Source organism: Ahaetulla prasina, chromosome 2 (assembly GCF_028640845.1).
Source record: "Ahaetulla prasina isolate Xishuangbanna chromosome 2, ASM2864084v1, whole genome shotgun sequence".
Classification (NCBI taxonomy): domain Eukaryota; kingdom Metazoa; phylum Chordata; class Lepidosauria; order Squamata; family Colubridae; genus Ahaetulla; species Ahaetulla prasina.
The window spans coordinates 205,765,017-205,909,195 of record NC_080540.1 but is presented as its reverse complement, the minus strand read 5'-3'; the positions used below and the strand labels follow the sequence as shown (position 1 = coordinate 205,909,195).

At 40.6% G+C, this 144,179-nt stretch overlaps 1 protein-coding gene and 2 long non-coding RNA genes across 5 annotated transcripts; 1 reads left to right on the top strand and 2 right to left on the bottom strand.

The window, feature by feature from the left end:
* Positions 1-43,109: 43,109 nt before the first annotated feature.
* Positions 43,110-72,262, bottom strand: LOC131191360 (uncharacterized). 2 transcript variants are annotated; one of them, XR_009153484.1, is made up of 6 exons: positions 71,855-72,262; positions 67,816-68,059; positions 67,440-67,586; positions 65,819-65,964; positions 64,822-65,049; positions 43,110-46,197 (listed from the first exon to the last, which is right to left on the bottom strand). It is a non-coding gene; the product is annotated as an uncharacterized LOC131191360 (long non-coding RNA). The 2 variants fall into 2 exon arrangements; XR_009153485.1 differs by having other exon boundaries at positions 64,876-65,049.
* Positions 71,771-115,583, top strand: LOC131191359 (uncharacterized). The gene is made up of 3 exons (XR_009153483.1): positions 71,771-71,855; positions 109,722-109,830; positions 110,594-115,583. It is a non-coding gene; the product is annotated as an uncharacterized LOC131191359 (long non-coding RNA).
* TMEM38B (transmembrane protein 38B) lies at positions 83,258-123,722 on the bottom strand. Of its 2 annotated transcripts, none has more exons than XM_058169405.1 (6): positions 123,583-123,722; positions 115,590-115,746; positions 104,640-104,824; positions 102,906-102,993; positions 87,709-87,826; positions 83,258-85,340 (listed from the first exon to the last, which is right to left on the bottom strand). In XM_058169405.1, exons 2-6 carry the CDS (start codon positions 115,694-115,696, stop codon positions 85,128-85,130), a joined length of 711 nt encoding a protein of 236 aa, XP_058025388.1. In that variant the 5' UTR covers positions 115,697-115,746; positions 123,583-123,722; the 3' UTR covers positions 83,258-85,127. The 2 variants fall into 2 exon arrangements, with proteins under 2 accessions (XP_058025388.1, XP_058025387.1); XM_058169404.1 differs by having other exon boundaries at positions 123,591-123,717.
* Between the last annotated feature and the right edge of the window lie 20,457 nt (positions 123,723-144,179).

Genomic DNA, 144,179 nt, shown 5'->3' with positions numbered 1-144,179 from the left:
CCAGTTCCTTCAGAACCTTGGGGTGTAATCCATCCGGTCCTGGTGATTTGAACTTGTCTAGGATAGACAAGTGTTCACTTACCATTTTCTTCCCTATTTTAACTTGTGTTTCTAATCTGTTTTTTGTGGTGCTGTTTTTGATAGGTTGGATTGTTTTTTCCTTTTGTGTAAAGACAGATGCAAAATATGAGTTAAGTAGATCTGCTTTCTCCCTGTTGCTTGTCATATTCTTGCCACTTTCTCCCAGCAATGGGCCAATTGTTTCCTTGACTTTTTTCTTGTTTTTAACATGTTGGAAGAAGCTTTTTGTTATTTTTACTTTTGTCGCTAGCCTTTGTTCATTGTGAGCCTTAGCTTTCCTCACTTCATCTTTACAGGCTCGGCTATTTGCTGATATTCTGCCTTAGTTATTTGCCCTCTTTCCACTTTTTATATTTGTCCTTTTGTCTTTCAATTTGTCAGATAGTTCTTTATGCATCCATGCTGGGTTTTTTTGAGATCTATTATTTTTCCTCTTCATTGGTATTGTGCTAGACTGCGCTTTTATAATCTCACTTTTCAAAATTTCCCAAGCTTCTTGAGTTGTTTTCCCCTTGGAGATTCTCATCCATGAAATCCTTCTCAAGCTCTCTCTAAGTTTATTGAAATTAGCTTTCTTAAAGTCCAAGACTCTAGTCTGACTTTGTTCTACTACTTGTATTTGCTTAATGTCGAATTCCAATATTGCGTGGTCACTTGCCCCCAAGATTCCTGTAGCTTCAACACCTTCTATCATTTCATCTCTGTTAGTGAGAATTAAGTCCAATATGGCTGATCCTCTTGTTGCCTTCTCTATTTTTTGGGAAACAAAGTTGTCTGCTAGGTTTGTTAGGAACTGTTGGATCTTCCACTTGGTGCAGAGTTTGTCTCCCAGTTGATGTCAGGGTAGTTAAAATCCCCCATTACTACTGTGATGTGCTTCCTACATACCTTAGCTAGCTGACTAGCAAAAAGTTCATCTACTTCCTCTGTTTGGTTGGGTGGCCTATAGTATAGACCTATGGCAACATCATTTTTCACCCCTTTTATATTGACACAAATGTATTCAAGATGATTTTCATCATTGTTGTGCTCTATTTCTGTAGAGATATAGTTATTTCTTATATATAGTTCAACTCCACCTCCTCTTTTATTTGGTCTATTTCTTTTAAATAATTTATATCCCTCTAGCTGTATGTTCCATTTGTGGGTTTCATCCCACCAAGTTTCTGTAATGGCAACAATATCATATCTGCCCTCATTTACTTCACAACCTCTTTACATATCAGTGGAAACTTGATGTGTAATTTTTTCAGTGGTTGATAAACCTCTAATAGTCACCAGCTATCACAATCAAGAACAAATTATAGGTCCAAAGTACTTTTTCATTGCCATTATTTTTAATTTTCATCAGCCATGTATTACTCCAAGAAAATATTCCGTGTGTTTCAGTTTGAAAAGAAAAACAAAACAAACGGATCTTTTCATATTACTGAAAGGAATTAACTATTTCTATCTAGATATACAATCCTTCAGTGGTTTTTTTTAATCCTCTTTGGCTAGAGTAGAGATGCAACAGTAGAATAGGAAATTAGGATCTATTGCTTGTGTGCTGTGTATATTAGGCCTGTGTGGGGCAGTTTTGTTTAGCCTCAATGAGGTACCTTTGAACTCGAAAGCACCACAGTGCACTTGCTGAGGTGAAAAGGCAACACAATTTGTCTCAAAGAGCTGTCTGCAGTCCCTCACAGCCTGCTGATTGAAGCTGAAGAGGCAGCTTCAGAGAACCATGAAGTTATATAACAGCATTTTTCAGCTTACTTTTAACATAAAGGAGGATTGGTTTGAATGGGTATTCCTGAAAAATCTACATAGCTGTGGTTGTATGATACATGTCTGGTCCAGAAAGAAAGCCACTGGACTTAAATTGTTTTTGTATATAGTCCTGGAAGCACTATTAAACATTTTAGAACAAGCTGTTTAGAACAGCTTTCATGAACCTGAACTTACTAGTAAACACAGTCTATTGCATTTAATAAGGGCCTGATTGCATTCATTCTACAGTTGCTCAGGATTTAGGACCCCAGGAGCAAACAACTCTCAATAAGCTCACTCACAATATGTTCCTTCTCTTCCTCCTTATTAGTATCTCAATTTACATCTCCTCTCTCTCTCTGAACTTAGTCCATATGACCCAGCAAAAGTTATAAGCCAAGATCAGACATCTGGTATAGTCAGTCTTGGTTTTGCCTACATCAGAGGTGTCAAACTCACGGCACCACGGCAGCGTCACATGAGGTATGGGGACTTTTTCCTCTTAGCTAAACCGGGCGTGGGCAGCACGTGATACATCTGGCCTGCGGGCTGGGAGTTTGACAGCCCTGGCCTACAACAGTGGTGGGATTCAAAAAAATTTTTATTACTGGTTCTTTGGGCGTGGATTGGTGAGCATGGCCAGGGAGTGTGACAAGCAGCACTCAGCCTCCTGCACCTCCCTGGGAGCAAAAACAGGCCACGGGGGGATGCGCCGCCCCCTGCCCCATTTTGGGCTTAGGAGGCCTCCCTGAAGCCTCCTGGGAGCAAAACAGGCCACGGGCAGTGCACCGCCCCCCCATGCCTCATTTTGGGCCTAGTAGACCTCTCTGAAGCCTCCTGGGAGCTAAAATGGGACATGGAGGAAGACGCACCACCCTCCCCTGTGGCCCATTTTGGGAGTAGGAGGCCTCCCTGCACTTACCTGGGAGCCAAAATGGGGCACATAGGGACTCCTGGAAGGGGCAAGGCAGGGTTTGCCTAAACCGGCCAAAACCAGCTGAATCCCACTATTGGCCTGCATGCTTCAAAAGGGGAAGTGGACAAGAAATGTGTGTTTACCTCTGTGTGCCTTTAAGTCAGTTTTGAATTCCTGGTGACTTCCTGAACTAATCCCTGCAGCTTTCTTGACAACGATTTTCAAAAGTGGTAATCTATTGCCTATGGAGATTCTCAGTCATCCAGGTCATAGTTGTTCACTTCTTATCCAAGAAGCTAGATGATGGGGAATGGAAGCACAGACATTTTGGACAGAGAGGACTGCTGGTTTGAAAGAGGGGTCAAAGAGGCCATCTATGTCAAAAGCGAATAGCCCACTTTCAAAAGAGGGGAGGGATACAACATCATCTATCTCCAGTTTACAACACAGTCCTGTTGTGACCCAGGCCCAAGTAGGTAGTAATAAATGTAGAACATATGACGGCCGTCACCAGGGGAGCTTTTTATCAGGTGCGCCTGATTCGCCAGTTGCGCCCCTTCATAGACCGGGATTCCCTATGCATGGTCACTCATGCCCCCGTCACTTCCCACCTAGACTACTGTAACACTCTCTACATGGGGTTCCCCTTGAAGAGCACCCAGAGGCTCCAACTGGTCCAGATTGCAGCTGCGCGGTAATAGAGGGAGCTACTCGTGGCTCCCATATAACACCTCTCCTGCGCAGGCTTGCCGGTGGTCTTCCGGGTGCAATTCAAGGTGTTGGTTACCACCTTCAAAGCGCTCCATGGCACAGGACCGGGCTATCTACGGGACCGCCTGCTGCCACCGATAGCCTCCCACCGACCTGTGCGCTCACACAGGGAGGGTCTCCTCAGGGTGCCGTCAGCCAAACAATGTCGGCTGGCGACCCCCAGGGGGAGAGCCTTCTCTGTGCAAGCACCAACCCTCTGGAATGAGCTTCCTCTGGGGTTACGATTACTCCCCGACCTCCGGACCTTCCGCCGTGAACTCAAGACCTTTCTGTTTCACCATGCAGGGCTGGCCTGATACACTACGGTTTTAATTGGGGTTTTTATCATTTTTATTATAGTTTTTAAATGGGGTTAGCCAAACTGAATAAGATTTTTAAAATGTTTTTAATTCTATTTATAATTTGTTTTATGTTGGCTGTAAACCGCCCTGAGTCCTTCGGGAGAAGGGCGGTATAAAAATCAAATAAATAAAATAAATAAATAAATAAATAAGTCCGTGGAAAAACAAACAAACTTTATTCGAACAGCTGGGAATTACTTCATTCCCAGCGTCGTTCAACTCAAAGTAAAAGAAATGCCTCCCAACACAAATTCATCAGTTATCTCGCAAACCTTGGTCCAATTAGGCAAACTGCCAAAGGCCCTTCCTGGCAAATGTCCAGAAGCCACAAAAACAAAGACATAGATGAAGCAGAAGACGAAGCAGAAGATGCAGCTACAACGTTGTTTTCCAGCAAAGGCAAAATGCTGGTGCTGGTCTGCTTTAAGCCTTATGGGAGGGGACAATCATTTCTTGGCCCTACTCTTGAGTTGTCTTCTCTGCTTGAGCTGCTCTTGCCTTCTGGCAGCTCTTCTCATGCGTGCATTAGGAACAGGCTCCTCCTTTTCCTCTGCCTCACTATTATCAGTCTCTGGAGGCTCTGGAGTCCACACCTCACTTCCCGATGGCCCTGGCCTCATCTCCGTAGGCTGCTGATAGATCACAACAAGTCCTTTCAACAGTTCCAAGAAAGCTTCACAACCATTTGCACTATTCAGGTGACCCTGATAACACAGATAAACCTCCAGGTGGCCTCAACGACTCTCTAAAAGAATGCAAATGACCAGCTGTCTGCAAGGAATATAAATCCATTCCCCACCCCTCCAGTCAGAGCTGAAGAAGCTTCTTGGATGAGAAGTAAAAAGTCTTCAAGAAAAACAAGACAGTCCAATTGTCTCTTGAAAAAGCACCTTTGGGACATTGTAATCTGCCTCCTTCCCTGGTCTGAAAAAGTGACTGGCCCAAGATTACCCAGCTGGCTTCATACCTAAAGTGGGACTAAGACTCGTGGTCTACTGGGTTCTAGTTTGGAGCCTTCAACTAAGCTGGCCCTTTTTCATTTCAATTACCAACCAAAAAAAGAAAGACAATAAAGAACAGCAATAAAAATGAGGAACAGCAAGGTTAGGAGACCTGGGTATCAGCAAGAAGTTCTGGTAGGTAATAATGCCAGCTCCTGATCTCAGCTCTCGGATGGTAAAACAACTACCGATACTTTGTGAACCAAAATGTTTGCCATCTCCCTGAACTTCACAAAATGAGTGTTAAAATTGTTATGCTATCATTTAGTTGTCTTTTTCCAGAAGTGAACATAGCACAGTTCAGCCAATACTTTAAAGCACTCACAAGGACAAGCTGAAAGCAATACGCGCTTTCTATTTTCTGATCCAAGAGATTTCTGGTATTCATAGGCCTATGTAATTTGGGACTGCCAATATAAAAACAGTAATAGATTTGCAAGGCAATCTGTACTGAGACTAGTGTGATCTCCTAGAGAAAGGGCAAGAAGGTGTAAGCAGGAGTTCTTTTTAACTATTCTGTTGAGAGATCTATCATAAATATTTCTAAACTATTTTTTAAAAAGTTATTTCACGGATTGCCCATAGAGGCTGAGGATTAGTTGTACATATCATTAAAAAATTATAAAACTTAATGCAAAGGTTATATAGAGAATTATTTGTATGTCTTTAAAAGCTCATGGGTGATTTTGCTGCCCATCTTGGTTTAAATATTATCAAGCGATTTGTGATAAAAGCCAAAATGTATTCTTAGGAAAAAAATATTCACAAATCTTTTTGTATGAACAAGCTTTATTCTTGGGAAAGACAAAGTCTGCAAAGTATTCACATATTGCAAGCTTGTTCTTGTACTTTCCTATCTAGTCTTCTCCTTCTGAGTTGAAGGCTTTAGCTCTGGAGGAATTAGTAAGGATATGCATCAAATGCTCCAGGTGTTTCAACCAGAGGTGCTATTCAGCAGGTTCTGACAGGTCCTGAAGAACCGGTAGAAGAAATTTTGAGTAGTTCGGAGAACCGGCAAATACCAACTCTGGCTGGCCCCCAAGTGGGGTGGGAATGGAGATTTGGCAATATCCTTCTCCCAGGAGTGGGGAGGAAATGGGAATTTTGCAGTATCCTTCCCCTGGAGTGGGATGGGAATGGAGATTTTGCAGTATCCTTTCCCTGTCATGCCCACCCAGCCACACCCACCCAGCCGGGCCCACAGAACTGATAGTAAAAAAAATTGAATTCACCACTGGTTCCAATTATCATTTGATGTGGAACCCTAAGTCTGCAATACAGATAGACTTCAGTTTACAACTGTTTAGTGATCTTTCCAAGATACAATGATACTGAAAAAACGTGACTTATGACCGATTTTCATATGACTGTTGGTCACAGGATCAAAATTCAGACACTTGGCAACTGACTCATATTTATGATAGTTGAAATATTCTGGGGTCATGTTATCTCCTTTTGCGACCTTCTGACAAGCAAAGTCAATGGGGAAGCCACATTCCCTTAACCACCATGTTTACTAAGTTAAAATAAGTGCAGTGGTTCACTTAACAGCTGTGGCAGAAAAGGTCATAAATCGGGCACACCCCACTTAACAAATGTGTCACTTAGCAACAGGAATTTTTGGACTCAATTGTGGTCGTACATTGAGGACTACCTAGAGACATACTGTGATGGTACATCCAACCAATGAAGTCAACCTATATGGTAATGTATGAATAAGCACCATGGTGGATTTCCACGTTGATTATTTTTGTTCTGTCCATCTGTCATCCTATGAGTTTGTAGAGCACCAGAAAGGAATTTCTATGCTACAAGATCTAGCAACTTGGGTCAGTATGAACAATAAATTGGCCTCAATTTATTAATCAGGATGTGTTTGGTCAAAAGAGGTGCTGCTGGTGTTAAATGACAGTGACAAAGAATACTATCCTTGGTGCCATTTTAACTGTCATCGTGAGCATGAAAAATGTTGATTTTTTTCAGCATGCTAAACTCCTGAGATTTTTAACCTCTTCTTGTTGGTATTCATGTTATATATTCATATACAAGATTAATGCAAGTTTTTCTTATAAATCAATCAATTAATTATTTAAAAACAAGAATATATAAAGGAGCAGCAGTCTAGGTCTCTGAAAATTTAATCTTTCCCCACATGCTAGAATATTGCTAAATTCCTCTAAGCTTAGCCATGATGCCAGGACATCATGTAGATATTGCAGTACTACAACGCTCAGCAGCATAACCAGAGGGCATTATAGTTTGGCACTGGAGAGATAAGGATTACCCATTAGATCTGTTTTTCAAACTTGGAGACTTTAAGATGTGTGGAATTCAAAACCCCAGAAGTTGAAGTCTTCACATCTCAAAGGTCCAAAGTTTGAGACATACTGTGTCAGATGTGAAGGATCAGGATTACACATAAATTTCAGTTCAGATTCATTGCTCAGAGCCTCAGACCTATACACAAGAATCTAGTCAGCCAATGTACAATACTAAATTGGCAACAGAGAATGAAACAGAATTCAAAAAGGGTTGAACTTAAATCATGTTTACACACACACACACACACACACACACACACACATACCAAATATATATTTGCTGATAAAGAAATAAAGGGAGACTAGTATAGATCTATTTTGAGCTCTTTGGCTCTCATCAGCTAGCCCTACCCTTACTCTGATTCGAATCTGAGTAAGGGTATGGCTAGCTGATGAGAGTCAAATAGCTCAAAATAGATCTATACTAGTCTCCCTTTATTTCTTTATCAGCAAATATATATTTGGTATAAAATGGTTTGTAGCGAATGCGACTGCTTGAGGGCTCCTGGATTGGAGCTGAAAGGGAAGCAGTATGCTATTGTCGTGTCCCACTCCTCCGCTGACGGCCGGGTCAGGGAAATCCGAATCAGGCGTGCCTCTGCAGCTCTGCCCAAAGTCCTAGCAAAGTCCTCAGAGCAGGCAGGAGACCAGAAAGTGACTTCAGCAAGATAAGTTCGACTTTGCCTGACTCAGAGACTGCCAGAAAGCAGATCCTTTATATAGGCCATGGGGTGTGGCTCCATGACTCAGCACTCATTAAGGCCTGCCCCTCCCTTCCTTCTGTTGCCTCCGCCTATCTAGTCTTCTGATGCGAGGGTCACTCCAATCAGCAGCTGTTGGAAATAAACTTTCCTCAGGCTCACATGCTGTGGAGGAGGGGGAGGGGTCTAGCTGCTCCGTTTGCCTGGGCATGGAGCCAGGGCTGGGGCCGGGGGATGCTCCCTCCTCTGCAGCCTGCTTGGGCATGGAGCCAGGGCTGGGACCGGGAGGTGCCCCCTCCTCTTCAGTTTGTCTGGGCATGGAGCCAGGACTGGGGCCGGGAGGCATACATTCCTCCGTGTTCGGGAGCAGATAAGAAGGCCCCGGCTGCTGTGAGAGCGGGCAAGACACAACAGCTATGCTCCCTCATATATATATATATATATATATATATTTGTGGTACTAATTAAATCACCAGAGAGAATACAGCATGTATAAGGGACAGAGAGTCATGTATTATGGCCAGTACCATCATCCGAGGGCCTGTTTTCCCTCATTCAGATACCTATGGGAGACTCCTCTTCAACCAGCATACAAATAAACAGAATTGCCAACTTGCTTCTACTCACTTTATTTTATACAAGTAAATCATTATCCAAACTTTGCCACTTCAGCAAGCATAGATGGGGGAAGAAAGAGCAAGGCTCCTGTATATCTTACAAAGATTTGTATACTTTATTTTGGGATACAAATTGCCAAACAAGGCAATAGTGCTTTTCAATATATGTGATTTTCCCAATGTGTGTTGTGAAATAATGTAGTACAACAGCATTTTGATCTGCTGCTGGCATAATAGACCTTCATGTCTATTCTAAAAGATGAAGCTGATGAATGTAACAAATGGCTATCATGCAAATGTTAGACTCAGCTATAGAGTGACATCTCACATCTACTTTGAAAGAATACAGCTTCTTGTCCCAATTACATTTTAAAACTCCATGGAATAAATTATAATCTCTGGCATGAACAGAATTTAGCTTTACAGGATTTTTTTTATTTCTAAATAGAGAATGCAGAAAAATTGACAGTCTGAAAAGGGGATGGGGAACAAAACTTTCTTCTAGCTGCCTTGGCCTGCTTGGGAAAAAAATAGTTCAGCTTTAACTCTAGGCAGCTTTGCAAAAATTACTTTGGTGATATTTATTGCTCGGATAGGGTCAGTATTCACTCTCTGCATGTTGCCTTCTAAACACATGTTTCAGGCGAAGAATCAAAGCTAATTTCACTGTGTGAAAAGCAGGCAGATTTCATTACCGATTGTGGCTCCCCTTCAAAATGATAAGGATGGAGGATATAGGTTCTCAAAACCAACTGTCCAAATGGGAATTTATGATGTAGAACTTGAACTTTTTATCATCCATAGACTTCAATGCAGGAAAGGAAAATTTCTTGACTCAGGAATCTCTGTGCCAGCTTCTGAGCTATTGCACTTCCATCTACTGCAACCAAGATTACACAGAGACACAGAGAGAGAGGGTGGGGAAGGATAGATATTTCCCTTCAGCTCTTTTCTTATTATATGACATGTTAATACCACAAATAGATGTTGGCACAAATGTTTTCAGAAGGGGAAGATCAACTGGAGTCGGTATATGATCTGCCAGATGTTGTCCAATTTTCATCATTTTCAACCAGCCTGGCCAATGATGAACCATTTTGGAAGCCATAATCCAGCAATATCTAGAAATCTGCACACTGCCAGTCCTGGTCTTCATGTAAACGAAGAGGAAAACTAATATTTCTAATTCTTGCCTCACTTGGAATCTCCTCCTTACCAACCTGTTAGCAAAGTGAATTTCAATTAGAAGGCGAAGTTCTTCCTTTTATGCAGATTCTTCCCGTATATTATTCTGACACATTTTAGTCCCAACTGCAACAAGTCATATGTACTAAAAATATATCCTCAGACTAAACAGGTATGGGATAAACAGCTTTGTGGAGTTATTAATGTGGTAGAAAGAATATCAGTCTTAAGAACAATTGTATGAATCCTACAGTAGTTAAAAGTGGAATAAACAGACATCTTCAGAAGTTAGAATTTTTTTATTTTGAGACAATCCAGACAACTTTAAATGTACCTAACCATCATCACATGTAAGGTAACTGTCCTGAATAATTATTTGAAGCATGAGACAGTAGCAATTTATATTGATTTTATTCAGATTTATACTGAGGCCTTCGATGCAATGATCAAGATAGTCTACCATGACACATAGAAAAACTCTACTAGAAAATAACAAGCACGTAAAAATATGTTTTACAAATAACCCGTTTTTATTTGAAAAAAGGTATTAAAATAATATGCAAAACAAAATGAAATCGATCATCACAATAAGTAAAATTGGGGGAATAGAAAAGCTCTTTGGTGCTACAAAAAACACCACTATATCTTTAAAATATCTTTCTATAGTGAACTTTCCAAAGCCAAAACAGTATGACTAGTCCTCAATTTATGACCACAATTGGGACAAGAAACCTTGGTTGTTGAGCAAAGCAGTCATTAAGCAAGATGCTCACAGGACTGCTTCACACAATACTATAAACCTGGTACTCATGTTAGAATAGAATAGAATTCTTTATTGGCCAAGTGTGACTGGACACACAAGGAATTTGTCTTGGTGCATACACTCTCAGTGTACATAAAAGAAAAGATACATTCGTCAAGAATCATAAGGTACAACGCTTAATGATAGTCATAGGGAGCAAAAAAGCAATCAAATCATATTAGGAAACAGTCAATATAAATCTTAAGGATACCAGCAACAAAGTTACAGTCATACAGTCATAAGTAGAAGGAGATGGGTGATGGGAACGATGAGAAGATTAATAGTAGTGCAGATTTAGTAAATAGTTGGACAGTATTGAAGGAATTATTTGTTTAGCAGAATGATGGTGTTCGGGGAAAAACTGTTCTTGTGTCTAGTTGTTCTGGTGTGCAGGGCTCTATAGCGTCTTTTTGAGGGTTGGAGTTGAAACAGTTTATGTCCAGGATGTGAGGGGTCTGTAAATATTTTCACAGCCCTCTTTTTGACTCGTGCAGTTTACAGGTCCTCAATGGAAGGCAGGTTGGTAGCAATTGTTTTTTCTGCAGTTCTAATTATCCTCTGAAGTCTGTGTCTGTCTTGTTGGGTTGCAGAACCAAACCAGACAGTTATAGAGGTGCAGATGACAGACTCAATAATTCCTCTGTAGAACTGTTTGCAGTTGTTAAGTGATCTCTGAGGTCCTTAAACAGTCTAAGAGAAAGAGCTGCCTGCCAGAGGATTTTGGCTACACGCTAAAGTGAAATCTTTCAGCAGGCAACCCTTTTACTCTCAAGCATTTCTGAAGCCCGCCAAAGGATTTGATCTCCCCTCCATCCCCTCTCCTTGCAATTTTCCCATTGACTTTCTGTGGTAGCAGGCAGAAAATATTGCAAATGGCAATCACATGATCATGGAGCACTTGAAAACCAGTCATAAACACAAGCCATTTGCCAAGCACCCAAAATGTGGTCATGTGACTTGAGGAGGGTTGTGATGCAAGGTTTTACGATGGCCAGAAATGCTTAACAGACTATAAAGAACCCTTTCTGAGGCCATCATCATAACTCTGAACAATAGTCAAATGACCATAGTACATCAAGAACTACCTGTATCAAGAAACGATCCCTGGACTATCTACATAACTCAGAGTATGAAGAGATTCAGAAAAGAGACTCATTTGTATTCCCAGGTGGCAAATTCTCAAAGTCATTTCTTAGCACCTCAGAAACAATCTGATTCCTAAAATTCCTTGGATGTAAGAAACCCTGCAATCATTATGCTAGATGTGTAATGATTTTGCAACTATAGAGGCTGAATCTCCAAGGGACACAAGGAACATGGCCTTCATACAATGAGGTTCTCAACAAGTGGCACCTGGGAATAGGTCTTCTTTTTATTTGGGGATTAGGAAAAACTGTAGTGTAGCTCCTGGAAGTGTAGCATATCCATTGTAAATTTACTGGGAAATTGGGAGTGTATGCAGCCTGTGGGTTCTGTGTCGTCTTCCTTTTGATGGATGGGTGTGGCCATGGTGGGTGTGGCCTAGTTGGCCTCCTCACTAAGGCGGGGGGGCTTTTTGCCTTCCCTGGGCTCCGGGGCTTTCCTCAAGCCTTCGGGAGGGCAAAAATGGCCTCCCCAGGCCCGTTTTTTGCCCTCCCAAGCCTCCGCGCGTGCCCTGCACTTACCTGCATCCAAAAAGGGCCATGTGGGGACTCCTGGGAGGGGCATGGTGGGGTGGGTGGAGTCAACCAGGAGTGGGATTTGGGATTCTCCAAACTGCACAGAATCTTAGCTAGAGGTTCTCCTAAACCTCTGCAAACCCCAAGCAGCCCACCCCTGGGTAAGATGGCTCCTCCAATGATACACTTAAAATGTCGGGAATGGTACCTGTCCTATTTGGAAGACAACATATTAGTGTAACCAGTTCTAGCTATCTTCTTAGCAAATCTATGGATTTCAGCCCCAAATCCTTAAAATATAGAGGCTCAGTTGATGACGAGTTTATTTATCAATTCATGAATTGCATTTTCTAAGACAGGTCAACTGCAAGTACAATGTAAACATTTTCTGAGGCATGTAATATACACGAATCAAATTTTTTCTTGTATTAGTCTCATTTCAAGATCAAAAAGAGTTTAATTTTACATTCTTTAGAGACATTCGCTCGCTTACAAGAATAGGACATGTGAGCTCCTTAGCCCAAAGGTCACATAAATAATGAATGTCAATTTCATCAAATTCCTTCAACTTCTTATAAAAATGGGTTACTGGGATAAGCGCCTCGGTTGTACCTACAAAATCTCTAACTGATGTGGTGTTTCAGAAGCAGAAATTGCATGGACCAGTGTTGGTGAACCTTTTCAGCACCTAGTGCCGAAACAGGAGTATGTGTGCGTGTGTACGCATGTATGCATGCACCGGAAACCAGAAAAGCATCCGCCCAGTGCGTATGCATGCGCCGGGAAGATGATCTTCTGGTTTCTGGTGTGCATATGCATGCCAGCCAACTGGTCTTTGCGCACGCATGCATGCCAAAAACCAGACCAGGTGCTGGTGCGCTTGAGCATGCTGGAAACCGAAAGATCATGTTCCCCGCGTGCACATGCGCACCGGGTGGATGCTCTTCCAGTTTGCAGTGCTCCCACATGCATGAAGACCAGCTGGTGGGCTCACAGAAACCCAGAAGAGCAACGGGCAACAGCTTACATGCCCAGAGAGATGGCTCTGTGTGCCATCACGGGCATGGACCAACAAGAACAAATAATAAATAAATACCGTATTTTTCGGAGTATAAGACACACCTGAGTATAAGATGCACCTTGGTTTTTGGGGAGGAAAATAAGAAAAAAGCTGATTGGCAGGTGGATCAGTCTCCTGGAATACCCCCAATCAGCTGTTCCCAGAGGTGAATTTTAGCAACAGGTTCCTTGGTTGTGAGCTCTGTGCCTTGCTTTTTTTTGCTTTTTTTTCCTGCCTCTGAAACTCCATTTCAGAAAAAACTTTTTTCTGCCTCTGAAAGCCTCTGAAACAGCGCTTCAGAAAAAAAACCTCTGAAGCTCTGTTTAGGAGCTTCTTTTCAGAAGTTTGGAGCTTTTTTCCTGAAACTCCGTTTGGGGCTTTTTTTCTGAAGCTCTGTTTCTGATGCTTTTTTCAGCCTCTGAAACCTCCGTTTGAGAAGCTGGGCGGGGCTACATTCGGAGTATAAGCCACACCCAGATTTTCACCCTCTTTTTGGGAGGAAAAAGGTGCCTCTTTTACTCCGAAAAATACGGTAAATCTCGAGAACCCTGAAATAAATACAACTCTATTTAAAATTCTACATATTGTTTTTTTAAGAAAGAACTATTTCACTATCATACAATGCAACCTTTGCTATACAATTATATCCATAGCTCTCTATTTTCCAAGAATAACTTGTAGAGCTAAAGGCATCCTTAAAGAAACAGGGATCCCAATACTTGAAGGGATTTCAGTGATCTCAGTTAAAACTTTCAAGTTGTGCTGATGAAGAAAGCTGAATATCTGAAAACCCTGGTTCCGACCAACGACCAAAGCTAAAATATCTTGTGATAAGCTTGAAAGTGTGAGACACTAAATCTACCTTTTCCAACAGAAAATTGTTCCAGAGGATGCTTTTCCTAGATAAGGTTATATACCCACTTCCTATACTCCAATCTTGAGTTTTGTCCTTACAAAAAAAAATTCTTTGTCAAAGAAACATTTATCTCATCCTGTTTTGTTACACATGATTTATTTTGGGGGTCCACTTATTTGGGGGGGAATTACAACAAACTAAATACAGACTAAGTGGCTCAACAGACTAAGTAGTCTGTTATTAACACAGATGCTTGCAATTATTGCAAGTTCAAGTCCCACCAGGCCCAAGGTTGACTCAGCCTTCCATCCTTTATAAGGTAGGTAAAATGAGGACCCAGATTGTTGGGGGCAATAAAAAAGCTGACTTTGTATATAATATACAAATGGATGAAGACTATTGCTTAACACTGTGTAAGCCGCCCTGAATCTTCGGAGAAGGGCGGGATATAAATTCAAATTAAAAAAAAAGAGAGAGAGAGATTTGCTTCTTGAAAGCAAATAATATACTTGCATCTTTTTTTCACTTTTGCATGTTTTTACAAATCTGTCAATTTCTATTCTGATTTTTTTTCTACCTATTCCTGTTCTAATTTGAGAGTTTAGGTTAAGTTTCCATAGAACTACCATGCATTTTTCTGCAAATATGCATTTTTAGTTGCTTGTAATTGTTTTTATACAGGTAGTCCTCAACTTATAACAGTTTGTTAATGACTGTTCAAAATTACAACGGCACTGAAGAAAGTGACTTATGACCATTTTTCACAGTTACGACCTTTGCAGTATCCCCATGATCATATGATCAAAATTCAGATGCTTGGCAACTGGTTCATATTCATGACTGTTGCTGTGTCCCAAGTTCATGTAATCACCTTTTTGCAACCTTCTGACAAGGAAAGTCAATGAGGAAGCCAGACTGACTTAACAATCAGGTTACTAACTTATCAACTGCAGTGATTCACTTAACATTGAGGCAAGAAAGGTTGTAAAATGGGGCAAAATTCACTTAACAAATGTCTCACTTAACAACAGAAATTTTGGATTGAGCTGTGGTCATAGGTTGAGGACTACTTTTTTTTTTTTTACATTTATATCCCGCCCTTCTCCGAAGACTCAGGGCGGCTTACAGTGTATACTTGTACATTATTCTCATAAATGTTTCATAATTCACCCCCATCCCTGCATTATGTTCTCCCAGGAAAGTACCTTACTGGCTATAATTTGTAAATGTAAAAAAGTATCAGAGGTGGTATTCAGCAGGTTCTGACCAGTTCTAGAGAACCAGTAGCGGAAATTTTGAGTAGTTCGGAGAACCGGTAAATACCACCTCTGACTGGCTCCACCCCCATTTATTCTCTGCCTCCCAAGTCCCAGCTGATCAGGAGGAAATGGGGATTTTGTAGTAACCTTCCCCTGGAGTGGGGAGGGAATGAAGATTTTACAGTATCCTTCCCCTGGAGTGGAGGGGTGGGGAAATGGAGATTTTACAGTATATTTCCTCTGCCACACCCACCAAGCCATGCCATACCCACCAAGCCACACCCACAGAACCGGTAGTAAAAAAATTTGAATCCCACCACTGAAGAGTATAAGTCTTGACCCTGGATATAAAGAAGAAACAAGCGGGGGAAATTTAGAGGAAAAAAATTACTCAAGTCCTGAGAAAGGGGAAAGCATGAAAAAGAAATTCAAATAAGTCCTGCTTGATATTTGCTTCTATAAGATGGAACAGAAAGACGCTTAGACAGACTTTCAGGATTCTATGGAATAGCATATTTTGCTGTTTGTTGCTCATCTTTAATCTTACTCCTTTGCTTTCCAGTTAGGTGTTGGTTACTTGGCATGTAGATATGCCTGAGGTGAAGTCAGGAATTCTTTCAAATCAGTTCTTCTATTATTCTGAGATTGTGTAACGGCTGCTTGAGTAAAAATAAATAAATAAATACCAAAGAAAAGAAAAGAATGCTGTTACTCATGATATTTGAGAAGATCAAATCCAGATAGAAAACTGTAGCTTTCCGAACACCTCTTTCGCCTCCCTCTTTTTCTCATTTGAAACCACAATTGAAACAGTGGTTAGAAGGACGTGCTCGGAGTAACAGATTCCCAGAACAGTTTGCCAGTTAATTTTCTATAATGTTCCCAATCAAAATCACTCATTAAAAAAAAAAGCGCTACATTTTTAGATTAAAGGCAAGTCCTCGACTTACTGTCACATTTACGATTGCTAAGGAACAGGTGCTTTATGCACCTTTAATGCACCTTCTGGACATTGTAAATGGTTGCACTATCGCCCCCTGCCCCCAGGATCATGGAACTGCAGGTCAGGGACTGGCAACTGGTTACCTTCACAACCAGTTGCAGGATTCCACGAGCACGTAACTGCATTTTTTTTTTGCTTTTTTACTGATTTCCAGCATTTATCTGGCAAAAGCACCCTTCAAATGAATGGATTTGCTTAACAACTGCCAGGTCTGCTTAGTGAACGCAACAACAACAAAAAATGCTGGAAAAACACTTCCGGTCATGTGGGTGCCTGGACATAGGACCATAAATGACTTACGACCAGATTTCCGGTCCCAGTTGCGGTTATAAGTTGAGGACTATGACCACTGACCCTATTTCAAAAAGACAATCTTACTCTGCTATCAGCAGGTCTTCTGGGGAGATGAAAAAAGGCAATAAGATAAGTAGCACGGAAGAAGGAGATAAATAGAAAAGAATGGGAAAAATTTCTTAGTCATTCTTCCAGCTCAATCAGTAGCTGAGCTGCTTAAGCAGCTGAATAGCAATCAATGGGTTAGTATTCCATCCAAGTTTAGAGCCTCCTGAAAAACCTACGAGAATGTTGTCTGTAATGAACAAGTCTCTCTTGCTTCTTTGGTTTTCCATTTCAGAATTAATCAGATTAGTTTTGTATGCCGCAAAAATCAATTGGGGATTTGATTTCTTCTTTTTTTTCTCTCTTTTCTTTTCTTTTTTTAAAATGATACTTACTTACCCTCCTCCCACACACATTCCGCCCCATCTCTACCAGAAACCAACCCCATTGATTTCCCTGGTGATTTCAGCCTGACAATAACCAGCAATGCAGATATTCTGCGCAAGACAATGCCAGAAATGGCTTTGTCTCCTATTTGGAGTGACAATAACATTTCTCCCTGCAAAATGTTCCATCCGCCCCCCCCACCTCGTTTGCTTTAAGATTTTCACATAATGCTTGTAGGGTTATACCATCTGCTGAAGCACCGAAGAAATGATAATCATCTGGTTCCTGAAAAGCTGTAACTACGGCATCTATAAATAAGATGAAGTCAATGTGCTGATCTCTGCATGTTTGTGTTGTGGGATGCTCTCGCCAGCCGCCTGCCCATTCACCCACCCACCCACCCACCTTCAAATACACTTTTCCATTTTAAATATATTTCTTGAAGGCTTGAGAACTGAACTGAAATACCAGCAAGAGGACGGAAAGCCATTCCAGAACCTACAAATGAGAGGCACGGGAGGCTGACACATTATTGACTGAGGCAGGATAAAAGAGGAAGCAATTCAACTCTTACATCTATTTCACTTTGGTGCAATGAAGCGAGATCAAAGGCTCAGTCTCACATTAACTCAGAATAATACATACTCTGTATAAATGATGCAAAGGAAAGGACATATTCCCAAGATGCGATGATCCCATCAAATGCCCCCACTGCAAAGTTCAGGTCAAGATAGATTTTTCTGCATACGATTATGTTTATTTTATCATTTTACTCTGGGTTTAAAATACTTGACTGCACATTAGTAATTATGTGCAGATGGAGGTCAGCCTCAAACGCTGTCTTCTCTCGTCCGCTTGGTTTCTGTGATAATGCAAGAAAGATCTATGTACTGTGTCGTGTCACTTGAAGAGCATTATAGATCTACTCCGTAGATATGAAGTCAGTTTTAAGGAAGCAAATAAAGCAAAATGTCATTAAAGCTCTAGTGGACAATAATATTATGGCCTATCACGGGTTAATCTCTGCCTAGCCTTACAACCATTTTTGGGTTTTGTTGTTATTTTCATTTTCTTTAATAGATCTAAGATTAAGCCACAAGTCAGCAACTTCTTCATCCTCTGGAAGATATTAGATGATGTTCCGTGCCCAAGATTTTGGCCATTAAAAAGATTTAAGAACTCTAATATTAGTATGTGAAATAGCTGCAGGTGGCTTTTGTGGGGTGGTTGTCCCCTAGGTAGACACTACCTCTGTCTATTTTTATTTGATTTTGTCACAACAGTATACAATCATCAACATAAACAATAACTCATCATGAGAGAGAAATTATATATAAGTAAATGTATGCAATAACTATGTTAATGAAGGGAATAATAGGACAGGAACGGTAGGCACTTTTGTGCTCTTATGCACGCCCCTTATAGTCCTCTTAGGAATGGACAGACAGACAGATGCTCTATTGCTAGAAAAAGGCATCTATAAAAATAATGATAGCAGTATTCCATTATGAGGGGCTGCTACAAAGAAGAGGGGATCAAATTATTCTACAAAGCACCAGCGGACAGGACAAGAATCAATGGTTGGAAACCATTGTTGCCACAAAGAAGAGGGAGTCGGGCTGTTCTCCAAAGCACCTGAGGGTAGAACAAGAAGCAATGGGTGGAAACTGATCAAAGAAAGAAGCAACTTAGAACTAAGGAGAAATTTCCTGACAGTTAGAACAATTAATAAGTGGAACGACTTGCCTTCAGAAGTTGTGAATGCTTCAACACTGGAAATTTTTAAGAAAATGTTGGATAACCATTCGTCTGAAATGGTGTAGGGTTTCCTTGCTGGGCAGGGGGTTGGACTAGAAGACCTCCAAGGTCCCTTCCAACTCCTTGTTGTTGTTGTTGTTGTTGTTGTTGTTATAAACTAATCAAAGAGAAAAGCAACCTGGAATTAAGGAGAAACTTCCTAACAGTGAAGACAATTAACCAATGGAACAGCTTGCCTACAGAAATCGTGCGCGCTCCACCACTGGATATTTTTAAGAATCTAGACAGTCACTTATCTGAAATAGTATAGGTTCTCCTGCTTGAGCAGGGAGCTGGACTAGAAGACCTCTAAGGTCCCTTTCAGATTCGATTCTATTCTATTCTATTCTATTCTATTCTATTCTAAATAAAGACCCAAGTCAATGCTGCATATTCTCGGATTTTTCTATTCAGTGCTAGAGCGAAGGCATGTTCCTTCATTTCTTCAACCAACCCCAGCTCAATTGTTACACCTAGAAAAAGGACTTTTCTCTTAATGGCTTTTCATCTGCAGGTAACCCAAACAGACCTTCAGCTTCTTTTTCCCTGCTGAGCTGAGACACCTACAATTACATATACCTGAAAGAGAAAACAAAGCCCATTGGCTTTGCCGAGAGAAAAATCTTTGAAATGGAACTTAGCCCAGCAGTTTCCCAACCTCCTTTCAAGTAAAGGATCCTTAATGTGTCTCATTGGCTCAAAGCTGTCAAAGCCAAACATTTCCAGCGAGCTCCTACTGCGAGCCAGATATGTGGTCACAGATCTGCCCTTCTTGGAGGTTTTTTCCCCCCTTCTTTGTTTTATAGATGTCTATTTCTAATACGTGAGTATCTGTTGCAGCTGCTTTCGCCTCCCTTCCTATAAAAGGAAGCTCTTTTCTCAGCTCTTTTTTTCCAAAATCGTTTTGCTGAAATAAATCAGCAAGGAAAAGACAGGGGAGCCTGTAAGATTGATTCAGTTACAATACATCTCCAACTCGGCAGTTTAGAGGCCTCCATCCAGCCCTCAATTAAACACTAAGCAAAATAAACACATGATTCAGGCACCAAAGGAAAGAGAACACCCAGAATTTTTTTTCCCTAGCTATCATTCCATATATTTTTTTAATTGTCCCATTCAACCTTAGTTGATTTTTTTAGTAATTTGTCCTTATCTGCAGTGTTCAACTTTAAATTGCATTGTTTAAAAATATTTTCTTTGGCAGGGTGAGTGACTAAAATGTAAAACTATGGGTTTGAAAGTATCATTTGATAACACATTGGTTTCCATCTCATGGGGTGAGCATTCCATCTCAGGCTTGGGACATCAATTGGCCTTAATCCAACCTTAGGACTCCAAATAAAGAAGAGCATATTTTCTTGGCTTGGTCACACGTGCTCTCTTCAGTATCCGTTTTTAATTAGTTATCAAATAGAGAGAGGCATCCCTCTTCCAAACACCCGTTAAAACGACTTTCTTTTTTTAATGTCTGTTTCCTAACCCTGGTAACTGTTTTGAAAGAGGAATAAATGTAATTTTAGGTTAAAGGTTTGTTTGAACGTTACACTTCAAATATGTTTTAAGAAGTGATTTTGAACATTTAGAGCTCAATGTCTATGGAGATTCTCAATCATCCAGGTCATGGTTGTCCCAAAGGTGCTTTTTCAAGGGGCAGTTGGACTGAAAGAGGGATCAAAGAGACATCATCTATCTCTAGTCTACAACACAGTCCTTTCAACAGTTCCAAGAAGGCTCCACACCCTTTTTTTTTTCATTTGCATTTATATCCCGCCCTTCAGGTGACCCTGATGACACAGATAAACCTCCAGGTGGCCTTAACGACTTGCTAAAAGAATGCAAATGATCAGCTATCTACAAGGAGTATAAATCCTTCCATTCCCCACCCCTCCAGTCGAAGAAAAAAACAGAAAGCCCAGATGCCTCTTGAAAAAAAAAAAAGCACCTTTGGGATTTAGTGTTCAAGGCCCACAGCAGGCTTTTGTTATGTCTGCGCCCCGCCCCCACCCCACCCCACCCCTGAGCCGGGCCCCCTGCCAGAAAGTGACTCAGAAAGTGAGGGGGAAGGGCCATCAGGACTTACCTCTGGAACACTGGCTTCCCTGGCTCAGCTCCAGGAGCCAGAGGCAGGCCAGGTGGAGAAGATAACGAGGCCTCCGTCCCCTGACTCTTTTCCCCCCCAGGCCATGCCTCCAGACCTGGCTGATGGGCAATCAGGCCTGGCTGGACCCTAGGTTTCGTAGGCAGGAGAGGCGGGAACAGAAGCAGGGATGGGGCAGGCCTAGGAAGTGCTGAGTCATGGAGCCATACCCCACAGGATATAAAAGCAGCAAGGGCTGCTATACCTCTTCGTAGCAAGCAAATCAACTGCTTAACTAGAGCTGAAGTATTGTTTGTTCCTGGTTGACTCATCAAGAGAGATAACAGAGACACTTGGCAGACGCTCGTTAGTTTGCTGCCAGAGCTGATAATGCCGGCTAATTAAGTCATCGCTCGGACTGAGGCGAGGGGGACATAAGAGCTTTATAAAGACTGTTAAGACTAAAGATTGCTATCATATCATCCCTAGTCGTTCTCTTCATTAAACTAGACATATTCATTCATCATATGATCTAGCCTCCAGACGCCCTTATCATCTTTTTTGCTCTTCTCTTCATTCTTTCTAGGGCCTCAACATCTTTTTTGTATCATGGTGACCATGGATCTTCAGATTTGAAGATGAAGGGAGTTGTGTTTGACAGGGGAAACAGATGGAAAGCTTGAAAGCTATGTGGCAAAAAAAGTTATATAATGGCAAAAAAACAAAACAAAACCCTAGAGAGGTAACTTAATTTGTATACCTTGGCACAATGCTCACTAAAGACAGGAAATAGATAGAGAAATGTTGAGACATCTAAAGACTGGCAGAAAGAAAGCATTTACCTCCAACCTATATAATTTCTTATACTTTGCACTCTTTTGGGGGTGCTCCATAGAACATTGCTAACTCCAAAAGGGAATACAGTGGTAACTCATTAATTGGTTCCAGAAGGCAGGATGAGCACCAAAGAATTTTTTCCCATATGGAATAATGTAGTCAGTCACAAGGCAGCCGACACCGACCAATTCTAGCTTGTGTGTTGGGTACCAAACAAAGGATAAGTACTGGGACAAGATTTTCACATCAAAATGTTTTGTGTACCAAATTCAATGAGTTTCAAAGCAATTGAAAGCCAAGATACCACTGTGGTGTGATGGTGTTATACGCATGGTACAAATCAGTTGTGGGTTTCAATTTTTTTTACTACCAGTTCTATGGGTGTGGCTTGGTGAGTGTGGCATGGCTTGGTGGGCGTGGCAGGGGAAGGATACTGTAAAATCTCCATTCCCGGCCCAATCCAGGGAAAGGTTACTGCAAAATCTCCATTTCCTCCCAATCAGCTGGGACTTGGGAGGCAGAGAAAAGATGAGGGCAGGGCCAGTCAGAATTTTTATTATGGTTCTCTGAACTACTCAAAATTTCCGCTACCGGTTCTTCAGAACTAGTCAGAACCTGCTGAAACCCACCTCTGGTACAAATGTAAGTGATGGTAATTTAATCTGTTATAAAATATGATGCTAGCACATGCACTATTATTAATAAACTATGTGCCTAGATCAGGCTTGTCAAATTGGTGGCCCACGGGCCACCTGCATCATGCACAGGCCATGCCCACTCCAGCTCCACAAAGGCCAAAAACATCACGATATATCATATGTCACATGATGCAATGGAGTTTGACCCCCATGGCCTAGATAATTAAAACTGAATAAAAGTAAAATAGATACTTTGGGATTATAGGTGAGGATGAGGAAGTGAGACTTTTTCTTCTGGTCCTGTGCATTTCCCCTTTTTTTACCACTTGGTTTTTATAGGCCTACATGTTTTCTAGAAATATGTCTTCTGTTCAACAATATCAACTCCTGATTTAAACAAGCTGTCTTAACATGTAGGGTATATTCCTAGTAAACATTTATTATTATTCTTTTGGAATTTTCCTATTCTTATAATTTCAAGGACAAAATATCTTTTATATCAGGGGTCTCCAACCTTGGCAACTTTAAGACGTGTGGACTTCAACTCCCAGAGTTCTGTCCACACGTCTTAAAGTTGCCAAGGTTGGAGACCCCTATTTTATATGATTTTTGTAAGTATGGAGGATGCACGCAATTTGAAAAGCAACGCGTCAGTCTGTACCTTTGGCAACAGAAGTGGCTTGACACCGATATAACTACCAAAACAATGTAAAAGCAGACCAGCAATTCTTTATATTGCAATAAATGCAATTATATCCTCTGGATACAACCATTATAATAACTCTGCAAAAGCTATTTTATTCATGAGTTTAATATCCAACTTTCATTTAGGAACACCCTATAGAGAGCATTCTCTCTTCCAATTCTCTCCGCTCAACAACAAACCTGCAAGGTAAACTGAGCTGACAGAGAGTGTTTGGTTCAATAGAATAGAACAGAACAGAACAGAACAGAACAGAACAGAATAGATTTTTTTATTGGCCAAGTGTGATTGGACACACAAGGAATCAAGTCACACAGAGAAAATTTTCACAGCTGAGGATAAATTTAATCTGCACCTCTCTCCCTATTCTAATTTGACATTTTAACCAAACTGCTTCAAATGCATATCAGCTGCCTATAAAAATTCTTATTATTCCAATTCAGCCCTTGCAACAGGAAATGTTTTGTTTGGATGTGATATTTGCACCATCCTTCCAGGTATCTAGTAAAATTTGCTGAATACATATGACTTAATTTATTTGGAGCAGGAAAGCAATCCGAGGAGGGAAAGTGTATCTTTTGAAACAATGGATACCTGATAGAACAATAAAAAATAATGAGAACCAAAAGATTTCTTTCTATTCGCACATTAAAAAAAATTACAAATCTGCTCATTATAATTTCACTCTTTTCTGTTTCTCAAGTTGCTATTCATGCTGAAAGAAAAAATAAAAGGTGCAATGCAAACAATGTTAATGACATTTAAGCCCCATTAATTTCAGCACGACATTTAAATGCACACATAAATCCCTCAGATTAAGAATTCTCAACTTTGGCTGGATGGTGTCTAATGATAAAATTAATCATGCAGTTATAAATATAGAAGCCAGTAATTGCTACAATTATCCTAGGAAGCAGGCTGGCTTTGTCCCCGCTTTGTGGAAGCATAACTACTGGTAATCCTCAACGTAGGACCATAACTGAGACCAAAATTCCTCCCTGCTAAGCAAGACAGATTTTAAGTGAGTTTTGCCCCATTTAAATATATTTCTTGCCACGGTTAAGTTAGTAACATGGTTGTTAAGTGAATCAGGTTTCCTCATTGATTTTGGCTTGTCAGACAGTCACCAAAGATGATCTCATGACACCCTCCCAGGACACTATAACCGTCATAAATATGAGTCAGTATAGCCAAGCCTCTTAATTTTAATCACGTGACCATGGGGATGCTGCAACAGTTTTAAGTGTGAAAAACTGCCATAAGTCATTTTTTTCAGTGCTGTTGTAACTTTGAACAGACACTAAACAAATGATTGTATGTCAGGGACTACCTGTACAAAGAACAGTGGCTTTCCCAAACCCCACCTCAAACATAAAATAGGATTAGCAGCAGTGGTGGGATCCTCCCAGTTTAACAACCGGTTCGGTGATCATGCGATTTCAGTGATTCACGTGCGCCCCTGCCTGACGCATGCTGTGCGCACGTGCACAATTTGAAGAAATCTTCACTTCCTGGTTTCTTCAGAGGAGTAACACAGCTCTGCTCTTCTGTGCGAATCAGCTGAGAAGATAAAGGTAGGAAAATAGCTCGGGCGGGCGGGTGGGCCCATATGATCATCGGGTAAACCAGTTCGCTCCCAGATGATTGTGGGAGCTATCGGTTAGCTTGAACCGGTTTGAACCAGTAGAATCCCACCCCTGATTAGCAGTAATGAATCTCCAGCTTTTGTTCTTAGGTTTACCTGACAAAGAAGAAACCAAGTTGTCTTCAACAAGAATGAGATTATATAAAGGGAATTTGTATAAGATGTTTTACAGGTGGCATCTACCCCCGACAAGAATTGCTAGAATATTCAAGGATAAATCTGAAAAATGCTGGAAGTGTCATCAGACACCTGGATCATATTACCATATGTGGTGGACATGCGTGGAAGCAAAAAGATACTGGACTAAAATATACACATGGTTGGAGAAAATGATTAAAAACCACATAGACCTTAAGCCAGAAGTCTTTCTGTTGGGAATTACTCATTAGATATATACTAGAGATGTAAAATATTTGATTGTGAATATTATTACAGCAGCCAGGATTGTGTTTGCTAAAAACTGGAAAAATGAGAAATTACCTTTGCAAGACGAAATAATTAGGAAGATGATGGAATGTGCGGAGATGAGTAATTTGACATTTGAAATTAGAGCTCAAGAAGATAAGCAATATTATGAAATATGGAATTTATTTTACCATTGGTTAGAAGGAAAAATACGTTAGAAAAGACAATATAAGATATGTATTGCACAAGAAGATATGTAAACACTCCTTCAGCACATTGTAATTGTTTGATGAGAATGTGTGTGTGTGTGGTGTTTTTTTTTTTTTTGGTTATGGAAAAATAAAATTTTTATTAAAAAAAAAGAATGCGATTATATGAGCCTCAAGTTCATATCAAGGAAGGGAAAGACTTTCTACATGGTTATAGTCCAGTATTTTTCCTCCACTTTTAAGTTTCTCCTCTCTCCATAGCCCACAAAAAATTACAATAGGCTCCCCTCACAACTTTCTTTGTCTAAACACTTGAAATCAGGAATTGGTTCAGTTTTTAAATTGCCTGTTATGCTTCAAAGAAACTGGGTCACTGTTTGTTTTTATTAAGCAAAAGAGAGCCAGTGTGATACAGTGGTTAGGGTACCAAAGCTCAGTGGGTGACTGTAGGTCAGTTATTCTTGTTCTCAGCCTAACCAAGGTTGTGGTTGTGCTAAAAGAAATATAGGAGGAGAAAGAGTAGTGTGTTCCAGCTTGAATGAAAGGTAAAATAGTAAAACAATTAACAGTTAAGAGATGTGATGAAAACACTGCATGATGACTTCGTTACGGTGAGTGGGACAATATGCCTTTTTGCCTTTTCCCCATTGGAGAGAGTTATTTATTTATTTATTTATTTATTATTCATATTTGTATACCGCCCTATCTCCCGAAGGACTCAGGGCGGTTCACAGGCACATAAAACATTTATATACAAATTAAGATAATCATTAAAAAACTTATTCTAATGCCAAATTATTAAAAATATAAATATAAATATTAAAACCAATTTAAAACCCCTATAAATTTAAAATCTAAGCCAGTCCTGCACAGATGAATAAATGTGTCTTGAGCTCGCGACGGAAGGTTCGGAGGTCCGGAAGTTGACGGAGTCCTGGGGGGAGTTCGTTCCAGAGGGTGGGAGCCCCCACAGAGAAGGCCCTTCCCCTGGGCGCCGCCAGACGACACTGCCTAGCTGACGGCACCCTGAGGAGTCCCTCTCTGTGAGAGCGCACGGGTCGGTGAGAGGTATTCGGTAGCAGTAGGCGGTCCCGTAAATAACCCGGCCCTATGCCATGGAGCGCTTTGAAGGTAGTTACCAAAACCTTGAAGCGCACCCGGAAGGCCACAGGTAGCCAGTGCAGTCTGCGAGGATTGGTGTCATACGGGAGCCACGAGGGCTCCCTCTATAACCCGCGCAGCCGCATTCTGAACTAACTGCAGCCTCCGGATGCCCTTCAAGGGGAGCCCCATGTAGAGAGCATTGCAGTAATCCAGGCGAGACGTCACGAGGGCGTGAGTGACCGTGCATAGGGCATCCCGGTCTAGAAAGGGGCGCAACTGGCGCACCAGGCGGACCTGGTAAAAAGCTCTCCTGGAGACGGCCGTCAAATGATCTTCAAAAGACAGCCGTTCATCCAGGAGGACGCCCAAGTTGCGCACCCCTTCCATCGGGGCCAATGACTCGCCCCCAACAGTCAGCCGAGGACTCAGCTGACTGTACCGGGATGCCGGCATCCACAGCCACTCTGTCTTGGAGGGATTGAGCTTGAGCCTGTTTCTCCCCATCCAGACCCGTACGGCCTCCAAGCACCGGGACAACACTTCGATAGCTTCGTTGGGGTGGCCCGGTGTGGAAAAGTACAGCTGGGTGTCATCAGCGTACAGCTGGTACCTCATACCGAAGCCACTGATGATCTCACCCAGCGGCTTCATATAGATGTTGAACAAAAGGGGCGAGAAGATCGACCCCTGCGGCACCCCACAAGTGAGGCGCCTTGGAGCCGACCTCTGCCCCCGTCAACACCGTCTGCGACCGATCGGAGAGATAGGAGGAGAACCACCGATAAACAGTGCCTCCCACTCCCAATCCCCCCAACCGGCACAGCAGGATACCATGGTCGATGGTATCAAAAGCCGCTGAGAGGTCTAATAGGACCAGGGCAGAGGAACATCCCCTATCCCTGGCCCTCCAGAGATCATCCACCAACGCGACCAAAGCCGTCTCAGTGCTGTAACCGGGCCGGAAGCTGGACTGGAACGGGTCTAGATAGACAGTTTCATCCAGGTGTAAGGGAAACTGATATGCCACCATACTCTCTACAACCTTCGCCGCAAAGCGAAGGTGGAGACCGGACGATAATTACCTAAAACAGCCGGGTCCAGGGAAGGCTTCTTGAGGAGGGGTCTCACCACCGCCTCTTTCAAGGCGGTCGGGAAGACTCCCTCCACCAAGGAAGGGCTCGTAATTGCCTGGAGCCAGCCTCGTGTCACCTCCTGAGTGGCCAGCACCAACCAGGAGGGGCACGGGTCCAGTAAACACGTGGTGGCATTCAACCTACCCAACAACCTGTCCATGTCCTCGGGAGCCACAGGGTCAAACTCATCCTATAAAATGTCACCAAGACCACCCTCAGCCGTCTCACCCGCATCACCGCAATTTTGGTCCAGACCATCCCGAAGCTGAACGATTTTATCGTATAGATAACCGTTAAACTCCTCAGCATGTCCCTGCAACGGGTCATCCCGCTCCCCCTGGTGTAGGAGGGAGCGAGTCACCCGAAACAGGGCGGCTGGGCGGTTATCTGCCGATGCAATGAGGGAGGAGGCGTAGCTACGCCTCGCTTCCCTCAATGCCACTAGGTAAGCCCTAGTATAGTACTTCACTAGTGTCCGATCAGCTTCCGAACGGCTAGACCTCCAGGAACTCTCTAGGCGTCTTCTCCGGCGCTTCATCCCTCTCAGCTCCTCGGAGAACCAAGGAGCCGGTTGTGACCTGCGCCGGGTCAGAGGCCGCAAAGGCACGACACGGTCTAAGGCCCCCTCCGCGGCCCGTTCCCAGGCCGCAACAAGTTCCTCAGCCGAGCCGCGAGCCAGACCCTCAGGAAATGGCCCAAGCTCCATCCGGAACCCCTCCGGGTCCATCAGGCGCCTGGGACGGAACCAACATATCGGCTCCGTCTCCCTGCGGTGGTGAATGGCGGTCAGAAAGTCCAGGCGAAGAAGAGAGTGATCTGACCATGACAAAGGTTCAATGACTATTTCCTTCAAGTCCAGATCTCTCAACCACTGACCAGAGACAAAAATCAAGTCCAGAGTGCCACCCCCAATGTGAGTAGGGCCATCAACTACTTGGGTCAGGTCCAAGGCCGTCATGGAAGCCGTGAACTCCCGAGCTGCCGTCGATGACGAGCCGGAAGATGGCAAGTTAAAGTCCCCCATGACTAAAAGTCTGGGGGTCTCAACTGCCACCCCGGCCAGCACCTCCAGGAGCTCGGGCAGGGCAGCTGTCACGCAGCAAGGAGCCAGGTACATGATCAGCAAGCCCATCTGACACCTTTGACCCCATCTCACAAGGAGGGATTCGCACCCGGCAATCTGAGGTACAGTGGTCTCCCTCGGCTCTAGGCTCTCTCTAATCACAACCGCCACCCCCCCACCCCTACCCTGAGCCCTCGGCTGATGGAATGCACGGAAACCCGGCGGGCACATCTCAACAAGGGGCACGCCCCCTTCCGTGCCCAGCCAGGTTTCCGTAACGCCTATGAGGTCCGCGGCGCCCCCCTGAATAAGGTCGTGTATTAGGGGGGCCTTGTTAACTACGGACCGTGCATTGCATAACATGACCTGAAGGCCCAGGCTCTGAGGGTCTTGACCATCCGGGGAACGGGAAAAGGACGGGGGATTGGGGCGCGCGATCGCATGCAGACATCGAACGCGCGCCCCCCCAGCACGATATGATCCCCCCTTCCGCCATATCTGCCCCTCCCACTTACCATGCAAATCAGACCATCCTCACCAACAGGAACGCAATCTCCCCCCCTAACCTCCGAACCCATTAAAGGACCGTCACGAGCACGCGTGAGGACTGGCTCCCCACCCGACGGGCTACCCCCAACGCCCGCATCAAATGGCTACATTAAGTCCTCTATCTCCAGATGCATTTGAATTGGCTCTAGTTTAAATATCAAGCAATCCAACCCCCTATCTCTACCAACATTAAGAATCATTATATTGCCAAGTTAGGCAGATCATCCTAGAGGGCTCCAGAAGACAAAAAAAAAAGCCTTAGAGCCACATGCTGGCTAAAAAATGATGGCTTATCCAGTTCTACTCTAAGCTGCACAACTTTTGAATGTCCAGAGACTTCTTTTTTACTCCAGTAATCCCATAAAGAGGTGTTTCCTTTCCCAAGTTGGGGGGAACATGGAAATCAGTACTTTTTCGGAAAATATTCTTGAAACACAATGGAAATATCTTAGCAACCCTGAGATTTGAATATACAGCAAAGATTCCAATAATGTTCTTTTTTTTTTTCAAGCAGTCCAACCAAAACATATTTTACCAAAAAATATTTTACCTTCATTGGAAAATGCAGTGCAGGAGAAAGTAAAGGGGAGGATATTGATAATTTTGGTTGCATGACATTGCAGAGAGGGTAGAATTGATGAATGAGACCAAGGGAACAAAACAAATATGAAATTAGGCTTTGTCTATTTAGAATAGAATAGAATAGAATAGAATAGAATAGAATAGAATAGAATAGAATAGAATAGAATAGAATAGAATAGAATAGAATAGAATAGAATTATTGGTCAAGTGTAATTGGACACATAAGGAATTTGCCTTTGGTGCATATGCTCTCAATGTACATAAAAAGATAAGATACATTCATCAAGAATCATAAGGTACAAGTTTTAATGATAGTCATAAGGTACAAATAAGCAATCAAATCATACTAGGAAATAATCAATATCAATATAAATCATAAGGATACAAGCAACAAAGTTACAGTCATGTAGTCATAAATGGGAGGAGATGGGTGATAGGAACAATGAAAAAACTAATAGTAATAGTAATGCAGTGACTTAGTGAATAGTTTGACAGCGTGAGGGAATTATTTGTTTATAATCCAATTATTCTTCATGGCTAACACAGTCTTCGAGCGATCAAAATGTCATTTGTAGAATTATCATCACAAGATAGAATACATGGAAATCAAATTGACTATAGCATTGATACAAGGAGATGGAAGAACTTAATTGTAAAGCAGGGGTTGATTATGGGACAAAGAGAAACTGTTCAGAAATGTCTTATGCCCAAACTGAAGAAAACCAACCATTTTTCATAATGTAATCCTAAGCATATCCCCATCATTTTCGGGAAAACCAGGAATCTTTTTGCAGTCATTGCCATGTTGAACCTCACTGATAGGAAACCAGAGGGATAGCTGAATGAGGGATGTTAAATAAGTTATTAGAAAGGAAGGTGAAAATATAAACTACTAAAGATCAAGAAACTGAAGAAAGCAAGTGAAATAAATTGCCAGAAGAGAAGCCAAAGATCTTAGGGGGGGAATTAACAAAGAATTTCAAAGAGCTGTTAGAAGAAACATGAAGCAATATTACAACATTTGTAAATATGGCAAGCAACAGAAGAATCAGCAAAGGCTTCAACAATTTCAGCAAAGCTGGAAAACAACACAGTGGCCAACAAATTGTACAAAAACTACATTCCAATATCAAAGAAAGGAAATTTAATATGCAAATGATCATAAAATATTATTAGTTTCACACGCTAGAAAAATAATGCTTAGGATCATCCAGCTCAGATTAAAGTCCCACAAGGAAAGGGAGATGCCACATGTTCAAGATGGGTTTAGAAAAAAGGCCAAGGAACAAGAGAGATTATTGGTGCTGCAAGTGGATAGTTGTGACAGCCAAAATATACTGAAATGAAGTCAAATTGATTATAGTAAGGCTTTTGATTGTGTCAACCAGATCAAGTTGTGGAATAAACTTAGGAAAATGGAAACTGCAGAACATCTTGACATACTGAAATATATTTTGGGGAGAAACTCCTGCAAGTTGGTGTGGCAAGAGTTGCTATATTCCAAGGAGACTCTGACTCTCTACCCAACTACTGTATTTTTTGGACTATAAGATGCACTTTTTTGTCTCCTAAAAGGAGGTGAAAATGTCTGTGCATTTTATAAGACCAAATATTGGCGAAGCCCCGCCCACCCACCAGCCATTTTTTGGACTCAGCACACCCTGCTTTCGGGCCTTTTTTCAGCCTTTTTCAGGCCCATTTTTGAGACTTTTTTTGGCCTGTTTTCAAGGCTCTTTTTTTGGCCCATTTTGGGGGCTTTTTGGGGCCATTTTCGGAGCTTGTTTTTGAGGCTTTTGGGGGCCCTTTTTGAGGCTTTTTTCACCTTTTTTCCCCCAAAAAAGGGCCAAATAAGCCTTGAAAATGGGCCAAAAAACCTCAAAAATGGGCCAAAAAAACCTGAAAAAGGGCTGGAAAAAGGTCCAAAAAAGGGAGGCTAAATACTTTTTTGTTGTTGTTTTCTTCTTCTAAATATAGGTGTGTCTTATAGTCCGAAAAATACAGTAATTTTTTGTTTTGGCTGACGACTTGGCTGATGACTTGGCTGATTAACAAAACGTCTCAGATTAACAAACTTTGGTCCAATTGCTTTGATTTAGCTTTTTAAGATTCTTTTGGCCTGGGTGATTGAGTCTTCATTGACATATCTTTGGACTGAAGTGATATTCAAATGTTCATGAATGGATGGACTCCATCGCTCCTCCTATAGATATACCAGACTTAAAATTGTCAAAGGCATAGACGCATTATTATGAAAACATGGTTTTCTCCTTCAGGACAGGGATTTTGGTAGATCAAGATTCCCATAGTATGAGTGCTCTGCTTTACAAGAGGGAGGTTAGTCCTTTGTGCTGAATTTTCATGAATGTACTATGCAAATGTAACAAAAGCTGTAATAGGCCTCAGGATCCATCACAGCTATTATACATATACTTACTCTAAATAGTTCAAGCACAAAGTATGGTCTCATTAAGTCCAAAACTATTGAGGTTTTGTAACTTAAACAAATAGAAAAACATTGATTTCCTATAAGTTATATCCTTAAATGATACAGCAAAGAATCCTGCATAACATTTCCAGAAAGTGTGACCTTCGAGTTTTTCAATCAGAATTTTCAGCATATCTTCCCTGACAGTTTCCATCTAAGAAGAGATGGTAGGGTTCTTTTTTATTGATTCATTATAGATCCCAACTTTATTGCTTTACATCTGCCTGGTTTATCTGATTAAAGCTGAGTGAAAACTTCCAAACCGCCTCTCTTACTTCTATCTCAAAATATCTGGACCTAATTAACTAATAACTAATGAATTAGGATCACTAGCCACATTACTCTTAAAAGCACATTAGATAACCTATATGAATACAAATATAAATATCCTACAAAATCAGCTAAAAAGTAACATTCAGGGGATTCTATCCTGTTTTTATTAATTCAGTAATTCAATATTGACACTTCACCTGCCACTGCACTCCTCTCAAAAGAATGAAGTCAGCTTGGGATGGGGCTGCATCTGATCTTTATTCCGGAAATTTACAGAAAATCAAGAATACATCTGCTGCAATTTTAATAGTTTCCCTTACTGTATTTAGCATATACATATAATGATTGAAATGAATCTATCCTTGAAATTTCATTGATTTCGAATGTAGCAGCCTGATACATGATCAAGTTAAAAAAAAGAAGTTGTAGTTAGCCCTCGCTGAATGGCTGGTCATTTAGCAACTACTCAAAGTTAAGACAGGCCTCCCCAGAGCTACTTATGACCCTTTGGTCCCTAATGGTTGCAAACAGACATCCCTGGGGTCATGTGATCATATTTTGGGTGCTTGGAAACCAGTTAGTTTAATGAGCACGGTATTCACTTAATGACTGCAGTATTTGCTTAACAACCATCATGATTTATGACTGTGATTCTAGGACAAATTATGGTCCTAAGTCGAAGATTTCCTTTATACATGCCCTGCTTATGACATCTCAGGCATAACTGGTGATTGGTAGGAAGTGAATTGCCACCAAGGCAATTCTTATGTAGCAATTTTGTAGTTCTAAACTCAGCATAAACAGTACATTCAATTTTTGCTTTTCCTTTTTAAGCACATTACAATAGGTTCCTAAATCAAAACTTGTCTATCTAAATAAATGGGCTGGTTTTCAAAAGTGCTGTGAATGTTGAAAGTTCACCAGGAGTCCTGCATGCTCAGCACTTTTCCAAATCATCTTACTTACACCTGATCATTATGACTAGGGCAGGTTTGCCCCAAGTGCTTATAATAGGTCAGTACCGATTTGAAGCATCTCTAACATATCTTTGACCTGCAGCTGACCTCCTTCTTGCCCGAATAAGGCATGCTAATCAATAAGGAAGATAATATTGCACTGGTGTGAAACAGTGGCCATTTCCCCACTTAGCTTTGTTGTGCTTTTGTTTTTAAAAAAACACAAATCTAGACAAATAGCCATCATAACTCTCTTTCTCAGCACTTTTACTGCAAACTTTTTTTTCCAAAAGATAGTCTTGCGATTTGTATTCATTTTCTTGATTGTGCTTTTTGTACTCATCCAAATTCAGCTACTGTAGATAGCCTGGAGTACACACTGATATTTTTAACAATTGACTTGTAAATCCCAGGACTTGGTATGATAAGATGTGAAGGTGATCATATAACCCTTGTATTTCAGCTGTGTATGATCAGCCTTCAAATCTGTTTGGCCTGGTGTGACTATGGCACCAAGCAAGACACCAGGTGATTCTAAGATCTAGTCCCACTTTAGGAATGAGAGCCAGCTGGGTGACTTTGGTCAGTCTCTCTCAGCCAATGACATCAAGCTCAGGTGACAAGCCGATTGGTCAATTCCTGTTACAACCAATGGATCAACCAATGATCCGAAAAAGCAGACTTTGCATTTCAGGGAAACACAAAGGAAAAAAACAAGATTGGTCTTAAACAAAATCTAGCTTCCCAAGAATGACCAGATACAAATAAAACAAATAAATTATCACAAATAAAGTGATAATCCCAATCACTTTTCTTTACCAAAGTGGTATATTGAAAAAGGTACAGCTTTCCCCTGTCCAGTTGTGTCTGACTCTGGGGAGAGGTGCTCATCTCTGTTTCTTAGCCGAGGGAACCAGTGTTGTCCAAAGACACTTCCATGGTCATGTGGCCAGAATGACTGTACGCCGAGATGCATGGAAAACACTAGTGGGTTTCAAACATTTTTTTACTACCGGTTCTGTGGGTGTGGCTTGGTGGGTGCGGCATGGCTTGGTGGGCGTGGCAGGGGAAGGATACTGTAAAATCCCCATTCCCACCCCACTCCAGGGGAAGGTTACTGCAAAATCCCCATTTCCTCCCAATCAGCTGGGACTTGGGAGTCAGAGAATGGATGGGGGTGGGGCCAGTCAGAATTTTTACTACCGGTTCTCCAAGCTACTCAAAATTTCCGCTACCGGTTCTCCAGAACTGGTAAGAACCTGCTGAAACCCAACTCTGATGGAAAGCTGTTACCTTTCCACTGAAGTGTCCCAAAAGTGCTTTGTCAAGAGGTACTCTTGAAAAAACACCTTTGGGACAACCATGACCTGGATGACCGAGAATCTCCATAGACATTCCCACTGACGTGGTAGCAATTTATCTACTGGCATTTGCATGCTTTCAAACTGCTAGGTGGGCAGGAGATGGGGCAAGTAATGGGAGCTCACCCTGTCTCACACAACACTCGGGTCTTGAACCCAGGCTGTCACCTTTCCAGTTGACAAGCTCAGCATCTTAAACTACTATGCCTTTTGAAGTAAGGAGATTTGAAGCAGGAAGAAGACTTTAGCACCCATGGGTTGCTGAAAACTTAACAGCCAGCATTTGACATGTTTTTGTAATATTTATATAATATGAATCACAAACGTACAAGCAGGGACTACAAATCAATTAAAATCCACTATGGAAGGCAGAAAATCCATTTATGGTACAATATATTTATCCATCCCTCTTTCCTTCCCCGCACTTCAATCCATGCCTCTTCTGAAGTTACTACTATGACGTCTCTAGAACCTACTGCTAAGTAAAACCATTGTTACCTTAATCTTAACTACACAAAGAGTAGATCTTTATAATCTAGATCTTCTTCATCTCCATGCCTCGACCTTCCCCATGAAGCTTCTAGGCCAGTGATGTAAAAGGTGTACCTGCTACGATATTTTGGCTGAGGCACACGTGTCCACTAACACCCAACAATTATTCTCAAAAGCACACCTCATTCTCACGTAATTTTCGCAGGACGACAAAGCCATGGAAGAATGGTCTCTAAAACCTCCAAAAAACCGTGTGAGAATGAAGTGTGATTTCACACGGTTCTCAGAGGCTGCAGAAGAGCATTCCCCAAAGCTGGTTCAAGAACAATGGCCTTGCATGACCCACAGCAGCCTCAGGGATAGGCCACAGGGTCAGTCAACAGAAAGACGACAACGCCTGAAGGCAAGAGGCCTCTGGCAAATCCTGAGACGTGCTGGGCTACAGTGACCATCGCGCCATATGGGGAATGGCACAAGGCAGCCCTTTTGAGTGGCAGCAGAGGTGCTAGGATTGAAGTTGAGGTCTAGGTCTCTGGTTCAGGCCCAGTCTCGGCACTGCCGCTGTTCGGGGTGGACTAGATGGGGGAAGGAGATAGACAATTATTACTGTTTTGTTAGGGGAGGGGAGAGTATCACACACCAGCAAAGTCAAATTAAGAATTTTCTGAATTTTTTTACATGCCTAGCCAGAAAAGGTTCACCATTACTGTTCTAGGCTGAATGTGCTGTTAAAATGGCTGCTCTTTAAAACAATAAAAATGTTCCTGAATAATCACTCTTGACGTCTTATATTATCCGGTCTTTTGTACTCCTTCAAGCAATGTCTCAATGCCATTGTTTTAATTCTCTTCCTCTCCCCACTCAGAGTGACTATATTTCTGACTCTCGGTCTGTCGTTTCCAATTGAAAGCATGAACGTTACCGTTCCAGGCCAAGATCTCAACACTGGAAAACCAAAGGAAGAAAAAGAAAGAGGGGAACATGGCCAGATATCTTTTACCTTGTGAAACTGCACACATACGATTACAATGCATTCCCAGAACTATCTCCTATTTCTTGGACAAATCTCTAGAAGATGTGTTTCATGTATGCACAAAGAACCATTGTTGACACCGAAGGGAGGAAAATTGCTTGGGAGAATCTATTTCTTCTTCCTCCTCGTGAATATTAATCATCGCAGCAGTGCTGATAGAGAAGTGCCACAAATGAAATACAAAAGGCAGGCCCTGCTGCCAGTTTTTGTGCTGAAAGGTGCTAAAGCAAAGTCATTCCTCCCCTTTCTGAAAATAATGCTGCTTCTGCTTAAGGCTACTCTATGGCGTAGTTTAAAAAGCACCCCTTCTCTTGAATCTTGAAAGGATAATTGCAATTTCCCACCCAAAATTAGGATCTGAAAGCTCTGAATGTAAAAGTGACAAATTCAAAGGGAAACCTCTGTATAAATAAATCATTTTTTACAAGAGTGAATAGGACTCTGGCAGAGAAAGTGATCAGGATCACAATCCGCCCTGAAGTAACACTCAGTGAAAGCTACGACCAACTCAGAAATGATGAGAGGAAGACAGGGCAGAGAAAAGCAGGCTCCACAAAACAAAATCCTTTTGGCTGAATGTCACTGTTGTCTAGTATAAATGAAATCCTGCTGCTTTTTCCATGTTTAAAATGCTTTATACAATTTTAGAATTCATTACGATGAGCTGAGCAGGGACACAGTGTGTGTGTGTCATCTGAGATATTGTGATGGAGGCCAGACATGTACATAAACCCCTTTTTTTTAAGAACTCAAAAAACAAAGGCACAAATTTAAAGGAAAATTTTTGAGGGATTTTGTCAAAAAGGATAGCAAGAAAGTGGGTTGTAAAACTCTGACTTAATCAGGTTCTTCAATTTCAGTGCTTACAGCTTTTATGTAAACTGCTATGAAGCTCGGACAGGAATTGTACACACAATTGTACACACATATGTGTGTGAGAGAGCAAGTGGGGGGGTGTTTGCATATGTGTGTGTGTGTGTGTGTATCTTGGCTACTGAAAACAAATCGCAAGAATAAAAATAGTTGCTGACACGCATTTGTAGCTATGTGACATGACCTGAATTTAACTCATAGAATTATCTATTACAATGTCCTTCCTGTTGAAGACTACTTCAGCTTCAATTGCAACAATACATAAGCACACAATAGATTTAAGCTTAATGTTAACCACTCCAATCTTGATTGCAGAAAATATGACTTCAGTAATAGAGTTGTTAATACTTGGAATACACTACCTGACTCTTGGTCTCTTCCCAAAATCCCCAAAGCTTCAACCAAAAACTGTCTACTATTGACCTCCACCCTTCCTAAGAGGTCTGTAAGGGGCGTGCATAAGAGCACAAGCTTACCTACCGTTCCTGTCCTAATGTTTCCTTTCATAATATCCAATTAATATAGTTATTACTATTTATTTATTTATTTTATTTATTTATTTATTTAAATTTTTATACCGCCCTTCTCCCGAAGGACTCAGGGTGGTGTACAGCCAAAGATAAAAACAGCAAGTATACAAAGTTAAAATATCAATTTAAAATACCTATTCAATAGTGGCCGAATTAAAACCGTCAGATTGACCTAACCTAAAATACCCCATATAAAATTACAAAGGATTAAAAATTTAAAATTTAAAAAAATCAGTCCAGTCCCGCTTGAATAAATAAGTGAGTTTTTAATTCCCGGCGAAAGGTCCGAAGGTCAGATATTTGGCGCAAGCCGGGGGGGAAGGTCGTTCCAGAGAGTAGGTGCTCCAACAGAGAAGGCCCTTCCCCTGGGGGTCGCCAGCCGGCATTGCTTGGCGGACGGCACCCTGAGGAGACCCTCTCTGTGAGAGCGTACGGGTCGATGGGAGGCATAAGGTAACAGCAGGCGGTCCCGTACTATATTACTTATGCTTATATATACTGTTGTGTATATATTTGTACTGTACTGTTGTGACAAATAAATAAATAAAAAATAAAAATAAATTTTACCAAAATAAATTTAAATTCTCATTGGATGCCAAGTACAGCAGTTTGGACATGGGGTCTCCTACGAAATAAGGCTATTGTTATTTTATACCATGCAAACATGAGAAACAATATGATTTTTTTTCCTAGATAAATTTCTAGGTTCTATCATATCGCAAGATCTCAAATGGACAGCTAACATCAAAAACATCATTAAAAAAGGACAACAAAGAATGTTCTTTCTGCGCCAACTCAGTAAGCTCAAACTGCCCAAGGAGCTGCTGATTCAGTTCTACAGAGGAATTATTGAGTCTGTCATTTGCACCTCTATAACTGTCTGGTTCGGTTCTGCAACCCAACAAGAAAAACACAGACTTCAGAGGATAATTAGAACTGCAGAAAAAATAATTGCTACCAACCTGCCTTCCATTGAGGACCTGTATACTGCACGAATCAAGAAGAGGGCCGTGAAAATATTTACAGACCCCTCACATCCTGGACATAAACTGTTTCAACTACTACCCTCAAAACGACGCTATAGAGCACTGCACACCAGAACAACTAGACACAAGAACAGTTTTTCCCCGAAGGCCATCACTCTGCTAAACAAATAATTCCATCAACACTGTCAAACTATTTACTGAATCTGCACTACTATTAATCTTCTCATAGTTCCCATCACCAATCTCTTTCCATTTATGACTGTATGACTATAACTTGTTGCTGGCAATCCTTATGATTTATATTGATATATTGACCATCAATTGTGTTGTAAATGTTGTACCTTGATGAACGTATCTTTTCTTTTATGTACACTGAGAGCATATGCACCAAGACAAATTCCTTGTGTGCCCAATCACACTTGGCCAATAAAAATTCTATTCTATTCTATTCTACCACTTTCTCTGAAGGTATCTGGAAAGTACCTTTATTATGTTCAGATGCAATGAGGTATGCTGGATTGTATACTAAAAAGCAATTCCAGAAGGATAACATAAATTCAGAGCAGTATTTCTTTTCAAAATATATGTGTATCTGAATTTTCTCTTCTCTGCACTGTGAATAAGAATTGCAGAAGAAGCTTTGGGATTGCTTCTGAGAGTGATTAGCAGTCTTAACTTTAACAAACATTACCTCACTGGTCATTCATTATTTAGGAGAGTGATACATACAAACTATTGGAATATTCCAAATAGAATAATAGCAAAGAGGAATAAAGATTTGTTTTCTTAATAACTACGTTACAAAACTTGCCAGCATGGCTGTATCTGTCAACACCCTATATCAAAATGTGCCTACTTGATCATATCCTGACAAGACCAAAAATATGTTTGAATTTCAAACTTGCTGAGCGAATGGAGGGAAGACTTTCCCTGAGGGCAGATAAACAAGATGGATGGGCTAAACTCTGAATAGCTTAATGATCAAAATGCAGCCAAAAGTGTCACACGGAGAATGCTTGACTCATCAAAGCTGGCTTTATGATTTCTGCAAAGTTTCTCCTTTTTTACAATTAAGAATTGTTAATGTATTATATTTATAGAATAATAAATTTGTGTAGCTGTATAATTTAAATGTAATTGTTAATTAACAGTTGCAAGTAATTAAATTCACAGATCCAACCTGTTGACCTAACCATCACCTGTTCCACAATGCCCTAAGACAGGGGTCTCCAACCTTGGCTAAGCCTGGCAAGTTGAAGTCTGCCAGGCTTAAAGTTGCCAAGGTTGTGTTGAATGAAAAGGGTGAACTAAAAACTATGCAAGAATTAGAAACAGAAGGTATAAAAGTGAATTGGTTTTCTTATCTGCACAAATACACTCCAGATACGATAGAGACTCCAAAACAGAAGGTTTTTATAATAATTTGACTAGTCTAGTCTAAAATTTTAACAGGTACTGATGATAATTTAATTAGGAAATTGTATGGATTGTATGTATGTATGTTTGTGTGGATGGATATTTGCTAGAGGTTAAATTAGAAGAACAAGTTAAAGAGACGATTGCGTGGGGGAAGAATTTTGGTCATGGGATTGATTTAGAGGTATGGCAAAAATTGTGGACACAAAATTATAAAACGACAATGTCTACTGCATATAAAGAGAATTTGTATAAGATGTTTTACAGATGGCACCTACCCCTGACAAGAATTGCTAGAATGTTGAAGGACAAATCCGAAAAATGCTGGAAGTGTCATCAGAAACCTGGTTCATATTACTATATGTGATGGACATGCATGGAAGCTAAGAGATATTGGACTAAAATACACACATGGTTGGAAAAAATGATCAAAAAACACATACACTTTAAACCAGAAATTTTTCTATTGGGGATTATACCTGAAACATATAGCAGAGAAGTGAGATATTTGATTGTGAATGTTATAACAGCAGCTAGGATTGTGTTTGCTAAAAATTGGAAAAGTGAGAAATTACCTATGCAAGATGAAATTATTCGAAAAATAATGGAATGTGCAGAAATGAATAAATTGACATTTGAAATTAGACAACAGGAAGATAAACAATATTATAAGATATGGGATTTATTTTATCAATGGTTAGAAGGGAAGATACAATAAAAAAGATTTGAGAAAGGTTATTATAAGGGAAAAATTTGAATTAAATTGATTTAAGATGGCATGAATGATGTAATAAGAAAAGATTGGCATAATGTAAGATTAGATAAATTTATAACATGTATATGTTGAAATTGCACAAAAAATTTGTAATCTGCCCACTGACCCACAGTATTTGGATTGAAGATGTTTTTATGTTTGTTTGTTGTAAAAAATTAAAAAAAATCTTTTTAAAAAAACGTTGCCAAGGTTGGAGACCCCTGCCCTAAAATAATCTTGAAAATTACAACTTTTTGACAATAAAAAAACCAAAAAAAAAGCTCTAGAAAAAAAATAAGAACATTTTTCAAAAGGATAAAACTTACATGGAGGGTTATTTTAAAATTCTATATATATTCCAGCTATTGTTTAGCAAATAGCGGAAATGCATATCCAATGAGTCTTACATCCAGGAAAATGGCTTGTATTCTGAATTATAACTTTACATATCACCCTAAGACAATAATTTAAGGTTGAAAGCATTAATAAGATCTACTAAAGATCTTAAAGTAAACTTTGGAGAATATATACTTAGAATATATTTTTTTCAGGCTATTTTGGTTTTGCTATTATAATAATGTATAGCAATCATTTTATTTCTTTATACAAGATAGAAAAATTTAATGAACTGTTATTGCAAAAAATGGTAATATGAAAATATATATCATTTAACGGGCAATTGCTTAAAAGGCAAATAATTAATCAACCAGAAAGCCCTCCAGTCAATAATCAATTCCAGTTAATTCAGATTACTACTTACCTAATCCATATACTGGGTGGAAAGGAAGCTGAAACTCTTTCATCCATAAGAAAATTATTCTTATGTTTTCAAACTCTAATTAAGTTGAAGGAATTTAAAATACATTCATAGGGCTGGGGGTTTTTAGCATTTGTGCCCCATGTTTTCAGGGCTTGCTTGCTATTGCATTGCGTTTGTCCAATTCTCAAGGAAATCAGGCCACCAACACCATTCAAAGGTGACATCAGAGCACAGAAAATAGAAAAACTCAAAAGAAGTTGGGCCAGATCGGAAGATGTGGAAAGACCTGGCCCATAGAACAAGTATTATGCATATTCACACTTTTACCAAACTGTTTTTACATTTTATGCCACCTCCTGACTTCAACCACAACTTGTCTCCTGGCTCCATGAAGAAGCATGCATTCTGAAGAACCATTTATTTTATATGGTGGTCTGGCTGGCCTCTAAGCCTAAGACAGAACTGGAACCTGAGCCTTTCTGGTTCTACTTTAGCACCTTAACCCAGGGGTCTCCAACCTTGACAACTTTAAGACTTGTGGACTTCAACTCCCAGAATTCCTCAGCCAGCTTTGAGAGGGTACATCTGTGAAAGCCAAGGGATATGAAAATCAAGGCAAGAAGGAGTGAAACAGGACAGCAATATTCAGCAGTGGCTTGAAACAAACGTCACAGAAACAGGACAGGGACTGGCAATGAGTACAGCAAATGTTATGATGTTGTTTCATGCCAACTCAAGGATGAGTAGATAATACTTAACTTAGTACAATAGGGTAATGTACAGATTAAAATCTAGGTTTCCAAGAGACGGTGCATGTCTCTAAATATTGCAGTATGATTTCAAACTTTTTAAACAAATTGAAATAATCATTTAAACTGTGCATCTCAGTGTTTTGAAATATATTTTATTTTTGGAATTTAAAATAGAAATAGAACAAAATTTAAAATACAATGAAGGTCCAGTACTTTCACCCTTGTCCATTAAATGTGGAGAAACAGGTTTTGAGATTTGCTTTACAGGTTTCTGTAGAACCTAACCTAAATCATACTGCAATTGGGGCTGGAGAAAATGGTACCTTCCTGTTTATGGCTCCAGGTCTTGCTTTATAGCAAAAAGAAAAACATTTTCCCCCGAAATAAAATATTTAGATAACCTGGCTTTTGTTAAATGCTGTAATTGGATATGACATACAAAACAATAAAGACATGTGTCACTCTACAACCTAGCTTTGTTTTCCAAGCTACTGCATTCTCCACCCAAATCAAGGGTCACTGTATTTGGAGAGGCAAAAATGTGGCCACTAGATGGCAGCAAAACATTGGTGCTTTCGGTATCTCTTTGTTGCCATCTAATAGTGCTGCAAAGTTTTGCAGGCTTAGATATGGTAGCCTTACTAAATCCAATCTACAAACAGAACTTTAATTTGCAGTGTTTTGCTTCAGAAATAAGACAACTTGGCTTCTTCTGCTGGAATACCATTCATGAACCAAACCGATTCAGTGGATAAAACACTGAGTTTGTTGATCAGAAAGGTCGGCAGTTTGGCAGTTCGAATCCCTAGTACAGGTCTCCTGCGTGAGCAGGGGGTTGGACTAGATGACCTCCAAGGTCCCTTCCAATTCTGTTACTGTTACAATTTCATGCATAAAGATCCCATTCACTGCCTTTTCTTTTAATATGTTTCTTGGATTCTATTCAGAACACATTTAATTTGCTGTTACCGTAAAGTACTTGACCATCAAAACACTTCAATATTGCTTTTCCATTTCCCTTCTCTAATTAGAGATGTACACCTTTTTTTCAGATTTCCAAGTATTCACTTCTACAATGTTTTTACTTAACTTCTTGCCTCAGTAAACACTTTTTTTTCCCCTCTAGGTGTTTTACTGTTTCAATACTACCTAAATAAAAACTGGAGATCAAAATAGTAATGGCATTGTGTGATTTTTAATTTATTATAAAGGTATAAATCGTGATATGCTGTATTATTTCAATGCAGATTTTAATGCAGTAATGTTTATATGAGTAAAGATCATTAACATTCTATTATTTTACAAGCTTGAAGTACTGAAAATAAAAAGCAAAAAGTAAAACTTCTGTCAGTATTGTCATTTAGGATATCCCTGTTACAAGCACAAACTTATTTTCATCTAAAGTTGTGTATAGGGTAAAAAAAGAAAGAACCACAGAAATTCGCATCAAAGTATTAGTTAAATAGTAGTTTCAGTCCTGAACTAATAATATTAACATCTCCATTGTATTGATATTTAATGTGTGTGTCACTATATTTTTCAGTGTGCACAGAACTACAGGAAGCTCCTTGAGTTATGACAGAAATTGGGGCAAGAATTTTGTCACTAAGTGATGTGATCATAAAAGAGATCACATGACTGCACTGTTTAGCAATCCAGGCAGTCCAAGTTAATTTCACAACCTCTGGATCACACAGGTTATTAAGTGAGGATCTCATACAACTGTGACATGAAAAGAGGCTGAAGTTCCAGGCTGGCAGGCAAGAGGTATGGAAGGTTGTGCTGGTGATATGAGCAAATTCTATGAAGCGTGAACAGGTGCCCTAGGCATGTGCTACAAACTATGGCCAGGTGCAGGCAGGTGGGTGTCATGGGCAGGCACTACAGAACCTAGGCAGGTGCTATAGACAGATGCTGCAGGTGCATGGGTGCCGCGGGCAGGTACCATGCATCCCGGGTGGACAAAAAAGAGGCAGGGATGAGAGTAACTTGCAAACTCCTATTGGTTTCCCCATTGACTTTATGGAAAGTCAGCAGGGAAAGTCATAAATGGCGATCACATGTCTGGGGGCAGCTGTAACCATCGTAACTGCAAGCTGATTGCCAAGTGCCCAAATTGTGATCAGGTGACCATGCAGATGCTGTGACATCCACAATTTCAAAGACTGGTCATAAGTCCTCCCTTGTTCAGCACCATTGCAACTTTGAATGTTGGCCACTGAACTAGTGGTGTTAACCCAAAGACTGTTATAGTGGCAAATTGAAAGAGTCTATAAAATGAGACTACAAAACCTAGAGTCAAAATGAAGAGGATTAACTCTTCTTCTATATCGTTCCCCCCCCCCAGCTTTTCTTTTTTGCCACAAATCCAACCAATAATACCTGGAAGTAGAAACAGAGGCTTTTCTTACTATTTTGTGAACTAAAAGATACCACCATAAACTATATGTGCACTACATGTAGTGCCCAGTGCATTAAATCTATACAATGCAATGTGGGTGTCCATCAGAACCCACGTTGCTTCCACCTAAAAGGCAGACAGCTTTTGCAGAAGGATGGTGATATCTCCTGAACCTTGTGGAATAATAAAAATTAAGTAAGTAAGTATAAGTGCTTCAGACTAGGCCTATTGTTCAGCCAAGATTAAGGATTATTATCAAGCGATCACATGTCTAGATTTTTCCTGTTGAAACAGAAGGTTCTGCTGCAATGTTTATGGTAACATTTATCTTGAACGGCAGGACTTCTTCAGCAAAGTTGCTGGATATTATTTGCTATTGTATTATATAGCTGTGTTAAAAGTGTCAGCCATCAGTCAGCCATCATGAGCCAGAAGAACAGAATTGTTCTGACCCAAGTCACACACATGGCAAAAAGTGCAGGTAGAGTATATTTATTGCACAACTCTATTTGTTATAGCAATATCCCCCAAAATCCCCCAAGTCACAAATTCCCCTCCCCAAACAGTTCAGTGAGAAAGTCCAAGCACACACACACAAAACTAAAGCAGTAATTTCTCAAGCAAATTCTCCCACAAGGAAACTCCCTGAGGCAAGTCCAAATCCATGTTCAATTTCAAGTTCAAATCCAAGTCCAAGTTCTGGAAAAATCAACAAGACAAGCCGAAGGATCACAGCACAAAATCAGGATACAGAAAGCACAGAGCCAAAGACTCAGGAAACTGAACAGTTGTCTTCACCAACCACTCCCTCCCACATGCCTCACTAAATAATCCACAACCCAATGTCCCTGATTAGGAAGTACAAAGCTGCTTCCTTGTGAGCAGCCTCGCTGACCTCTTCTGAGATTCCAGGATCCGCTCTTCACATCCACAGATCAGGCAGGGGCAGCAGCTGTTCCTCATTGGTGGCAGACTGTTGCTGATCATAAGTAGCCATGCCTCTCCTACCTCTTCTTGAGCAGACAGTTGTCCATCCATTCAATCATACTGTGCTCTTCCATTCTGGACTGTCTGAGGGTTCCTGGGAACTCTGCATCCCCATGTCATAGGCCCTAGTTCCACTTCATCCTCTTCTTCCAAATCAGCAACATGTTGCTGACCAATCGCCATCACAAGAATGCTCACATCTTCTGTGCTGTCCACACCACTGGTCTCTATTCTGTCTCAGGAAAAAGGCCAGCACATAGCGCTCCCTGAATCATTTTATGTGGACCAAGTTAAGAAATGCAGTGGATGGAGATCCTGGCTTTGTCTCCCTTTCATTGAGTATCACCTGCAAGTGAAAACAAAACAAAACAATTTATAATATCTGTCATGGTGATAAATAAGAGTACAAAGTGAAGCGGGAGGATGCGCCTGGTCACTACAAACCCTTCTCCATCCCTGGGACCTACTGCTCTTACATACCCAATATTTTTGGACTCATGTCCAAAAAACAGCTTGGTTAAAGTTACCACCACATTACCAATTTCATCATTATTGGAAAACTTCAATTGCTGGTAGGGAGAGATTATTTTATAGAGTACAACCTTCTACTGGGAAATAAACCCATCACCTTTACACTTTAGATGACTATACAGTTTGCAGTGTGTTAGGAACTATCCAAGTCCTGGTGCATTTGCAGCAAACATTATCATACAATCATGATGGTGAACCTGTGGCACGCATAACCATATCAGTGGGCAGGTGAGCTCAGCTCCGACACCCAAGCACATGCTGGCCAGCTGATTTTTGGGCCTTCTGGGCCCACCAGAAGTATGGAAACAGGCTGTTTCCTGCTTCTGGAGGGACTGGGGGGCAGTGGGGAAGGCCGGTTTTTCTATCTCACTTGGCTCCAGAGCCTCTCTATGAGTCTGAGGAGGGCGAAAATGGCCTTCTTCCCCCCCCAGGTCCTCCAGAGGCCAGAAATGGCCTGTTTCCCAACTTCCAATTGGATAGGAAGTGACTTTTTTGCTGTCTCCAGCCCTCCCCAGACTCATAGAGAGGCTCTGGAGCCAGGTGAGAGAGAAAAACAGGCCTACTGGGCCATTGCGTGCCAGGAGTGGGGGGAGGTCATGCGCGCATGCACAGGGCACATAGAATTATGGGTGTGGGCACGTGCGCATGCGACACCCCCCCCCGCCCTGGCACGTGATGGCAAAAGGGTTAGCCATCACTGTCCTAGAAAGAAAATCAGAATGGCGTATATAATTTATGCAGTCTATACATGGTTTATACAGTAGAAACAATCTGGCTGTCAGGTCACAGACACTGAACATGAAGCAGGAAAAGAGCAAAATATAACCATCAAGCTTCCTTCCCAATTAGTGATATACAAGAGTATCAGTGCTATCAATGAGTGACTAAACAGGAACCAGAAATTGCCATGAAGATGACGTAATTGTGACTTGCTTGTGCATATCAGATTTTCACCAGAATGCCTGAATGGTGCAGGCAAAATTGTAACGTAAGTTACAATTTACATAAATTACAACCATGACATGTTGCACAACCAACACAGGAATTGCAGCTGCATCACACAGATTACCACTCTGACTGGCCTGGGTGATAATTATGATGCTCATGTCATGAAAGTCTTCAGAAGTCATAAATATAGTGAAAATTGATGATGATGATGATGATGATGATGATGACATCACACAAAATCCATTATTGGCAGAAGCAGCAGAAAACACCGGATAAAATCAATGATAGGACTAATCAAATGCAACTAGACAAACTCAGCACTATTGTTCCAGCTTTAAATCTTCAGTGTAGTATAGGACTAGAGTTCTTTCTAGGCAGCACCAATCTTGTTTTTTAAAGCACAGCTCTTTTTAAAGAGCAATAAACTGTGTTTAATGAATATGTATACCACTGAATGAATAAACCTGTGTTTCATAAGGCGCCTGTGTAAGAGAGCTATCAATTGTTTTGGAAAGTGCCTCTCGCTGGACCTACCAGCAGTCAAAGCAGCTATGGAGGGCAGCTTAAAATGACCAGAGCAAGGGAGAAGCCCAAAGTGGCCAGGGGGAATTAGACAGATCTGAAATTCTGAATCCTTGCATAATCAGCAATTCAATAATTGACCTTTTGACTAAGATCAAACATAGAGTATACTAGATGCCACAACTGGCAAAGTACGACAAAAAAAACTACTTTAAAACCAGAGCACTGGCAAGGGTGCCAAACTAGGGGCCCGCAGGCTGGATGCGTCAGGCTCAGGCCACGCCCACCCTAGCTCTGCGAATGGGAAAAACGTCACAAAACATCACGTGACAGCAATGTGATGCGGTGACTTTGACATCCGTGACCTATGAGGTCCTTTTTTTATTTATTTACATTTCTATCCCGCCCTTCTCCGAAGACTCAGGGCGGCTTACAATGTATAAGGCAATAGTCTCATTCTATTTGTATATTTACAAAGTCAACTTATTGCCCCCACAACAATCTGGGTCCTCATTTTACCTACCTTATAAAGGATGGAAATCTGAGTCAACCTCGGGCCGGGCTTGAACCTGCCGTAATTGCAGGCTACTGTGTTCTAATAACAGGCTTCTTACCAGCCTGAGCTATTACGGCTCCTTAAGATCAGGGGTGGGCAACTATGGTCCCTTTACAACTCATGAACTTCAACTCCCAGAATTCCTGATGCTGGTTCAGGAATTCTGGGAGATGAAGTCCACAGGTCATAAAGGAGCCATTGTTGCCCACCCCTGCTTAAGATCCTTTGACTATAGGCTATCAGGAAAACATGGCTGGAAACAAAAATGGTTCCAGCTTTATGCTCTGTATTGTGGTTAGAAGGAATGGGGAAGGACACATAAAATACAAGATCATTAGAGGAAAAGAAGCTTCTTATACAAACGGCATTTTTTTCAAAGTAGTGAGAACTTTGTAAAGTATGCTAGCTTTTACCCAATGGTAGCAACACATTAGAGATGGGCCCTTTCAACTTCAACTGTCTTCTTAGAGTTTGGCAGCCTTAACAAATCCAATCCAATCCATCAAAATTTAGAAGTGGCTCTCCAGGCAACGGCAAAGAAAGGCTAAATATTATGGTTACAATAGATGGTTAGATCTTATCTACTATCACTTGATTCTGGGAAAATATTCTTTCAAAATAATAAATAAGTTCTCTCACAACACTCCCTCAAATCTATAAAATACAAAGAAAACAATATGTCAGTTTGCCATTTGTCCTTACTATTTTTTAACATAGTGAATATAACATTGGGCTTGGAAAAAGCAAACAGGGTTCAAAATATCCACTTAAGCTAGCATGGGAAGCACAAGAGTAATGGGAACCCAGAGATAACGATTGCCGTAGGAACCACTGGTGTACAAATATAGATAAAATGGATAGCTATGATATAGTATTTTTTACATTAAACCGGGCAGCCTTGGACAAGTCACCATCTCTCAGACTAACTTATTTCCTTGGGTTTTGGTTACACACGGGTATAATGAGATAACCTCAAGTGTAAACAAATTTTTAGCAAATCCTGCTGAATGTCTCCAGCCACTACTCGTCCTGTTTATTCTTCAGAATTGGTTCAGAAGAAAAATATACAGCGTGAAAGGCAGATATCCTTGAAAGAAAATATTGCTTTGTAGCCTAGTCTTAAAATTCATCACATTCTAAAGTGCTTTTTACATCACAGGCTGAAAATGGGCTGAAATCTTGTTGAAAGAACAATAAGTTGGTTCACGCTGAGTGTTTTGTGCCTTTCTCCAACAAAAGAACCCAAAAATTCTTCTCCAGATTGGAGTTGTAGAGATAGGGGAGGGATAGAACTGTATCTAGAATGCCATAGAATTGTTGGAAAAAGATTCTTATAGAGGCTACCCAATTCCAAACTGGAGTTTGATATTTCTGGTGCTGACTGACTGTATGTCCCAAGCACTTCATCAGCCCACCATTAAAACAAATAGCTCCTGTCCTTTTCTGATTCTAAATTTGGAGACAAGTCAGGCAGAGATTAATTCTACAGTTGTATGGAGCTTGTTCTGCAATTGGAGGGATATTCTTGACCTCTTGTCGCTACTGAACAGTTGGAACTCAGAAGCTGAATTTGCCTCCAACAAATTTAGGCCAAGGGGAGAGGAAGGAATGTACAAGCCCTCATGACTTGCAACTTGATTATAAAAACAAAATGTGAAAATGCTTATGCAGTTGTACAATTATATAAGCCTCTATGGTCAGGCATAGTTCCAGCACAGCCTAAGCTTGTCTCCTCAACCCAAGAACATCATTCTGCAAAGAATGTGGATCTGACTCACTTTCCTTCAACAATTTAGCTCAAAATAAGGACTAAGCAGCCCTTATTTTAAATGAAAACCACCTTTAGCAATACTGTACTGTGTGTATCTGGGGCTGTGGGTATTAGAAGGACAGAGGATTGAGAAATCCTTTGCCAGTGTCGTGGTTCAAGGAAGTGCAGCTGATCTGCAAAGCTGATCCCCATCTTTTTAATTTGTAATTTTTACTGTTATTAGAAATATTTATTTTTTGTGGTTTTATTGGCTTCTAATGTTGTAAGCTGCCCAGGGTCACCCTGAAGCGAGATGGGAGGCAAACAAATCTAATAAGCAAGACCAAAATTCTACAATATACATGGTTTGCCTTGGTATACTTTGTACAATGTTGTGAGTAAACTGGTCTTTCATAACACAGGCAAAATTCAGCTGGTTCTCACGGGTTCCCCAAACTGTTAGTAAATTGCTTAGGCAGTTTGGAGAACCGGTTAAAAATAAAGTGCAAGAGAGGAGTCTCTCTCTCTCTCTCTCTCTCTCTCCCTCCCTCTCTCTCTCTCCTTCAGTTAATAGCTCCACTTAACAGCTGCAGCTGGAATGCAGCCGATACACGCTGAATCTAGTCAATAAACAACAGAAACTGACAGGATTAGGGCAGGGAAACCCATCAATCACCCATCTTGAGATGGGATTAGGGACACGGTGGCTCAGAGGCTAGGATGCTGAGCTTGTTGATCGAAAGGTCGGCAGTTCAGCGGTTCGAATCCCTAGTGCTGCCATGTAACGGGGTGAGCTCCCGTTACTCCCAGCTTCTGCCAACCTAGCAGTTTTGAAACCACGTAAAAATGCAAGTAGAAAAAATAGGGACGGTAACAGCGTTCCATGCGCCTTTGGCGTTGAGTCATGCCGGCCACATGACCACGGAGACATCTGGACAGCGCTGGCTCTTCGGCTTTGAAACGGAGATGAGCACCGCCCCCTAGAGTCGGGAACGACTAGCACGTATGGGCGAGGGGAACCTTTACCTTTACCTAGGGATGGGATTAATTAACCTTTTCCCTTCAGGAAGAATGACAAGATTACAAACATTTTCATTATAAAGAATATTAAGTAACACTTCTGTGAGCAGCTGATACTCCCTGGAGTTTCCCAAGACCTTCTATAGCTGTTGCAGTGTTGGCTCCTTCTTGTTTCTTCCTGGGGGAAAAGATACAGGAGGGGACAACGATGCAGCTTGATCATACAGGCCGTGAATTTAATGCATGTATGGTCCAGCCAGCTGTATTGCTTCTGCTGTAAAGCACCCAATTTAGGACATAGAATAAGAGTTGGAAGGGTCAATGGCTTTTGGCAGCAGACCCAGGCTTTCAATTAGCCTGAGCAGCTGCTCTTAGTTTCCCTCTTAGCTGCTGCATTTGCTTTGGGGTTGACTTTTTTAAAAAGGGGGAAGGGCTCTTTTAAGATTTCTGCATTGTTTTAGTGGTTCCTGGCACTGTCCTTTTGGGGTCTACTTCCCTCACTCTTTTTGAAAGCCTCTAGTGATGGAGCACCCACATCTTCTGAAGGCAAGCTATTCCATTGGTTGATTGGTCTCACCCTTAGGAAATTTCTCCTTAGTTCTAGGTTGCTTCTCTCTTTGGTTAGTTCCTATCCATTGTTTCTTGTGCATTTTGGAAAATAGATTGACTCTCTCATTTTTGTAGGAGCCCCTCAAATTTCCTCTTTAATCAGTGGAACAATTAATCAGTGGAACAACTTTCCTCCAGAAGTTGTAAATGCTCCAACATTGGAAGTTTTTAAGAAGAGATTGGATAATAATTTGTCTGAAGTGGTGTAGAGTTTCCTGCCTAAGCAGGGGGTTGGACTAGAAGACCTCCAAGGTCCTTTCCAATTCTGTTATTCTATTTTATTCTATTCTAAATATTGGAACAGTGCTGTTTTATTGTGCTATTTTATTGTGAGTTGGACTAAGGAGAAATTTCCGAAGGGTGAGACCAATCAAACTGGCCACGCCCTCCTAGACACATGACCCATTTCCCACAGAAAACTCTGGGAGGCACAAAATCCGGGCAAGTGTGGCTGGGGGGAGACTGTGACTGGGTGGGAGTGACATTGAGTTGACCATGCCCACCCATCAGTCACATGACCATCAAGCCACAACCACCCAGCCACACGCCCAGCAAGGTATGCTTACCAAGGCACACCCGCAGAACCAGTAGGGAAAAAATCTGAATTTCACCCCTGCTTTCATATATGGTTGAATTACAAATCTAAATGCATATCACATAGTATGCTAAACAACTGGTCCTAACCAAATCTGTTGTTGAATGACTGACCCTAATACCCTTCATTCCGTGGACATGCTCCTCAGTCAGTAGGAGGAAGGGCTGAAAGAGGTTAAGAACCCTGGTTCAACGACAACTGTTGGGTTGCAAATTCAATACTCCTGCCTTAAGTCAAGCTTCTTCAACCCTACGTTCTCCAAGTGTGTTAAAATACAACAATTTCTAGCCAGGGGTAGAACTTATTCCACTGGACTGGGAATTATGATGTGTAATCAAGCACATCTTGGAATTATTAGTTCGGGGAGGTGGGATTAAGCAGAGCATAAAGACGTCGAAGGACAGAAGTGGACACCAACAGGGTTGTAACCAAATTCGCCTTTCCAGCCTCAACCTCTGTATGAGAAAAGGTAAAGCAACTTCCACAACACCATGAAGATAAGCTCTTTAGAAGAAAATATAAAAGCATTAGCACAGCAATTCATCCAAGCTTCATCATGCACCGTAGACATTTTTAAAATTTCACAAAGAAAAGCACATCATTAAAGAATACTGCCGTATCACCATTCTTATGCAAATCCTTCCAGATAGTTGGGTGGAAAAATTCCATCTCAGCACGCAGTGAAAAATAAAATGTTGCTGTGTGAAAATTTCTGCTGTACTGAGCACATCTATCACATGTATAATCCAAACTACTGTATATGTGCCCCGACTACAGAATTAGTATCGATCCATTCACCATGTAAACATCAAGTACTTTCTATTATTACCTGAAATAGCATGCTATCACAATTTCTATTTCCTTCCCCCCTATCTTAAATAGAAGTCTTGCACATTAGCTCTTTCCTTCGCATACTTTTTTGCACAGCTATCTAACTATAGTGTTCAAGGCTGTTTTTTCCCCCCTCTGGGTTTCCTGCAGACATCTGCAGTATTACTATCAAAGCACTTTACTTCAAGTCACCTCCGATGGAAGGCCGTGCAACTTTCATTTACCCAGAATCCTGTGCCTGTGACACTGTTTGCCAAAGTTTGCCCAACAGTCTTTGTTTCAAGGCCATCTTTGCTACAACTGCCTCCTTTGTCAAATGAGGGTTTCCAAGGGTTGCAGTTTTTTAAGAGGTCCCGTTAAAGCAAGAATGGGTCACTAATGTCAGGACAAGAGTACAGAAAAGGCATTAGGTTTTCATTTCTGATTTGTACTTTCTCTTTCCTGCTGCTACAAGAGAGAGACAGGGAGGGGAAAGAGAGAGACACATACACACACACTCATACAGATTTGGAAATGCATTGCAAGGCTTAAAAGATTGCATTCAGTCTGAGAAGGTCAGTGATGTTCCTTCAGTTCATCGCAGAATATTAAAAAAAAAAAAAGCTGGGAACAACTACATTACATGTAAGATGAAGGGTACTATCACACTACTTAACCACTGTAGATGAAAAGTAAATAGCAAGAGACTCTTTACTGATATTACTTAAGATAGGCAGCAAATCTCAGCTGGTAAGTACCATTATGCAAAAAGTCTATAGGACCACTAGATGGAAACAAAGAGAAACAAAATTAACACAGTAACTCTATCCTGCCATCCGGTGGTCATCTTGATAGTTGCAGCCAGATTTCATATTTTTGTATTAAATTTATCATCATTCATTTAAGGCATAGGTCTTGGTTAAGCTTACATCTTTTGCTCACAGCTCCTCTTCACTCTAATCCTATAGTACCTCTACCTTTTCACTGCTACCTCCTAAAAGAAGGAGACAAATGAAAAGCACAACAATTAAAGTGATCATTGCTTTCCTCCACTAACCTTGAACTAACCTTCCTTTCCTCCATTTTTTTGTTGATAATTCTAACTTTTTGTGAAATATCTTCTCTTACCATATTTATCCATAAGGAAGAACAGTCTGAATTTAATTACTCTGCCTATCCTAAGGATGATTGTAAAGATGTGAGGTAGGTATTTACCTTATTTGGGGAAAATTTTAAAAAATGATCTGTTTGAAATGCCACATGTCAGTCATCACCCGTTCTAGAAGTTTCACTAGTCAGGAGAAATGCCCTGTCCATATCTAGCATACACTTCCATACAACCTCTAGTTTCATAGCCACTCCACACATGTACAGGTAGTCCTCGATTTATAACAGGTTGTTTAGTGACCATTCAAAGTTACAGAAGCACTGAAAAATGTGACTTATGAGCATTTTTGCAGGATCTCCATCATCATGTAATCAAAATTCAGATACTTGGCAACTGGTCCATATTTATGACCTTTGCTGTGTCTCAGAGTTTCATATGACCATCTTTTGTGACCTTCTGACAAGCCGAGTCAATGGGAAAGCGAGATTCACATAATAATCAGATTGCTACAGTGATTCACTTAACACCTGTGGCAAGAAAAGTCGTAAAATAGGGCAAAACTCGTTTAACAAATGTTTCATTTAACAACAGAAATTTGGGCTCAACTGTGGTCATAGGTCAAGAACTACCTGCACGCACACACATTCTCAGGAGATACACCATCTGTGTTTTCACACTTGTCATTCTCTAGATCAGGGGTCTCCAACCTTGGCAGCTGTAAGACTTGTGGACTTCAACTCCCAGAATTCCTCAGCCAGCTTTGCTGGTTGAGGGATTCTGGGAGTTGAAGTCCACAAGTCTTACAGCTGCCAAAGTTGGAGATCCCTGATCTAGATGACCAGCATAACTGTAACTTGTCTTTTAGTTTTGCAAACATGCAAAAACTTCAGAATGGAAAACAAAAAACCCCAACAAATGGGGGAATCTCTCTTCCCCTGAAAAATGGAACCTTTCGGATACAGGGGAAAAAAACCTGACCCCTCTGGCGACCTTTTGACAAGCAAAGTCAATGGGGAAGCCAGATTCACTTAACAACCGGGTTGCTAACTTTAACAACTGCCATGATTCACTTAACAACTGTGTTAAGAAAGGTTGTAAATGGGGAAAAACTCACTTAACAAATGTCTCACTTAAGCCACAGAAATCTGGGGCTCAATTGGGGTCGTAAGTCGACAACTACCTGTATAAATCCCTTAGTGTAGGAATACCTCCAAGACCCGGGGGGAAAAAAATTGATGTTTAATTTGTTTGTGGGTTTGTCTGCTTTGTCCAAAGGTCAGCAAGTCTGTTTCTGACTAGATTTCAAATGACAGAGAAAGTCCAAAATTGTACCACTAGAAAGATTTAAAATCCTAATCAAAATAATTATTGTCTGGACAAATCATATTGTCACTTTGAAAGCGTATATTAGACAGGTTAATTGTAAGAGTAAGCCAAGCTACACAACTTGCACTGTACGTTCTTCAAATAGCCAAGTGAATGCAGATGGATAAAGGGTGGCGTTAAAATATTTTTATTATTATATTTACATCCCACTTTTATTTTGTATTAGGTATGCCTCAGGAGGACATACCTAATACTCTAGCCCAGGGGTCTCCAACCTTGGCAACTTTAAGACTTGTGGACTCCAACTCCCAGAGTTCCTCAGCCAGCAAAGCTGGCTGAGGAACTCTGGGAGTTGGAGTCCACAAGTCTTAAAGTTGCTAAGGTTGGAGACCCCTGCTCTAGCCCCCTATTTTACCCACTACAACCTTGTGAAGTGGGTGGGGCTAAGAAAGAGTGATTGGGCCAAAGTCATCCATTTGACTGTGCCTAACTCAAGAGTCTCTGTTTCTAGTCCAGCATCTTAGTTTGCACCATAATGTTCTCCATTCCCACCAACTCCATCCCTTGGTTTCAACATTTCCAGAAATTTCCCAACTCTTGTTGTTGCCTCATGGTACCGGTTTCTTCAGGAACAAAATGAAGCTCAATTTAGGAACCCTGATGAAATTCTGGCCAAGTACCAAAGAATATTAACTCGATAGCTGCAGCTTATTAAGCCCAGAAAAATTTGCTACCAAGCATGAGGACTGCTGTGGAGGGAGCCAAGAGATATTTTCAGCTATTCTTTTTTAAAAAACCAAACATTTCTTTAATTAAGTAAAATAAACAACAACCAAAGGAGGGAAAAAAACAAAGAGAAAGCAGAAGAATACAATACATGCAAAATGAACTTTACGCTAGAGTGAAGGTTGGAATAAAATAGGATTACAAAAAGAGCAAAATAAAAAGAGATGTAGTAGCCCTCCATTTCTTCCCCCAACCCCACCCCAGCTAGAATGAGGCCTTCCTGACCATTGTTGGTAGATTATCATATTGGGCTGATGTGTGTATGTATGTATATATGTATGTATCTATGTATAAGTGTGCGTGCATGTGTATATTAACAGGGAGCTGAGATAGAAGATAATTGGCTCAGCTGCAGAAAAGCTCCTGAAATCCAGCATTATCCTGAAATCAGAGGGATGGCACTGGTCCCATTCAGAGCAAGTCAAATGAATAGCAGCCTTCAAAATATACATGCACAAACATCTAAGTGCCACCTAATGCACAATGTCTTTCATGCTTTGCAGGTGTTAAGGTACATTGAGAACTGTTGGTAGCCCAGTGCACAAAGATCCTGCTGGTGTGTAAATTGGTGGACAGACTTTTCCTGAATAAATCAATAGCAGGGTTATATCGCCTTCAGCAAGGTAAAATCAGAGTAAGGAACGTTCAGAGAAACCTCTTTCTTGAAAGCAGTGAGCTGTTATAAATGCAACTTAGATTTTGTCTTGGAAGACCAGTGTCAACAAGACTGCTGGCATGCAGCCGAGTTTTGATTCCTTCAAGCAGGCCAGAAGGAAATATAGTAGTATGTTCCCATGGAGGAGGTCTCAGATTTCCTTTTCTTTTAACAACCCTGTAATCCCTTGCAATGGCATGGAGTCAGGGAGACTGAACAGAGCCCCCTCATTTACTGGCCAGATGCCTTTCTTGACACCTACGAAGAGTACATTATAAGCAGACAATTACTCATTGTGCCCAAAGAGAGAAATATCTGTCACTACCTAGGATCGAACTCCCAACCTCCTGATTGTGAGGAGAGAACTCCACCTCTAGGTCACCGTGCCACTCTCTGACTTCCTACGCATGTTTGTAATTTAATCCCCACCATTAGTTAATCTTTCAGGTATGGGCTAAGTGCATAAGCAAGACATTTGAATTTATTCATTTGGAATGCATCGAGGCATACTGCTGAATTTTATTTCAAAGACAAGTAACACAATGCCACCCGGAGTCGCTTTGGACAGTGAGATGGGCAGCATATAAACTTAACAAATAAATGATATAAATTCAAGTTGCAAATGATGGGACATCATTCATCACTTTCTCATTTAGAAAAGAAAAAGTACAGATGAAATCCAGTTTCCAGGAACAAAAATGATACAACATGAAACTAGGGTTTAGATAGGTCGGATAAACTAATTTTCCCATAACTTCGTGCAAACTTCTTTGTGACCTAACAATTTATAATTTCCACCTATAAAGCAAACAGAAACAGAGGACACATACAATATTCACACAAAAAGGTCAACAAACATGATGAGTGTGACAGATCTGAACTTGTCAAATGCAGGCCAAATCTTAAGATTCTTTATTTACTCATAAACTTATGTCTTAAATATGTCCTCATATTACTTTTGTTGCACACCTGATCTCTATCAAAGGAAAAACTCCTCCTAAACTCTTGACTTCTCATGCAATAGTAGCCAAGTTCAATTAAAGGATTATTGTATAATGTTGTGCATCACCATGTTTTTGTTGTGCAATGAAAAGGAGAAAAGATTTCCTATCATAAAGAAATTAATGAGCTTCCACAGTTGAACAAATATGATGCAACAGATCATTAGCACTGCAATAAAAACAGCATATTTTCTTTCATAAACTTCCAGCCTTGTCCATTCAATTAAATAATCAAGCTGTACATAAAATCGACAAGCAGGTATCTGAAATCAATTAATACATGACACCTTACTTTTAGTCACCACCGTGAGTTGATTCAAATCCAAGGGTGTTTTTTTTTCTTTCCTGTTACTATAGTTCCTGAAATTGTCAACATATGCTAAGAATTAAAGCATATAAAATTTTAGGGACATAATTACATTTAAAAACGTATCATTTTCATGCCTGTTTCATTATCATGGCCATCCCCACCCACACAGAATCCTATCAGTTATAAGTTAATGAGAATGCTAAGAACCATCAATAATTATGCCAAGGTTTTTTTTCCAAATTTTTGAGACAACGTACTTCAATCTCTGCTAAGTACATGTCCTCAATTTGGATAACAGGTTGTTTTAACAGTTTTTCTGATTAAATACTTTAGCTAAATGCTTTCCCTATTAATTTCTAACAATTTGCAGAAGGGCAGACATATATTCCCCCATAGTTACATAACCAATGATAATAAATCCTTTTGGTTTATTATGGGCTACCTCGTTCTAGAAAAAAGGTGGTTAAACAAGAGAAAGTTTGATGTTGGGGCTCTTGGAAAAGTCAACTCAAATCTTGGCAAAAGCAAACTCAAACTCTATTATGCAATGTTACAGTTACAGTTTCTGAATTAGCTACTGCAACGACAGATTCCTTTTCATTTTCTCCTGTCTCCCACTTTTAATGTGTTTGGCTTCCTGGTTCTTGCTCTTTTTCTTCGAAATGTTGCTGACCTCGAAAAGGAATAATGTGATAGATGTCTATGTAACTAAACCTTTTACAACAGTTTAATCTTTAAGCATTTTCACTATACGGTTTCTAAACCAATGTATAAACAAGTGAGATTATGTTTACTTATATGCCATGAAACCTTTTTTCTAAGCATCAAACAACTGGAAGGCAGTTTTCGTATCCTTTTCCATCAATGAAGAATTTTTCCGAAATTGCTTTATAAATGTAACAGAACAAATTTAAAAACTATGGAATTAAGACCAGGAAGACCAAAACTCCCTTGGTGACTCTCTCTCTCTCTCTCTCTCCATAATGTATCTCAAAATGTTGCTGCTTTTTAAGGTTAAAATAAAGTACAGGTAGTCCTCAACTTACAACCACAATTAAGTGAATCCAAAATTTCTGTTGATAAGCAAGACATTTGTTAAGTGAGTTTTGCCCCATTTTACAACCTTCGTTGCTGTAATTTTTAAGTAAATTGCTGCAGTTGATAAGTTAGTAACTCGGTTGTTAAGTGAATCCGACTTCCCTAATGACACTGCTTGTCAAAAAGGTTGCAAAAGGGGAACACACGATCTTGGGACACAGCAACGGTCGTAAGTACAAACCACTTGCCGAGCATCTGGATTTTGATCACATGATCATGGGGATGCTACAAAGGTTCTAAGTGTAAAAAATGGTCATAAGTCACTTTTTAAGTGCTGCTGTAACTTTGAACGGTCACTAATGAATTGTTGTAAGTCAAGGACTACTTGTAGTCAGCTTGCGGACCTTCGGACCTTCCGCCGCGGGCTTAAAACACACTTATTTAATTGCGCAGGACTGAGCTAGATTTTAAATTTATGGGTTTTAAATTGGGTCTTATTTCTATATTTTTAATTTTTGGGGCTTTTAGAATAAGTTTTTTAATTGTTTTTATATTGTATTTATGTGTTTATGTGTTTTTTAAGTGCCTGTAAACCGCCCTGAGTCCTTCGGGAGATAGGGCGGTATATAAATACGATTAAATAAATAAATAAATAAATAAATAAATAGTTTAATTTTGTCTTGACAAAATTAGTTTATTTTGTCTTGACATGTGAAGAAAAGACAGCACATAAATCTAATTAACAATAACGTAATAATAATACCATTGGGTTTCCATGTTCTGATAGGTCTTTACCCTGACACCAGCAATTGAGGTCCTTTATAACCACAAGTAAAAAAGCTTGCTTTTTCAGGCATTTTAGCTGTTTGGAATTATAGGAAGTTCACAACTTACAAGTCATTCAAAGTTCCAACAGACCTACTTGGAAGATACTAACCAAGATTCAACGTTCCAATGGCCACTCCCTGGTCACATGATTGCAGTTCAGATAATGTCAAGATTGAACCGCTTTGCTTCTTTCAAGCCTTAATGCTTTTCAACTTGCCAATCAACAGGTGGGGGAAGGGGGAAATAGAGTGCTGAGAATGTATGCAGAGATCGTGAGAGCCTGGCAACCATCAAGGTCACTACTGCAAGTACTTGAGAAAGAGATGGACAGTTCCCATAACGAAAGGATGTCTCATAACTGGACAATGTGTTCACCCAGGGGTGGGGAGAAGAGGAAGCTATTGTTTAACTAGGCAAGCATTTGTGTGGAAAAATCAGAGCTGGTTTTGTTTCTTCAGTACCAATACGATGTATCCAATAAAGTTTTACTTTTGGGAATTCAAAGCTCCCAAGAGTGTTTCCTTATTTTGGGTTCACTAGTTGGAAAGGTGACAGGTGATCAGCAACCAGACCACATTCATGGCTGTTTGTAGCATCCTGCAGTCACTTGAGTGGATTTTATGATGATTTTGCCAAAAACCTGGATTTACTTCCAAAACCGCATCCATCTCCTATTAGTAGACCAATTGTTGAAAGAAACTTTATTGTTTTTAGTATTTGTTGCAAGTCTTACTGTATTCTGAGCCTTATCTTTCCTGACTTCATCTTTGTAACTTCAGGCTATTTGTTGGTACACTGCCTTAGTTATATGTCCTTTCCATTTTTTGTACTTATCTTTTTTGTCTTTCAGTTTGTCAGAGAGTTCTTTGTGTAACTATGTTGGTTTCTTCTTATGTTTCTTATTTTTCAATTTCAGTGGTATTGTGGTGGACTGGGCTTTTATAATCATATTATTTAATTTCCCAAGCTTCTTGTATTGTTTTTTCCTTTAAGATTCTCATCCATAGTGTTCTTCCCAAACTTTTTCTAAGTTTGTTGAAATCAGCTCTTTTAAAATCTAGGACTCTGGTTTGATTGTGTTCTATTGCTTTTGTCTGCATTTTATTGAATTCTAATTTGACATGGTCCCTCTCTCCCAAGGTTCCTACAACTTTAACTCCCTCTATTATTTCTTCCCTGTTAATAAGAATTAGGTCTAGTATTGCAGTCCATCTAGTTCCTTCCTCTACCTTTTGGATAACAAGGTTGTTGACTAAGTTGGTCAGGAACCTCTTCGATCTCCCACTTGATACAGAGTTTGTCTCCCAGTTGATGTCAGGGTAGTTAAAGTCCCCCATTGCTACTGTGGTGCATTTTCTACATATATTTGTTAACTGGTTAGCAAAAAGTTCATCTATTTCTTCTGTTTGGTTGGGTGGCCTATAGTGTACACCTATGGCAATGTCATTCTTTCCTCCTTTTATACTGACCCATATGCAGTTAAGGGGCTTTCATTCTTGGTTTTATGCATTTCTGTAAGAGATGTAGTGGTCTCTTATGTATAATGCAACTCCAACTCCTCTTCTGTTGGGTCTGTTTGTTTTAAACAGATTATATCCTTCCATCAGTACATTCCAGTCTTGAGTTTCATCCCATCATGTTTCCGTAATGGCAACTATATCATAATTGCCTTCATGTACTACTATTTCAAGTTCACCCTGTTTGTTCCCTAAACCATGAACATTTGTGTATAGTCATTTGAGTCCTTAATTATTGACCCTAGTTATGATTCCGTGTCTCCTACTTTATATCTGATTTTTCTTCTTTTCTATCCCGTTCTATCTCATTACTTGATTGGTTGTCCTGTGGTTTATGCTTGGAAATAAATCCCAAAGATCCTAAAGGTTGTCCTAAAGATCCTAAAGATTGGTCACACTCCTCCATCCTTTTTAGTTTAAAGCCCTTCTGATAAGTTGAGCCAGTCATTTTCCGAATACATACTTCCCAGTTCTTCTGAGGTGCAGCCCATCCTTTGCCAAAAGCCCTTCATGTAGGGAATACAGACCATGGTCTAAGAATCCAAAGTTCTCTTGGCAGGATCAACCCTTAAGCCAGTGGTTCCTTTCTATAATTTTGTTCTCTTGTTGGATGTTGACTTTTTGTTGGAAGTACTGATGAAAACACCCCTTGTGCTCCTAAATGCTTTAATTTTCTTGCCTAGCTTCTGGTAATCTCTCAATATTCATTGTTGTGCCGTTGGTCCCTACGTGAAGGAGAAGAAATGAGTATTAATCTGTGGGGTTGATCACTTTAGTAAGATCTTGGCCACATCTTTGATTTTTGCTTTGGGGAAACAACATACCTCCCTAGATTGGATGTACAGTTCACAGATGGCTGATTCTGTTCCCTTGAGAATTGAATCTTCTATCACCAACACACGCCTTTTTTCCCTAGGGAAGTCTAAGTTGCTTTTCTTCCAATTATAGGAACACTTGGTGATGCCTCTTTTCCAGGTGAGGATGCCTCTTTTCCAGATGTCTGTATGCTTTTCTTCCAGGGGGAGGCTTTGAAATCGATTGCTCAGCTCCAGTGGAGCTGCACAATAGTCCAGTCATGAGACGACTAGTTCTAGAAATAAGCACCATTGGTGCACGAGTTGGATGTGAAAGAAGAGCTTCTTAATCACAGAGCCAAAGGATCCTATGCAGAAACAGTGAATCCATTGCCCCTTGTTGTTTTACAAGTTCCAAGCTGGCCAAAAACGAGAGACAGGTTTTTCATTTTTGTTTCTTTTCTCCTTCTACCTTGAATCTTTAGATCCTCTTGTGCTGTTTCTTAAATCATAAAGTCTCAAAGAGGTGTGTTTTTTTTTCAGTCGCTCAGTCCTAGCTAATTCTTTGCGGCTCCATGGACCATAGCACAGCCAACTCCACCTGTCCTCCACTATTTCCTGGAGTTTGCCCAAATTCATGTTTATTGCATCGCTGGCACTATCTAATCATCCCATCCACTGCGGTCCCCTTCTCCTTTTGCTTTCAACCTTTCCCAACTTCAGGGTCTATTCCAATAAGTCAGGGGTCCTCAAACTTTTTGAACAGGGGGCCGATTCACTGTCCCTCAGACTGTTGGGGGGGGGCTGGACCAGCTGGGTGGGTGTGGCTAGATGGTCATGGGTGGGCATGGCCAATTTAGCAGTCCATTTTGTCTTTGTCCTTGCTGTACTTGCTCAACCCAAGGAATCTATTTACTTACGACATCCCCTCCCCCAAAAGGAAAAATTGTGCAAACTTTCTTGCCACTTGCCTAATTTCATTATAACAGCAGCTTCAGGCTCCTTAAAATAGGCCATTAAAAAAGAATAAAACAAACAGGAATTCCTTCAAAATAATTCCTGATCATATGTTTCAGATGACCTGTGAGTGCCACTAGGGGAGGCAGCCAGGGAAGGGATAGGAGACCAGACTCCTTTTTTGAATTATTTGGGATTACAGGGCTAAAGGTCTTTTAAGCCTGCGGGAGAATTCACAAACTGGTTTGCTTTTTGCCGCACTTGTGTATGTGTATATACACACATGAATATCTACCAAAATTGTTCAGCAACCAATTTGGTGGAAGTGCTTTATATATGGCAAGAATCAAACCAGTGGGTGAATTCTCCTTCAGGCATTATACTGCGGTCGCATTTGAATTAGTGTTAGCCAACTTCAACTGATTTTGAAAAAGCTAGGCGACATGGAGACATGTCCCCCAGCCACCACTTTTAAAGCACTACTTTAAAAGCAGCCCCTCCCCTACTCACCCATCAGCCCTGGATCATATTGTTGTGGTCCACAAGCAGCCTGCAGAGCTAACAACGGAGTCGGACAGCGATGAGGCTGGGGAAGGCCCAGATGAGAGCTCTGTGTCGGAGGTCGAGGTGAGGCCAGGGCCATCGGGGAGTGAGGTGTGGACTCTAGAGCCTCCAGAGACTGATAGTAGTGAGGCAGAGGAACAGGAGGAGCCTGTTCCTAATGCACGGATGAGAAGAGCTGCCAGAAGGCCAAGAGCAGCTCAAGCAAAGAAGACGACTCAGGAGTAGGGCCAAGAGATGATTGGCCCCTCCCATAAGGCTTAAAACAGACCAGCAATGCCGTTTGGGCTCTTTGCCGGAAAACAATGTTGCTTCGTCTTCTTGCATTTATTTTTGTATCAGTGTCTTCTGAACATTTGCCAAGAAAGGCCTTTGGCAGTTTGCCTGATTGGACCAAGGTTTGTGATAAGACTGAGGAATTTGTGTTGGGAGGAATATGCTTTAATTTAGTTGAACTATGCCGAGAATGAAGTAATTCTCAGCTGTTCGAATAAAGTTTGTTTGTTTTTTCACTGACTGAGTTTCCTACTACCTACTTGGGCCTGGGTGACAACAGATATGATTGTGAAAAACATCCTGAAAGGCTGTTTTTAAAGACTTTTAAAGCACTACTTTACAAGCTGGCAGCTGCTTTTCAAGCCAGCAGCAATCCCTCTCCTACTCACCACCCCCAGCCCTGAATCATGTGGCTGCACTGGTGAGTTCACCCTTCAGTCAGCTGGCCCTCCCCCGGACCCTTGGGCTTTACCTTCAGCAGCAGCAGTGTGATCAGAAGTGCAGCTCAACCGGTGAAATAACTAACCAGAAGTGCAGCTGGAGTGGATGCTTCCTGAAAGATAAGGCCGACGGTGAGGGGCGGGCCTGAATCCCACCACTCTGCAAGCCGGATACTTTGCACTGGCGGGCCGTATCTGGCCTGCGGGCCATAGTTTGAGGATGCCTGATCTAGGGTGGCTTCTCTTTCTTCGGGAAAATCCTGTGAATGACAATGATTTCTCTTTAGTCATCAGGGCAAAAGAAACTCAGAATTCCTAAAAGAGGGCCTATTGAATGAGGATCCCCAATCAGAACAATGATTCTGTTGCTGGATACATCTCTGAAGTTGGAGGAATATCCACTCACATTCTACCCATTCCCCAGAAAAGTAGGCTCACTACTCTTTGCCTGCCCAGGAGCAGCAGGGTGCTGGAGAGGATGATGTAAAAAAAGAAAAGACATAAGCAGGGTGGGTCACATCCATTTAGCACACCAGTCCACTGCACTGGGCCCTTCCCTGATGTTCTGTGGTAAAGTGAACCAATCGCAACAGAGCTTGGCTGCATATATTTAGCCTAAGTATCAGGGGTAAAATCTACTTACCTTCCTTACCGGTTCAGAAGTGTACGTGCCGCACGCATAACATGCGCGCGCACACCCTCTGCGCATGCGCAAAACCTTTCTGTGCATGTGTAGACGGTACAAAACACATTACTTCCTGGTTGAAATCAGGAAGTAATGACAGCTGGGCGGGTGGGCGGAGCCTCGCACTGTGATTGCTATCGGTTCTCCGAACCACCACCCAAGATCGCTACCGGATCGCGCGATCCGGTCCAAACCGGGAGCATTTCACCCCTGCTAAGTATGCTACCCCAAGGGCCAGGTTTCATCTTCCTCCAGCACCCAGAGCATTCCAATTCACTTAGCTTAGGAGAACAAAATAGAGGGCCTCCATCCCTTCCCAAAAGAAAACAATTTGTTTTTCTTACCCAGGGATTGGAAGAGAGATTGGCCTCTGAAGACAACTGCATCCTGCTCCCAGCTTCCCTGACTCCTCATCCCAAATGTTGGAAATCATGGAATCCACATACTCCAGGCTGCTGGTTCTGGAGCCCCCTGGGACTTTCATTGAATCCTGCAAATAACAGTATCGAGGCTAAATCTAAAGCTCTCTGTATCCCAATAAGATGGCTAAAGCATAGAGTGCATAGATTCCATTGGCCCCATCACCAAACCTTTCTTACCTCTGAGGTAAGCATTGATTCCCCAGTAGGAGAGCTGCCCTCTTCCTCGACTTTGTCTTTCTGTCATCTCAGTCCTCTCCAGATGAAGAAGGTGAAATGTTTTAGGAAATGTTTCCAAGATGAGCCACTCAGCCTAGCCATCTTTTTCTACCCTGCAAGCCCTCTGTGAACAAGCAGGGGTCTTCACCCTCTCAGATGCTACTTACTTTGACAAGCAATGACTCCATTCCTGCCGCATGTCTCTCATGTCCTTAGCCTTATCCAAAGGTAGGAATTCCTCCGATGAATTCTGAAATAACCATCTAAACATTCTGTCTGTTGGCATATCAACAAATCCACAGCAAAAGGGCTTCTGCTATTGCCATGGTGGAGCTGGTCGGGCCTTACTGACTCATTGGAGCTCTCCAAAATTGTGGTTCCACTTCGCTCTCTTCTCATTTCGGGGGGAGGGAGTGGTTTGGAAATGATGGGCCAAAGATCAAAACTAGCCATGGGCTCCTTTCCTAAAGTGGACACATAGAGGTTTTAACAGGCCTGCCAGCTGATCTGCCAAGGGGGGTTGGACTGACAAGTGGGTTGCCCTGAGTCATTATTCCTGTAGCAAAAGCAGAGGTAGAGGTGCCTCATTTCTGCAAAGGTTTCTTCAGACCCAGGGGTGCCAAACTCAAGGCCCGGGGGCCAGATCCGGCCCGCAGAGTGCTTAAATCTAGCCCATGGAATCACCCTAGAAACAGCAAAGGACCAGCCCGCAATACCTCAGCCTCGCGCAGGCTGACCAGATCCTGCTCTACAACCTGGTGGCGGCTGTTTTCATTGGCAGAGTGCTGCAGGAGGCTGTCGCAGCTGAAAACAGAGCTTCGGAGGGGCACGTGCAGCCCTCCCGAGTTCCATTTTCACTGGCAGAGTGCTGGAGCAAGCCGCCAAAGCCGAAAACGGAGCTTGGGAGGGGCACGCCTTTCTGAGCTCCATTTCATTGACAAAGTGCTAGCTAAACAAACTTGCTTGCCCTCCACTGCCTAGGGCAGTGGACAGCCTGTGTCGCCTTTCATCAGTCCTCCGCGTGGCCTGAGACACAGCAAGGTTCCTCTGGAGAACAAGTGTTTGACGCTCTCCCTGGCCTCGCCTTTCTCTGCTGGTGACAATGGATTCCCTCAGCCCCACCTGGGCCACCACAGGCGCCCCTGACAAGAGTGTTGTTGAGCTGGCCATGCTCACCCTGGCCATGCCCCCCGGCTCCTCAAGGTCAAACACAACCCTGATGTGGCCCTCAATGAAATTGAGTTTGACACCCCTAGCATTTCTCTTTAGGGCTTTAGTGGAGCAGCCTTCTTGGGGGCTTCAGAATCCTTCAGCTAAAGAGACATACCTTGTCAAAATGTGAAGGGATGTCTCATCTTCCATCCTGGGGCTCCGGGCAGACACCTGAAGACCCATCAATACTTGAAAGTAACACTTCTTTATTTGTAGGCCTAAATCAAAGTTCTCTGCATGTGGTAGAACATTGTCTGGATTCCTAGGAGAGAGGGGCTTCATTTGGCCAACAGGAAGAGGCTCAAAATGGCTCTTCCCTAGTATTTTCAAAGTATTTTCCCTTCCTAGCCATCAAAATCTTTCCACAAATCTTAGGGGCACTTCTTGAGTTTGCTAGGCTGGCTGGGGTCCCCCCAAGTGAGAGTTCCTTCCTTCCCCCCACCCGGTTTTGGGGCATGACCTCCACTGGCCTTGTTGAAAACTGTCCTTACCCCTGGAAATGAAGATGTGTCTTCATAACAAGAGTGACTCTGCTGCTCATCATTTTCCTGTGCCTTGTCAGTCCTGACCAAAGGAAGAAGGCGACGTGTCAAAGAACATCCATCTGGCTCAGCTTCTTCTTTCTAAGACCAGCGAGTCAGCCTGCCCAACTTTTTGCCACTGTAAAACCTTCTGGAAACTCTTCATGTCACTCTTAATGCAGCAGGAAACCGCCAAACACCTTTTCCAGATGTTCTGTGAAGAGAAATAGATGTGAGCCAGTCAGAAGAGTTGGGAAGCATGACTTTCTCCTCTACTACCAGTTTCTTGGCATCTGAGGTGGCTACACTTACTCTGTAAAGCCTTTGTGCTGCCATAACCAAGCTATGAGTTGGTATTTCACTGCATGAAGTAAGAATGGGCAGCTGTGTGCTGGTTGGTGGCTTTTCAGGCAAACTCACCACCTCATTCCCTCAGCAACCAGGGAAACAATGGCCACATTCTGAACCCTACACAAGGAGTCACTTTGAACTAGAAGTGGCTGGGCAACCAGTGGCTGACTGTCTTGGTGGCTTTTGGGCTCTGCCTTTCATATGGGAAGCTGTCTGTTCACACGAAACACAATCATTGTGGAACAAAGCAGAGGACATAATAGAATCCTCAGGTGGAATGGACTTCTAGTCCAATCGCCTGCCCAAGGCTGGGTTCCTCATACCATCTCAAACAAATGATTGCCCAATCTTTTCTCTAAAACCTCCAGCAATGGAGCACACACAACTCCAGGAGGCAAACTGTTCCACTGCTTATCGGTTCTGTCAGAAAATTTTTCCTTATTTCCAGGGTTGGATCTCTCTCTGATGAGCTGTGGTGGCGCAGTGGTTAGAGTGCAGTACCGCAGGCTACTTCTGATGACTGCCAGCAGCCTACAATGTGGCAGACTGAATCTCACCAGGCTCAAGGTTGACTCAGCCTTCCATCCTTCTGAAGTTGGTAAAATGAGGACCCAGATTGTTGGGGGCAATGTGCTAACTCTGTAAACGGCTTAGAGAGGGCTGTAAAAGCACTGTGCTATAAGTCTAAGTGTTATTGCTATCCGCTGCTTCATCTCCTTCCCTCAACTGCTATGGAGAATCAATACACTCTTCGCTGTGGCAGCCCTTCAAGTATTGTAAGACTGCCATCATGTTTCCCCTTGTTCTTCTCTTCAAGAGGCCTTGGAACCCAACCTGCTTCTCTGCTGGGCCTCTTGGGTGATTTGACCTTCCTTTACCTTTTGGGCCAGCACAGCCTAGCATCTTTTCCTCACCTATTAGTGGGTCCCAATTCTGTCTGCTCAGAGGAAAATATCCTTTCCTTTTGCTAATATACATTTTCAGATTGAATACTAGTTGAGCGGAGAAAGGGAATTACACATATGAAACAGTATCTGTAATATTCATAGCCTATGGTGGGGTTTTTTTGGTTTTTTTTATTCGCATTTATATCCCGCCCTTCTCCGAAGACTCAGGGCGGCTTATACAGTGTTAAGCAATAGTCTTCATCCATTTGTATATTATATACAAAGTCAACTTATTGCCCCCCAACAATCTGGGTCCTCATTTTACCTACCTTATAAAGGATGGATTTGTGACTTGATAACTCACGATGTACCATTTAATTGTTCTTTTAGATTTGATTAATGAGAGTTCAACCCAAGGCTATGCCCCTCTGGAAGGACTCCATGCTGATAAAGCCAGGAGAACCCCAAAGAGATGGAAGAGACTTTGGCCTTCAGCAAAGTAGTTGGCCAGAAAACTGTTGAATCCTATTGGGTACATTGGTGTCTAATGAGGTTCAGTCATTACTAGAACAACCATCTAGGGAAATGCTTTATGGTTATAAGAAATAAAGTTTTACCAGAAAGTTAGGTTGATTGGGGCACAATCCACTTAAAAAGCGATACCTTCTGAGCCCAGTAATTTGTTTTTATAAGAAATCTAAAGAAGCATTCCCATTGAAATCAGCATGATTAAGAGTTAATATGCACTGTTCAAAATAATATTTAGAGCTTATCAAAGCTTTGATCTTATCAAAAGTCACCAAGGAGGACTAGAATGGATTCACAATCCTCATAAGGCAGTTCCATAACCTGGCCTGAATCCCAACTAAAAAGGGTCCAGATAATCATCTTCCAGGGCCTTATTTTTTTATTTTGCTGTTTTATTAATTTAATGAAATACACAGAAAAATGAAAATAATGGGAAAATAAGAAAGGAAAAGGGGCAAACAGAAAAGTATAGGGTGGGAGGGAAAAAGAAATAGAAAAGCAGCGACTCCTTTTGATGCAGAATAATAAGGTAGTAACATGAAACCTCAACTTTTTCTTTTATATAATATATATTAGCCATTTTTATAACAAGCCTGTCTAATCAACAAAGCTCAAAATCAAAGTTTTACTTTATTTCCCACCTCCAGCACACAGTCCAGAATCAGTTTCCAAGTAGAAACAAAATTGTGTTCTTTTCTTGAATCAAAGCAGTCAATTTAGCCATCTCTGCGATGTCTATCAACTTTTACAGCCATTCATCTATTGTAGGAATCAAAGTGTCCTTGTATTTTTGTGCATAATCTTGCTACCATGAACATATAGAACAGGGGTGTCCAAACTTGGTCCCTTTAAGACTTTTGGACTTCAACTCCCAGAGTCCCTCAGCCAGCAAAGCTGACTGAGGAACTCTGGGAGTTGAAGTCCAAAAGTCTTAAAGGGACCAAGTTTGGACACCCCTGATATAGAACATTAAAGTTCCAAATTTTTTGCTAAATTCTTTATTCCTTAAGCCTCACTGTCTCAGTTTTTATCTTTATATTCACTTTAAGAATCTTCTGTATTAAGTTATATTAAGAAGGATTCTTCAGAAGCTTCTTGAATGAGTAGTGAAACGTCTCCCTTAAGGCCAGGGATGGGATCCTACCAGTTGAACAACCAATTCACTGAGTGCGCACTTTGCCAAACCGGTCTGAACCAGTAGAATCCCACCACTGCTTAACGAAAAACCAATCCCACCACTGCTTAACGAAAAACCAGTCGAGTTGCCTTTTGAATAAGCATCTTTGAGACAACCATGACCTGGATGACTGAGAACAAAAATGATTGTGCATGCCCAGGTGTGCAGAGATCCTCTAAAGCAGCCCCTCAATGCTGCTGTTTTAGGGGTACAAAGCTTCATTTGTGTGCACTGAAAAGCATCCTACCAAGATTTTGCACAGCCTTTGCTCCCACAGAAAGCCATGCACTTTTCCCTAACCTGCTACATTAAGTCTTAAGTAACACTATGGCTCCGAGGAGGATAAGGTGGGGTGCACCTGCTTCCTATTTGTGAAATACAGGATAAAGTGGCCGCATGCCTTGTCAAGAAATGGTCTGAGTAACCATTATTTATTTAGCTACAACTAGCTAAATTCATTCCCTACGCCAGGTTTATAAGGCACAAAGGGCTGGAATTTCCCAAGACACTAAGCCAAAACCAAGCAAACCTCTCCAGGCTTTGCTCTGCCTCCCAAGTACGAACCCGGTCAATCGGTGTAACGCAACCCTTGTCCTGCAGAGGGAGTTGCAGCGTCCTGACCAGAAGAACAAAGGGTCTCGGAGGCCGCAAGTTAGAGCCGCTAAGGTTCAAAGAGTAATTACTACTACTCCTTGCAAGTGGGTGAGCACCGAGAGGCGAAGTCCCCGAGCCCGAACGGAGACGTTAAGATCAAGCGGCCTGCAACTCCGCGGGATTGTATTTTACACGCTTGCTTGAGAGATACAGAAGGGGGAAGAAAGCATTTGCGCGTGCAAGTGCTGCTTGGGGGAGCCAGGCGCGCCTCACGCCAATTTTCAAGCGGTCTGCTGAACAGCTGCGGTCGGAAAGAGCCACCTGCCGGCAAGGTGGGGAGGCGGTCGGGTGGGGAAGGCGGGAAGACTGCCTCCCTCGCTGGAGGCGGGGAAAAGCTCGGCGCACCACGTGGCCTCCCTTGGAGGAGCCAAGCCGAGCGCGCCCCGAAAGATCAGGTTCTTAAAACACTTACGGTAAGTTTCCTGCTTGGAGCGCAAAAGCTCCTGCGCGCTTGGTGCCAGCCGAGAGAACGCCGGAGGCGAACGCGTGCCCCCGCTCGCATTGCACGGCGTCGGGAATCGCCGACGGTGCAAAAGAGCGCGCCTCGCTTGGCGGCTTGCTAATACTAGTGTTTTCCGAGGCACAACCTTGCTCGCCGGCGGCTGCAAGTTAAACCCCGGAACGCCGCATGCATCGCGGTGATGAAAGGACCAGTCTGTTTTGGCAGGTCGCCAGCCTTTCGATGGCAAAGTTTCCGGGCGTTTTGTTCCTGGTGATGATAATCTACTTCGCTGCTTGGTTTACGGCTCGATCCTACGGCGCCGCCGTCCTCTAGTCCTTTTAGCAATTTCCTTGTACTTGAAATGGGCCGAAATCACGCCTTTCCCCGCACGCGTGCAGTTTTCTGAGAAGAAAGTTCGGAGCGATCTCAATAAAGGAGAATATTTGAAGCTCGGGGTTGAAATGAGGGGGGGGGGTCTTTGGTGCTTTGTGAACTTGATTGTTTTCCTGCAGATGTTTCATTACCCCAACCAGGTAACATCGCTTGTACTAGTAATGGATGTTACTTGGTTGGAGTAATGAAACATGCAAGAAAACCACTTCACAGAGCACCAAGAAATCCTCATTTGGAACGATCCTTCATTGGGGAGCTAAAAAGTTTGGAGGGCTTTTAAAAGGCAGGTTAGTGTTTTTATCACCAAGGATATTCAGGATTATGGTAGTTAAAAGATTACAGTATATCTCAAGGTTGGAATGACAAATGGGTTTCAATGCCAATTCCAGGATATAACGTTTTAAATAGAAAAAAAAAAATCTCACTCAGATGCAGGACACAATAATATCTAATATATGATAATGGTTCCTGGTTCCTTTCTTGGCCACTTTCACAGAATTTGGGGTGCTTTGCTGTTGATCAAGGAAAACTAAAACCTTTTTATGAATTTGCACAACCTATTGAACTCAGTTAACTCTAGTAAATCCCCTTAAGTGAATTTTGAGTTAATTAAGGCTTAATATGCCTTTGGAGCAGAACCACAGCCTGTGGTTGGAAACATTTGGGATGTATTCTCTTTAGGATTATATAGTTTGTAGCCCATGTGTGGCAGCCCACTGGGGTGTGCTTTGGACACCTCTGCAGCAAAGAAAAATGGTGTTGAAAAGTTATTTTTGCAAACCGTGGTGCCTGTCTGATAATAAAATAGTTTGGTTTGGCGAGTTACAGCTTTGTGCTACCACGGACTGGCGTTAGATCACGGATTTGGGAGAGAATCAAGCAATTGTTCTCTGCCAGAATCAGAATTATCAAAGAACAGTGTTCCTTAAAGAAGCAAGCACAAAACCAATCCTTAAATCAAAATGCTTCTTTTATTTTTCTCCATGAAAAGCCAGAGCCGCAAGCATTTCAAAACATAGGAGGACTAAATAAAGATTTCTCTTCAAGCCTGTTTCCCACTTTTTTGTTGTGGTTACAAAGGTCTTTGCCATACAAAAGAAGGAAAAGAGCCTCTTTCTGAAAGAGAAAGTGGACTTCAGAGAATTGGAATTTCATCTCCGAAAGTGATGGATCAGAACTGTTCTCATCTGACTTGTCTGCCATGGGCTTTCTGATCCCAAGAGAAGAAACACTCTGATTTGAAAAGTATTGTTGCCAGATGTAAATGTAATTAATACTCAGATGCCCTTTTTCTTTCCCAGAAATCTTTAATCTCTTTAAATGTTTCTTGAGTTTTGAAGAGCCCTGTGGCAGAGAGTCGAATCCTGCAAATGTAATTCTCCAATGTTCTTGTTTTGTGCGGTATCGAAAGATAGCCTGAATTCAGCCTGCTGACATTAGAAACTAGTGTAATTCACCATGCAAAGTTATTTATTGTAAAAAGTACTGTATTGCATTTTACATCTCCCTCACATACAAAATAGTCTTTTACGTTTTGTGTGCACGCAAAAGAAATCTATGAGTAAGCTTATCAATATGCTTTCTGATTGTTTTGTAACTGACCCTGTCAATTAAGATACTCTGGGCAACGCTTTTCCCCCATAGAAGCCATTTTGTAAAAGTCCTGAAGAAATGAAACCATATTCCAAGTTTGTTCTTCAGTCCCAAACAGGGGGCTATCTCGGAGATAGAGAGATATCCTAATTCTTAAGATATTTTAGTAAATTTTACAAATTAACCTAAGCTGGTATTTACCATGTTGTTGATTGGTGTGTCTCTTACGTGTACTAAAAGTTTCAGCCATAAGGTTGGCTTAATTTCAGAAAACAAGATTCATTTTCAAGCGGAATGGCTTGTTGATGCTGTAGAAAGTTCTGGACATCTCTAGGACTAAGTAGACTTAAAATGTTGGAAAAGAAGTCTTATACAGCGTCCTAAATTTTCAGCCATCATTTTTCCAAAACTTTCAGGTTAGGCATAAAGGGAAGAAGTGGGAAGGATCCAATTTTTTAATCCCTAGTGGATGGAAAATAAAACTTTTTGGCAATACGATATTCAGAGAAACAGCACCATACTATGATTTTAAAAATAGGAAAGTTTCTTTTCTCAGTGAACATTGCTGATTAATTTGCTGCTATTTTAATGCCCTCAGGAGGCTGCCCAAGCCGCTGCTGACACAAAATCTCCCAATACAAACAGGGCTATGTGCAGGGGATGTGAGTCAAAAAAGTCAGGATAGTTTCTGCAACCATGGAAAGCCCTGACCCATTTTGAGTGTGTATTGTGTGTAGTGAATGTTTAAAAAGGAGCAGGTCTTTGATCTTCTCATGGGTACCATCTTGATTAAACACACACACCCTCAGCCCCACTTACATCCTTGGAATCTAGATACAGAAAGCTATAGAAAGGAGATTTTCTGAACATGTGTGCTTGGATTCTTTACAGCTGCGTTTTTCAATCTTTACAACTTTAAAATGTCTGGATTTCGACTTCCAGAATTCGCTAGTCAACTGCTGGCTGGAGAATTCCGGAAGTTTAAGTCCAGGCATCTTAAATTTGCCAAGGTTCAGAAACACTCCTTTGAACAAATAAAAAGACTGTCTATGAAGATTCTCAGTCATCCAGATCATAGTTGTATCAAAAGTGGTATTTATCTTTGAAAAGGCAACTGGACTGATTTTTTTTTGAGGAAGAAGACGACATTTCGCTTCCTATCATGGAAGCTTTGTCAGTTGTATTGGATGGTGAGGGAGATGGAAGGACAGTTATTGACAGTTGAGATTAGTGGGGGTGGGGGAATGATAGGTTCTGACAGGATGTGTGGGGAGGGAAAATTGTTTCCTTTTTGAGAGCCGTTGTGGTTACTTGGGGTTTTATCTGTGACCTCAGAGTCACCTGAATCAGAAGTATGGAATCTTCTTGGACTAGCTAAAATGATTGCACTGTAAATTGGGGATAGGTGATATCTTATCCCTCTGCCTTTGTTGACTATCAGCAGAAGACTATCAAAAACTCTTTATCAGCATGAGAGGCCAAATTATCTGCTGGAGTGGATTTGAATATTGTTCAGAGCAGGGGTCTCCAACCTTGGTCCCTTTAAGATTTGTGGACTTCAACTCCCAGAGTCCCTCAGCCAGCTTTGCTGGCTGAGGAACTCTGGGAGTTGAAGTCCACAAGTCTTAAAGGGACCAAGGTTGGAGATCTCTGGTTCAGAGATTCTAGCTACTGCAGATATGGCTGCCTAGTGTTGACATAGATCAGTAATTTGCAAACTATGGCCCATGCAGCCTAAATGAGACTTGTAAATGACTGGGTGGGCAACAGATTGACAGGTTCAAGGCCTTGTCCAAGCGCCTACGGCAAAGGGTGGGGCTAAGGAGTAAGGTGGAGCAGCAGCCTATCAGAGGTCTCACTGCTGGTGAGCCTGCACCCTCCATTGGCTGCTGCACGCCTTGGTCTGCAGACATGCCAGCAAAGCCTACAGATCACTTCTCTTATGGGAGACGTGCTAATGGAATGTAGCAAATGTATGAGAGGACCTACTTATTTGAAAACTGCTCAGATAAGTAGAAATAAACTTGATTTTTACCTTTTAGGTAAGAATGTTTCTCTATGAAAGAATCTCTTTCATAGGATGAAGGAATCCCATATAAGAGCAACATATAACACTGTTTTTAAAAAATGTTTTGTATACAATCTCTTGTATACAAAGAGAATATAATCCAATCAAATTTGATATGGTATGAGAATTGTAACTATTGTAATTGCTTTGACAACATGCTGGCATCTGTCCACATTGCCTCTGTGAGAATCCAGCTGTTTTGGGCTTTCCTGAACTCTTGCCTAGCCAGAAGCTTTTCCATTATGCTACTGAACTGTTTTATTCCCAGCTGGTCATAATAAGAGTAAAATAAAGTCACCTTCAAGTTCCTGGTGACTTAATGTGGACATATTCATGCAGTTTGCTGAGCATGATACAGAAACTGTTTGCCATTGCCACCTTCTGGATTATTTTTTTTAACTTTCCATTCTCATAGAGCCTGGGAATTTCCTGATTGTCATCCATCCCTGTACCAGTGTTTATATAATGTTTATAACTTTATCCATTTAGAAAATCTGAGCCAATGTCATGTATATAGTTGCAGTGTCTGGATACTGTTGTCCAAGACTAGCGGTGTCTTCCTATGTCTTTAAAATGATCTAGATAGCAGTAATTAGGAGGAAGAGGAATTACTCCTCGCCTCAGATTTTACATGAAAATAGCTTGAGAACCAGGTTAGTTGATTTGTTTGCTTGCTTTATCTGCTGCATGACAAAACCTCAGGGACGTAATAGTAATAATCATAATAGTAAGATAATCGGGCCAATGTTCATATTAAAGGATTATATTTTTCTTGCCAATGTTTTTTAAAACTTTTTTTTCTTCTGCAGTAAAAAACTTTTTCCAATTTTTGAGATAGTGTTAATTTTCCAAAATAGTTACCTGTGACTATATTACTTAGAAAAACTTTCCTTGAAATTCATTAAAATTATTTTATTTAACATAGCTTGCCAGCCTGTCTGCTATCTTTGTCTTGTTTTAATCTGAGCAAATAAAGTTCAGTCATACTTTATACATACTTAGTGCTATTTTTGTATATATAAAAAAAACCTAAACAAAAATGGTAAGGATTTTGTAACAATGCATTTAAATATATTATTTTTAAAGGAGTCATTGTGCTAAAATGCAGATTCTGTTACTTCCTGAAATATTACCCATTTAATTGCAAAACTAAATTCCTGTCTATATATTTAAAAACTATCTAGTGCAGTGATAGCTAACCTTTTCCAAACCGAGTGCCCAAAACACGCATGCCTGAACCCCCAAAATGCAATGCATGCGATGTATGCGTGCCCCCCCCCCATGCATACATTCCCACCCCTCCCCATGCATACATCCCCACCCAGTTGTGGGATTCAAGTAATTTAACAACCGGTTCTCTGCCCTAATGATTTCGTCCAACAACCAGTTTGCCAAACTGCTCAGAAGTGGTGCGAACTGGTTGAATCCCACCACTGTCCCCACCCCTCCCATGCATGTGCAGCAGAGACTCGAAGACCAGCTGGCCGGTGGGATGTGTGCGTACATGTGTGGCAGAGTTGAACAGGGGCGACGGCTTGCATACCATCAGGGCGCTCGTGCCACCTCTGGCACGCGTGCCATAGTTTCGCCATCACAGATCTAGTGGCTTAACATTTCACGCTTCAAAAAAGGAACTATATTATATCCAAAAAAGTGAGCGGGGGGGATGAATGAGGATGGGTTTGTATATGATTATATGCATTCTTAAATTGTAATATAATGTGAATGCCTTTGATCCTAATTTTTTTCTTTGCCACCGGTTCTATTTTAAAAGGATTCCCAGTGTACTGGAAGTAATCACACATTTAATGTAAAGTGTGACTGGACTCTCTAAACTGAAAGTTAAAAGAATGTTAAAAGAAAAACAGTAGCTTCTGCCTTTACAACTTTGGACAAAGATGGAATGAACACCACTTTAATCCCTAAAATCAGCATCCTAGATAAATTACAGGAGCAGTTTAATGCAAGGATTGCCAATGACTTCCCCCTCCCATCTTTTTTTTTTCTTTTAATCCTGCCTTATTCCAAAGCCTTCCCAGAGAGAGAATGTGTGAAGGAATGTGCCAGGAGCTATCCAGCAGGCAAGGCCAATCTTCCAGCTGGATCCTCAGCAGGTCCATATGGGCTTACAAACACATGCTGGAAAAACAAAAAAAGAAAGAGAGAGAGAGAAATGCTCCAAATAGTTTGCTTATGTGGCTAAACACTACAAGGCAGTCTCGTGAATGAAAATTTATATGAGTAGAATAGGCAATAAAGGCATTGTCAAGCTGCCCCTTCACCTTCTATAGCTTGCGGTTGGGGCAGGCATGCTGATAAGTGGCATTGCCAGCTTCTGGCAGCCTAGCTATATAGCCTCAAAATTGCAGAAGGGCGGCTGGAGTGTAGGGTAGACATTTCAGGTTTCTATCAATCCATGGCCTTGAAACATGAGATGCAGAAATCTTTCAAGAGGTTTTGGGGGGCCGGTCTTCCTATCTGTTTAGTGGCAAACAAATATTTGAATTACTGGCAGCTGAAGACCCACCATCCTTCCCCCCCCCTTTTTTTTGTTTTTTTGTTGGCCTATCAGATGCTGTTTCCAGGTCAGTAAAAATCTGAATGGTGAATAAAAAATCTGAAATAATTAAAGGCCTGGAGACAAGAACACATATGAAGAACAGTTGCAGGAATTGGGTATAGCTACTTTAGAGAAAAGAAGGATTAGGGGTGAGATGATAGCAGTATTCCAGTATTTGAGTGGTTGCCACAAAGGGGGGGGAGGGTGTCAATTTATTTTCCAAAGCACCACAAGGCAAGACAAGAAACTTTGGATGGAAACTAATCAAGGAGAGAAACAACCTGGAATTAAGGAGAAACTTCCTAATAGTGAGAATAATTAACCAGTGGAACAGCTTGCCTATAGAAGTTGTGGGTGCTTCATCATCACTGGAAGTTTTAAGAAAAGACTCTCTGAAAGGGTATAAAGTCGCCTGCTTGAGCAGGAGGCTGGATTAGAAGACCCCCAAGATCCCTTCCAGCTGTATTCAAATTCTTTGATTCTTTGGTGTGTATTCTTCTCATGTTCGCTGCCAATGCTACTTCACATACCCGTAGATGAAGGGGGTCAAACTTGATTTTATTGAGGGACACATCAGGGTAGTGTTTGACCTTGAGGGACGGGGTAGGCACGGCTGGCTCGACATCACTCGTTTGGGGGCGCCTGTGGTGACCCAAGCACTCTGCCAGCCAAAACGGGCTCCTGAGCTCCATTTTCGGCTCCGATAGCCTCCTGCAACCATCTGCCAGCAAAAACGGAGCTCGAGAAGGCTGCTCCATTTTTGCTGGCAGGGGCACTTTGCTGTTTCCAGGGCAGCTCTACAGGCCAGATCCAAGCACCCCGCGGGCCGGATCCAGCCACGGGGCCTTGAGTTTGATACCTGCCTTAAACCTAACCTAGCAAAAAAAGATCCAGCAATCCACCAGGGCCTCTGGTGGCTCAACAGGCTAATGCAGCCTGTTATTAACAGCAACTGCTTGCAATATTGCAGGTTCAAGTCCCACCAGGCCCAAGGTTGACTCAGCCTTCCATCCTTTATAAGGTAGGTAAAATGAGGACCCAGATTGTTGGGGAGCAATAAGTTGACTTTGTATATAGTATACAAAATGGATGAAGACTATTGCCTGACATAGTGTAAGCCGCCTGAGTCTTTGGAGAAGGGCGGGATATAAATGCAAATAAAATAAATAAATAAATAAATAAAAAATTATCCCACAAGGCAATAAACAAGGCAAGGTTTTAGCACACCAAATAACACTTTGTATCAGTTGATAATTTCCTCATGGTGACTCACTTTATGGCCACTGTAAAATTGACTTGGATCATGTGGTGCCCTGCTTAATAACCAGAATGATGATAGAAATTCTGGGCTCAATTGTGGGTTTTAAGTGAGAATTACCTGAATTTTAAAACAGTAGCACATCTTCATCCTAGTTTTGGAAGAATATTATTTATATTGGAATTGGAGTAAAAAAAAACATCAAATGTGTAAAAGCAGCAAAAAGGCCATACAGGGTTTGAACCACGGGAAGGGCATTAGGTTGGCATCCAGTAAAGTACAGCCTGCTTTTCACCCTGCATCCAAACAAGTGGGTATCACTCGTGCACTCCAAAATCCTTGAATACCTAAAGTTCAGCAACAATTGCTGGATTGACAGGTGTATCCCAGAAGTAACAACTCTGCTTCTACTTGGAAGAACATTGACACGGAAAGTGGGGAGGCCAATATTTATTGGATGATTGTAGGTGCAAAAAAAAGCTACAATCCCATATTTCGAGAATGGTTTGATGCACATATGCACTATGTGTCCTTTGGAACCAAACAGTAACTACTTTCAAAACCCTAGATATATATCTCCTAATCTAACACTTTCACCCTTATTCTACCTGTGTTTCTCAACCGCGACAGCTCTAAAATGTGTGGACTTCAACTCCCAGAATTTTAAATGTGTTAAGGCTACATATCTTAAAGAGTTGCCGAAGTTGAGAAATCCTGTCTTACTCTATACATTAGTGGTGGAACCCAACTGAGTAAGCAATGTGCTCCAGAGCAGGGGTCTCCAACCTTGGCAACTTTAAGACTTGTGGACTTCAACTCCCAGAATTCCTCAGCCAGCGACGCTGAGGAATTCTGGCTGAGGAATTCTGGGAGTTGAAGTCCACAAGTCTTAAAATTGCCAAGGTTGGAGACCCCTGCTCCAGAGAACCAAAGCTTAAGAAAGTCCATTACCGTACAATTGTCTCTATGCATGTACCTTTGAGTCAGACTCATGATGATATTATGGGACAGTTTCCTGGGCAACATTTCAGAACTGATTTGTCCTTGCCTGCTTCCTAGGTTGCCTTTAACCACACCAAAGTGGATCTCCCCATTTGATTACTTGGTTAAAAAGATGTTAAAGGATAAAAGAATATAATAGGAATTGGTTTTTTTTGTGTACTTGTGCAAAGAAAATTTCACACTGGGGGAATTCCTTCTGGGAAAAGGAATTATTATATTAGGCTCAGTTCTGCAAAAACTGCATAAATAGTCAGCTAAAAGAAACCTAGCAGCCACACTCTCTTCTCAGAAGCTGGCCTTTTACATCTCGTATGGCGAGAGGGAACAAACTGGTGAGCTTGCAGGTCTGTATAAAACTCTTTGACTGCTTGACATGAGCCTTGTAATATTTTAAAAACAAAGATGGTCTGAGAGATTTTGATGGAAATGGCACCTTTACAACAGTGGAATATTTTGTTGAAACACACAATAAGCAAGCATACTCCTTAAAAGTCTGCTGCCTCAGTCAGCCTCATAAAAGTACCTACAGTGGCATAAATAAGGAATAAGGCAGGCGGATTGAAACAGACATTTATTCTTTTTAAAGAAGTATGAAAGCAAAGCATCATCAAAAGCAGGAGTGTCCCAACTTTGGCAACTTTAAGCTTGTGAACTTCAACTTCCAGAATTCCCCATCCTGGCTGAGGAATTCTGGGAGTTGGGAGTCCATAAATCTTAAAGTTGCCAATGTGGATACCTCTGATCTCAAGTTTAAGACTCACAGCTGACCCCAAAAGAGCAAAGTCAAGTGCTTAAGTAGCTGTCTCATAAATGGAGATAAAAAATGGGTACTTTAATACTATACGGTAGTGCTAGGAATGAAGGAAAAGCAGTCTGACACAAGTGAAGTCCAGATTACAGCATCCCAGCTGTTCAGTTCAACAGGGTGGTGTGAGCATTACTCCTTAAAAGTAATCTTTTTCTTCCCTCAGGACATTCAGAACAATTCAAAGTTTCTGCCCTGGTATTCAAGCTCACTGAGATTGACTGTTCCAATCAAAGGCCCTCTTTTCCCACTCCCAGGACCATGATTTCTTATACTAGCAGGAGAGAAAAAAATGCAGTAGCCTAAAGGCAGAGAAGCATTGCACAGACATGAAAACTTCTAAAATAAAGAATAAGCATTCAAAACTGACTTTCCCCTTGCTTTTATTCAATATCTATTGACATGTATAACTGCCTCATGGCCTTTTATTTTTAAAAAAAATTAAGTAATCCAGGGATAAACAGATCTTTGGTCTTTAAAATCCCCTTTACTGTACATGGAATAGGCTTTCATTCAATTATTTAGCAAAACGACACCAATTATGATGGGCAAAGTAAAATGTGGCCTATCAAATGTTAATGCAAACAGTGCTAAATACCAATATAAAGTACTGTTTCATTTATACATGAGGTGATTTTGAAATGAAATGGAAAATTGGAAATCACATGGAAAAACAGGTCACCAAATTATATATCTATGCATTTCTTCCTTGCTTGCAGTAAATCCAGAATTCTTAATCTAGCATCTGTTGTTTAGAAGTCACAAAGAGAAAATTTAATAATATTTATTATTCAGCTTGTCCTTAATATCCGTCGGTTGAGCTTCACTCATGCATGAAATTATGAAAAAAGATTATTTAGTGAAGGGGTCAGTGTCAAAAACATAAAAATATAGGGCATAATATAGATCTTTTGCCTTCTTCAGATTCTAGGGATTAATCAAATGTTTACTGGTGGATATCAATGTTGCCTTCCCCATCAATAAACCAGAACTGGAGAAGGTATGGCAGAAATCTCTCTCCGTCACCATTCTTATTCCACATCTAAAAACAGATGCCTTGTGGTTAGATGGCAGTGGTTTGACCAATGTACCATTGGGTGCTGAATAAATGTTCAGAGCAATCAAACTGGTCAGAGTCAAAGAGAATTCAGTCCTATACTTCTCATAGTCTAGGCTAACTGAAATGTTGCACTATGCAAAAATGATAGCTAAAGTCTTCTTCAGCTTCTGGTGATTTCAGGGACATACTCATGTAGAGGCTGCCAGGGAGGTTCTCCTCCTTCTCCCCCCCCCCCCCCAGCAAGACAGAATGACTTACCAAGCTTTACTCTGATCAATAGCCCTACAAAGTAGGCCAGGCCAGGAAATCAAAAGCAAACCTACTGAAGTACTGTTGTCCAAATTGTAGCTCTTCCCCCTGTCTCTCAAGATTATTCTCACAGCCTATTATAAGCCCTGGTAGTCTCTCATCCATGTATAAAACAGATCCAAATTTGATTAGGTTTTTCAAGGTTTAATTGCCATTTCAATTAAAAATAAGCAAATGCAAATATTTTAAATGGGACGAAATGTGCTTCAGGTCCTGTAGAGAAAGAACATAGGCTTTTCTGGGTGAAGAAGCAGAATGTGTTAGCCACTAAACTTTTCATTGTCCATGTATTTGCTGATCATATGATTAGCACACTGAGAGCCAAACTGTTTCCATTGTTTAATAGCAGGTTTTTAAAATGCTGAATTCAAATGCAAGGCATACCATCTTTTAAGTATTTTGCAGTAATTTTTAAATATATTTTCACATTTATGTATGCTATAAAGCTTACACTTTAATTACTGTGAGACTGTTGACAAGAGTATCAAAAGCATTTCACAAAAAAATCTTGGACTAAAAAGCTTCAAGACATTTGTTCAGCCCAATCATACAAGAGACATCAGTGATTTTACCAGCATGCATTAAAAAAAACCCTCTCAAAACATCTGAAGCATATTGGCTGCTGGTGTCAACTCAAGTATTTTCCAAATATGTACAGTACGAATCAAGTTCAAAATAATGCTACAAGGACATTTTAATACACTTTTTGGACATTCTTGTTCTAATCTTCTGCAACAGAAGATCTAGAATGAAAACTGCCCTAAATGATATGACAAATAGTTGTTATTCTTTTTTTTTTTTTAAATCCCTGTTTTCTGCTTCATTTTTGACTGGATAAAAATTTTTAGTTTATAAAAGACAGATTACAAATGTTAGCCTCAAAATGTTTATGAAAAATATTAACCAAAGAAATGGAGGCAGCTTGATTGAGACTAGGATAGGCCACTGACTGTGCATTATAGGCTGTTAGGTGATTAGGGAAAAGGAGATTTCCCTGCAATTCTCACCAACCTTCATGGCAGGTGAGCTGTAATCCCTGTCTTGTCTTTTTTAATCTCTGATAAAATTCCAAATAATACTCGTTTTCAAAATTATGCATAAAGAGTGGCTCAAAATTACATTGCATATGAATTTTGGTCTCAAAAGATTTCATTGCCCTGCAAAAAATCTACAAATCGTTTCATGTCCAAAAATCTTAAAATTTAGTATGAAAAATTGGTGGAAATATATATAAATTAGCTTGTGATGCAAACTCTGAGCACTAAGAATTTGTGCTTTCAAATCAGGTCATTTAGTATATCTAAAATTAACAGGTGCCGATATCAGAAAAAGTATACATCCCACAAACCCTAAATAAAAATATTTGTAAATTGAAAGATTGAAAGAGCATATTTTTTGTCAAAGAAGAAAATACCAGTTCAGTCATAAGGAAGCAATAAGAAACATACAGACCAAACATACATATTGTGAAGCCTCTCCCATTGCTATTTAAAAGTGCCCAACTTTGGATGAACCATACTCTAAAATCTGGTTCTTACGTATTGCCATTATGAGAAAAAAAAAGAGAAAATACTTTGACAAGTTTTTATGTCAGGCATTATTTTCTTAAATAAAAAAAACAATAAAAATGAGTAAACTCACAGTATTTGATCACAGTATCTTTATCATTCTTTGATGTTCTATGATGCTTTGTGTTGTTTGTATTTTGATTTTAAATGTATTTAGCTTCCCAGTCACTATAGTGAAATGGTCGGCCATCTAAACTGAATAAATTTAATTAGAAAAAAAATTGACATGATGCATCTTATTCAACTATGAATTTTAGTTTTAAAAACATAGCCAACTTCGGAAGGTACACAGACCATAGGGTAGGAATAAGTCAAGCTTTCTCTAATCTGGTACCCTTAGAGCTGTGGTGGCTAGAAAGTATGGGAACTGTTATCCTAAAATGTCCAAATGACAACAGGATGGGAACTGTTGCAGTAAACAATAGGAGCAGTTCATGGGCAATATAAGAGCTTCACTGAACTGTTGTTTGCCCTGAAAATTTCTCTGAAGGATCAGTGCAGCTATCCTCTTGTCACAGAAGTTACCTCATGCGCAACTGTCATTTCACATCATTGGGAAAGAGAAATACATTTTTATGGGCACACACAAACAAGCCATTTTGGCTGTCCTCAGCACTTTTGAGGTTCTCATTCAGTTTTCTTTGCTTGTTTCTTTTGGACTGCCTCACTCTTCTCTCTACCAAGAAGACAGTCACAGGCTGCGGAGATGCCATTTAACGGTCCTTTGCTCTCATCCACAGTGTGTGAATCAGATGGCTTCTGGCCAAAAAGGAGGCGAGCCAGTGTTTCCTCTAGGGAAGCAAATGGAGAAGTTGTGCATCCTGTCACCATCATGTTTATCTGCAAGAAAACACACAGCAAGTGCATCAGCTCTTTACCTAAAACTGGATAAACTCAACCTAAATCAGGGATGAAATGCTACTGGTTCTGGCCGGTTCTCCTGAACTGGTAGTAAAAAATGTTACTGGTTTACCAGTAGTAAAAAAATGTAAAAAAAAAAAAAGTTCTGCCGATCAGCTGAGCAACGCGTGATCATCGGAACTTTTTATTTATTTTTTACTTTTTAAGCCTTTTTTTTACTACCGGTTCCAGAGAATGCTTTAAAGTAAAAAAAAAAAAAAAATCCGATGATCACGCGTTGCTCAGCTGATCTGCAAAACTTTTTTTTTTTTACATTTTTTTACTACTGGTAAACCAGTAGCATTTTTTAATACCAGTTCAGGCGAATTGGTAGTAAAAAATGTTTTAAAAAAGTAATAAAAAGGTTCCAACGATCACAGCTGTGTCACGTGATTATCCGAACATTTTTTTTACTTTTTTAAAGCATTTTTTTACTACCAATTTGCCCGAACTGGTAGTAAAAAAAAATGCTTTAGAAAGGTAAAAAAAATGTTCCCAAGATCACAGCTGTGCCGTGCGATCATCGGAACCTCTTTTTTTTTACTTTTTTAAAGCATTTTTTTACACTACCAGTTCAGGCGAATAGGTAGTAAAAAAATGCTTTAAAAAAGAAAAAAAAGGTTCCGACGATCATGCAGCACAGCTGTAATCGTTGGAACTTTTTTATTACTTTTTAAAAGCGTTTTTTACTACCTACTCGCCTGAACCGGTAGTAAAAAATGCTTTTAAAAAGTTTTTAAAAAGGTTCCCAAGATCGGATGCCACAGCTGTTACCACCACCACCACCACCACGCTGTTCTACTTACCTTCCAAAGCCGCCTTTTGGCATGTACTGTGCATGCGTGCACAGCATGCATTTGGTGCAAACTGCATGCACCGCCAGCGAACCAATAGCAAACTGGTTCAGATTTCACCACTGGCCTAAATAATAGTTTTCTGACAACTCAGTGCAAATCTTTGGACCAATTGAAGTGACCTGTGTATTTATTATAATACTTTTATCCCCACTTTTCTTGAAATTCAGCAGTTTGCTATTAATAAACAAGGTGGGAAAGTACACATGAGCACGGTTCTGGAATTCTTTCCCAACTTTTTAGCTTCACTAACCATAGGAGGAGACTATATTTTCTCCTGTGTAACAAAGTACTATGGGAGTTGCATGTCTTTGCTCTCCCCTTGTGTTGTATACAAGTTTGTATTTGGGTGTATGTGCACCCTGGAAAGCAGATTGAATACATTTCACTCTGGATCACTTGTTTAGGAAACAGACAAAAGAAAGGTCTAGATTAAAGCAGTCAGCAACTTTTTGAGCCACTGCCCACTTACCTCTCCCATAATGATTCATTGGGCAAATTAATTCTGAAATAATTTTCCCTGAATTCTCAAGTCATCTTTTCAAAAGTAATCTTTCTTCCTCCATACTAAATTGGGGCCCATTCTGTTTGGTTTTCTAAAATTTATCCTGCTGATAGACAGTGTTCTGAATCCCTTGATATAATTTCTTTTCAACGTTCTGTTGAGCTGGTGGAATGAATGAAGAGGCAGACATGCTAATGATACATTCTGATCTTGAAGGTTTTTCTTCCCAGGGAGGAATTTTAAATATTTCCCTATTAGTTCTGCCTTTCCAAGGAAAAGAAGATAAATAACTGTAGGGGGAAAAACTGATTCTGGCAAAAGGAAATATGGGTTAAATGGATTCTGTCCAAGTTTGGCTGGTGGTCAAGTGGTCAATCATTATAATATGGGCCAATACAAAAGTAAAGTATATTTACAGATGGACACTGTTCATACATATTGAAAAGCTAGCCAAATCCATAGCAGATATTGTCATTGGGATCCCAGTTGTGCTCATAAATACTAAGCCAAGATATGAGCAATCACATGAATTGTCATTAGGAGAAAATATAGTTGGTTTGGCAGTGAACAGAAATACTCTGCAATAATCATACAATACATCTGTGAACCACTCCTTAGAATGCTAAATTGTCTCAGTTATGGAAGTGATGATTTTCTCACATGTTCCTGACTGGTTTCCCTTTTATTCTTTAAATCCTGATAGAAGACAGATGTGGAAAATATATGTGAACCAGAATGATGACAGCTATAGTACAACACATCTGGAGGGTACCAGACTGAAAAAGGCCGACATATATAATTAAATCTGGAAAGGATCATATTAGTATTATTATTTAATGTTCAAACTATCGTATCTGCCATATGAATGTGCCTAATAGATGTTATTATTTAACATGATAAAAACATGTTGAACACACATCTGTAGAAACCATAACCCAGAAAAGCTTACCTTTGTGACCACCAAAAACATGGTGTAAAGTAACATGAGATTGTGCTTTGTTATTGGAAGATAAAAGTTGCACTGCATTGTGAAGAGCACTGCTCCTATCAAACTTACTTTCACGGGACTGGAAAAAAAAAGGAACATACAAAAGGCAAGGTGTATTTTTCAATTCTCTATTCTCAAAATACATATTCACTCATCATTACTGTTAACACTAAGGCTCATTAACAGGGCTTCTTTCAGACATTTAATCGGTTAACTTGTTTATAGGGACCAATGCTCATTAGTTGGTTGGCAATTCAAAATATGTTTGTTGAATTTTTAATGCAGCAAGGAGTTAAGCCCAACTGATCTCAATAACACTTAATGCCCAAGAAGATACGTTATTACCATCTAAGACTCTTGGTTCTCTTATGCTATACTATTAAGAAATAAAAGAAGAAGAAAGGAAATTCAGCATGGATCTCTCTTCTAATAATACACTGGAGTTGTTTTAATTTCTCTTCAGGTTTTTTTTAAACCTTCTATTAAAATGTAGAGTATTAGATAATATGCATACTACTTGTGAGACTCCTATACTACACCAGGCAATAGAATACTCTTAAAGATAGAATTAAATTTAATAATTAAAAACATAGATTAAAAATAGAAACAGTAAAAAAAAATCCTAAAGGAATGATAAAGTAACTTAGTTATGGAATCTTCTCTTGCAGATTAAGATAAGGAGGTAAATGAATCACTTGGAAGCAGATGTGCTAAAAGGCCTGCTTCTTGTGGCACTAATCAGGTTTTCCAGATACGTAGGAACTAGAAAGAGATATCTTAAAACAGGAGTCTCCAACTCCCGGTGGATTGGCATCGGTTCACAGCACGCCAGCAACTAAGCCGCGCAAACAAGTGAAGTCCCATCCACAGGACACAAAACCACGCCCCCTCTGGTCCACGGAAAAACCTTTCTCCACGGAACCAGTTCTTGGTGCCCAAAAGATTGGGGGCCACTGTCTTAAAATATACAGGAGGACTCACTTGCTGAGATATCCTAGACTTTTTTTTTACATCAGAAGTGTGCAATCTGTCTCAGTGATTATATATGGTGTTGAGTTTGGTTTCTATTTACTTCATCATGCCATGCTTTGGAGTAGGAATAGGGAACTAACATCCAGCAGTCCCAATCTATGTTGAACCATGCTAAGTTCTGTGGCTCTGCCACATCTTAAACAACAAGGTTCACATCCATGGTTTAGAATTGCATTTAAGTCAGCACTAAACTGCTGTGTTCTGTATCTGCATAAGATAAAATCCTTTTTAAAATCCTATTAAATTTGTTGTGTTTATTAGTATTACAGTATATATACATACATACACACATACATATGTATGTATGTATATGTGTATGTATATGTATATGGCAAAAGAAGAAAGGGACGACACAGAACAAGGTGGCTGGATGGAGTCACTGAAGCAGTAGGCATGAGTTTAAATGGACTCCAGAAGATGGTAGAGGACAGGAAGGCCTGAAGGAACGTTGTCCATGGGGTCGCGATGGGTCAGACACAACTTCGCAACTAACAACAACATAAAGCTGCCCAACTCACATAACTGCAACTCTAAGCCATCTACATCAAATAGCACAGACAGGCATACCAAAAATATTGCAAGTAAAAAAAAACACAACAAAAAAGAAAATCCATAAAACAATGTCTTGATTCCATAACACTGCAGCAAAATGAGCTCTTTATAAATATTTATTTTTTTTTATCAGCTTTACATTGCTGCTAGTAAATATTTAAAGCTGTTTTTTTCTTGGCCAGCATATATTTTTAAAACAGAAAAAAACCCCACATCTGTGGTGAATTAAACTGACAGAAATTATAATTTTCATCATAGCTGAAGGATTTAGCTCATACGCCCAAACATACTGTCTTCTTCCTCTACCTGAGCAAAGCTTATTTCTGGCAACAAATCTGCTTGAATTTCTCCATTTCTCTCTTGTCATTCTTTATTACCAAGGATAGTGCCATGGAAGCAGGGTGCCTAAGTGCTTCGATGCCCCTGCTGCTTTTATCACACTGGAAGTCACAGCCCTGTTTTCAAAATAATCATTTCCACAAAAAAGCTCGTCAGGAAGTCAGACAGGCAGGGCAAGGAGACCTTAAAATGCCCACCGTGAGTTCATTTACCTCTTCCAGCAGTAGGCCGTGGCTGGCCAGCCAGTTACAGCTCTGACTTCCTATGGCAGAAATAAAAGTGGAAGCAATTTAATGTTCTCAATTTAGCTTCTGCGAGGCCAAGCTGGATGCTGCAACTCAAGCAGTATGCCCTGTGTGCTACGAATGGGTTTCTCACAGCACATTAATATCACTCCTGTAAAAGTTAGAAGGAGCCATTTAGACACTGAATCCAACTCCCAGCTCTGAACAAGAATTGAAAATCAAGTATCTGTGACCACTGGCTCTCCCGCCTCTCATCCAAAGAGATGGGAGTCTACCATTTCTCTGGGAACAGCTTCTACTGTTAAAATTGTTCTTACTATTAACCTTCCATTAGGATATTTCTTCCTGTGACTTAAATCCATTAGAGTTGGCCTTCCAGACAGCTGCAGTTGCTTTTTCATTTACTTAAATTTTTTTCTTTTAATTGTAAGCTGCTCAGAATCATTGAGATTTGAAATTCAATAGAATATAGTAATATAAATAAGACCACAGTACAATATTTTCCCCTCAGTCTTTTCAGTGCTGTACATTCAATCCAGATCCTTCAATCCTTCTTCACTGAACTTAGTTTCAGATAAGATTTTTGGATAACCATCCTTTTTAGACCCTGTTTCAGTCCAATAACCTGCCCAAGGAGCTCTTACATCATCTTGGACAAATGATTGTCTAATCTTTTCTTGAAAACCTTCAATAATGGAAAACCCACAGCTCTAGGAAACAAGCTATCCCACTGATTAATCGTTCTCACTGTCAGGAAATTCCTCCTTATTTCCCAGTTGAATCTACCTCTGATGTGCTTCTTGTCCTGCCCTTGGGTGCTATGGAGAATAAATAAAATCTAATAATCACTAGATCAGCTAGTTGGCAGATTAACAATCTGTTCTGGAGAAACTGTGCAGATATGCCCAATATCTCTCATGAACATCAGAATCCCTTTCTTGAACTCTGACTCTTTAAAAAACCATATGGGCTTCTGGACTGCACAAATCCAAGCAACTATTATGTTGCAATTAAGAGAACAGTTGTTAGGGTGATGGATCATTAGTCCTTTGGGGGCGGTAATAAAAGAACTTGATTGAATAGAGTATTCAGACCTTACCTTGCCACTCTGATTTGCATTTTGATTGGCAACTGGTAGCGAGTTTTCCCAATATTAGTCATTTTAAAAATTTCAGTCAGGGAAAACTATGAATTATTGCTCTTACAGCATGTTACTTATTATCAGGCTAAAACCCAAGAATGAGATGTGGCAATTCTTCCAAACTGATTGTTTCACCTGTAGACAAAAGACCTTGCCAGACTGAGGACTCTACTATCTCTGCATACACAGTATACTCTGAGAACTATTAGGGAAGGGCTATCTTCACCCTCTCTCTTCCATATAGGATATCTGAGCTGAGTTGCCTGTTCCTCCCCTGGACTACACCCCCTCCCTCCTGGGGATCCACTTCCTCACTAGATGCCATCTCACATACCAACTCTGCAGACAGCAGCACAGCATGCCCTGTCCCAAATGCCAGTGAAGGGCTGTGTGTGGTGTAGTTTACATCAACATCGAACTGGAGGAAAGCACAGCAAAGCAGCTGTGAATGCACTTCTTAAATTTCATGTTCTTGTTTTCTTCCAGTTTCTCTAACTCAGCTCATTTATTAATTTTATTTTGGAAGCATGAGTCATCTTATCCAATTTTGTATCACCTACAGAACTTATTAGCTTTCCTTCCACCTCTTTAACCAAATCATATAATAGTAACAAGGAATATAAGGCCCAATGGTGAACCTTGTGGCCTCCTCACTTGATGAGGAAGCATTGCTAAGCAGGCTTCAAGTACAATTCCTAAGCCAGCTATAGTGATCCAGTTAATTGTCATGCCAAATGTCTAAGGCATTCTCTCATTTAAAATGGTTACCCAATTGAGATGCGAAAATATCAGCCTTTTTGAAAGACAATATGCAAGAAAGATACTTAAAGGAATGGAAAAAATGGATTGACTATATTCAAAGTAGATATCAGACTAAGAGTTATCAGACTGCTTTTGAATGATTATGATGTATTATTTTTGATTGTTTTCGGGGGAAGTTAGGAACTGATGAGAATTGTAGGGGTATAATTAAGTTGGGACGAAAATTTTTTAGCATATGTTTGTTTTATTTTAAACTTTACCTTGTGCTCGTTCCGGGAAGTCGGGGGAGGGGAGGGGGGTTGTGAAGGGAGGGGGAGGGGGGGGAAGGGGGGGGAATTTTCTGTAAAACTTTTTGAATAATAAAAAAAAATGGTTACCCAATATAAAAATAAAATATGGTGAGTCTGGACAAGTAGTGTGTAGATCACTGGTTGTTTTTTTCTTCTTTTGAAGATATTAACGGAGACTATTTCCTCTTCTCCTATCAGCTGGCATTTCACCCATTCTCTAGTTTCTTATAATGCATCAAGGGATTTTCTAGTCCAGCAGCAAGTTTCTTTAGTACTTTAGGTTGCAATTTAATTGGCCCTGAAGATTTATACTGATTCAAAGTAAATTCACAGAGTACAGAATGACAAGAGTTGGAAGGGACCTTGGAGGTTTCCTAGTCCAACCCCCTGCTTAGGCAGGGAGCCCTATATCATTTCAGACAAATGGTTGTCCAATCTCTTCTTTAAAACTTTCGGTGTTGGAGAATTCACAACTTCCGGAGGCAAGTTGTTCTATTGATTAATTGTTCTAAGTGTCAGGAAATTTCTCCTTAGTTCTAGTTTGCTTCTCTCCTTGGTTAGTTTCCATCCATTGCTTCTTATCCTGCCTTGGTGCTTTAGAGAATAGGTTGACTTCCTCTTCTTTATGGCAACCCTTTAAATATTGGAACACTACTATCATGTTATCCCTAGTCCTTCTTTTCATTAAACTAGACATACCCAATTCCAGCAACCATTCTTTTTTAGCCTCCAGTCCCCTAATTATCTTTGTTGCTCTATACTCTAGAAATTTCTAGAGTCTCAACATCCCTTTTATAACGTGACAATCAAAACTGGATGCAGTATTCCAAGTTAGGTTAACAAGGATTATGAAGTGGTATTAACACTTCACATGATCTTTATGTTATCCCTCTGTTAATGCAGCTTAGGACTGTGTTGGCTTTTCTGGCAGCTGCTGGCTCATATTTAAGTGATTGTCCCCTAGCATTCCAAGATCCCAATAAATATTTCCTCACCAGTATTCTGTCAATCTTCTTCTTCTTCTCTGCCCAACTCTTCACAATTGTCTAGTGACACAAGAACTCTCATACATGAGTCAAACAAGGAATCATTCAGACTTTTCTTAATTATTTATTTATTAACCAGCTGGGTGACTGGGCCAGTCTCTCTTAATCCTGAACATACAACCATTTGTTTAGCAACCTCTGGAAGTTACAACAGCACTGAAAAAACAAACTTACAACCAATCCTCACACTTACAACCATTGCAGCATTCCCCAGTGCAATGATCAAAATTTGGGCACTTGGCAACTGGCATATATTTACTAAAGTTGCAGTGTCCCAGGATTATGTGGTTGCCATTTGCAATCTTCCCAGCCAGCTTCTGATAAGCAAAGCTGAATTCACTTAATGACTGCATGATTCACTTAACTGCAGTAATTCACTTAACAACCAAAGCAAAAAAAATCATAAAATTGGGTGAGACTCAATTAACAACCACTTTTCTTAGCAACAGAAATTCAGGTCCCAGTTGTGATCATAATTCGAGACTATCTCCATCATCAAGTTCTTTTTAAATTTCTGAGTAGGAATAGATACTTTTAACTCCTCTTCCTTCCTTTCTATTGCTACTGTTTCTTTGATCAAATTGTGTCCTTCAGCTGCAATCATGGTACTTATCCCATCAGGACTCCTATACCTATGGAATCATATTTCCTATAGTAAGAATTATGTTCATCTTGTGTATCTTCCACACTCTGAGCATTAATGTACCAAGAACATTAACTTTTATGTTCTGAATTATATTTCACTGAGTGGTTTAATAGGTCCCATCATAGCAGCATTCCCATTTCCTTCAAATCTTTATTGGAGGTCTATAGTAAAGGGTTTGGTGAGATGCAATCCATTTTGTGCCAGCAATCCATCATCCAAATAATTCAGACCATAGTACCAGTAACCAGATGGCTCCCATCTGCATAATTTCCAAAGCTAGTCATATTCCGGCAGTATTCTTTTTTCCCCCTTTCTAGCTTTTTTCATAGACTGAAAGTATGAAAACATCTCCGGGGTACCCAGTTTTTGAATCCTCTTCCTAGAGCTTCAAAGTCATGCTGATACAGTTGTAGCTGCTCTTGACAATACAATTTGTTCCCCAAATGGATTAGCAGGGAGGAATAATTGATGGTATAAGCTAAAATATGGCAATTCATTGATCAAATCTTCACATATTTTCTTCAAACAAAATTATGCTCTTGCACTTGTTGCAAATATATGGAGTAATATGGTGGCCTAGAGGTGGAACTCTTGCCTCACAATCAGGAGGCTGTGAGTGCAATCCTAGGTAGAGGCAGATATTTCTCTCTCTCGGCACAAAGACAATATATCTGCTGAACAAAACTCCGTATTGGCAACAGGAAGGGCATCCTGCCAGTAAAACATTCTGCTAGCTTCATTCAGTTGCCCAGACTCCATCCTACAAGGGATTGTGGAGTCGTTAAATGAAGATGACTTATTGCAAATATGTACTCATTTTTATTTCAAAGCAAACTCACGCCGTAATCACAAAATCTCCAGAACCGTAAAGCCTACAAACTTGAAATTTGCCACCTATGTTCCTCTTGGCTTCTAAGAGCTCACTAAGAAAGGATTTTTCAAAATGATCATCAGAGCATTAGTATTTCCTATATTATTATTAACACGTTCTGATGCTAAGGAGTTCTACTCCCCCTCCCCACCTGAAAAGAAATCTGTTCCAAATGCAAAACACAAGGAGAGGAGTTTCACTTTCAGTTTTACTTTCAAAGCAGGAAGCAGCTTTAATACATAACAGTTGAGCTAAGCCACACCCAGCCTCCTTCCTGTCTCCTTGCTCACACAGCAAATACTGTTTGAGTTTCCAAACACCCCTCAATTCTCTCATACACTGACCGGATGCTAGCCAAATGAATACTGATGGATCCTGCAGGCTGGGACATTCTACTCCCCCTCCCCCGTTCCAACTGCCAGTTGCATTATATTAACACACTCTGATGCTACGGAGTTACACATTCTACATTGAATTTCAGGCTGTAAGTGTCAATTTATCAAGCCTGAGCACATAGTTTTGTAGTGAAGCATGAGCATCTAACTAGTACGCTAATATGACACAAGTATTCTAAGTCATGCCTATATAACCACGGGCATTCGTCTTCACTTCAGTTTATTAAGGCACCACCAAATAGGATGGCGTTTTTTTTTCTTGCTCTCTTCTGAAGTTAGCTAAGCACTAGCCGTCAATTTAGAAGGAAAAGAGATTTGAGATTAAAGATTCCCCTTCTTAAATTTTCCTGCTGAACTCTGCTTATTTGGTAAAGTCTTATTCTCAATTGTTCTTAATATTGTTTTGAAGTTGGACCTTCTCCATCTCCATCACTACAAAGCAAGATGCTGGTGGATGGCAAAAATAAAACCTGACTACTAAAAAAACGCAGGCCTTGGAATGATATTCAGTATTGAAGGACAGATCATCTTCACCACCCGTTGCAATTCTTATCCCAAAGTGAAATTTACAGTACATACATATTTCACCAATATGATTGATTGAAGATTGTTATTCCTTATGTAAAAATGATCTCCATGCTGTCCATCGATAAAGTGGGTCCAAAGGAAGACTGTACTGTTCCAATAATCTTTTCCTTGCAGACTCCCCACCAAAAGCCCCTTGAAACAAAATCACTGACATATAGGAGCAGCTTAACACTAAACTCCGAAAGCAATCCACAAAAAAGACTTGTTCAAAGGTGATGGTCTGATTTCATAAGCCTTAAAACTAGGCTTACGGTCTTGTTTCCACCGTGCACTCAGATGATAGCTTTGGTGGTTCTACCAGGGATTAATGCCAAAAAAAAAAAATGGGGGTGGGGGTGGGGACACTTAATGTCTGTACTGAACGATCTGGATTTTTCACATTTGTTTACCAAGCACAATTTAAGAAGTTGCTACAGTATTAACCTTCCAAGTGGCTCAAGGCCAATCTCTCCCACTGTGAACTTAGTCAGCCACTTAGCTCAAGAGAGCTCTTTCTGAAGATGTACCTCTTCTGAGAGACCTGGTACGCAGCAGAGGCTGTGTAGTACTTCTCTTGAAGAGCTTCTGTGGGAATTGTGTTTGGCCCTCATTTTCTGGGTGTTCAGAAAAAAAAGTTTGTAAAGATACATCTCTCCATATTAAAACATTAAATTGATACTAATGCAATATAAAGTGAAACTATATTAATATTTTAATATTTTATATTTCAATTTTGTTAGCCTCTTTGAGAATTCACTAGAAATAAAAGGAACACATTCTCAATTATAACTGAATTAGTAACTGTGGTTTGATCCAATTTCCTAATCAGGATCTGGTACTAATCGCTTATGATCCATCAAGTCAATTCTGATTCCTGATGACAAGCCCCTGCACTTTTCTTGACAGCATTTTCAGAAGTGGCTTGCTAGTACTTTCTTCTAGGACTGAGAGTCACCAGGCTGTGCCTAAGGCAGAATTAGAACTCACAGTCTCACGGCTTCTAATCCAGCACCTTCCCTACCAGATGAAATTGGCTCTGTAGCCAAATGAAAGGCACTTGTCACTGGTTCTGCAGACTGAGAAAGAACAGCAGCTGTTGCTAAAAGAAACACTGCCCTTCCAGCAGAAAAAGAACTGCAATTTGACCCCCTTAGGATGAGTGGAACTTGGTTAAAAAGCTAACCATCTATCCCTAGATTAGTTACTACTAAAACCCCTAAACCAGTGGTTCTCAACCTTTATAGTGCTGCGACCCCTTTAATACAATTCCCCACGATGTGGCGACCCCAACCGCAGAAGGGGGAAAAAAGCGGCAAACTGTTTTTTTGAATTTATCGTGCCTGAAGCCGTATTGGCTAGCGATCTGAACTGCTTGCGATTGCCTTGAGGACGGAGGCATTAAAGCGGAGACTCCTCCCCTATTAAGTTTATCGCGCCTGAAGCCAGATTAGGCTAGCGATTGGGAGTGATTGCAGCTGGCTTGAGAGGGAGACATCAGAGCAGAGATTTCTCTCTTTTTTAATTCATCGCGCCTGAAGCCGAATTCGGCTAGCGATTTGAAGAGCCTGCAGCTGGCTTGTGGAGTCAACCATTGGAGCGCGATCCTTCGACTCGCAAGTATACTTCCCATATTTCCGATGGTCTTAGGCGACCCCTGGCAAATCGTCATTCAACCCCCAACGGGGTCCCAACCCACAGGTTGAGAACCGCTGCCCTAAACCATCTTGTCTGGATCAAGACCACATCCAGCCTATGACTTCTTCCCTGCTACTTTCTGAGAATTATCAGTGTACTTAACAGCACTGCATTCTAGACCCCAGGCTTTGGTGAAAATAGAATTGAACAGAAAATAGAATTGAATAGAAGACATGTCCCTCAACGTGGAGTAGTATAGTTGTGGGGAAAGATAACTGGATAACCGGAAGATAAGCTGAATACAGAGAATGATTCTACTCATAGCAGGCTCTGTCTATCTGGATTTTGCCCACAGAAATTCAGGCAGGGTTGCTTCATGGCTAAGCTCTCTGCTTTACATTTCATAAAGGTAAAGGTAAAGGTTCCCCTCGCACATATGTGTTAGTCATTCCCGACTCTAGGGAGCGGTGCTCATCTCCGTTTCAAAGCTGAAGAGCCAGCGCTGTCCGAAAACGTCTTCCTGGTCATGTGGCCAGCATGACTAAACGCCAAAGGCGCACAGAACGCTGTAACCTTCCCACCAAAGGTGGCCCCTATTTTTCTACTTGCATTTTTAAGGTGCTTTTGAACTGCTAGATTGGCAGAAGCTTGGACAAGTAATGGGAGCTCACCCCGTTACGTGGCACTACGGGTTCGAACTGCTGAACTGCCGACCTTTTGACTGAGCCACTGAGTCCTAGCCACTGAGCCACCGCATCCCTGTTTTACATTTCATAGGTGCCTACAATATTCTTATTATTGTAATCAGTGCTGGACTGATTTTATAGTCTTAAAGCTTTAAAGTAGTAGTTGTATAAATACTTTTGGTGAAAGCAATTGCATCTTCTCCCCTTCTTAGCAAAGTAGGCAATGTTAAAACAAACTTCATAGCGATGGTTTTCTAACTGCAGTCTTATATTTATTCCTTGGAGATAGCATTTCTGAGGGGGAAAAAGTTCAATGAACTAGTCCGGCAATTCTCTGATCTCAAGTGTAAAGTAGATTTAGAGATAGATTCATAAGTATGGTATCAAAATACTCAAGACAATTTTGAGATATTTATATAAATAAGGAAGCCATGCAAAAAGAGACATTCTTGTAATAATGATAAAATCCTTCACACAGACTGGCTATGTTTTCAAGTCATGATTTCTATATATCCTAAATAATTCTGTCTTAGAACAAATGACCTCAGAACTGACCAAGGAGAAGCAACCTTAGTCTTAATCTTAAGTAGTGACCATGATCTACTGCAAGCAGTGGAGGGTTGCTCCCGGTTCGGTCCGGTTCTTGCAAACCAGTAGTAAACCCGGCGGGAGGTTCTGCCCACTGACCCAGACGTTGTCATGGACAATCTGCACATGTACAGAAACGCACGTGTGCACGCTTGCTTTATGCGTGCCCTCCCGTTGCAAACCGGTAGTAAAGGTAAGTAGAACCCACCCCTGGTTGCAAGATCTAATCATTGCACAAATAACAGGATACGATAATAGTAATGCTACTGTATATTTAGCATACAAACAAATGGGAAATTGCCAGCAGGCTCAAACAGAGTTATGGTACCTACAAAAGAGGGGAACCTCTCAAAAATGAAACCAAAAGAAAAAGTTAAGAAAACCAAATTTCTCTGTAATGTCAACTAGAAACCAGAAATCTAGAAAATAATCCGCAGAATATGTCAGCCAAATCTAGGAACAGGCCAGTCTTGCTAGCATTGTGCAGGAAGCTATGAAAATTTAGAGACCAAAAAAAAAAGAGAAACAAACAAAGGAGAAATTGATAGGAGACACATGCAAGGACTGGCTTCTGAAATTTTTTCCAATTCCTTCAACAGCAGTGGCCATAGGAATTTATTCCATGTTACAAGATATCGTGTGTGTGTGTGTGTGTGTGTGTGTGTGTGTGTGTGTGTGTGTGTGTGTGTGTCTGCTGTCTCTAGGATTGCAACACTGCATATTTCTCTATATGTTTCCTTTGGGATAGACTATAGAATTTCCGATCTGGAGGAGGAAGCAGCTACCCAACTCCCAAGTAGGATTTTTTTTTTTGGTGGGGGAGAGGGTGTATTTCTCCATATCTCTAGCTGGATCCAGGTCATTTTCAAGGGAATGTTTTTTTCTGCTGTATTTTTTTTTTCACCATAGCACATTTTAAGCTATTCTGTTCATCTTCTGGAAAGTTATGCTGTGGACTGGCAGTTGGACAGACAAGTTCAAACCTTTACATACTTTATCTACCATTCCATTGGCTTGGAGAAGATATTCTGGCAGAAAATGTGCAATGTGATAAGGAGAAAGAAGAGGAAGCATTTGAAAGATACATGACCAAAAAAAGGGAAGGGGGAGATAAGATCATCTTTAGAAATATTTGAAGAAAAAAAAAAAAACACCCAAAAACAAAACTAGGAAGGCAGTCAGACATTAAATGATAAAGGAAGGAAATGTATCCTCAGAGAAGACACGGTAATTACCAAGAAGCTGAATGAATTATTTGTCTCTGTATTTATGGATGCATGTACAGAAGCGGCTAAATTTTAATTTATAAAAAGCATAGCAGAAACTAGCAAATTCTATGACTTGCACATTCTAAAAGAAATGAGTATGGCATCCACGTGGACAAATATAATAAAAAAATAAGGAAGCACAGAGGTTAAACAGCAGATAGATACCTGAATCTGGACTGACTTTTTTCAAGGAGAAAACAACCAAATATCTGAACTGCAGTAACAAGAGAAAATATTATTGGACAATTTGAGAGATTGCACTGCATAATGATGAGAGTTAGTTAAAAACTCAAAATTTGAGCAATTATATGTAAAGTAACAGGTTAGAGGACATCCTGCAGATTATAGGCCAATTAGTTTAACATCTTTTTTCTGCAAATGGGTGTAATTTTTTTTTTTTTTTACAAAATGAACAACCGATGCATATGGAGGAATAAGCCTCGTTAAAGAGTTGGCAAGGACAAATCCTGCTTCATCAACCTATTAAGAGTTTTCAACAGGATGAACTGTATAGTGTACTTGGATTTTCAAAAGGCTTTTCACAAAATTCCTTGTCAACAGTTTCTGCCTTCTTTGAAACTGACTTTAGAAGAGCAAAGAATACAGTAAAATGGACACATTTCTAAATGGAGGATAATAAGTTAAGTCTGTCAAAAGAGTTGAGTTTTTAACTTATCCATGACAGTTTTTGATTTAGGGTGAACTACCTAAATTTGTGGGTGATACTAAACTATTCAGAGTGGTAAAAAAAGCAAGAGTGTCTAGAAAAAGAGTTCTAGAAGGGTTTCATTAAACTGGGGAAATGGTTAGCTAAATGGCAAATGCACTTTAATTCACATAATTGTAAAATGAAGCATGCTGGAATAAAAAAAACATACCTAAATTCAGCTGCACCTGGATGGAGTCTAAGCTTTCTACATTTCACTAGAAAAAACATCTACAGCGTGCACTGCATATGTAGGTACAGTTCTATCACCACAATGAAAAAAATATATAATGAAACGGGAAAAGATGAAAAGGAATACTATCAAAATGATTAGGGGATTCATAACACTTCTCTTCAGTAAAAGGGTGGAATGTTTGTTAGTCTTCGATTTGGAAAAAGGTGACCAATGAGGGATGGATTTGGTTTACAGTCATGCACAGTGTGGGAAAAATGGACAGGGAGAAATTATTTTCCAGTGTTAAAAACACCAGTACCACGACCCAAAAAGTTAATTAGAGGATTTAAAACAGATGAACGGAGACACTTTATATACCACATAATTAATTCTGGGAAATGCGGGAAGTACCATTAATTTGAATGACTTTAAAAAGAAATAAAGCAGGAATGTCCAACTTTGACAACTTTAAGACTTGTGGACTTCAACTCCCAGAATTTCCCAGCCAAGGTTTGATACTCCTGAGATAGAGGAATTTTTGAAGGAGAGGTCCTTCAAGGCTGATGGTCTTGAAGGCTCTATGTTGCCTCCACAGGAGGAACAGCATGCCTCCAGATTGCAAAAGAACAATGATGGGAGAGGGATATCTTTCTGGCTCCTTTCAGAGACATTTGGTTGGCAGGATGAGAACCAAGAAGATGGGCTAAAATGAGTTTAGTCGGATCTTAACTGTTGCAGCTATTCTTCTGTTGTTATATTCTAGGGAAATGCGTTTGCCAGCACCAACGTTCTCCACAATATGCAACCTAAAGAATGCTTTGTAAGACATCCACTACGTAAAAGTGGGTGGAAATGTCTGTGCGTCTTACACAGTGTATGTTGGCGAAGTTCCGTCCACCCGCCAGCCCCCACCTACAGCCGTTTTTGGCGTCCACACATCGCGTTTTCGGCCTCCGCACACTCCATTTTAAACCCGTTCCAGGCTGGGGAGATTGCCACTGCCACTGCCTGGAACCAGCTGAAAAAGTGAAGCGCAAAGGCAAAAAATGGGGTGCACGGAGGCCGAAAACACGACACGCGGAGGCTGAAAAACGCGATGTGTGAAGGCGGCAATGTCCTGTGACGATCCCCGCAGCCTGGAACGGGTCTAAAACAGGGCATGCGGAGCCCAAAAACGCAACACATGGAGGCTGAAAACATGATGCGCGAAGGCAGTGATCGGTGGTGATCAGCAGCGATATGTTGTGGTGTTCCCCGCAGCCTGAAAAGTGTCTAAAATGGAGCATGCGGAAGCCGAAAATGCAACAGGTGGAGGCCAAAAATGTGACACGCAGAGGCCAAAAACGTAACGCATGGAGGCGGCAACGGGCTGTGACGATCCCCGCAGCCTGGAACAGCTGATTGGAGATATTCCAAGAGGCCAATCCAACTGCCAATCAGCTGCTCGTGCTGAATCAGGCTGCGATAACGTGATGAAGCTGACCAGGCTGCTTGTTGTTTGCTGCAAGGACGCCAGCCAGATGAATACCGATAGATGCTGGTAGGCAGAGGCAGAATTTCTTTTTCTTGTTTTCCTCCCCAAAAACGAATGTGTCTTATACTCCGGAGCGTCTTATACTCCAAAAAATATGGTAAAAGTATTTGGCTATCATCATTATTCATCTGTTTGAGGAGCAGTACAAAGATTTTGGGGATAATTATTTGAGGGTGTCAATTTGCCCATTTTCCAGTAAATGCAGAATTCTGCTAGGTTTCCAGTTACAGTTTGTTTATATGACAGCAAGATTTCAATTTAGTAAATAAACAAAGGAACACATTTCTATAGTCTTATTCTATAATTATAACCTCATTGTCACTAAATGAATTAATAGAATTCAATTATCCACACTCCAACCACCCCTCGCCCCCACACTGTTGATGTCCTTGAGGTTCCTGGAGTTATCTGGTCCCACCACAATTCAATTTTTGCAAATTTATAAGGACATCACAGTGTTCTCCAATATGCCAAGTTTCAGTGTCACGTGCTTAAAAGGTTTTTCAGATACCAAATTAGTGTGGAGAAATATCCTCTCTAAGGGAAAAAAAATTAGAAATAAATCATTTTATAGTATTGCTTAAAGTTACATTACTGAAGAGCTACTTATACAGATCTTCCAATGGGGGGAAAAAATGTTCCCAGAACTGCCAATTGTTATGCGCTTTTCACTGACTTACTATGACATCTTCAGCAGTTCATTAGTTTCAGGCTTCCATATACCTCTCACCAACTGTTCAAAGTTGGATATTAGACCGCCACCAGCTCCTGTAATTCAATACAAATTATTACATGCTTAAATTGGTTCAAAAGATCTTAGACACTCAATCCCACTTTTAGTTAGGACAACTGCAAATCCATCACATTACTTTCAGAGGCACAAGATAGGGCCCTTTAAGTTATAGAAAGAAATGAAATGACCTATTTTACAGTTATTGAAATTGGATCCTCAAATTGAGACTCTTTAGAAAGTATCCTATTCTGAGATGGAAAGGTTTAATCTTCGTTAGAAAAAAAAAATGGAAGCAGCAGCTTCACTCTGAAGTCTAGAATCTGTAATGGTCCTATATGGTAAGAAATCAGGAAGCTTTAAAAGACAGAGCTATATCTTACTTGGTGCAAATAAGGAGAACTAATTGCTTATAACATGAGACCAATGTGCACAAATTAGGAATTTGAAAGGAGGCTGCAGAAGGACTGAACTTTTCTTGAACCTGTTATTATCCAATAGGCAAGACAGGTCAACAGGCTATTTTATGTCGTAGAGTTTATTCCCAATGGACACCAACATGAACCCTTTCTTTGCCAGCTTTCATTTTCAACAAAAAAAAAAGTGACTTCACAGTATAAAAGCAATCCAGCTGAATTTTGTACCAATGAAGTATAAAATCCTCCCTGTGATCAGCTTATCAAATGCAACTACCAGGCTGGCCTGTATCCTAATCCTACGTGTCCCCATTTGGTTAGAGAATATAATAATGAGTAGAAATTGTTTCGCACAGGAAGCTTTAGCAGATATTTGAAGAACTTTCCTCAGTTCCTCTCAGTATGTCAGAAATGGCTAAGATATAGAATGAAGAACTTTGAATCTAGTGTGCCCAGATTGTGTAAAAAAAGGCTGTTTTTGGATGCTCATATATTTGACATCAGAGGCCATAAATACGCATACATACACACACACACACACACACACACACACACACACACTCACAGAGTTATATATTATTTAATTATACCTTCATTTATGTTATGCTCACCCTTTGTTGCAATTGTTTTAAAGCAATAAAAGTTTACTTTTTAAAAATACCTTAACCCAGGTAGTATGCCCACATATAAGTTAATTTTATACACATTTACTAGGCAGAACTTTCTGCTCAACATTCAGTTTAAATGCAAAGGCATAACACCAGATATGTGGAAAGGCTCTTGGCTTTAATTTCTTCAATCTATTTATATTGAGATATAAATGTGAATTAAAATGTATATGAAAATGATAAGAAAAAGTTAAGAAAAGAGGATTTAATCAAATTAAAAGACATAGGGAAACTATCCAACATTAACTGAAAGGAATATAAGACCATTCGGGGGGAGAAACTGTAAAGCTGGATTTGAGATAGAGAAAACTTGTTTCTACAAGTCAGCAATGTTAACCATTGCAGCAGATTTTATCAAAAGGCTATGAAATAGCACCATAAAACTAACACTGCATCTCTGGACATGTTGATGCTTCCTATAAAAGGAATTTATTTCTAATTAGCAAGTTTCAGAGGGCTGAGAAGCCAAAAATAAATAACCCTGAACAGTTTTCTATGAAGTCAGCCTTTCTTCTCCAAATGGTCCCAGACAGTCTCCATAAAAGCAAGTAAAGAACAGCTCAAAAATTAGTTTCAGAACAGAGAGGTTTCATGTATTACCTCTGGCCCAACCAACTCCTATCATGATTAGCCAGGCGTCTGCAAAGCGTTTATGCGCGTGAACAATTCCACCTGTTATCTTCCACGTTCTTGTCACTTCCTTCATTCCTGCAATCATCAGTCGTAATGGTGGAAAACATAAACAGCGGTAGGCTAGCTCATGTGGGCAGTAAAATATAAGATACCTAAACAATCAGGAGGAAAAGGTTCAGTCTCCCAAAGATGCTTAGAGCAAAAACATGCCAACTATGCAATCATGAAACAAATTCTCAATTAAGAAACCTTCTTAAATATAAATAATAAGAAATAATAGATAGTATGAGGCTGCAGGCTGCTTAAATATGTATAGTCGGACTTTCAATAAATTAAAATTGTCTTAGGATATCCAGCAACTTAAACATTCATTTAAATATTACTGCTCCTTATAGGCTTTTTAAAAATGTTGGCTTTATTTCTTACTACATAGTGACTTTCCAAATTTTATGTCTGGGGAAATTATATAGTGAATACCTAGCCTTCATATACAATATAGATGCCTTTTTTTAAAAAAAAAATTCTTCAGTTACGCTTAATAACTTGAGAATGAATATGTGCAAATATACACATCCTAATTATATAACTGCAGGACCACATGACCTTACATGTATATTCTTAAACCTAACACTTTAGCCTAACCCCTGTATATAAAGAATTATGCCAGATACATATCTAAGTTACATATAGCAATAGCAATAGCACTTAGATATACCACTTTACATTGCTTTTACAGCCTTCTCTAAGCATTTTACAGAGTCAGCATATTGCCCCCAACAGTTTGGCTCCTCATTTTACCCACCTCAGAAAGATGGAAGGCTGAGTCAACCTTGAGCCTGGTGAGATTTGAACTGCCAAATTGCAGGCAGCCGGTGATCAGCAGAAGTAGCCTGCAGTACAGTAGCCTGCACTCTAACCACTGCGCTACAGTGGCTCCTTAACATATGGAGTTTGGGACCCAAAATTCAAGTACAAATAAGAGAAATGGGGAAAGAACATACAGATGCAGAATAACAATTCAGTGGGGGAGGGAAAGGAACAGCAATAAATATAGATCTGCTTCCATTTTTCAGGTGCTGCACTTCACAAAATTCCTTTTATTCCTTAATGAAAAAGGAATGAAACTATTTTGAACTAGATTGTAAAACAGTTTACAAAAAAACCACAAAAAACCACAAAAAACCTGGTAAGTCTACTTGAGTGAAAAGCATACTAGTTCTAAGGAAAAATTCATGGTTGGGAGAAGCTTCAAGGAATAAAGAGACACCACAAATGCTTCAGCTTTTCCCTCAGTACAGAAAGGTTCATTACATTCAAAATTATAGCAAAATGTCGCAATATCAACTGCTGCCTTTCTGGAATTGAACTCTGCTACTTTTCTTTTAGATGATTTCATGCCATCTCCCTCAGTTTTATATCTCTTCCATCTTCTCCACTAATATATGTAATCAATAAACTCACTCAGTTCTTCTCTGTCCTCACCATACTGGTTTCTGCCAATTCTATACCTTTTTGTTTTGCCCCATTTTGGAATCCATTCTCCTATAAATTTGAACTTCTGAACAATCCTGGTACTTGAGCTTAATAATTCCCTTTTATCCAGGAATAGCATCATCTAATTACATATGCTTTAGATATGTGTGTGTGTGTGTGTGTGTGTGTGTGTGTGTGTGTGTGTGTGTATGAAGAATATATATGTGTGTGTGTGTGTGTGTGTGTGTGTGTGTGTGTGTGTTTTCTGAGGTTTTCGCGGGTGTTTGTATGTAGGTCTTTGGTTATTCGGGTTTTCTCCCGCATACAATTGGAAGTGTCTTGGCGACATTTTGACGAAGTCTCATTCGTCATCTTCAGGCTTCAGCTTCGTGCTTCTGGGTTGCTCCCAGAAGCACGAAGCTGAAGTCTGAAGATGACGAATGAGACTTCGTCGAAACGTCGCCAAGACACTTCCAATTTTACGCGGGAGAAAACCCGAATAACCAAAGACCTACACACACACACACACACACACACACACACACACACACATATATATATACATACACATATTCATATTCATTTAAAACAGGGGTGGGGAACTATGGTCCTTTTATGACTTGTGGATTTCAACTCCACAAGTAATAAAGGGGCCATAGTTCCCCACCTCTGATTTAAAGCATTAATTGTACAGATACAACTGTGGCAAGATGCATAAACAAAAAGAAGTCGATAAGAAAGAAAGAGAAGGAAGATGGTATCAGTTGAGCAAGAAAAAGCTACCCAACAAGCTACTGACTTTGGGCTCTTTTTCTTCAACTATTATACATTATGGCCAGGAGTTATTTTTTCCTCTCTATTCCCAATTCCTTTTTCTTTTTTCTTGTGATTTTTAGATTCTAACTTTGAAGGCAGGGCTGCTTTATAACTATCTTTATAAGCTGTTGGAAAAAAATCTTACAAATACTATATTTCAAATGTCTACCAATCAGATCTTTAATTCAATCACAGATCAACATAAATCCTTCAAATAAATACATGCTCAATTTCGAAGAGTTTCCTACACAGCTTTATGACAATCTGTACTTCCGAAACTACCAGGGCAGCTTTAATGATTCCAATTTTGTTCTGGATTATTAACAAGTATAAAGCATACAATAACTTGCTTCTGCACTGGTAATTTAAATCTACCGCAAATCAAACTCAACTCCTGGTCCTTGTCATTTGCTTGAATTTACAGAAATGGCTTGTTACTGCTTTATTTGGAGGCTTTTTTAACTTCCTAACCTTGTTGTAGCCTTTATTTATTGTAGAAAGTAAATACGGCTGTCCAACTCTGTAACAATGCTGGGTAGTATACAGTTAAAAACTATCATACAATTAAAAATACAGTTTCCCATCACCAAAAGAAGAAAATCAATCATGAAAAGACAAAAAATGTAAGCCTTGGATGTATACCGGTAATTCAAGGCCTGGAGAAAGTTAGATTTTCACAGCTATTTAGAAAATAGCTAGGATTGGGCCAAACATCAGTGTTCATGATATACTGGCAGTGGCACACTGGAGTGCAATCCTAGTTTCAATGCCTCTAGAGCAGGGGTGCCCAAACTTGGCCCCTTGAAGAGCGGTGGACTTCAACTCCCAGAATTCCCCAACCAGCATGAGCTATAAATATGAGCAAGTTGCTGGCTGGGGAATTCTGGGAGTTGAAGTCCACCGCTCTTCAAGGAGCCAAGTTTGGCCATCCCTGCTCTAGAGAAAGATCTAAGTAACTTTCTCCAACTGTCTCCCTGGGTATCCATAAGGTTAGCCATTCAGTTCCTCTCAGTTTATTCATAACAAAGAAAGCTCTAGTGCCTTTTAAATCAGTGTTTTTCACACTTGGCAACTTTAAAAGTGTATGGTCTTCAACTCCCAGAATTCCACACATTTTAAATTTGTAGCTCAGGGTTGAAATGAGGGGTCCTTGGTGATTTTTGAGCTTGGTTGTTTTCTTGCAGATGTTTAATTACCCAAACTAGGTAGATCATCAGTGCTAGTAACTGTATACAGTGCTAGGTAACATCACTAGCACTGATGATGTTACCTAGTTTAGGTAATGAAGCATCTACAAGAAAACAAGTAAGCTCAGAGAGCACCAAGGGCCCCACACCAGAGGTGGGTTTCAGCAGGTTCTGACCAGTTCTCGAGAACTGGTAGCGGAAATTTTGAGTAGTTTGGAGAACCGGTAGTAAAAATTCTGACTGGCCCCACCCCCATCTATTCTCTGCCTCCCAAGTCTCAGCTGATTGGGAGGAAATGGGGATTTTGCAGTAACCTTCCCCTGGAGTGGGGTGGGAATGGGGATTTTACAGTATCCTTCCCCTGCCATGCCCAAGCCACACCCACCAAGCCATGCCACATCCACCAAGCCACACCCACAGAACCAGTAGTAAAAAAATTTGAAGCCCACCACTGCCCCACACATCTTACAATTGCCAATTACAATTACAATTGTAAAGTTTTTTTAAAAAAACTGGTTTAAATGAAGTAGACATTTGTTTCCAAAGTTCCCTGTAAATTAAGGCAACTAAACTGAACATATTGCAATCCATCAGGTTGGGGAAGATTAGCTTACCAATTTAAATGAAATCAAAGCTACTGGTTTGGCTTTGCCCTTTTCACCCTTTTGAAATGCAGTCTCTTCTATGCTACCATAGGCCAAGTATGGCTCTCAAACCCCAAAGGCTGCATAACCCTGCTGCACATAATGCTTTTCCTATGTTTATAGAGATTTCCTAAATGTTTAAAAGGGGTGTGTGTGTGTTTTTAAGGATAGGTGGACAAAGTTCTTCGCTGTCTAAAATCATAAAAAGATTCTTGGCAGCTGTACTGAGGAGGGTCTATTTTATGAAGTGGGCATTTCTAATAATTAAATTGGCATCTGAAATCAGCAACTGGCAGACAAACGGCCAAATCTGACCTCTTGGGGAACACAAATTTTACAAGTTATCAAAGCAAAAACAAACATAGTTAGAGAAGAATTAGTGCCTATGGCATTGTTGAGCTATCCAATTTGGGGAACAGGTAGAAGGTAGTCTGGCTAGCCATCGTCCACCTTTTTTCAAAATGACCTGGGAGGCTAAAAGGTAATTGTCTATGGAGATTCTCAGTCATCCAGATCATGGTTGTCCCAAAAGTGCTTTTTCAAGAGGCTTCTGGACTTTCTAAGTTTTCTTTGAAGACATTTCACTTCTTGGATGAGAAGCAAAACATGTTTTTTCAAAGAAAAAACAGAAAATCTAGTGCCTCTTGAAAATCTAGTGCCTCTTGAATCTACCATTAGATGGCAGCTTTGGGTTAAAAGGTAATTTTTCAGAGAAGCAGAAGTAGCCAAGCACATGGGAAACCACAGTGGCAGAAAAATCAATAAGACATAAAAGAGTTATGAAAAATCTTATAGAGGATACTTTTAATAAAATCTGGTCATTATATCAGATACATTAAAAATATTTTTCTACTGGTTTATCCTTGACTATATACATATCATTAGATTGACAGGAATAGGAATGATTCCAATTTTCTATTTCCTTTTAGAACCACACCTTCATCTGAACTTATATATTTCCAATTACCATATACAGGTAATCCTCGACTTATGACCACAATTGAGGCCAACATTTCTGCTGTTAAGCAAGATATTTAAGTAAGTTTTGCTCCATTTTACAATCTTTCTTGCCAAGGTTATTAAGTGAATTACTGCACTTGTTAAGCTGAGTCCCCTGAGACTCTGTAACAGTTATAAATATGCCAAGCATCTGAATTTTGACCACATGACCATGGAGAGGCTGCAATAGTCATAAGTGTGAAAAATGGTCATAAGTCAATTTTTCAGTGCTATTGTAACTTTGAACAGTCACTAAATGAAGGATTGTAACTCGAGGGCCTTGTACCTGTATATTTATTTTGATTTTGTATAGCTGTATAATTTTGAAATTTAAATTATTATAATTATTTTCCATATTCAGCTTGAAATTCTTGTAATAAATAAAATACTCTTCTAAAAAATGCCCCATGCAATTAACTGGGGGTGAGGCCCAGTGTATGCAACTTGGGGGCTAAATGCGTGACACCAGATTTGCATGATCTCTACTCTAAAGTAACTGCAGAGAGATTGCAGCAGCAGCAGGAGCAGCAGCAGCAGCAGCAGAAAGTGCATTTTAGGAACAAAAAGCCTTTGCATTGACAAAAGGATCTGCAAATTGAACAATACAATCCACCACACAGTAAAACCTTGCTTAAAACCATGGTCCCTTGCCCTGGTTTTTCCATTAGTTCACAAACATTAGTTGTGTTAACCTAAAGATGGACATGACCCTTTTGAAAAGTCCATTAGCTTAAATTACCTGCCAGTCAATATGGTGCTATATTAGCTTATGAATTCATGTCACCATCCACCATTCCTTCAGGTTCAATAGTTTCATTGGCTGATCTGGACTTGCGATTGAACCTACCTGCCTGAAAACCCCAGTGCTGAAGCCAAACACCAACTGATCTCTCCAAGGCAACACAACAGAAGCAGAAGCAATGTTTCCTGATTGCTTATTTGTACCCTATGATTATCATGAAGTGTTGTATCATTAAGTGTTAAATTTGTACCCTATGACCATCATTAAGTGTTGTAAGTGTTGTACTTTGATGAAGGTATCTTTTCTTTTATGTACACTGAAAGCATATGCACCAAGACAAATTCCTTGTGTGTCCAATCACACTTGGCCAATAAAGAATTCTATTCTATTCTATTCTATTCTATTCTATTCTATTCTATTCTATTCTATTCTATTCTAGGTAGTTGTTAAGTTTTTTGCTTTTACACCTTCAGATTAGTCTCAGACAGTCAACTTCTGCCTGCTGGTACACCACTTAGGACTATTCCACTCTTTTCTGAGTCCAATGCAACTTCATATATTGCAGCCCCCTCTCACTAAAACCAGCTCTGTTCAAGGTCAATTAGAGTGTCTCCAGTCCCATTTTCACCTGCCTTTCACAGTAACTTTTTAAAAATCAATGTTAATGTACAGTTGCAATCTATATTCATGTTATAGCTTTTTATTGGAAACTAGCTTTATAGATGGCCTGGCATATTCAGTTTTATACTGCGGTCTTAAAGAAATTAATATACAAGTAGTGTAGATAAAAGAACTACCTCTTTGTTGATTGTGAGGTAAATCGTTCTAAGAATTTACCATTAGATGTCACTAGTTACAAAGTCGCTTTTGAGTCACGTCACTGAAGAAGCTTCAAATGTGGAGGCTTAGGGTGGAATTATAATTTTTAACTTGTACACTTTTAGTGATCTTTCTCTTGCTTTAAAACAGGGCTGGGGAATGATGGCCCTTTTAATGACTTGTGGACTTCAACTCCCAGAATTCCTGAGCCAGCCATGCAGAGAGAACTTGGGAGAAGAATTTGAAACAGCTGCACCAGCCTAGAAAAATACATGACTGCTTTAACAATGCAAAAAGCTGCCCCTTATAGAGTCCTAAAGCTTTGCATAGCTCTGTCTTCTCAAGATAATTAACTATATGAAGGGAACAGAGACTTTCAACACAGTACAGAGAAACTAATACTTCAAACATTTATTAAAATCTCTACGCACTTTCTTCTTCCTTCTCCTCCTCATGTTCAAGTGATTACCTTAGTCACTTGATAGAATAAAACAAGCTAACCTTTATTGTCATTTGGATGTATACACAATGGCACATGTTAAAAGTAATTAAAAGGCATCAATTGGCTTCAACAATTGGCTTCTATGGAATGTCTATGGAATCCAAATTGGACTGTTTTCTCAATCCACACAAATCGTTCCAAACCAAAAGTTGCTTCATAGGCCAAAATTTTCTGGAGATAATCTATGACAAGAATCAGCAACATATTCAAGTGAAGGGGATTTTTTTTATTTTTCATTGATGTATGTTAAAGATATCAAAAAGAATTATATAATTCATTTTTTTAAAATAGATCAGAGTTTATGAAATCTAATGTACAAACAATGAGATTTTGTAATATTTGTACAACTCATGGAATCTGGATCAATATTTAATACAAAAACTAGAAATTTAGAGATTCTTGAATGCCATCTAGTGGTACTAGGCTATTGTGCTAGCAAACACTACACTGTTAATCCTTAAACTATGTAAAAGAAAATACACTTTATTATTTTCCGTGGCAGCAGGTTAAATTCCATATAAATGAATCAGGTAACCAAAATATGTGAAAATTTCTAACATTCAAGCCAAAGAACATTTATGCATATGAATTTAGAAAAACTGCTTTGTATGAATCCATACTCAACATGAATATTTTTTTTTCCTTGATAATGATTTGCCTGAATAATGGCATTATTTACAATGAATGCTTGTAAAAACATATCATTTATTCGCTTGCTCATTATATATTTATCCAATTTTTAGACAATCACTGCTTTCTAAACCTGATCACTTCAATTTAAAAAAAAAAAAGACCCTGACCTCAGAGATAAAAATGAGAAAATAAGTTTTTCCAAGATAGAATAAAGGGACAAGTCATAAGCCAGTTATCTATGTTTTAGCCCATATAATCTTCACTTATTCTGTTGTGAACATTATGATGCTCCCCTTGTAGAGGGATGTGATCGGATGGTTGCCTTTCAGCTCTCCACAGAGCTGAAAGTCACAGTATCACATTTAATAGGAACTGAGTAATGTCTGTGGAAAGGAATAGAAAGCAGGTTCGGTCCTACTTCTTACCCTGGCATTCTTGTGGCGAGGCAGGAAATGAAGATGTCCACTGCCTTTGGTCTCTTTCTGTTTGCTAAAATTAGAACACTGTGCATCATAACCATTTAAGTCTCCAATCAGTAGTCCTATATACGTTACAGAAAGATCATTCTAAGCATATCTTGCAGTATCTACATTCCAGCTTCAGCACCGTGGGATAAATCTCAGCTTATGAATCATTTGTGACAAAACTAGCAACTCATAGATTCAGATCCCGAGTTGTTCTTCTGTTTATGAAAATGGGAAGGAGGCAAATCTGGCAATTTCCTCTTTACCTCATTCCTACCACTATCACCACCATCCATAAACATCCCCCAGCATCTCTAGGCAGCCCACAAGAACATACTGAATCTGTGTATATGTATATAGATAGCTAAAGAAGAAAATAATTTGAAAACCCCATGGTGTTAGAAGAAACTGTTCACAGAAGGAAACTTCAAAGTTAAGATACATGTTTCCCAGAAGAACTTTTGTCTGTCAGGCCACAAACCTGCTTATGACAGAGCATATTCTCTCCCCGCCATTAAGTACTAGTCCATATTATTAGGGCTTGAGCTGAGCAGCTTCTGGGGTGAAAGCAAACCACACTAAATAAAATGTACTCAGCAAAACCCGGGTGGCAAGAAGTTAATTCAGCAGTTTTATGTTGCAGCAACTGCAAAAGGCTGAGATTCAAGCATCCCAACACCATTCAATGCTGCCAATGAGGTTTATTACTTAATGAGAGGCCCTAAAAAGAACAGCATGTCTTTTATTTACGGGTAATAGGACATCAGTGTCAATTGCAAAGCGGCCTAAATGCTATTGCTGGGTCTCTTGGTTTGTTAAGAAGTTCACACTGGAGTGTGCATAATCTTTCAAGCAGTCCCGGGAAAGGCAACTGCCATAAAGGTAACAGATTGCTGGCTTCCATTTATAGTCTAAGAATGGGTGTAGGCAGCCTGACTGACCCAATTTTCAAATATGGAAAGCTAAACACCACTGAGTTTCAATTGGAACTTGCTCCTCGTAAGCAGCCTGTAAGAAAAGCATCAATGAACACACTTTAAATTCTAAAATCTAAAACCATGCTTTCTTTTCCCTAGAATTTTTGTTCTACATTTTGCTCATTGACAGACGTACCCGTCAATCATGTGAAAAAGTATCTTAAATGACTCATCTCCCGTCAGAAACATGAGACATTTTTTTAAAGAAAGAAAGTACTGCATCTAAAATACCTTCAGCGCACATTTTTTTTTAAAAAGGTGAATTATACTGGCATAACAATGTTGAGTTACTAGAAATGGAGCAAAGGAAGGAAGGAAACAGGGAGGGTATTGCTGGCATTGGACTGCAGGTAGTCCTTGACTTATGACTGCAGTGAATCCTGCCCATCACTGTAATAAATCATGACAATTTCATGACCTTCTTTGTGATGGTCATTAAGCGAATACTGCAGTCGTTAACCCAGTCCACTATAGGTACAGTTTTACCGAAAAACAGAACAGTTTTTGGCTTTCAAGAAAACTGTCATAAAACACAGTCAAGTGGCTACGGGATGATGCAAATGGCCATAAATGCATCCTGTTGCCAGGATGGGTCATGTGACCGTGGGGCATGGGCAACTGTCAGAATTTCAAATCTGGGTCATAAGTAGCTCCAAGGTAAGTCCACTGTAACTTCAAATGGTAAATAAGCAACCAGTCATAAATGGACTGATTATGCCAGACCATCAGGATTATTCAGGTATTTTATTCATTTATTAACCTAATTTACATCGCCATGCAATCACAGGATTCTTGGAAGTTCACAAAATTTGCATACATGTGTGCACACACCAACACACACACACATTTCTGATATAAAGACACAGACAGCGATATATATATAAAAATAGTAAGACAAATTAAAACCAGATGCAATCCAGTAACGGGTATTTGTCTCCAAAAGCCCTCTGGAAAATCTCTGCCTTTAGCTTTTTCTAGAAGGCAGATAGTGTTGGATTCAAATAAACACCCAATAGGAGACCATTCCAGAGGAACAACCTCATGTAATGCTTCAGTCTCCCTCTCTCCCTCATAATACTTTTTCTGCAAAATTCACAGAATATATTTTCAGACTATATTTTCTGGAGGTTAACTATATATAGTTAATTGTTAGTTTTATATCTGACATATATCAAATGCTTACTTACATCAATCAAATGCTAACTTACTATTACTGATTCTTAATTTCTGTCCTAGAAATCCAAAATGCTTAATAGTTAAATAATTACTAATCAATAGTAGTTAGTACATAATAATTAAATAATTAGTAATCTCTTAAATTTAAAAAGTCTAGACAGTTCCTTGTATTTAAAATCAGACATTGTTTAAATTATACACAAATCTCTCTATCAGAAGAAGACTTTTTGTTCTTTCCAACAAGAACAAAAAGCTTCTTCTGGGGGAAAGGGTTTTTTTTCCCCTTCCAGATTACTGATAAGAGCTATAAGCATGTTTATGCAAATTAAGTCTATTAACAATCACAAAATTCATTGACAGATTTCTTTAAGCAGATGACAACTTTAAAATGAACTCTTTACAGCATGGCTTGAAGCCATATAAGCAATAACTTTAAATATATGTATTAGTTATAAAAAAATACACCATATATTAAGTTTACTTACCAGACGGATGAGGCAAGGAGGACACCTGTGGTGTTGGCAAGAAATGCAATTGGAGGTTCTGCTAGCATCAGCGAAGATAATATGGACCCACCAAAACAGTAAAGCATAGCACTAAACCAACACGCAAGTGGGCTGTCATATGCGACTTCAACTACTCCTGAAAACAAGAGAAGATACAAACAGCTCTTTATGAGGAATTTTGCTTTTAATTTGCTGCAAAAGGAGAAAAGCCAACAAATGGCTCTTTAAATTCCCTGATTAGCTTACTGCACTAATAGCAACAGCACTTCATTTCACAGTGTTTTACAGCATTCTCTAAGTGGTTTACAGAGTCAGCATATTGACCGCAACAATCTAGTTCTCATTTTACCGACCTCGGAAGGATGGAAGGCTGAGTCAACGTTGATCAGAATCGAACTCCTGCCAGCGAGCAGTGAATTAGCCTGCAATACTGCATTCTAACCACTGTGCCAGACTGGCTCCATATAGTTTAATCATGGCTTGCTTCTTAAGTCATAATGATCCTGCTATGCAGACCAGAGCAGCATGTTCTAAAGAAAATAAGGGGTCTGACAGAAGGAAGCTCAAGTGAAAAAGCAGAAAAAAGATACCCTTGGATGGAGAGATCAGGTTGGTAATCAAAACCATGGGAAAGGGTGTGATGGTAGAATATAAAAACCCTATAAAATGGCAGAATGGCTTAAGAAAAATGGTGGAAGATATGGGTTAGATTCAGTGAAGGCAAGGAGGGAATCTGTTTTTAGAACACAACAGAGTCACAAGCTTCTTAGTTATACTATATATCAGGAGTTATACTCCTGATACTGCCTTATGTTCCTCCATAATACAGGTTTTTCTCTTATCTAATATCCAATATATATGTGTGTGTGTGTGTGTGTGTGTGTATCTCCAATAAAAATGGCTCATTAGCAGGTTTCACTTACAAACCAACATTTTTCATGTAGAAATTAAAGGAGTTTATAATGTGTATTAATAAAAAATAAACTAATGCGAAATGCTATTTAAATGCTGTCTTCAGATCTTTGGCTGGAGTGTGATGAAATCGAACACAATGTGGGAGACGTAGTTTACATGAATTTGAGCGATGTGATGGAACCCTTGCTTCAGTTTGCTGCAATTATGAAAGGGATCATAGTGCTACTCAGGGGGTGATAGTTGCTAAGAGGGCCAGAGATGGTCAGAATATACAAATATAATGTTATAACAAATAACAAATAAAATGTTTCTTAGGCAGCTATTACTGAACAACATGGATATAGCACTGCCAGAAAGTCAGAATGCAGGGGAAAGAAATCCACACCCAATTTGTCCTTGAATAAAAACTAACTACTGCAGCATTTGCTGTGGAAATTAACAATAGTACAACTAAGAGGAAAAAGTTTAATAAACTCTTAATCATTTTGAAGACAGCGAAATTTTTTTTTGGGGGGGGGGAACGGGACTAAGAAACCTGTCTGTAGAAAATATCCACAAACACCTCCATCATCTGGAGTTACAAACAGTTTGGTCTGGAGAGCTTAGCTAGGAGGAATACACATTATTTGATTTACTGTTTGAAGGTATTATCTGATATAATTTGTATTCAAGAGACACAGTAACTAGAAATCTTGAATTTTAGACTCTGAGATTATGCTGTTGTTCATAAAGAGCACATTGTGGGAGGAGGGCATATTCTCTTGAAGGAAAGTTTAAACAATTCAGACTTGATTAGTCTGAAATTTCAGAGGGAATTCCTTTGAAGAAATCATATGTTTATAATTCATGTTTCCTGCTTGATATATGATTGAATCATCCATTGATAAATTCAAAGGGATTTTTTTATGTGGGGCTTTCAATCATCATAGCTTTTTATGGGGCAGTGGTAACTCAAATAGGGATGGGAATTGTTGTAAGGCTTTAGAGAAAAATTTGAATTGATTCTTTTTAAGAATGGAACCCCCCACTCTGTTTGATTTGTTTATGCATAAATTTTCTTCTTTAAACTGTTTCCAGATGTATCCTGTCTTATTGTGGCTGGGAAGTTCTCCAAGTCAATAATACAGGAAGTTATCATTTCTCCATTTATTTCTTATAGACAGGTGGGATTTTACTGATTAGGCAGAAGTAGTCCTTTTGTGGATTTGACAAGCACAAATGGGTTTCTTCAGACAAAACTATGTAAATTCTGTTGGATTTATGGTGAGAAGAATGATTCAGAGGAATTTCAAAATATTTATACTGTTGTGATATAGTTACTGCAACTGATCAGGCTCGAATCTAAAAAAGAAAAATCAGATGTTGGCTTTATGATAGGTTGATGAATGTGCTAAATCTACATGAGTAGATTAACATTTTCAAGGTATTTAGTTGTTGATGTTAACAATCAAAAGAACGACACAAAGACAGAACTATAATGAGTACATAGAACCTAAGAACCATTAAGTTAGGGAAGTTCAGTGTAGTAAAAATGAAATGAAGATATCTTAGATATTTTTATTATTATAAAATTATTTAGATAATTTTGGGATTAGACAATTTAGAACTACACCGCCTTCGATCTAACCTAAGAATAGTACACAAAATTACCTGCTGCTATTTTGTATCTAAACTTAAGGTAAACCGCTCCAAACTCAATTGCAGAAAATACGACTTCAGCAACAGAGTGGTCAATGCCTGGAATGCACTACCTGACTCTGTGGTTCTTCCCCAAAACCCCATAACTCTAACCTTAGACTGTCTACTGTTGACCTCACCCCATTCCTAAGAGGTCTGTAAAGGGCATGCATAAGCGCACCAACATGCCTACCATCCCTGTCCTAGTGTTCCCATTTATTCGTATCCTTATCCTGTATTCATAATCATGTTTATACTTATACCTGTAGTCTTATATATGTTTGACAAATAAATAAATAAATAAATAAATAAATAAATAAATAAATAAATAAATAAATAAATAAATTGAAATGGACTGGAACACTCTCAATTAGATTATGCTGTCCTCCATTTACAACAATTGGGACCAGAATCTCAGTCACTGAGCAAAGCAATTGTTAAATGATAGGTCATGAGACCAATGCTGAGAAAATCTGTCATTGCGTTGGAAAAATAGGCTTTAAATCTGGCTAAACTGTTAGCAAATGTCATTGTTCTGAAAGACTCGTGAATATATTGAAATTCTATACAACAGAGATGTCAACAACCAAGATGCCTTGGTAGATTATTTTCTATTTATAAAAACCTTTGAAGATGAAGTTAGATCAGTTATTAGTTATTATTAAGTAGTTATCCTTGAGAAGCAGCAGCTTAACTTCCCGAACTTCTGGACAACTGAGGAAGACACCTAGTGACCTCATTGGAAGAAGCACAGCCAAAATTTCCCTCCCCTTTGGGAGAGTCTACAGGTTGGGTATAGGAACAAAACACTTCCATTTCCATACTTACAAACTGTACAAATTCCAAAGCAAAATTTGCTGCAATTTAAGAGCACAATTTCAAGTGCCATTTTAGAGTACCTAAAATATTTTTTGTATTTTGGAAAGAAACTACTACTACTCTGAATTTAAAATTCAGAAATGTGCAGGTATATTTACTCTCAGCCTCTGTATTATCTACTTATGTAATGAAAAGACTGATCAGTATAATCCCATATCAAACATTGATCTGTTACTTTTACATATCTACTGCATATATATATGCATATGTTTTTTCTCACTGGAATTTTGTTCTTTTTTGATTAAGCTGTATTTTAATTTAACATTAACATATACACATACACACATACACATACACCCTACATGAGCTAGTGTGGTATAGTAGTACCCTGTTTCCCCCAAAATAAGACATCCCTTGATAATAAGCCCAATCATGCTTTTGAATGCATAGCAATAAGGCCAAGTGCTTATTTCAGGGTTCAAAAAAATATAAGACAGGGTCTTATTTTCGGGGAAACACAGTAGTTAAGGAAAAGAGTTAGGAGACAGGAGACCATGAATTCTAGATTTATTTTAGACCTGGAAATCAACTGAGTAACTTTGGGACAGTCATATTTAGTTAGGACTAAAAAGTCAAAAATCCTCTATTTACAATTAGTACTGGCTACTATGATAGATAGTAAGGTCCATAATCTTCAATGAACGTTGAATTAAGGTTGTTCTGTCATTTCATTGAGCTAATGATTTTATACACACCCAGTGTTGTTTTAAATAAATTATAGTAATATGAATAATTTAAACATGAAGAAATTGCATACAAAATTCCACAAAAACTAGCATGTTACTACAGATTGTCCCTAGCTTTGATGTGTCTACACCCTCCATGTGAGGATTTTTAACTCCCAATAATCCCAGCAATTGCCATAATGGCTGAAAAAGCCAAGGGTTGCAATCCATGCAGTCGAATGTTTCACAGGGGAAAATAATTATGTTTTCTAACAACTTGGTTTTTAGTAACTTTCAATACTTTAATGATGCTTATTTCGTTTAACTGCTTCTCTTTCATTATAAACAAAAGTTAGCTAAGAGCCACTGAATTGGCTCACAATCAAAATCAGTCTGCAATAAAAACAACAGAAATAATGGAATAAATTACTCTTAATCTGTTAACAAATAATAATACCTTCAAGGCTTTTGAAAAATTAAAAAACAAATATAATTTATCAAAAGCAGCCCAAAAGCGAGCTAGTTATGTGTAAATTGTTAAATTCTCTGTTTAATACCAATGCGTTAGCTGTCTGTGAAATGTAAGGAATTTATTGCAAAAATAAATTTGAATAATATCCACAAAATCTGCATAAATACATTTGCCTATTACAAAATCAACATCTTGGACAAAAATGTCTTATATTTAAAGAAATATCACATATAATTTATTGTATGATTTAAAAATCTGGTTGATTCAGCAACAAAAGAAATTCAGTGTTTAAAAATTTGATTGTCAGACTTTTATGCTGGAGATGTAGTAAATAGCAGGAATATTAGTGCAAATGCTCTAGACATCTCTCCTATATTATCCTGATATAATAATCAGGTTCCTTGCTGATTATTATTATTGGTGAACCAGAGATTACTGAGATAAAATTATAGTTTTAGAGAATTTAACATTGCTAAATTATTCTTTTAAAAACTGGAATTTTTCTATTTATGAAGAGCTTTAGATTTGTGCCTGGGGACCCCTTTCTTAAAAGCCCCTAAATGCAGAGATATAAAACTAAATTTGCATTTTTGCAATTTATTAGGGATGGATCTCTACCAGTTGCCAATAAATTTATGGGTAACAGTGCTGGGATGGCTTCCAGAGAGACAGTTTTTATCCTTTCTTTCTAAAATAATTTTCTATCAATTTGGAAAAAGTAATGTTAGAAAATGAAACAGAAGATAGATTTGTTCCCTTGCAAAATTTTGTACATGCCATTGGGCAACTTGGGAGCACTTTAGAATCTGAAATAGAAAGGCCACTGAATATTATTTTACACAATAATTACATTAGCATAAAAACAGCATCCACAACAGATGGCAATACCTGAATCTTTAAAATTCAGTTTCTATTTTATCGCTCAGATAGCTTAGTGCCCACATCAGAACTGTATTCATAAAATTTAGAACTGTAATTTTTAAAGATTTTTTTTAATCCCACCTTCATTTTTATAAATAACTCAAAGTAGTGAACATACGTAATACTTCTCCTCCTATTTTCTACACAACAACAACCCTGTGAAGGTGAGTTGGGCTGAGAGAGAATGACTGGCCCAAAATCATCCACCTGGCTTTCATGCCTAAGATGGACATTAAAATGTCACATTAGTATTAAATTTAAGTTACTAGTAAAACAATTGTTACTTTTTATATCCTTGCAACCTTAAATATTATAATTTTAAATTTTAAAATAAAAATAATACTTACTTGTTAGGTTTAAATGTAGCAAACCCTAACCCAGAAAATCATTTCTGAAAATCCAATCAGAAGTTTGAACTCGGAAGCTTAAAGTAATTTTCAGTGGGGATGGGAGGAAGAATATTATATATAGCAGTCTGAACCCATCACTCCCAAATATTCTCATATTCCTGCTAACACTAGACACACAAACAACCCCCAATTTTTATGTTTTTATTTATCTGATCACATCAGATTCCACTTTCCAAATATTGTCTTTGAAAGAAATGTCACTCATGTTAAAATTAGCAAGCTCACAATCTCAAAGTAAGAATGGAATGGAAGAGGGAAAAAAGAACAAGCTCAGTTCTTCAAAACAACAAAAGATATGATAGATAGATAGATAGATAGATAGATAGATAGATAGATAGATAGATAGATAGATAGAAAGAAAGGTAAAGGTTCCCCTTGCACATACGTGCTAGTCATTGCCGACTCTAGGGGGTGGTGCTCATATCCATTTCAAAGCCGAAGAACCAGCGCTGTCCGAAGACGTCTCCGTGGTCATGTGGCCGGCATGACTCAATGCTAAAGGCGCACGGAACACTGCCCACCAAAAGGTGGTCCCTATTTTTTCTACTTGCATTTTTACATGCTTTCGAAACTGCTAGGTTGGCAGAAGCTGGGACAAGTAACGGGAGCTCACCCCGTTACACGGCAGCACTAGGGATTCGAACCGCCAAGCTGCCGATCTTTTGATCAACAAGCTCAACGTCCTAGCCCCTGAACCACCGCGTCCCTGGTAGGCAGGCAGGCAGGCAGGCAGGCAGGCAGGCAGGCAGGCAGGCAGGCAGGCAGACAGATAGACAGATAGATAGATAGATAGATAGATAGATAGATAGATAGATAGATAGATAGAAAATGTGTATATGTATATATGTGTATAATATTCATATGAAATAACTCCCTCAAGTTTGCTATCTTCTGATAGTACACAAAGTTACCTTGTCATTCTGCTAAAAAATTGAAGCTAATGCATTAAAAATAGAAAATTATCTCACAGATTAGTTCCTAGTGGATGTTACATAAAAAGAACTCCACCAAGTTGGCCAAAAATCTCTCTTGCCAATATTCTGCTTCTAAAAGTAACATCGAGTACCTCTGGTAAGCCATTTACTTTCTACTGAACCTACACAAGTTAATTTCTATCTAACACTGTTGGCTAATCGTTGTAGATCTTCTAATCCTTCTTTTTAAAAAACATTCAAATAAACAGTTAATAGCTTGCAAAATTTATGTGAAGTTTTGTTATCAAGAAAACATGACACTGTACAATAAAATAAAATCCTTCCAGCTAAGCCATTGACTGATAGATATTATGAAATTATTTGTGATCCAAATATATCGCCTATATTACTGAGGTCCTCTCAACATCAAAAACTTGTTTTCTGAAGCAGTTGATGATCCCTTTTAAAAAATTGAGGACCGTATTGATGCACTAATATGCATTAAAAAGAATGTTTTATTATAATTTTATTAGAATTATAATTTGAACCTTTGTAAAACTGCGAAAGTTACGGAATACCCAAAGAGGTTTTCTACATGATGATTCCTCAATAAATCTCATGGAGCCCAATTTGCTTATTTGTAGCCTAGAACTATCATTAAGTGTTAAATTTGTACCCTATGACTATCAGTAAGAATTGTACCTTATGATTCTTGATGAACGTATCTTTTTTTTTATGTACACTGAGAGCATATGCACCAAGACAAATTCCTTGTGTATCCAACCACACTTGGCCAATAAAAATTCCATTCTATTCTATTCTATTCTTCATACATTAATTATGCTGTGTAAAAGTAAAAATAGCCATTTTTGTCAATCCTAATAAGCAATCTTCCAAATACCCAATATAGGAAGTTTAATTTTATCGGGAAAATGTGTTATAACCTAAGCTTCAGCATAAGCTAGTAGTCTTCGTATTAAACAAGGGTGAGTTGTAAGCCCTTTGGTCGCACTTTAGGAATGCTTGTTGACTCTGAACATGCTCAGGAGCTGTGGTTGCTCCTTCTGGAATCCCCAGGACTAAAAACAAGTTGTATACTCCGGACCTCGGCCTACTTACTCACTCACCCCGCTGCTCCTTCAGAGACATGATGGAAGCGGTGTAATGCGCTAAGTCAAAGAAGGGAAACATGGGCAAACGAGCGAAGCGCAGCGGCAAATCCCCCAAGAGCTCCATCGCGACAGATCCTGATGCGCATGCGCCAATCTTGTCAAGCGGCGAGCGAAAACGCGGAGGTAAACTTGCACGAGAAGGGGGCGGGGCCAATTTCAAATAAGGCGGGGTTAAGAGGGGACTCTAACGCCCTCCCTGTTCTTTCACCGCCTATAGCCGCGCGCGAGAATGGGGCCAAGGAAAATTAAAAATCCGCCCCATCTTCGATCTTAGGCCAAACCGCCGTCAGTAGGGAGGGCGGAAGAAAGAAACTCGCGCCCACGAGCGGAGGAATGATTGGTTCGGCTCGAATCTAACATCGTCCAGGACTGAAAGGCGATTGGCTGAGCTTTGTAAGGCGGGCCGAGAACACAGAATTACTGAGGGTTAGTGGTTTGCCGATAGCAGGAGCGCGTATTTTGGGCTACGCTGCAGTAATCGGTGGAAGCGCGTCTCTTTGAGATCCCTGAGCAACAGCAACAGTAGTTACCAACCGCCGGGTGTAGGTTCAGCCTATCACCGTCTTGGAAATTAAGTGAATATCGCAAATTCGAGATAAAGAGAGCGAAAGTTATAATAATAACCGTATATTTTAGAGATTAGTTACACCATATAAAAAGGTCCCTTCCCCTCCCTATTCAGGGCATTACAGACTTCTCCGGTCAACCTATTTTTTCCAAAGCACCAGAAGGCAAGACAAGAAACAATGGATGGAAACTAATCAAAGGGAGAAACAACCTAGATGATAATAGTACATGATAAACTTCTCCTAAAATTAAAATCCTATGGCATTTCAGGACCCTTACACAATTGGATATCTGCTTTTCTGTGGAACAGACAACAAGTGGTTAAGGTTGGTAGTGCTCTATCAAATCCTGTTCCTGTCAAGAGTGGTGTTCCTCAAGGTAGCATTCTTGGACCAACTCTATAGTATACATAAATGGTGTTTGTGATCATATCTCAAGTGACTGTGTACTCTTTGCTGATGATGTCAAACTTTTTAACACCACTGACAATACATCTACAATTCAAAAAGACCTTGATCATCTAACCGCTTGGTCTAAAATTTGGCAACTACGAATCTCAACCAGCAAATGCTCAGTCCTACATATTGGAAGAAAAAACCCAATCACTAAGTACATGCTTGATGGACATTACCTCACAGATGACCCCCACCCTGTCAAAGACCTTGGAGTTTTTAGATCTAACGATCTAAGTTCCAAAGCCCACTGCAACTATATAGCAAAAAAGGCTCTAAAAGTTGTTAACTTAATTCTACGTAGCTTCTTTTCCAAAAACACCACGCTACTGACCAGAGCATATAAAACATTTGCTAGGCCAATTCTGGATTACTGCTCGCCTGTCTGGAACCCATACCATATATCTGATATCAATACAGTTGAGCGTGTCCAAAGGTATTTTACGAGAAGAGTTCTCCACTCCTCCATAACCAATAAAATACCTTATTCCACCAGACTTGATATCCTGGGTCTAGAAAATTTGGAACTTCGTCGCCTTCAACAGGACCTGGGTTTAGCTCATAGAATCATCCGTTGTAATGTCCTTCCTGCCAATGACTACTTCAGTTTCAACTACAATAACACAAGAGCTACCAACAGATTTAAACTTAATGTCAACAGCACCAGTTTAGATTGCAGAAAACACGATTTCTGTAACAGAATTATCTATGCTTGGAATACATTACCTGACTTTGTGGTCTCTTCTCATAACCCCAAAAGCTTTATTCAAAATCTATTCACTGTTGACCTCACCACATTTTTAAGAAGACTCTAAGGGGCGTGCATAAGAACACAAACGTGCCTACCATTCCTATCCTGTTGTTTCTTCATATATATATATATATATATATATATATATATATATATATATATATATATATATATATATATATATATATATATATATATATATATATATATATATATATTTTCTGAGGTTTTCAGGTGTTTGTATGTAGGTCTTTGGTTATTCGGGTTTTCTCCCAGAAATTGGAAGTGTCTTTGGACGTTTAAGTCTCATTCGTCATCTTCAGGCTTCAGCTTCGTGCTTCTGGGAGCAATGTGTGATCGCAGCTGTTTCTTCCTTTTAACTGCTAGTGGGGTTTGAACTGATTGGGTGGGAGCTTGGCTGTGCTCTGATTGGATGGGGGTTTGTGCTCTGATTGGCTGGGGTGTGTCCTGTGTTGGTGGGGGCTTGTTTGTGCTCAGTTTAGTCTGTGTTGCAGGGGGATTTGAGCTGGTGAGCTGCATAGCTGTTGTTTGGCTTTGTGGTCGTGCTACATCTTCATAGTGGGTGTCAGTCTGCTGCATGTATGGATTGGAGGGTTTGAAATGGCTAATGTTGCAGCTGCGGTCTGGCTTCTGGTCCTTGGTCGTGCTTCATGATCAGTGTGGGTTTGGGTCTGCTTTCTGGGTGGATGTGTGGTGGTGACATCCTGTGTGGACCTCGTGAGTGTGGGTCTGGTGTCATTCCTCGTGTTAGGGACTCGCTTGTCAATAAGGGCAGGTTTCCAAATGGCTGGTAGGCGGAGGTATCATCTCGCTTGTTCATGCTGTGTGGGCGTTTATCTCAATGGCTTCTCTGATTATTCTGTTGTTAAAGTGTTCAGTTTTGGCGATAGTTCTGGTCTTTTAAAGTCAATATCGTGTCCTGTGACTTTAAAGTGTTGGACCAGGAAGAAGTTGGTTCCTCTTTTGAATGAGTTCTTGTGTTCTTCAATGCGCACTTATTCTTCTGTTGGTTTGTCCAATGTATGTGGGCAGGCGGTGCATGGGATTTCATATACTCCTTGATTTTCTAACTCAATTTTGTCTTTGGGGTTTCTTAGGATGGTGGATATTTTTGGTTTGTGCAGAATGCTGTCTTGATGTTATGTTTGTGGAGGATCTTGCTGATTCTGTCTGTGGTGCCTTTTATATATGGGAGGAGGGCTGTGCCATTTTCTTGCTCTCTGTCTTGGGTTTTAGTGGGGGTTCTTTTGGATTAGTTTGGTAATCTTATTTCTCTGGAATCCATTGGATGTTAGTACGTTTGTGAGAGTGTGTAGTTCGGTTTTAGGTGTTGTTCGTCAGCTAAGCATTTTGTTCTAGAGATGAGTGTCTTGGCTACGGAGTTGATCTGTGCTGGTGGTGGTGTGAGAGTGCATGCAGATAGCGGTTTGTGTGTGTTTTCTTCTGGTAGATGGTGTGTCCTAGGGAGCCATTGGTTTCTTGTAGACTAAGACATCTAGGAAGGAAGTTGGTTGTTAACTTCTGTTTCCATGGTGAACTGTATTTTGGGGTGTAGGCTATTGAGGTGTGTGAGGAAGTTTTCAAGTTTTTCTTTCCCGTGTGGCCAGATTATGAAGGTGTCGTCTACGTATCTGAGCCAGAGTTTGGGTTTGTGATCAGGTTTTTCTAGTGCTTGGGTTTCAAAGTGTTCCATGTAGAGGTTGGCAATGACAGGTGAGAGGGGTGATCCCATGGGTGCGCCTTCTATTTGTTTGTATTTTTGTCCGTTATAGATGAAGTATGTGTTGGATAGGCAGTGGTTGGTCAGATCTAGGATGTGCTTGGGGGGGTTATATTTGTTTTGGATAGCTGTCAAGGCTTCTTTGATTGGCACTTGGGTGAAGAGGGATATGACATCAAAGCTCACGAGTAGGTCGCTGGGCTGTAAGTTTTGTTTCTTTATGATCTCTATGAACTGGAATGAGTTTTTTACGTGTGAGGCGATGGATTCTGCATAGGGCTGTAGTTGTTTGGCGAGAAATTTGGCTAGGTTTTGTAGAGGTGAGCCTATGGAGCTGACTATGGGTCTGAGTGGGGTTCCGTCTTTGTGTATCTTGGGAGGCCAGAGCTTAGGGCATCTGGATGATTTCTCTCTGGGAATGATTCTTTGTTGGATTTCTTCGCTGATGGGGGAGGCTTTTATTTTGGATCTAGTGGTTTTTTCTAGGTAGGTGGTGGGGTCTGTTTTTAGGGGCTTGTATGCAGGGTCTTGGAGTAGGTTGGTTAATTTGGTTTGGTAGTCAGCTGTGTTCATAACCACCGTGGCGTTCCCCTTGTCTGCTGGTAGGATTATTATGCTGGTGTCTTTTTTCAGGTTAAGTAGTGCTGTCTGTTCCTCTTTGGGTAAGTTGCTTTTGGGTGGCTTGCTGCTGCAGAGGATGTTGGTGATTTCGAGTCTGATTTTGTTAGACCCCACCACCTACCCCACCACCTACCTAGAAAAAACCACTAGATCCAAAATAAAAGCCTCCCCCATCAGCGAAGAAATCCAACAAAGAATCATTCCCAGAGAGAAATCATCCAGATGCCCTAAGCTCTACGGCCTCCCCAAGATACACAAAGAAGGAACCCCACTCAGACCCATAGTCAGCTCCATAGGCTCACCTCTACAAAACCTAGCCAAATTTCTCGCCAAACAACTACAGCCCTATGCAGAATCCATCGCCTCACACGTAAAAAACTCATTCCAGTTCATAGAGATCATAAAGAAACAAAACTTACAGCCCAGCGACCTACTCGTGAGCTTTGATGTCATATCCCTCTTCACCCAAGTGCCAATCAAAGAAGCCTTGACAGCTATCCAAAACAAATATAACCCCCCCAAGCACATCCTAGATCTGACCAACCACTGCCTATCCAACACATACTTCATCTATAACGGACAAAAATACAAACAAATAGAAGGCGCACCCATGGGATCACCCTCTCACCTGTCATTGCCAACCTCTACATGGAACACTTTGAAACCCAAGCACTAGAAAAATCTGATCACAAACCCAAACTCTGGCTCAGATACGTAGACGACACCTTCATAATCTGGCCACACGGAAAGAAAACTTGAAAACTTCCTCACACACCTCAATAGCCTACACCCCAAAATACAGTTCACCATGGAAACAGAAGTTAACAACCAACTTCCCTTCCTAGATGTCTTAGTCTACAAGAAACCCAATGGCTCCCTAGGACACACCATCTACCAGAAGAAAACACACACAAACCGCTATCTGCATGCACTCTCACACCACCACCCAGCACAGATCAACTCCGTAGCCAAGACACTCATCTCTAGAACAAAATGCTTAGCTGACGAACAACACCTAAAAACCGAACTACACACTCTCACAAACGTACTAACATCCAATGGATTCCAGAGAAATAAGATTACCAAACTAATCCAAAAAGAACCCCCCACTAAAACCCAAGACAGAGAGCAAGAAAACGGCACAGCCCTCCTCCCATATATAAAAGGCACCACAGACAGAATCAGCAAGATCCTCCACAAACATAACATCAAGACAGCATTCTGCACAAACCAAAAAATATCCACCATCCTAAGAAACCCCAAAGACAAAATTGAGTTAGAAAATCAAGGAGTATATGAAATCCCATGCACCGCCTGCCCCACCACATACATTGGACAAACTAACAGAAGAATAAGTGCACGCATTGAAGAACACAAGAACTCATTCAAAAAAGAGGAACCAACTTCTTCCCTGGTCCAACACTTTAAAGTCACAGGACACGATATTGACTTTAAAAAGACCAGAACTATCGCCAAAACTGAACACTTTAACAACAGAATAATCAGAGAAGCCATTGAGATAGAAAAACGCCCACACAACATGAACAAACGAGATGACACCTCCCGCCTACCAGCCATTTGGAAACCCGCCCTTATTGACAAACGAGTCCCTAACACGAGGAATGACACCAGACCCACACTCACGAGGTCCACACAGGATGTCACCACCGCACATCCACCCAGAAAGCAGACCCAAACCCACACTGATCATGAAGCACGACCAAGGACCAGAAGCCAGACCGCAGCTGCAACATTAGCCATTTCAAACCCCTCCAATCCATACATGCAGCAGACTGACACCCACTATGAAGATGTAGCACGACCACAAAGCCAAACAACAGCTATGCAGCTCACCAGCTCAAATCCCCCTGCAACACAGACTAAACTGAGCACAAACAAGCCCCCACCAACACAGGACACACCCCCAATCAGAGCACAGCCAAGCTCCCACCCAATCAGTTCAAATCCCCACTAGCAGTTAAAAGGAAGAAACAGCTGCGATCACACATTGCTCCCAGAAGCACGAAGCTGAAGCCTGAAGATGACGAATGAGACTTCAGAAACGCCGCCAAGACACTTCCAATTTTACGGGAGAAAACCCGAATAACCAAAGACCTACATACAAACACCTGAAAACCTCAGAAAACAAATATTGCCCCTCTACGGGGAGGAAATCCACCATCTGACCAGGACCTATGAAAAACTAGAAGTCCAAAGAGCTTCCATTTTATGTGACCTTGCATTCCTACGAAACTGCCGAGATCAAAATTTAATCCCCACATGCTTCCAATTGAAATTCCACTCCAACTCTGCAGCCACCAAACGATCCTAAAAAGAACAGAATTGGCCCTAATCAGAAATGAACTTCACACAAAAGATTCCTCCTAGATCAAATCAACAAAGATCTCCTCACACTTCACCTCAAACTCAGCAACAAGATCCACCCTGCACTTTGGGACAAATCCAAAACAACTCGCCGCCTGAGAGCCAAACACAGACCACCCACAAGACGGACACACACACCAACAAACTCCAAGACTACAAGAACGCCAGAAACAAACCCTCCACCCTCACAGCCACACATGAAACAAACAGTGCATAACATCTCAGATAGGATCCTCACCAAAGCTGAAACCGATGTCCTTTCCAAAGGATTCAACTTTGCAGTCACTCCCAAATACATCCCCACTGAGACCATTATATGCGGAGTTGAAACCAGCCTGACCAAAATCAACCCCGATGACGCTAACAAAATCAGACTCAAATCACCAACATCCTCTGTAGCAGCAAGCCACCCAAAAGCAACTTACCCAAAGAGGAACAGACAGCACTACTTAACCTGAAAAAAGACACCAGCATAATAATCCTACCAGCAGACAAGGGGAACGCCACGGTGGTTATGAACACATCTGACTACCAAACCAAATTAACCAACCTACTCCAAGACCCTGCATACAAGCCCCTAAAAACAGACCCCACCACCTACCTAGAAAAACCACTAGATCCAAAATAAAAGCCTCCCCATCAGCGAAGAAATCCAACAAAGAATCATTCCCAGAGAGAAATCATCCAGATGCCCTAAGCTCACGGCCTCCCAAGATACACAAAGAAGGAACCCCACTCAGACCCATAGTCAGCTCCATAGGCTCACCTCTACAAAACCTAGCCAAATTTCTCGCCAAACAACTACAGCCCTATGCAGAATCCATCGCCTCACACGTAAAAACTCAGTCCAGTTCATAGAGATCATAAAGAAAAAACTTACAGCCCAGCGACCTACTCGTGAGCTTTGATGTCATATCCTCTTCACCCAAGTGCCAATCAAAGAAGCCTTGACAGCTATCCAAAACAAATATAACCCCCAAGCACATCCTAGATCTGACCAACCACTGCCTATCCAACACATACTTCATCTATAACGGACAAAAATACAAACAAATAGAAGGCGCACCCATGGGATCACCCTCTCACCTGTCATTGCCAACCTCTACATGGAACACTTTGAAACCCAAGCACTAGAAAAATCTGATCACAAACCCAAACTCTGGCTCAGATACGTAGACGACACCTTCATAATCTGGCCACACGGGAAAGAAAAACTTGAAAACTTCCTCACACACCTCAATAGCCTACACCCCAAAATACAGTTCACCATGGAAACAGAAGTTAACAACCAACTTCCCTTCCTAGATGTCTTAGTCTACAAGAAACCCAATGGCTCCCTAGGACACACCATCTACCAGAAGAAAACACACACAAACCGCTATCTGCATGCACTCTCACACCACCACCCAGCACAGATCAACTCCGTAGCCAAGACACTCATCTCTAGAACAAAATGCTTAGCAGATGAACAACACCTAAAAACCGAACTACACACTCTCACAAACGTACTAACATCCAATGGATTCCAGAGAAATAAGATTACCAAACTAATCCAAAAAGAACCCCCCACTAAAACCCATAGTCAGCTCCATAGGCTCACCTCTACAAAACCTAGCCAAATTTCTCGCCAAACAACTACAGCCCTATGCAGAATCCATCGCCTCACACGTAAAAACTCATTCCAGTTCATAGAGATCATAAAGAAACAAAACTTACAGCCCAGCGACCTACTCGTGAGCTTTGATGTCATATCCTCTTCACCCAAGTGCCAATCAAAGAAGCCTTGACAGCTATCCAAAACAAATATAACCCCCAAGCACATCCTAGATCTGACCAACCACTGCCTATCCAACACATACTTCATCTATAACGGACAAAAATACAAACAAATAGAAGGCGCACCCATGGGATCACCCTCTCACCTGTCATTGCCAACCTCTACATGGAACACTTTGAAACCCAAGCACTAGAAAATCTGATCACAAACCCAAACTCTGGCTCAGATACGTAGACGACACCTTCATAATCTGGCCACACGGGAAAGAAAAACTTGAAAACTTCCTCACACACCTCAATAGCCTACACCCCAAAATACAGTTCACCATGGAAACAGAAGTTAACAACCAACTTCCCTTCCTAGATGTCTTAGTCTACAAGAAACCCAATGGCTCCCTAGGACACACCATCTACCAGAAGAAAACACACACAAACCGCTATCTGCATGCACTCACACCACCACCCAGCACAGATCAACTCAGAGCCAAGACACTCATCTCTAGAACAAAATGCTTAGCTGACGAACAACACCTAAAACCGAACTACACACTCTCACAAACGTACTAACATCCAATGGATTCCAGAGAAATAAGATTACCAAACTAATCCAAAAAGAACCCCCCACTAAAACCCAAGACAGAGAGCAAGAAAATGGCACAGCCCTCCTCCCATATATAAAAGGCACCACAGACAGAATCAGCAAGATCCTCCACAAACATAACATCAAGACAGCATTCTGCACAAACCAAAAATATCCACCATCCTAAGAAACCCCAAAGACAAATTTGAGTTAGAAAATCAAGGAGTATATGAAATCCCATGCACCGCCTGCCCCACCACATACATTGGACAAACCAACAGAAGAATAAGTGCACGCATTGAAGAACACAAGAACTCATTCAAAAAGAGGAACCAACTTTCCCTGGTCCAACACTTTAAAGTCACAGGACACGATATTGACTTTAAAAAGACCAGAACTATCGCCAAAACTGAACACTTTAACAACAGAATAATCAGAGAAGCCATTGAGATAGAAAACGCCCACAACATGAACAAACGAGATGACACCTCCGCCTACCAGCCATTTGGAAACCCGCCTTATTGACAAACGAGTCCCTAACACGAGGAATGACACCAGACCCACACTCACGAGGTCCACACAGGATGTCACCACCACATCCACCCAGAAAGCAGACCCAAACCCACACTGATCATGAAGCACGACCAAGGACCAGAAGCCAGACCGCAGCTGCAACATTAGCCATTTCAAACCCCTCCAATCCATACATGCAGCAGACTGACACCCACTATGAAGATGTAGCACGACCACAAAGCCAAACAACAGCTATGCAGCTCACCAGCTCAAATCCCCCTGCAACACAGACTAAACTGAGCACAAACAAGCCCCCACCAACACAGGACACACCCCCAGCCAATCAGAGCACAAAACCCCCCCCATCCAATCAGAGCACAGCCAAGCTCCCACCCAATCAGTTCAAATCCCCACTAGCAGTTAAAAGGAAGAAACAGCTGCGATCACACATTGCTCCCAGAAGCACGAAGCTGAAGCCTGAAGATGACGAATGAGACTTCGTCGAAACGTCGCCAAGACACTTCCAATTTTACGCGGGAGAAAACCCGAATAACCAAAGACCTACATACAAACACCCGCGAAAACCTCAGAAAACAAATATTGCACCTCTACGGGGAGGAAATCCACCATCTGACCAGGACCTATGAAAAACTAGAAGTCCAAAGAGCTTCCATTTTATGTGACCTTGCATTCCTACGAAACTGCCGAGATCAAAATTTAATCCCCACATGCTTCCAATTGAAATTCCACTCCAACTCTGCAGCCGCCAAACGCATCCTAAAAAGAACAGAATTGGCCCTAATCAGAAATGAACTTCACACAAAAAGATTCCTCCTAGATCAAATCAACAAAGATCTCCTCACACTTCACCTCAAACTCAGCAACAAGATCCACCCTGCACTTTGGGACAAATCCAAAACAACTTGCCGCCTGAGAGCCAAACACAGACCACCCACAAGACGGACACACACACCAACAAACTCAAGACTACAAGAACGCCAGAAACAAACCCTCCACACACACAGCAACACATGAAACAAACAGTGCATAACATCTCAGATAGGACCCTCACCAAAGCTGAAACCGATGTCCTTTCCAAAGGATTCAACTTTGCAGTCACTCCCAAATACATCCCCACTGAGACCATTATATGCGGAGTTGAAACCAGCCTGACCAAAATCAACCCCGATGACGCTAACAAAATCAGACTCAAATCACCAACATCCTCTGCAGCAGCAAGCCACCCAAAAGCAACTTACCCAAAGAGGAACAGACAGCACTACTTAACCTGAAAAAGATACCAGCATAATAATCCTACCAGCAGACAAGGGAACGCCACGGTGGTTATGAACACATCTGACTACCAAACCAAATTAACCAACCTACTCCAAGACCCTGCATACAAGCCCCTAAAACAGACCCCACCACCTACCTAGAAAAACCACTAGATCCAAAATAAAAGCCTCCCCATCAGCGAAGAAATCCAACAAAGAATCATTCCCAGAGAGAAATCATCCAGATGCCCTAAGCTCTACGGCCTCCCAAGATACACAAAGAAGGAACCCCACTCAGACCCATAGTCAGCTCCATAGGCTCACCTCTACAAAACCTAGCCAAATTTCTCGCCAAACAACTACAGCCCTATGCAGAATCCATCGCCTCACACGTAAAAACTCATTCCAGTTCATAGAGATCATAAAGAAACAAAACTTACAGCCCAGCGACCTACTCGTGAGCTTTGATGTCATATCCTCTTCACCCAAGTGCCAATCAAAGAAGCCTTGACAGCTATCCAAAACAAATATAACCCCCAAGCACATCCTAGATCTGACCAACCACTGCCTATCCAACACATACTTCATCTATAACGGACAAAATACAAACAAATAGAAGGCGCACCCATGGGATCACCCTCTCACCTGTCATTGCCAACCTCTACATGGAACACTTTGAAACCCAAGCACTAGAAAAATCTGATCACAAACCCAAACTCTGGCTCAGATACGAGACGACACCTTCATAATCTGGCCACACGGGAAAGAAAAACTTGAAAACTTCCTCACACACCTCAATAGCCTACACCCCAAAATACAGTTCACCATGGAAACAGAAGTTAACAACCAACTTCCTTCCTAGATGTCTTAGTCTACAAGAAACCCAATGGCTCCCTAGGACACACCATCTACCAGAAGAAAACACACACAAACCGCTATCTGCATGCACTCTCACACCACCACCCAGCACAGATCAACTCCGTAGCCAAGACACTCATCTCTAGAACAAAATGCTTAGCTGAGAACAACACCTAAAACCGAACTACACACTCTCACAAACGTACTAACATCCAATGGATTCCAGAGAAATAAGATTACCAAACTAATCCAAAAGAACCCCCACTAAAACCCAAGACAGAGAGCAAGAAAATGGCACAGCCCTCCTCCCATATATAAAAGGCACCACAGACAGAATCAGCAAGATCCTCCACAAACATAACATCAAGACAGCATTCTGCACAAACCAAAAAATATCCACCATCCTAAGAAACCCCAAAGACAAAATTGAGTTAGAAAATCAAGGAGTATATGAAATCCCATGCACCGCCTGCCCCACCACATACATTGGACAAACTAACAGAAGAATAAGTGCACGCATTGAAGAACACAAGAACTCATTCAAAAAAGAGGAACCAACTTCTTCCCTGGTCCAACACTTTAAAGTCACAGGACACGATATTGACTTTAAAAAGACCAGAACTATCGCCAAAACTGAACACTTTAACAACAGAATAATCAGAGAAGCCATTGAGATAGAAAAACGCCCACACAACATGAACAAACGAGATGACACCTCCCGCCTACCAGCCATTTGGAAACCCGCCCTTATTGACAAACGAGTCCCTAACACGAGGAATGACACCAGACCCACACTCACGAGGTCCACACAGGATGTCACCACCACATCCACCCAGAAAGCAGACCCAAACCCACACTGATCATGAAGCACGACCAAGGACCAGAAGCCAGACCGCAGCTGCAACATTAGCCATTTCAAACCCCTCCAATCCATACATGCAGCAGACTGACACCCACTATGAAGATGTAGCACGACCACAAAGCCAAACAACAGCTATGCAGCTCACCAGCTCAAATCCCCTGCAACACAGACTAAACTGAGCACAACAAGCCCCCACCAACACAGGACACACCCCAGCCAATCAGAGCACAACCCCCATCCAATCAGAGCACAGCCAAGCTCCCACCCAATCAGTTCAAACCCCACTAGCAGTTAAAAGGAAGAAACAGCTGCGATCACACATTGCTCCCAGAAGCACGAAGCTGAAGCCTGAAGATGACGAATGAGACTTCGAAACGCCAAGACACTTCCAATTTTACGCGGGAGAAAACCCGAATAACCAAAGACCTACATACAAACACCCGCGGAAACCTCAGAAAACAAATATTGCACCTCTACGGGGAGGAAATCCACCATCTGACCAGGACCTATGAAAAACTAGAAGTCCAAAGAGCTTCCATTTTATGTGACCTTGCATTCCTACGAAACTGCCGAGATCAAAATTTAATCCCCACATGCTTCCAATTGAAATTCCATTCCAACTCTGCAGCCACCAAACGCATCCTAAAAAGAACAGAATTGGCCCTAATCAGAAATGAACTTCACACAAAAAGATTCCTCCTAGATCAAATCAACAAAGATCTCCTCACACTTCACCTCAAACTCAGCAACAAGATCCACCCTGCACTTTGGGACAAATCCAAACAACTCGCCGTCTGGAGAGCCGAAACACAGACCACCCACAAGACGGACACACACACCAACAAACTCCGAAGACTACAAGAACGCCAGAAACAAACCCCTCCACCCTCACAGCCACACATGAAACAAACAGTGCATAACATCTCAGATAGGATCCTCACCAAAGCTGAAACCGATGTCCTTTCCAAAGGATTCAACTTTGCAGTCACTCCCAAATACATCCCCACTGAGACCATTATATGCGGAGTTGAAACCAGCCTGACCAAAATCAACCCCGATGACGCTAACAAAATCAGACTCGAAATCACCAACATCCTCTGCAGCAGCAAGCCACCCAAAAGCAACTTACCCAAAGAGGAACAGACAGCACTACTTAACCTGAAAAAAGACACCAGCATAATAATCCTACCAGCAGACAAGGGGAACGCCACGGTGGTTATGAACACATCTGACTACCAAACCAAATTAACCAACCTACTCCAAGACCCTGCATACAAGCCCCTAAAAACAGACCCCACCACCTACCTAGAAAAACCACTAGATCCAAAATAAAAGCCTCCCCATCAGCGAAGAAATCCAACAAAGAATCATTCCCAGAGAGAAATCATCCAGATGCCCTAAGCTCTGGCCTCCCAAGATACACAAAGAAGGAACCCCACTCAGACCCATAGTCAGCTCCATAGGCTCACCTCTACAAAACCTAGCCAAATTTCTCGCCAAACAACTACAGCCCTATGCAGAATCCATCGCCTCACACGTAAAAACTCATTCCAGTTCATAGAGATCATAAAGAAACAAAACTTACAGCCCAGCGACCTACTCGTGAGCTTTGATGTCATATCCTCTTCACCCAAGTGCCAATCAAAGAAGCCTTGACAGCTATCCAAAACAAATATAACCCCCAAGCACATCCTAGATCTGACCAACCACTGCCTATCCAACACATACTTCATCTATAACGGACAAAAATACAAACAAATAGAAGGCGCACCCATGGGATCACCCTCTCACCTGTCATTGCCAACCTCTACATGGAACACTTTGAAACCCAAGCACTAGAAAAATCTGATCACAAACCCAAACTCTGGCTCAGATACGTGACGACACCTTCATAATCTGGCCACACGGGAAAGAAAAACTTGAAAACTTCCTCACACACCTCAATAGCCTACACCCCAAAATACAGTTCACCATGGAAACAGAAGTTAACAACCAACTTCCTTCCTAGATGTCTTAGTCTACAAGAAACCCAATGGCTCCCTAGGACACACCATCTACCAGAAGAAAACACACACAAACCGCTATCTGCATGCACTCTCACACCACCACCCAGCACAGATCAACTCCGTAGCCAAGACACTCATCTCTAGAACAAAATGCTTAGCTGACGAACAACACCTAAAACCCGAACTACACACTCTCACAAACGTACTAACATCCAATGGATTCCAGAGAAATAAGATTACCAAACTAATCCAAAAAGAACCCCCCACTAAAACCCAAGACAGAGAGCAAGAAAACGGCACAGCCCTCCTCCCATATATAAAAGGCACCACAGACAGAATCAGCAAGATCCTCCACAAACATAACATCAAGACAGCATTCTGCACAAACCAAAAAATATCCACCATCCTAAGAAACCCCAAAGACAAAATTGAGTTAGAAAATCAAGGAGTATATGAAATCCCATGCACCGCCTGCCCCACCACATACATTGGACAAACCAACAGAAGAATAAGTGCACGCATTGAAGAACACAAGAACTCATTCAAAAAAGAGGAACCAACTTCTTCCCTGGTCCAACACTTTAAAGTCACAGGACACGATATTGACTTTAAATAGACCAGAACTATCGGCAAAACTGAACACTTTAACAACAGAATAATCAGAGAAGCCATTGAGATAGAAAACGCCCACACAACATGAACAAAGCGAGATGACACCTCCGCCTACCAGCCATTTGGAAACCCGCCCTTATTGACAAACGAGTCCCTAACACGAGGAATGACACCAGACCCACACTCACGAGGTCCACACAGGATGTCACCACCGCACATCCACCCAGAAAGCAGACCCAAACCCACACTGATCATGAAGCACGACCAAGGACCAGAAGCCAGACCGCAGCTGCAACATTAGCCATTTCAAACCCTCCAATCCATACATGCAGCAGACTGACACCCACTATGAAGATGTAGCACGACCACAAAGCCAAACAACAGCTATGCAGCTCACCAGCTCAAATCCCCCTGCAACACAGACTAAACTGAGCACAAACAAGCCCCCACCAACACAGGACACACCTCCAGCCAATCAGAGCACAAAAAACCCCCCATCCAATCAGAGCACAGCCAAGCTCCCACCCAATCAGTTCAAACCCCCACTAGCAGTTAAAAGGAAGAAACAGCTGCGATCACACATTGCTCCCAGAAGCACGAAGCTGAAGCCTGAAGATGACGAATGAGACTTCGTCGAAACGTCGCCAAGACACTTCCAATTTTACGCGGGAGAAAACCCGAATAACCAAAGACCTACATACAAACACCCGCGAAAACCTCAGAAAACAAATATTGCACCTCTACGGGGAGGAAATCCACCATCTGACCAGGACCTATGAAAAACTAGAAGTCCAAAGAGCTTCCATTTTATGTGACCTTGCATTCCTACGAAACTGCCGAGATCAAAATTTAATCCCCACATGCTTCCAATTGAAATTCCACTCCAACTCTGCAGCCGCCAAACGCATCCTAAAAAGAACAGAATTGGCCCTAATCAGAAATGAACTTCACACAAAAAGATTCCTCCTAGATCAAATCAACAAAGATCTCCTCACACTTCACCTCAAACTCAGCAACAAGATCCACCCTGCACTTTGGGACAAATCCAAACAACTCGCCGTCTGGAGAGCCGAAACACAGACCACCCACAAGACGGACACACACCAACAAACTCCGAAGACTACAAGAACGCCAGAAACAAACCCTCCACCCTCACAGCAACACATGAAACAAACAGTGCATAACATCTCAGATAGGATCCTCACCAAAGCTGAAACCGATGTCCTTTCCAAAGGATTCAACTTTGCAGTCACTCCCAAATACATCCCCACTGAGACCATTATATGCGGAGTTGAAACCAGCCTGACCAAAATCAACCCCGATGGCGCTAACAAAATCAGACTCGAAATCACCAACATCCTCTGCAGCAGCAAGCCACCCAAAAGCAACTTACCCAAAGAGGAACAGACAGCACTACTTAACCTGAAAAAAGACACCAGCATAATAATCCTACCAGCAGACAAGGGGAACGCCACGGTGGTTATGAACACATCTGACTACCAAACCAAATTAACCAACCTACTCCAAGACCCTGCATACAAGCCCCTAAAACAGACCCCACCACCTACCTAGAAAAACCACTAGATCCAAAATAAAAGCCTCCCCATCAGCGAAGAAATCCAACAAAGAATCATTCCCAGAGAAATCATCCAGATGCCCTAAGCTCTGGCCTCCCAAGATACACAAAGAAGGAACCCCACTCAGACCCATAGTCAGCTCCATAGGCTCACCTCTACAAAACCTAGCCAAATTTCTCGCCAAACAACTACAGCCCTATGCAGAATCCATCGCCTCACACGTAAAAACTCATTCCAGTTCATAGAGATCATAAAGAAACAAAACTTACAGCCCAGCGACCTACTCGTGAGCTTTGATGTCATATCCTCTTCACCCAAGTGCCAATCAAAGAAGCCTTGACAGCTATCCAAAACAAATATAACCCCCAAGCACATCCTAGATCTGACCAACCACTGCCTATCCAACACATACTTCATCTATAACGGACAAAAATACAAACAAATAGAAGGCGCACCCATGGGATCACCCTCTCACCTGTCATTGCCAACCTCTACATGGAACACTTTGAAACCCAAGCACTAGAAAAATCTGATCACAAACCCAAACTCTGGCTCAGATACGAGACGACACCTTCATAATCTGGCCACACGGAAAGAAAAACTTGAAAACTTCCTCACACACCTCAATAGCCTACACCCCAAAATACAGTTCACCATGGAAACAGAAGTTAACAACCAACTTCCTTCCTAGATGTCTTAGTCTACAAGAAACCCAATGGCTCCCTAGGACACACCATCTACCAGAAGAAAACACACACAAACCGCTATCTGCATGCACTCTCACACCACCACCCAGCACAGATCAACTCCGTAGCCAAGACACTCATCTCTAGAACAAAATGCTTAGCTGACGAACAACACCTAAAACCGAACTACACACTCTCACAAACGTACTAACATCCAATGGATTCCAGAGAAATAAGATTACCAAACTAATCCAAAAGAACCCCCACTAAAACCCAAGACAGAGAGCAAGAAAAGCGGCACAGCCCTCCTCCCATATATAAAAGGCACCACAGACAGAATCAGCAAGATCCTCCACAAACATAACATCAAGACAGCATTCTGCACAAACCAAAAATATCCACCATCCTAAGAAACCCCAAAGACAAAATTGAGTTAGAAAATCAAGGAGTATATGAAATCCCATGCACCGCCTGCCCCACCACATACATTGGACAAACCAACAGAAGAATAAGTGCACGCATTGAAGAACACAAGAACTCATTCAAAAAAGAGGAACCAACTTCTTCCCTGGTCCAACACTTTAAAGTCACAGGACACGATATTGGCTTTAAAAAGACCAGAACTATCGCCAAAACTGAACACTTTAACAACAGAATAATCAGAGAAGCCATTGAGATAGAAAAACGCCCACACAACATGAACAAACGCGATGACACCTCCCGCCTACCAGCCATTTGGCAACCCGCCCTTATTGACAAACGAGTCCCTAACACGAGGAATGACACCAGACCCACACTCACGAGGTCCACACAGGATGTCACCACCGCACATCCACCCAGAAAGCAGACCCAAACCCACACTGATCATGAAGCACGACCAAGGACCAGAAGCCAGACCGCAGCTGCAACATTAGCCATTTCAAACCCCTCCAATCCATACATGCAGCAGACTGACACCCACTATGAAGATGTAGCACGACCACAAAGCCAAACAACAGCTATGCAGCTCACCAGCTCAAATCCCCCTGCAACACAGACTAAACTGAGCACAAACAAGCCCCCACCAACACAGGACACACCCCCAGCCAATCAGAGCACAAACCCCCCCCCATCCAATCAGAGCACAGCCAAGCTCCCACCCAATCAGTTCAAATCCCCACTAGCAGTTAAAAGGAAGAAACAGCTGCGATCACACATTGCTCCCAGAAGCACGAAGCTGAAGCCTGAAGATGACGAATGAGACTTCGTCGAAACGTCATAAGACACTTCCAATTTTACGGGAGAAAACCCGAATAACCAAAGACCTACATATATATATATATATATATATATATATATATATATATATATATATATATATATATATATATATATATATATATATATATATACTACCTTGTTTCTCATATATATGTTTATATATTATATAATCTTTTGTGTTATGCTTCTGTATATTGTTATGACAAAATTCAATAAATAAATAAAATAAATAGATCTAAGAAGAAATTTCCTAACAGTGAGAACCATAAACTATTGGAAGTGTTTGCCTTCAGAAGCTGTGGGTGCTCCATCACTGGAGGCTTTTAAGAAGAGACTGAACAACCACTTGCCTGCAATGGTAGTGGGGGTCTCCTGCTTGAGAAGGGTCCCTCAAGATGACCTCAAGGTCTCTTTCCAACTCTGTCACAGGTAGTCCTCGAGCTACGACCACAACTGAACCCCAAATTTATGTTGCTAAGTGAAACATTTGTTAAGTGAGTTTTGCCCCATTTTACGACTTTTCTTGCCACATTTGTTAAGTGAATCACTGCAGTTGTTAAATTAGTAACACAGTAGCTTCCCCATTGACTGCTTGTCAAAAGGTTGCAAAAGCTGATCAGATAACCCCAGGATACTGCAACTGTCATAAATATAAGATAGTTATCAACCATCTGGATTTTGATCAGGTGACCTTGGGGATGCTGCAAAGTGTGAAATACGGTCATAAGTCACTTCACTAATGTAACTTTGGTCACTAAATGATCTGTTGTAAGTCGAGGACTAGGTTGATGTATTAGGTTGATGCCTTTTAGAGGTTCTGGTGCCATAAATAACAGACATTGATATCTGTCCCGTAATCTGTTCTGCTGGTGTTTTCAGTGCAGTGCATAAAGATTCATTCTGCTCTGCAAAATGCTACTTGAGTCCAGACAGATTCTTTTACAAAGGCACAGCAGAGCACTGAATAAAGTCATTGTTTTATGACTTCAAATTACTGTTGCCTTTTCGCAACTGCCTGGACAAGTCCCTGCAGGGTTTTTTCAGCAAAATATCTGAAGTGGTTTGCCACTGCCTCCTTCCCAGGGCTGAGAGAGGGACTGGAGCAAGGTTACCCAGCTGGCTTTTTTTTTAAAGTAGGACCAGAACTCAGGGTTTTTGGCTTGGCTTCAACTACTTCACTAGCTTTGTGCCAAAAGCAGAACTTGAATTCAGTACTGGACTGGTATTTCAACCACAAGTTCAAATTGGCTCTCATGAAAAAAGGGTTAAGTGCCTAAAAAGTGATGAGCGCTAACAAATGCAAACCAACTCTCTGCCTGATAGAGCTTTCACCTAGAAGCATGCATTCATAACTGAGCTCTCAGAGTACAAATAGATCATAAAAATAGATCATTATAAATGATACGTCAGCTTTATTTTTGTCACTTCAGTAATACTATATTGTGGGACCCGTGCAGTAACTGCAAGTCCCACTGAACCCCGTAATCAGATACAAGGTATATGTAGGTACAACATAATTTATTGCCAAAATGAACAATTAAAATTTGGAATCTTGTGTGCTTGCAGAACAGTCTCTTAAAATGCATAAATAGCAGTTGGCAATAGCATAATAACCTTTTGCAGAAATAGAAATTTAAATTTCTATTTCTGCATAAAAAATGAAGCTACTTTTTAAAGATATGAAATCTAATAAAATATTGGTCGATGACTTAAATAATTATTAACATAGAAAATACTGCAAGTCAAATGTTATGTTTGTTATTAGAGGAGATTCTCTTAATTTTCAGGAGCACTGATTATGTGTCATTTGAAAGATTCCTCTGTAATCAATTTGATTAATTATAGTTTTTTTACCCACCAATGTTAAACAGGATTCTTTCTTCCCCCTTCTATTGGATAAGATGCGATACCAGCCTGACCCATAGCTCAAAAGTGTATCTTGAATAATTATGTGAGACATTAAATTTGCAGACATCATAAGAGCATAAAATCATATTCTTTGCAGTTCTGCTTGATATCCACT

Coding starts and splice junctions, on each gene's coding strand:
- TMEM38B (XM_058169404.1), bottom strand. CDS start 123,699: ATGGAGCTCTTGGGGGATTTGCCGCTGCGCTTCGCTCGTTTGCCCATG. Junction 87,827..102,905: donor GAACTGCTGAAGATGTCATA/GTAAGTCAGTGA, acceptor TTTTTTTTCCAG/TCCCGTGAAAGTAAGTTTGA. Junction 85,341..87,708: donor TGTTTTTGGTGGTCACAAAG/GTAAGCTTTTCT, acceptor GTTTTCTTGCAG/ATAAACATGATGGTGACAGG.